Below are 127,606 nucleotides of genomic sequence, written 5' to 3'. Positions count from 1 at the left end.
CATTGTGCCAAGTGTGTAGTTTGGTGAATGGGGGATTATGGTGTGGGGTTGTGTGGCAAGCAGGACGAGGCCAAGGGACCGTGAGACACAAGACTGCTCATTATCACTCACACCATCGGCCTCGTCCTGCTTGCCACAAGTTGTTGTTCAGGGGTTGGGCTTAGTCCCTTAGTTCCAGTGAAAGGAACTCTTAATGCTTCAGTATACCAAGACTTTTGGGACAATTTCATGCTCCCAACTTTGTGGGAACAGTTTGAGGATGGCTCCTTCCTGTTCCAACATGACTGTGCACCAGTGAAAAAAGTCCTGACCTCAACCTGATAGAACACGTTTGGGATGAATTAGAGCAGAGACTGCGAGCCAGGTCTCCTCGTCCAACATCAGTGCCTGACCTCACAAATGCGCTTCTTGAAGAATGGTCAAAAATTCCCATTAACACACTCCTAAACCTTGTGGAAAGCCTTCCAGAAGAGCTGAAGCTGTTATAGATGCAAAGGGTGGGCCAACTCCATATTAAATCCTACGTATTAAGAATGGGATGTCATTAAAGTTAATGTGCATGTAAAGGCAGGTGTCCCAAAACTTTTGGCAGTACAGTGTATATTATTAATGAATATGGCAAAAAGATTGGTGAGATTATTAGCATTTCTCTAAAAAGGGAAAACACAAATTTGTGGCACTCTGTAGATCAAAGTTTTTTTTGTTTGTTTTTTTCAAGGAAAACAATTAGGGGTGTGTTCTGACCGAAGGATGAACAATAGAGCCCATGGAAACAAATACACACTTTAGAATATGTCAAACGTGCTTTCATGAACACAAAATAAAGAAAAATGACCAGTTTAAGTAATAGAAAGAACAATATTGTACTATTTAAAGAGATCATTTTTAACCATTTTGAAAAGTGCATGTGTGTTTTGAGTGGGTGTGTGAATGTGAATGTATTAGTTTCTGTTTGCCTTCACCCGGATCTGGGCCTTTTGTGCTGTGGGAATAGCTTGTGTTTTAAAGGTACTAGTTGTTGCCTGGCACCATTAATGTGTAAGACAAGGCTTTGCCACAGCTGGGTTCATTGTACCTGCAAAATTGCTATTATGATCAAAGGCATGAATGCAACATGAGAAGCCGGAGTCTCAAAGGACAGAAGCTTTGCACAGCAAATAGCTCACACAAACGCAAACTCTGTCTGTACAGATGCACACATTGGCCACACTTTTCACACTTTAATTATCATTGTTTCCCACACTCAGTTTTAATAACTCTTCATTTAATTACCATATAAAACATAAGTATTTGTCAAGGATAAAGCGATTCAATCTATGTTCTCATGGCACACTGTCTTCTGCGTGTTTAAAACCAGCCAAATTTCCTGCTAATTATTTACACTCATCATATTCGTTTGCGATGTTTATGATTACATTAAAGGGTTAGTTCACCCAAAAATGAAAATTATGTCATTAATTACTCGCCCTCATGTCGTTCGACACCCATAAGACCTCCATTCATATTCGGAACACAAATGAAGATATCAGCTGATGGCTGAGAAAGGCTTCAGATAGGCCTCCATTGGCATTCAGTACATTTACACTCACAAGACCCATAAAAGGCACTTAAAACGTCGTTACAAAGTCCATCTCACCACAGTGACTCTACAATATTTTTACAATGCGACGACAATAGTTTTTGTGCGCAAAAAAAAATCAAAATAACACCTTTATCCAACTTGTTCTTGTCTTCCGTGTGTCCCTCCACGACGCATGCGCGAGAATATGACGTAGCGCCAGCGTTCGGGAATCCATGAAATGCACACTTTAGTCCGATTTTGAGCACTTCGCCGAGACCTAAAGCACGATCAATGTAGAATTCAACAGCTTAGATACGCACGTCTTCCTCTGCTTGTAAACAAATCGCTTCTGGGTCATGTGTCCGAACGCCGGATATGCGTCATATTCTCGAAAATATGAATTTTGAAAAAAGATATATATATTACACAAAAAATATTAAGCGGCACAATGGTTTTTAATAAATCTTGAGCACCAATTCAGCATATAAGAATGATTTCTGAAGAATAGTCATGAAACAAAGGGACAGACAACGAGACAGACAATGAGTTGTGTGCTTATGTGTATAATATAAGCACTGAATTCTCTGTTTCACGCTTGCAGTTGATGACGATGACGTTTCCCTCCATCCTTCCCACCACCACCAGATTGTTCCCTGTCCATCCATCAGGGGTAGGCTCCGCCCCTGCCTTCATCTTCAGGCAGGATCAGCCGAATCTGCATCCCCAAGATTTGGACAAAGGACTTTTCTATACATCTAAACATTAATCATTGTAGCTCACTGCCATTTGTTAATACTTTATGGAATAAATACCATGCAAACGTTCACCTGACCTTTGAGTCTTTATGATAGAAGTGTCCAGAGTGGTGTGAGTGTATACCAGTGAAGAAGGGCTGATTAACTTTTGTGACAAGGATCACGTGACGTTAAAATTCAGCTTTGCCATCACAGGAATAAATTACATTGAAATATATAAGTTGTTTTAAAGTGCCATAAACATAATTTAAAAAAAAGCTCAATGTAATCTTTTGCATTTTGATGGTTCCCCTTAAAATAGTTTCATCAGTAGTAGAATTATGGCTGTCCTTCATATAAATGTTCAACATCTTCCACCCCAGATAGGGGATTTCATCTTTATTTTTATTTCCTTTTAATTCCTATTATAACTGTTATACTATATATATTTTTATTTTTTTTCACTTATGACTATTTTAACTTAGTTTCTGTGTAAAGCACTTTGAATTGCCACTGTGTATGAAATGTGCCATACAAATAAACTTGTAAGAGTCGGTTTTGGTGCTAAGACAAAAGCTGAGATACATCCCTCAGCAATTGAACAATAAAAGTCACTAATCTTGAGGAAAAGATCTCACAGAAACTGTGACAACACCCTGACAAACATTCCTCCCCCCTCCCCATTTTGCCCTCTCCTTGTCCTGGTTTCAAGTCACCAAATGCAGATATACCAGTGATGATGTTATTTGTAAATTTATTGTTTTATCCTTTTCATGTTTGATGTCTTTTTAAAGGTCTCAGTGCGAATGGTAAAATGGTCTCAGTTTCACTGCAGTCACTGGTAGTATTAGAAAGATTGGAAAACTAATGAGAATTCATTTCTCCTTTCAGTAGTCTCTTCAAAGATATCTGATCCACTCCCCCAAAACCAGGTGGGGGTGTTGCAAATATTTACAGCCCTTTTGTTCTAGTTGGAGTATTTAAGGTTGGATGTTCTAACTCTCTGGGGGGAATACTCTGTAGCCAGACCCCCCCGTGCAAACTGCATGTAGATGTGCCAGACATGATGACTCTTTTAAATTATTTTCATATTGCTTTGCAATTGTGTTTTATGTTTTTACGCTGATCAGTTGTGTACCATGGATTCTTGTTTACTTATTTACTTTTCCGGTCTGGCCAAAATAAATGTTAATCTTGATTTATTCTGTATCTTTCTGAAATCATTATTTTATTCATGTCCATGCGGGGTTTGTAGGGGTTACCGCAGATCTCTCTGCCAGGGCAGGCCATACTGGGAACTCCATAGCGGGAGCATTGAGCCATGCATGAGGGAAAACCTGATTTCTGACCTGCCACTGTTATTATAAGTTGCAGTTTCCGTGACTATCACTAAAATTACATGTTTCACATGTGTGACTCACTTAGAGGTAAGATAGTTCACCCTGCAATCCTCTGTAATATCAGAACTGACTAATCTGTGACCGTTAGAGCAAGCGAAATCCGGACGCTTAGCCTATTTGAGACTCCGTGTCCCATGGAGGATATTAATATTTGAAAATAAGTGATACTATGAAAAATCATTGATCTAAATTAAATCGCAACTAATCTTCAAATCAGCTGATAAACTCTAAATGTAACACACTTTATGGAGTCAGATAGAATTGGAGTCAGATAAAATTATTAATGGAGTCAGATTTAAAATGAGATATCAATAAATTAAAAGAACTTCACCTAAAGGCTGAAAAGGCTTACACGCAGAATTCCTTTTGACCACGTCATTAGTTTTCGGTTTTTGGGCTAATGGATGGAAATTTACAAACTTGCCTTGCCATGTGACCATTGTTACTGTCAAAATAATAGTAAAGATAATTGTACTGTATATAGTGCTTTTTCCAAACTCAAGGAAGCTTTGCAATAAATCATACAGTCATACAATCAATCACATCCCAGCAAGCAATTTTGCATTTAAAAGACATCGAATAGCCGTCCAAACACAGCTCTGACAACTATGGATAAAACAAGGGAAAATTTGGGCAGTCAGTGAAAATGTATAAGTCTAACCATACACTGTAAAAAATATGTATTTTTTTACAGTACACTGTATTTTTTTACAGAATTTTCCCGTTTTGTCATTATACAATGAAAGGCCTGTTGTTTTACAGATATTTGGTGTAATTTAAATTTCGACTATTAAATTTACAGGGAATTGCTTGTATTTTGGTATTATATCAAATTTCTGTTTTTAAGAGGAAATTTGCTGTATTTTTACAGAATAATGTGTAATTTTACATAACATTTTGATTAATATTTTACAGATTTTTTTCTATAAAAATAGAAAAAAGGAAACAAATGTATAATTACAGAAATCAGCAGTCATTCAACATGTTTTTCTTCCCATTTAAGATAATGTGTTGGTTAAAGTGATTTTGTTTAGTCTAAATAATAATATTTGTACATATAGTAGGCTATAGGTTTAATTGTACTATACATTTATGTATTGTTTATTTTACTCATGTCTTGCAAAAGGATGCTCATTTTGATAATTTTTTGCACAGACTAATTCTCCCCTAAATTTCCTAATGGTAGTCAGGCCAACAACAACAGTTCGCGGAGCCAGAGGTACAGTGATGTTAGGGCGGGAGATTTGAATTTAAATTAGACTAACCTTACACTCGTGAAGTGGATTGTGAGATTAACTGCGGTGTAAAGCAATCGTGAGGAAAAATCTAGATAGCAATATGATGCAGCTAACGTTATATTACTATAACTTAACTTCACTTTAATTATAAAAAACTATACATTTAGTTCAAACTACACGGCAGCCGAAAATATAACTGGCCTTTCCTGCTCAGCTTCCACATCACAGTAAGTTGAGGTTTTGCATTGTCTAAGTAAAACATATGCTAGCATTTTTAATGAATGTCATAGACCTATTTTTTATTTGTATTTATTTATTTATGTTTATTTTTTTGTGATTTCAGGTCATGGAAAGACTGGAGATCTACAGCAGATGAGCATTGCAATGCAGGTGTGGAATAGTGCACTATTCTTCTCATTCAACAAATTATTTGGGTAACACTTTAGAATAATGGTCATTAGTTAACATTAGTTAATGTATTAACTAACATGAATTAACCATGAGCAGTACATTTGTTATTTGTTCATCTTTGTTAACGTTAGTTAATATAAATACAGCTGTTCCAGTCAGACCGGAAGAGAACTTACAGGCTCGGGACGGGAGACGTGGGTCACCGCGCCATTTAGAGGCGGTCGCCGGACACAGTTGCATCACGACGGCGCGCTCCACTGGCGGGATCCCCACGTAACCCTTGGCCAGTCCGCCGTCGAGGGTAGTGAGAGGGGAGGAGTCACTCGGCCGGTTTCTGGCAGAAAAAGGTGCCGTCCACGACCTCGTGAGCTCCTCATGCACCTCCGGGAAGAAAGGTGTCGGGGCGGGACGCTGAGAACCAGCGCGACCCGCCCCGAGGAACCAATCGTCCAACCTAGAGGGTTCGGGACATGGTGGAGGGTTCCACACGAGCCCAACCCTTTCGGCGGCCCGGGCAAGCATAGCAGCCATCTCGGGGTCCGGGACAGCCGTTGCCATGCACTCTCCCAGAGGGAGGCAGTACAACTGACCCTTCATCCTCCGAGGACTGAAACTTTTTGTGAGGAAACGCTCTGTGCTGAAGCACTCAGGGGGAAACGCGACAGCGCACAGGATTGTGTGCAGCCCGTGCCTGTACTCAGCAGGAAAAACGCCCAACCAGACCAACAGTGCTGTTGCTGTGAAAACAGCAGTTTTTCTCTGCTTGCAGAGGCAGCCGATGAGTCAGCGCGGATCCCGCTGAAGTGTGCCGTTCCCCCAACACGCGTCTCCTGGAATCTCCGGTTCTTTGAAGTGTCTTGATGATAGCAGCGATATACTCAAATACATGAGAGTCGTCTTCATCTGCCGTTTGGCTCCGAAGTGAATGACAGCGTGCATTCGCTCTCGCTTCCTGTTTATACCCGCGGCGCGGGGTGGAGCGCGAGATGCAAATCTCGCACGACAATTGTTCATTGGCCGGTTCTAGATAGCTCGAAGCTGATAGGGGCTCCCAGAAGTGATCCCATTTCGTCGGTACCAGAGCCATAGAGAGAGAGAGTTGCGACAACTCCATAGACTCCAATGGAACGATTTTTTTTACAGCAATGGCGGCTTGCGGAGACTCTCAATAGTTCCCGGAAGTAGCAGCCGCGCCATAGAGTTACAGCAGAACAGACCGTTTGTGATGCACTTTTAAAAGGTAAGACGTTTAATCAGTAAGATTTTAAATGATCAGCACATTTTAATCAAAATAACTTGTACATTAAAGCCTGCTTGTGTAGATTATTCATCATTAAAAAAATATATATTTTAAAAACAACATCGCTGTAACTACATACTCATGCTACATACACATGTCGACGTGTAATAAAATTATTGAAAATCAATGCATTTATTGACTATTAATTACCAAAAAGCGCAGTTCTGTCACTGTGACTACCAATTTGAATTGCCCGTCAAAGCACTTCCTGGAACTATTCGAGGTCTACATGAATCACGTGACTATCAAGCGTTTTGAACTTCCGTTGTCGCAACTCTCTCTCTCTATGGCTCTGGTCGGTACGTACGTCGAACGTGACCGACTGAATGGGAAATAGTGTTATGTAAAATGACTAATACTGTAAATGTGCAGGTTCCTTTGATCAATGTATTCTGTACTATATTTAGTACATTTAACAGAAATTGGCTGTAAAGGTTGCTATTTTTTATATATAAGTAGGCCTTAATTTAGAGGTTGAATTTGTGAGTGGTTCTGTAAAAATAAAGATTAATACTGTAAATATGCAAACATTTGTTTTTGAATTTATGTGCTTACTGCCTTTTTATAAATGATATCTTAGTTATTGTACATGGAAAACCTATATTTTAACAGTAAATTACTGTAGATGGACAGAGCAGGTTTATAAAATAACTCATAAAAACCTTAAATTTGCAGAGATTAACTTGAAAATGTGTAATTTTACATAATTTATCAGTTTTTCCACAGTTTAATAAATTATTATTAACAGCAACATACTGTAATTTGATAAATTTTGATGGAAAATATTGTCTGTATTTTTACGGTTTATTGCATGTCATTTTGTGAAAAGGTTTTTTACTGTAATTTGACGGAATCCGTCTGGAAACTTTGCTGCCAGAGATTTACCGTTTTTTTTACGGGATTGTTTTAATTAGATCTAGAACATGAACATGAAATGAAATCAAACATCTTGTAATCTCTGTAGACTTTGCTTACATAATGGAATATCATATATCTTGCAAGTTATTTAGGCAAAAACGACCAAATTCAAGGTTATTTTGGCTAGAAGTTGGTTACTCATAGCAGGACTATATCAGGTCTATAGTTAAAAGAGACAGGGAAATGACGGCTATTGCTTGCTGGGATGGACAATGGACATTTGCAAGACATTCAAATCATACAAAGAACAAATCATGTAGACAACGTAGAAAGGTAGACCATAAGCATACAAACACAGTGAGCGATACATGAAGCAGATACTATAACTGATAATAATCGGAGAACAAATGTTTTGATCTGAGATCAACGATAGAGCTAGTTGTACTAAGTGTCAGGGGGAGTGAGTTATATAGCTTTAAACTTCCACTTCATTCTGCAAGTTGCAACAGATAGGCCTAATTAAGCAATCCATGTTAAATCATTGTGCTACTTTTGAGAATATATAGCTGGTCCTGTGAATTCTTCTGCTTGAAGGGAGCATTTTCTTCCTCTGCATGCCAACACAGTTGTTTATTGATCAGCACCTCAGGTACAATAAATTATGGATTACTCACAGGTTTCATACTGGCCAAATCAAGGCCAGAGCCTCTGAACAAAAAGTCCTCAAACCTTTTTATTTGATATCTTTTTTTTCTACAATGTTTAAGATATGTTCCTGCACGTGAGAAGAAAAAGTGACCTGTTCTGCTAGTCATTTTCAGTTGGTGTTCTCTTCAAAAGCCAGAGGAAAATGAAACTGATCTGTCCTCTGAAATCCACTCTTCAATGGTTTTATTGTTTGGATAAAGAGGCTTTATTCTAGACCACTTATCCACAGTTCTCCTAATGACGCTGTCCATTTCTGCAGAACTATTAAGATAATTAAAAAATAAAGGATCTCACTGATTCAGTCTGTCCCTTTGACTGTTATTTGTGTACTTTTCTATCTTTCTTTAAAAAATAAAAATTAATTGTGACTTTTTATCTCACAAGTCTAGCTTTTCTCTCTTGCGAGATATAAACTCACAATTGCGAAAGAAAAAGTCAAAATTGTGAGATTATCATCTTTTTAATGATTTTTTCTTTTCTTTTTACATGCTGTAATAAAGATTTGTATTTTGTTTTATATTTTATTTTACTTTATTTTATTTTGTCTTGTCTTTTTATTTTTTATTTTATTGACGTCATGCTTTGTGATTTTCATTGGTGTAATGGAAAAAGCAACACAATAGCAGGTCTTCTTGAGGGACTGTATGTGCCACTGTGGCACAGGCATTATTTGTGGTGTGGTGTCATGCGGAAGTAATCGTGACACGTTGCTGTGATCTGTGCAACAGCCCTCTGTCTGTATCTCAGTGACTTTATCTGAAAATCTCAGTGTTTTGCTGTGCTCTCATCTCCAACTCCAACAAGTCTATTCATCTACTTTCCTTCTCCATTTTGTCATTGTATTCCTCCTGTTTGTTTTCAAGCCAGAATGTTTTAGTGAGAGTAGCCTTTGGACAAACTGTACTAGGCTGTAGATGAAAGCAATTATTAATAACAAGTAATTTATCACTCGAGCTCATTAGAAGATCTTGTGTTGAAGGTTTCTCTGCAAGGCAACTGCTGTGGATTGTGCAGCCAAATGTTGTCTGCTGTGTACCACTATAGATGATGCCAACCCAGATTCAAGACCGCCATAAGCATGTGTCCTCAGCAAAGCATGGGTTGCGTAAGTAAGGCTGGATACTGACAAAGAGCATTAGCCATGTGTTAATGAGACACTGACTGGCATCCAAAACTGCTCTCATCTGTGGTGATGTGCCAGTTTCCAAGATAAAGGCCTCTCTCAGCCTCTATGACAGTATATCTCTGGGTAATGATCTCATTATTTCTTCATGATAACAGAGCACAGAACTGACATGGACCGGAGTTTGCTTGACAGATATTGATCTTGAATGTTCTCACATTACACATTTCCTCTTTTACTGCTGAAATGGTTCTTGATAATTACTTCAAATCCAAGTTAGCAGAAATGAGCTTGAGGATAACCTGCTTTGCTTCGTGCATCACCTTTTAACAAATATACAGTTATGGAATGACCTATATCTGTATATTTGTCAAAAGGCCATGTGAAAAGCAAAGCAGGTTTTGTTTGTGGTAAAACCCAAAAGTTTGGTAGTCTGCAGTAAGGCTTCTTTGTTTTAGTGTCTTCTCTGATCTGTTTTTTAACTCTTTTGCTCAGGATGAAAAGTACAGGAATTAAGGGACGATATTGATTTATAGTTATACTATTGTTCATTGTTATTTTATGTTTGTTCATAATGCTTGAACGTTAAAGGGAGAGTTCACCCAAAAATAAAAAATTCAGTGGTCAGTATCTATCAAAAGTTGTCCAAGGAACAGTGGTAAACTGGTCATTCACTCATTGATGCATGTGCGGAGCGAAGGCTGGCCTGTGTGGTCCGATCAAACAGACAAGCTACTGTAGCTCAAATTGCTCAAGAAGTTAAATGGACTGCATTTATAAAGCGCTTTTAACAGACCTACGGCCATCCAAATCGCTTTACATTTTGCCTCACATTCACCCGCATTCATACACTCATTCACACACCGACGGCGGTGTCAGCCATGCAAGGCGCCATCCAGCTCGTCGAGAGCAGCTGGGGTTAGGTGTCTTGCTCATGGACACCTCGGCACTTGGTCAGGTGGAACCAGGGATCGAACCACCAACCTTCCAGTTAGTAGACAACCTACATGAACCACTGAGCCACTGCCGCCCCATGAGTTAGTTAATGCTGGTTCTGATTGAAAGGTGTGGGGCTGCATAGCCACAGACCAGTCAGGGTGCCCATGCTGACCCCTGTCGCTTACCTGGGCAACCCATGGCACCAGGGTGCACTATGGGAAGAAGGGACCACCTACCTAAGCATTGTTGCAGACCATTTCATGGAAACAGTATTCCCTGGTGGCTGTGGCCTCTTTCAGCACAAAATGCAGGACTTAAAGGATCTGCTGCTAACATCTTGGTGCCAGATACCACAGCACACTGTAATGGAAATGTTTAACATAACAAACTATATCAAACCATATAAGGTGTTTTTAATTATATTAAACTCATATAAGATGTTTTTGTTCAATATAATGGGAATTCTAGTTTTCTAGTAAACCCATTCTTGTTTGATAAAACTTTGATACTCTTCTAACTAGTGTTCGTTGTGTGTAGCCTTGAACATGTTCTCGGAAAGTTTTGTTTGACATCTGCAGATAGCACCAACTAAGGAGTTTGTTATTGTGTTTTGTGTTATTGGCCCTCACCCATTGAAATGAGAGAATAAAAGAACGAATGATGGGCTTTGGTTTTTGTCTTTCCTGAGAGCAGACAACCTGTATGTCCAAATTGACCTTCTTGGGCAAGAATAAAAGCTTTTAAGGACACTTTGCTTGTGTTTTTCTATTCAAGCTTTACCGTGATAATTATTAAAGTTTCTTTTTTCCACAACAACACCTTCAGGGGTCTATATGGAGTCCATGCCTCGACTGGTCAGGGCTGTTTTGGCAGCAAAAGGGGGACCTTTTGTAGAATTTGTAGAGACTGTGATTTTTTCTTTTCTTTTCTTTGATGAAGAGAAAGTTCAAAATAACTTTTTAATAGATTTTAAGGCTTTTGTAACATTATAAATGTCTTTACTGTCACTTTTGATTAAGTTAATGCATCTGAATAAAAGTCAAAAACATCCCCCAAAATGTTAAGATGTAGTGTACATTTTTAACATATAAAGTTAAATGAATAGTAAATTATTATATTATAAAGGAACAATTATACATTATGATCAAGCATTGAACATTGAACAATAGTATATTTATTAGTAACATTACTTAAATACCATATACAATAGTATTCATTGTTAAATTATGATTGGATTACCTTATGTTTAATTATGTTTGATCTTATTGTACTGCGTTAACAAAACATCAGTTTGTATCGCTAATGTAATGCATTGTACAATGGACAGAAAACAACTAGACAGGAAGTCTAGTTTAAAATATATTTATTTATTGCTGATAAAATTCCTAATACATGATTAATTACATATAATAGGCTATTGGTTTGCAATACTGCTAAATTAACTTTTAATTCTAAAAAAATGGCAGAATGGCAGAAAATCATACATCATTCATAGAAACAATCTTTAAAAGCCACTTATTGCATTTACTGAGTGCATTCCTGTAGGTATTTCGGTCTTTCACATATTTAACTGACATGTTCACATATTGCCATAAACCCAAACAGAACAATAATGTCTTTCCTATTGAATAACATGGAGTATATTGCAATTCCGCAAAGCTGGAAAATGTACCTATAAAGCGCAAAGTGAAGCGATCAAAAATAAACTGGGATTTAAATAGTCTCCCATTTGTCCATTTTACATAACAGCTACAGGGAAATGTAGGTAACTAACCCCTGTTAAGCATTATAAATATGTTAAATAATACTATGGGCATTTATGACAAACAGACAGTTTTAGAAGATTAGATCCAGCTTTCTATCAACACCGCAATGTAAGCAAGGGCCTGGATTGAGAAAAAATACTGTGATGTTTTAGTAGCAATTTCACTGGGAATATTTTTGTGAACCAGTCAAAAGCACCATGATCAGAAGGCAAGTGGGAGGGTTGTGGCTTTGATATTGCTCTTTACTTAAAGGACGCACGGACTTTGCGTCCCTTGAGAGGTTGAGGGGGTCTGTAGTTGTCAACCATGCAGGCTACGTAATTTAGCCATCTAAAGAAAGACAGAGAGAGAGACAGTTAGATTGTTTTCTCTTGGATTGTGGTGTTTAGTGTGTTGTTGGCAGTCTTGCAGAGCCTTATTACACCCTATATTTTCTATATTTAGCTCCATGCTCATTCATAGAGCACTTGCCAGAGTTCCTGCAGCCGTTAGACTCTTCTGACTAACCACTGGTGACAAAAATAACCACTGCAGGCTAACAGCACTGCCTACACTAGGGACAGGTAATGAATAGGGTCATTTTTGAAAGCATAATATCACTCTAGATATGGTCTTGCTGACGCAGAATTGTCAAGATGAGCTTTAAAACTTCTTAATCATTGTGCTACCTACACCAAATTTAGCTCAGACACATTTTGGGAAAGGGGGCATAAAGATGAAGACGATTAACACATGTGTGCAATCGTTTAGTGGTTGGAGCCTACATATAATGGTAGAAATGCACCTTAATGAAGAACAAGTGTACAGTTCAAATGTTTGGGGTTGGTAAAAATGTTTAATATTTTTGAAAGAAGTCTCATTTTCACCAAGGCAACATTTATTTCATTAAAATACAGAGAAAAACAATTCAGAATTGCAATTCAGAATAATTGTATTCTATTTTAATACATTTAAAAATGTAATGTATTCCTGTAATGGAAAAGCTGATTTTTCAGCATCATTATTCTAATATGCTGGTACTGAGGTGAACTCCGAACATTTGAACGTTAGTCGGTTAGTGTTTACTTATTTTTCTTTCCAAATTATAATTATATTGCCTTTAATTGACCTTTAATATTGCCATTAATAAATAAATAACAATAGTTAGACTGCAATGAAGTCCTAATTCCTCTCCAGTAGTGAATGCATGTGTGTTGTCTTCTATCTTAAAGGCACAGGCCTGACTTAAATGTGATATTGGCTGTCAGGCAAGCAATATATTTAACCATTAATCGTCCCTTGGGGTCCAGCTGACCCCACTGGACTTTTCCTCCATTTTTAAAAAGTGTTCCCTTCATCTCAGGGCCATGAGACTCTGTGACTTTTCCTAAATAATCTATCTAAACATGCACAAAAAATCTGGGCTTGATTTGGTTGTTCTAAAGGTGTGTAAAAAATTTTTTTACAGTTTAAGTCCCTCGGGGTCAGATTGACCCCACATTGAAAATGAATGGGAAAGTATAAAAAATACATTTTTTTTTCACTTTTTTTTGTCAAAAAAAATTAACTAAATCCAGTATAAATCTGACAATTACCACATTTATATCAAGGTCTGGTCCTAGAGCATAAACACAAAGTAGAACGAACTTTCTATCTCATACACACACACACACACAAACACACACGTGTGTGACTGCAACAGAGAGTATTTTTATTGAAATTGGCAAATAAAATCAACAAAACTGGCATAAATCTGAAAGATTTTCATACATAAATGAAGGACTAATACTAGAGCACAAATGCAACATGGAACAATCATGAGAAAGAGAGGGAAAAGGGCAAATAAAAGAAAGATGAAAGGCAGCTTAACTTCCCTCTGGACCTCTAGTGGATAATGTGGTCATTGCACTCTCTTTCTCTTTAACTATAATTCCTAAAGTTTTTCCACAAACCTACAGATGGCGGTATTATATCCCTAACACAGAGTAATGTCCAAAAACTATTTATATTTATATAAGATCATCATTCAAGTGATTTTTTAATAAAAAAAGCATTTTTAATGAGCCAATTTATGGCATAGTTAAGTATTTGTGCAGTAAATAGGTAAAAAACTACCAAATACCCACAAAAACACAGCATAAATGTATAGTTGAGAAGTAAATAAAAAAAATGATATATAGTTTTCCATGTAAAAAAAATTATATTTCCTTATGCAATCGGTCTGTAAAAGTTTGGGGTCTATCTGACCCCAAGGGACTCAAACGTAAACCCTACTTGAGGGACGATTAAGGGTTAAGATAAAGTAATCTTATAGAAGCAGAAACCTGGAGCACCGACCCTCCCAGTTTCAAAGTAGGAGTGACGTTAAATGTTGGGACCCCTTTTGTGCTATCATGTAAGCAGACAGTATTTGTTTAGGCATTTACTAAATTTTTGATCAACTCAATGAGTAACAAAACTTTATTAAACATGTTTCCCATCCAAGTTAAGTTGAAAAAATCATGTTATGATACAAGTCATTTTATGGTACAAGTAGCCGTCACTGGGGTGGTACCCTTAAGGGTGCATTTTTGTACCACTAAGTAGAGGAAAACAATGGTGTAATTGTACCCTAAGGATCAATTGTGTACCTTTACATGTACAGGTATATTTTTTATTCGCCAAGGAACAATTTTGTACCTCCGTTGTACCATTTTTTCTGAGAGTGTAGCATAAGATACTAAAGATAAGGACTAGATGTAGATGTCTCTGTCTGTAATTGTAAGTACACAAATGAGAGTGAGAAAGGGTAGATGCATAAAGTACCTGAGCAGAACTAACACTGATTGGCTGTTTCAGAACAATCCAGGTGACAGTCTCCAGCAAAGGGGGCGTGGTCAGAGACCCATCATAACTCCAGAAATCCAGAGAGGTGGGCAGCAAGGTTTTAGGGTCAAAGTTAGCAGGTGTAGTCTGTCTGCCCTGGAGAAGAAACAGACATATTGTGAAAGAATAAAAACATCTGAGAGCAAGTGTGAGAAGTAAATATAATGACTGTTGATACCTTTGATTTGATGTCATCAAGAGAATCTAGAACTTTCTGAAGTCTTGGATTGGCAGCACCAATCTGGTAGACAGAAAAACACAATATATCCATCATTTTATATCATTTAATCACTGCAATGCATGACATGATTTTGGCTAAAATCCTGACCTTGAGAAAAACTCCAACCACAGCAAGGCCATCCTGCTTACTGACAGCTTCTCCAAAGTTTGGGTACTTATCGTTCCAGTGAACGAGATGAAGCTTTAGAAAGGAGGAGACGTGTCATGAAACATTCAGCATATGCAGGGGGGAAAACGACTGAATTAGCTTAATATCTTGGCTTATTTAAAAGAGGCGATTTACAAATTCATGAGAGAACATCAAGAATATTCATGAGCAGTGAGCTATAATTAGTTTTAAGGGAGAGACGTTCAAGAATTAGAACGAGGAAGAACGAGGATTGCTTGAAATGAACTTGTGATGTAGTGAGTCTAGATATGCCCGTTATCCCAAATCACTCTTCACAAATCAGTACAAATACAAAAATAAACTCACTTTTACAAATGCAAACGCATTCTTGTTTTTTTATTATTATTATTTTACTCAAAAGGGACTCGTTTCCTTTTTTTCTGTCCCTTGTTTTTTCAAAGTATCTCAAAGAACAAAAAATCATCTCATGAAATAAACCATCCCATAAGCATCAGTGGATCACGATTATCTTTCACAATACACAATGATTTATGGAAAAAGGTGATGTGTGCTCGTGTGAGTGTATGTGTGTTATAGTTCAGGTGAAATGTCCGCTAAACCCATGTTCTCAGAGTCGCTGGTGATTTAGACGGCCTCTTGATTAGCAAGGTTAACAGGTCAAGGCCTACCTGAAGTCCAACGTGCACCAGAGGATTTCAGTCCATCCAGGACAAAACTCACCCACCGCCACGGTATTCCAACCCTGCGCAGTTCAAACACAGCTGTAGACGAAGAACGTAGCAAACATCCGAACACTCGTCCACTGTGCAACCGGGATCAATTCACTTGTATGACGTGGTAGTCTGCAATCTCATCTCCAGTTTCGTCCTTCCTTCACCACGCTTGGTGTTGAACATTGGTGAATGTGCTCTTATTATGAATGTTGTCTATGGGGATGTGAGTCTAAAGGGGCGTGGTTCATTTATCTCTGCTGTTCAGGTGTTGCAATTAAATAAATGACTGCATGCTCCTGTGTGTGGGTGCACGCCAGTCAAACGAAACCCGATGGCTACGTGAGTTTATTCCTCCGTCATGTTTTAGTTGGCTTTCTATCCTTTATGCTGTGATGGCAGCTTCAACAGGTTATGGGCCCAGAAAGGAGTTTGGAAGTCGATGGAATCGTTTGTGTTTCGACGGGGATGAGAAAAATTATGAACTGTGGGAAACTAAGTTTCTGGCACACCTGCGTCTGCTCAGTTTGAAGAATACCATACTGAGCGAACCATCTGATGATGACGGTGCAGAGGAAGACGCAGAGAAAAATGAGGACGCGTATGCAGAACTGATTCAGCTGTTGGATGATAAAAGCCTCTCCCTTGTGATGAGAGATGCGGCGGATGATGGAAGAAAAGCGCTGAAGATTCTGAGGGAACACTATGCTGGTAAAGGGAAACCACGAGTGATAAGCTTATACACAGAGCTTACGTCTCTCCAGAAAGCTGTCAATGAGAGCGTCACAGATTATGTAATTCGCGCAGAGACCGCTATTACAGCGTTGAGAAATGCAGAAGAGACTTTGAGTGATGGCTTGTTGATCGCGATGATTCTGAAGGGCCTACCGGATTCTTTTAAGCCATTTTCCATTCACATAACCCAAAGTGATGAAACGATAACTTTCACAGAGTTTAAAACAAAGCTGAGGAGCTACGAGAGCACAGAGAAGTTTAGTGCGGCTTGCTCAGAGGATGATGGCGTGATGAAGGTGAAAGCAAGAGAGGGGTGGAACATGAACCTGACCTGTTTTAACTGCGGACAGAAGGGACATAAGGCTGTTGAGTGCATTTCTGCTACGAGCGAGCGTAGAGAACCGCGACAGTGGTGTCATCTTTGCAAGAGTTCCACGCACAAGGATGTGAATTGCAGACGGAGAAAGCGGGACAACGCGAAGCGGGTGATAGATGAGGAGGACCACACTTTTGCTTTTAAGGTGGACCAAGTGGATGCCGTCCTGGTCAGCGGAGTGAAGGAAAAAGGCCTCATGGTTGACACAGGAGCCACGTCACATATCATCCGGGACATCACACAGTTCAAAGACTTTGACGAAAGTTTTGATCCACACAAGCACGTCCTAGAGCTGGCTGATGGAGAGAGGTCCAGTGGTATTGCCTTGAGGAAAGGTACAGCTAAAGTTCGCCTGAGAGATAGCAAAGGTCGAGTGGTGGAAACGATGCTGTTGGGGGCGCTATACGTCCCATCTTTTCCACAGGACATCTTCTCAGTCAAGGCGGCGACGTCCCAGGGAGCGACGGTCATTTTCAAAGAAGGTCAGAACAGACTTGTTCATAAGAACGGTGTAACATTTAACATCCAGATGTATGATAGACTGTTCTATTTAAGCACTGTTACAGATGATGTTGATCAATGTCATGGATGTTATGATATCCAAACATGGCATGAAATTCTCGGACACTGTAATTATGAGGATGTTTTGAAATTGGAAAATGTTACAAAGGGGATGAAAATCAAAGGTAGAACTGAAATGTCTAATCGAAAATGTGAAGTGTGCATACAGGGTAAATTTGTTCAGAGCAGGAACAGGGAGGCAGATGAAAAAGCAAAAGTTCCTCTTGAACTTGTGCACACAGATTTAGCTGGACCTATGGAGCCGATAGCAAAAGATGGTTTCAGATATATCTTGGCATTTACTGATGACTATTCAGGTGCAATATTTACATATTTTTTGAGAGCAAAGAGTGATACAGTCAAGGGAACAGAGAAGTTCATTGCTGATGTTTCACCTTATGGTAAAATTAAATGTATGAGATCTGATAATGGCACCGAGTTTACATCCAGGGAATTTCAGTCCCTGCTCAGTAAAAATGCAATTAGACACGAAACCTCAGCTCCCTATTCACCCCATCAGAATGGGACAGCTGAGAAGAGCTGGAGAACTTTGCTTGAAATGGCAAGGTGTATGTTAATCGAGAGTAGCTTACCCAAAATGTTATGGACGTATGCAATCCAGACTGCAGCTGTTATTCGCAACAGATGTTATAACATCTGACCAAACAGACCCCATACTATATGCTGACTGGAAAGAAGCCTGATCTTTCAAGAATGAAAGTATTTGGGTCAGAGTGCTATGCATACAAACAGAACAAGAAAAAGTTAGACTCTCGATGTGAAAAAGGAATTTTTATTGGTTATGACAAGAATAGCCCTGCATATTTAGTTTTCTATCCAGGCTCAGGAAAAGTGAACAAACGTAGGTTGGTGGATTTTCTCACAAAGAGTGGAACAGAACGCCACACTCAGACAGATCAGTCAATGTGTGAAGATGATGTGCGTAGGGAGAGTTCTGAAACACACCTACCAAAACCTGAGATAATAGAATTGATAAATTCCCAGGACATAAAATCTGAAATGTGTGACCCAAGCCCCAACACAGGTGAAAGGGAAAGTGTTGAGAGCAGGCGTTATCCACAGAGAGAGAAGAGGCCTCCACAGTATTTGAGGGATTATGAGTGTGGAATAAAATGTGATGATGACCATGCACTAACCAGTATTGATTATTGTTATAGAGTTGCATGTGATGTACCTCACACTCTAAAGGAGGCTATAAGCTCACCAGAGTCAGAATTGTGGAGTAAGGCCATGCAGGAGGAGATGAACTCTCTTAAGGAGAATGATACGTTTACCCTTACAACACTACCTGAAGGTAAAAATGTAGTGGGGGGCAGATGGGTCTACACAGTGAAGGAAAACACAGTTGGAACAACATACAAAGCTCGGTATGTGGCAAAAGGGTATAGTCAAGTTGCAGGCATTGATTATAATGAAACTTTTTCTCCAACTGCTGATATGACATCAATACGTTGCTTAATGCAAATTGCAGCTCAATATGGTTTAGAACTGCATCAAATGGATGTAAAGACTGCGTATTTGCATGCCCCTATTGACACTGAATTGTACATGGAACAGCCAGAAGGATTTGAGGTCAAGTCAGAAACAAGTGAGAGGCTTGTCTGTAGACTTAACAAATCACTTTATGGTTTGAAGTCAGGACGGAATTGGAATAAAATGCTAGATGATTTTCTGATTCAAAATGATTTTATTCAAAATCCTGCTGACCATTGTGTTTACAGTAAGCAAACTGGAGGTGAAAAAGTCATACTGATAGTTTGGGTTGATGATCTTCTTATTGCAGCAAGCGATAGTCGGACACTCGGGAATGTGAAAAGAATGTTGGAGGAAAGATTTAAAATGAAAGATCTTGGTAAACTTACACATTTTCTGGATATTGATTTTGTACAAGGAGATGGTGAAATAAAAATGAACCAGAGAAGGTTCATTATTAAGATTTTGGAGAAGTTTGATATGATCAATTGTAAACCAAGGTCAACTCCATGTGAAAGCAAACTGCAATTTGATAATGAAGGTGAATGTGTTGATTCAAAGCTGTATCGAAAGGTGGTGGGTAGCCTGATCTATCTAATGACCTGTACTAGACCAGATCTAGGTTTCATTGTCAGTAAGCTGTCACAACACTTTTCTGAACCAAAGAACCAACACTGGGTAGCTGCTAAGCATGTATTGCGATATTTAAAGGGAACTGTGGACAAGGAATTGTGTTATAGGAGAAATGATGTAAATCTTAATCTCTTTGCATTTAGTGATGCTGATTGGGCAGCAGACCAAAATGATAGAAGAAGTACAACTGGTTACTGTTTTGGTTTATCTGCCACTGGTCCTGTTATCTCTTGGAGATCTAAGAAACAATCCACAGTTGCTCTTTCCACATGTGAGGCTGAGTATATGGCTTTGGCAGCTACTGCACAGGAAAGCCTATATCTTGTCCAGTTATTAGACAAAATGGACAATGAATGTATTTACACACCAGTGACAATCTATGAGGACAATCAAGGGGCAATTGCTTTGTCCAAGAACCCTATATGCCGTCAAAGGTGTAAACATGTTGATATTAAGTATCATTTTGTTCGATCTGCACTTGAAGATGGAAAGATAACTATTGAATATTGTCCTACATCAGCTATGGTTGCAGATATTCTGACCAAACCTGTAACCAAAGTTATGCTTGATAGATTTGTGTGTTTTGTTTTTGGTGTGATGTAAATGTATATGATAACTGTATGTTATTCAGCCTAAGAGCAAGTGGGGGTGTTGAACATTGGTGAATGTGCTCTTATTATGAATGTTGTCTATGGGGATGTGAGTCTAAAGGGGCGTGGTTCATTTATCTCTGCTGTTCAGGTGTTGCAATTAAATAAATGACTGCATGCTCCTGTGTGTGGGTGCACGCCAGTCAAACGAAACCCGATGGCTACGTGAGTTTATTCCTCCGTCATGTTTTAGTCGGCTTTCTATCCTTTATGCTGTGATGGCAGCTTCAACACTTGGTCTGTTGGTCTGTTGAGTCTTTCGTCGGCAGCAAACGAAGCACATCTTGCACAGTCTTCAAGCTTGACTATTTTGGTCACTCTTTAACCTCTAAAGACTTCAGGCAGTTCAACCTTTCTGTTCTGTTGCTCTCGTTGGTCACAACCAAATAAAAGAACACTCTCTCTCTCCTTGATGCCATGCACAAACACACACCTGTTTAAATGGACTGCCATTTTCTTCTGATTACTGACTCCTCCTACTTGTTGCATTGCATTATGGGCGTTGTAGTTCGATTTCGTTACAAACTGATGACATCACTGTTTTCTCCGGAATGGCTTTACGGCTGAATAAAATTCAGTTGCATTATTTTCCTGTTTAACACTGTAAAGCTGCTTTGAAACAATCTTCATTGTTAAAAGCGCTATATAAATAAAGTTGACTTGCCTTGCTTCAGATGTGGTACTGAGAGCAAGAGTGAGAAAGCCTCATTACCTCACTGGGGAACTTGGTTCCAGCAATAGTGTGCTCTGAGCCCTTGTCATCACTGCTTCCCCAATGGAAATGGAACTGTCTCAGCCTGTATATCCCTGTCAAGGGGCCTCCAGCCAGAGCTACACACACAAACAATCATTCCAATTATTCAGTTGTTTCTTTTAATTAGTAAAACTGTATTTCAGATTCAATCTCATAAGCATTGTAGCATATAAAAATGTTGGCTGATACTGATAAGCAGATATTATTTGCATGTTATGGCCGATAACCAAACCATTTTCTTAATTTTTTTTAATGACTTTTTAAAATAGTGAATTTAGGCATCGCAACATTTTAATGTACATCATGAAAATTGGATATTCATTTTGAGATTCATTATTAGCATGGAGAAATACCAGGCAATAACACAAAATATATTGTAGTCAAAATAATAAATAATAAAAATATGATGAATTAATGAATTAAAGGGATAGTTCACCCAAAAATGAAAATTAGCCCATGATTTACTCACCCTCAAGTCATCCTAGGTGTATATGACATTCTTCTTTCAGAAGAATAAAATCGGAGTTATATTAAAAAAGTCCTGGCTAATCCAAGCTTTATAAAATTGTTGCTCTGTTTTTGAAGTACACATATGTGTCTGTCAAATAACTGCTCCACACGGCTCTGGTGGGTTAATAAAGGCCTTCTGAAGCGAATCGATGCGTTTGATTAAAAAAATATCCATATTTGAAACTTTATAAAGTAAAGTTCTGGCCGATCGCCTTCCGTGGAAAAAGTGTTGAAAGTGCCTCTCGCCTAGCATAAGCATTTTGAACTGCAGAGGCACTTTCAACACTTTTTCCATTCATTGAATACGGAAGGCGATCGGCCGAAACTTTACTTTATAAAGTTTAAAATATGGATATTTTTCTTACACAAACCTTCACTGTAAAAAAAAATCCTAATTTTACGGAAAATAACTCTAAATTGTTTACAGTATTTTCCTGTAATTTTGAATTATGTTTAAAACTATGTAAAATTACAAACAATATCTGTAAATAAACAACTTGACTGTTATTTTAAGGATTATATCATTAATGACAAATTACAGTAATTCTCATTTTTATAAAGGAAAATTACTGTATTATTTACACAGTATTTTTCTGTTTTCATAAAATTACAAAAAATATCTGTAAATTAACAACTTGACCATTATTTTATCATTAATGACAAATCACAGTCATTCTCATTTTTTATACAGGGAAATTATTGTATTATTTATACAGTATTTTTCTGTTTTCTTAAATTACATACAAATGTATGTAAAATTACAGAACTAATCTGTAATAAAATATTTAGCTCATTATATTAAAGGTTTATGTCCATACTAACAATTTAACATTATTCTTTGTAATTTTAAAGTAAATCTTATTAATTTCACTGTAAAAATAAAATCGTAAAAAAATGGTAAATGACTGGCAGCTACGGCTGCCAAACAAAAACCGTAAAATTAAAATAAAATATCTTAATTCAAATAAAGTGCAAAAACTTCACGTAAATTTACATTAAAAGTTTGAGAGAAAACTGTTATTTTACAGATTTTTCCTTATTTAAATTAAGATATTTTACTTTAATTTTATGTTTTTGTTTGGCAGCCATTGCTGCCAGTCATTAGATTTTTTTTAATTATTATTAATTTTTTACAGTGTAGGTGTATTTTTACATTCAAACTGTAATTCTGGATACAAATATAACAAACTATATATGAAACTTAATATCAAACAATAATCTGTTTAAAGAGTACAAATCTGCACTGCTCTCCACACTCTAAAAACGCCAATTAATAAAATGTTGGAAGAGCAAAATGATATATGTTGAACTAATTTTCTTTCTTGTGCTTAGTTAAGAAGACATATATTAAGTCTGCAGAAATATATTTGAAAAACATTCAATGAATTGATATTTTCAAATCCAGTTACAATTAGAATTGCAAATGTTGACTGGACTAAAAAACGCAAATCCAGTCAATATTTTATAAAAGTAGGCTATTAAGGCCAACACAATATTTTACACACAATATTTTACTATGGAAAATATATTTTTGTTTGTGCTGTTGAAATGGGCTGTTAGAAATATTTGATAATATATCAAAACAACATTTGTGAAATTAGATGTATTTTTGATGTTTTGTTTATGATGGTAGGCTTATCTGCATTATGATGAGAAGATGGATAACACTTTACACTTCTATATACATATTTAAGATAAATATATAGTTAATTAACATATGTAGTTATTTTTTTATTTAATCTGCCTAATTTTAATGAATAAATACGTACAAGAGCTAATTTGACTTCTTGGAAGGATCTGTATTGCTCGTTTGACTTCGCGGAATGATCTGTATTGCACGTTTGACTTCGCGGAAGGATTGTTACAGATCAAAGGACTTTGCGCAGTTCGCGGGTTTCTTTCACCAGGAGACAGCATATCAGCAGCAATTTTGAGGGTGCAGTTCACGCGTCAGGTAAGTCAGTCCTTCCAGAAAAATGCGGCTTTTTTTTGTGATTGTTGCGGGCAAAAATCCTTGATTATGCGGCACGTTTTCTTAAAAAATGCGATGAAAAATGCGGGATATTTATGCAATTTTATGCGATAAAATTGCGGGAACTTGCAAAAACTGTGGTTTGATGAGAAAGAGAAAAAAAGCACTACATCACAGAAAGTGCTGGAATATTTAAGTTCTCATCTTGTTTTATTGAAGACCTTAATAATGGCTCAAATTTACAAAACATTTAGTCAATCAAGTTCTGTAGCTTTACAAAAGGAATATGCTACAACTTCTGAAAAAAATTATAAATAACTTCCTGTTTTACAGATGTCGCTATACAAAACAGACATTTGAGTGCTTCCAATGCACAAAGTGCAATCTCTTAAAGGGTTAGTTCACCTAAAAATGAAAATTCTGTCATTAATGACTTCCCTTTATGTTGTTGGACACAAATTAAGATATTTTAGTTAAATTCCGATGGCTCAGAAAGGCCTCCATTGGCACAATGTACACTCTCAAGACCCATAAAAGGTAGCCCACTAAAGACGTCGTTACAAAGTCCATCTCACTACAGTGGTTCTACAATAACTTTATGAAGCGACGATAATAGTTATTGTGTGCAAAAAAAACTAAATAACGACTTATATAGTGATGACTGATTTCAAAACACAGCATCATGATGCTATGAATCATCGAGTCGATTCATGACGCGTGTCAAACTGCTGAAATACGTGACTTTGGCGATCCAACCCGCTGAATCGACTCATTGATTCATAACGCTTCAAACCGCTGAATCAACTCATTGATTCATAACGCTTCAAACCGCTGAATCGACTCATTGATTCATAACGCTTCAAAGCTTCATGATGCTGTGTTTTGAAATCAGTCAGCACACAGGGAAACTGCTTTGCTCTTTTGCTGTTATTTTTGTTGGCCAATGGGAGTTTGTGCTTCATCATGGTTTCACCGGTATCTATGGTTTCTCCACGGGGTTTGAAGCTTTTCGATGACGTTCGCGTCGGGTAATCACGTCACTTCAAAACGTTCCCATGGCAATAGGCGGAAATGGCGGCTCTTGTGTGAAGTAAATGAAAAAATTTCAACTTTCTGCTAATATATATGACTTTTTTTGCAACGAAAATGCGGGGATTCTGAAATCATGATAGCCCCGCATATTTTGCACGCGGAAATAGGCAATTTATGCGGCGAAAGTGCGGCGTATTTGAAAAAATGCGGCCCCTGCATGAATATGCGGACTTTGGCTGATTATGCGTTAAATCACGCGATCGCATAATCGCGTTTTTCTGGAGGGACTGGTAAGTGGTAATGATTCAATTGCAGACATAATGTGTTGATAAAAGCGCAAACTATATTTAATGTTATTTGTGTGGATATTTAACGTTAGAAGTGTTTTGTAAGTTATATATCCAAGGGAAATGGGGATATTTAAGTGATGTCTATGTCAAGTTCACTCGTCACCGAATAAATGCTCATATAAAACTAACGTTAACGTTTATTATTTTATGTAAAACGTACAAAGTTGAACATATTCGATGTTTTAGTATTTATCAGCGTTTTATGAGGTAACGTTAACGATATGTCCCATGTCAATGAGAGCGAACGTTATTTAAGCCGCGTTTCCACCAGCAGTCGCGCGCAGTCCTACATCACCGGACTAATTTTCCTAATCTTCCCGGTACTTTAGACCGCAGTGGAAACGCAGACAAATTGTTCCGGGTAATTTCGGTGGAAACGCGGCTCAAGTCTCACCACCGAAAGTTCCCTAACTTTGAAAAAGTACTACCCCGGGAGCAGGGCCGTTCGGAGGGGGAAATATTTACCCGGAACTTCATTTAGACCCTGGTTCCTGCGGTGCATAATTTATGTAAAGTACCTTATTCACGAGAGCGCTTAATAAACAAAAACCTGCATTTTATATTATATTTTATATGGGTAAAATGACCATTTTGCTGATTGTTCAAGGTGCTTGTGAACACTTGACCACAACTATTTACATTTGTGTTAACCTGTGTATTTCAATTTCTTTTATCTAACATGCTTCAAACCAGAGAGGCCATGATATTGAAACACTGACCAGAGGGATGCAAACTGGTCTCCTTGAGACTGTGATTGAAGCTGGAGGCCTAGATTCAGCGTTGGATGTGGCTGTAGTGGTGGAGGAAAAAGTGATCCTGAACAACCTGGGGCCTGTACCATGATGGTAGTTTAACAAACTCAGGGTTACAGGATTAGTTTCGAGTTGACAAAACCAAACCAATCTATTCAGGCTTTGTTGGTCCCATGATGCTGATCATCAACTTTCTCTGTCAACTCAGGCTTTGATCCTGAGTTTAGAAATTTAGCTGTGACATCAGCAGTGAACAGCCAATCACACGCTGTGGATCAGTAAAACTGAGATTCACTTCTCGCGAGAGAACCAGTGTGATTCACTTCACTCTTCTGCAGAAAATTACATGATTGAAAAATATTAAGAATTTAAACAAATTTACACAGAAGAAAATAGCTGTCGAGGACAACTTTAAGAAAAATCTTATACGTCAATGCAAGTAAAAGTTATGAAGTTAGTTTAGTTCATATATAGAGAGAATTGAACATTTATGCTCACATGTAATTTTTTATAGATTTAGTTATTGAATTTAAAGCTTATTTGTATGACCTTTATATAGGCTATTTATTTTAATATTAACAAAATGCATATTAATGATTGATTTACTAAAATTATACATGTGTAATTGATTAAGGGTATAATAATTACATAAATTATTTTTAAATAATTCAAAATTATTATTATTATTATAAATAAGCATTGTTAAAAGCCAGAGGCTTAAGTCTTTAATAGCCATTAGCTATGTAGTGACCTTTAATTTGGAGTAGAAAAAGGGGGAGTGACTTTATTGCATCAGATATGTGTCACTTTGCTCACAGCTGATTGGTCCATCTCTTATCCAGAACATAACCTGCCCTGGAGCAGGTTAGCTGTGGAGCGTAAGTTACTATGGAGATGAACACTGCTAAAAGCCAACCCACTTTAATGGTACCTAAAACCCAGGATTAGCACAAATTAAGCTTAAACATATCTGGCTAGCCAGCTAAACCGGCTTCATGGTATAGGCCCCTGGCGGATATTCCGACTGCCTTTGGTGTTCTTTTTGAATTGATGTATGGCATGTAGGCTATGCCCTGTACATTGACTATCCCAAACAGTGGAAGTACCTGTTTGAAGCTGTGCAGTGTGCAGAAAGTCTTTCTGGGCCTTGATTGTGAAGTGTTCTGCTCGGGTGCAGTCACTGAGAACCAGATTGCTTCAGATGTAAAAAAAATAATTAGAATATTTATAATTATATAACATGTTTAGAAGGCATAGGAAGTTTATGGATTGTTATAATGCCAAATAATATTCAGTTGTTTGTTTAATGTTGTTTTTGATTACTTTTGATAAAATAGTCTACATGTTTTTTTTTTTTTCATGTTTTTAAATGTATTGCAATATCAAACTAACTTTCTACCATTTTACTAGAGTTTATTTTTTAATATTTTATTTATTTTTCTCAGTTCATGAAATATTAGTAAATGTTTAGAGATGAATTTAACTGTTGTAATGAAAATGAATTGTTTGTATGTATGATAAATGTTATAAATGCAGATGATACAATGTGTTTTCAATTGTTTTTGTTGCCCTCGCTATAACATTTTGTAACTAGTTCCACAGCAATTTCTAGTAATGATTAAAACAATTTAAAAATGACGAAACCCCTAATTAAAACGTTTTAGTTTAATTAATTATGAAACAATTTGAATAAACGTACATTTTAATGTTGAAGTCAAGTTTAAGCCAACTAAAAAAATATTAATTCAAGTAACTTTAAAACTAATTGAGTAAACATACATTTTAATGTTGAAGTCAAGTTTGAGCCAATTAAAAATTATTAATTCAGGTAACAATTTGTAGCATGAAATTGAGTGAAAGTAAAAAAACTGTGGAACTAGTTACTAAATAATAATTCGTTGAAAGCACTTGAAATTTTTTACAGTGCAGGATGAAACTTTCAAGCCTCTGCCCACACCACAAAACACCACTTGACCAATTCATTAAATATAACAGCATATAAAAATAAATATACACATTTGCTAACTGTAGTTTAAAACAAACATTATTTTTTGTAAAGTTATTTGCTGTCTTTACGTGTTCACTTGAGCGTGATTGGTCAATCTGAACGTCATCTAGAAATCTGGCCAATGACAACTGTGCGCCTTCTACCCATCAAATTTGAAAATACACCGGTTGCCGTTGGAGTGCTCGCGGGCACGGCTTCTAATCTGCAACAGGACTGCTTCAGGTTGGTCCATTAATGGCATCACATGGATCATTTTACATCTGTTAAAATCTTATTTTGGACGAATTTTGATTGTGGGATGTTGACTGAGAACGAAAAACATGGATATGAACAGACATTTTAGTTACCAATGGCGGACAACAGACGGCAGAAGGTAAATAAATACCTTTATATTTTTTCTACTGTCACATCAATATATAGTGCATTGAAGTGATAATGTTATGCTAATCGCGAATAACTTACATATTCTGTTTCTGTGTTTTAGGGTTAGGTTTATGTTGTAATACTGTTAAGCTAGGACTGGGCACTATGCCAATGATAGTGACTATCCAATATTGCACACAATTATCTCAAAATCCCTGTCATGTGAGGTATTCACTTGATTTAAACAGTCAGTTATGTTTGAAGTAACGTTAGAGTTAAACGGTTCAAGTTAACTGGGGAATCCCGGATGCGTGTCATTGTGCTTTCGTTCTTAAAGGGGCAGCAGCTTAATAAACTGCCGTCTCATAATTTGATTCAAACAACAAAAGAGAAGACCATCTGCGTTTTTAAGAATCAAGTGATATTAATGCATAGAATATCATGCAGTGAAGACTAAGCAGTATTCTGTAGTATTTCTTAACAAAATATCTATAAAATAACTATATTGTGATAGTTATTGTGAAATAAAATTTGTCATGTATAGCCTAATATGGTCATAATGCCCATCCCTACTGTCAGCTAGTTTTAAGATCAAGCTTGTCATAAAAAGTAAAGGAGTTTTGGAATGAGTAATGTTAATCTGAGAACACTGTCATGTACACTCATTCTGCAGAGAGGACAGGAAACCACCATCCCTGGACTCTGAAGAATTATTGGCAAACCAGCATTTTGGATCTACTGTGAAGTTTTTGTATGGACCTGGTGAGTACATTTTGCAAGTCCATGTTTCTGTCAGTAAGTTGATAATTAATATTAATGTTTTATCAAATAAATTAATATTCATTTGTGTGTGTATGTTTCTTCCCCCCTCATAATCCTGACGTTTTGGGAATGAAAATCTGCCACATGATCTTAAGAGGAAGTGAGTATTCGTGTCATATCCAACATTAATACTGTTATGCTGCGTTCACACCAAACGCGAATAGAGCGTCTGGCGCGAGTGATTTCAATGTTAAGTCATATGGCGTTCCGAAGTGTTACGACCTGTGTAAGTTTTCTATTGCTTTGTGTTCCTTTTCTCTTTTTTCTGTTTTCTCTAACTCAAAACAGGTGCACCAATCATGGGGATGTAAGCAGCCATTGGTTGCTTAGTCGGGGCGGGGTTTTTAAAAGGACGCTGCTGACACTCATCGGGGAGCTCATTCTTGGTTCGGTCGCACGTGGGTTGAGAGCTCCGGAATCCCTCCTCCGGCCGATGATCAAATTGTGATTAGATCATTTTGTTTTGCTCAAGCAAACGTGCATTTTGTGTAAACCTCTGAATCGTTCTCTTATGAGTGAACGTGCACCTTGTGAAAACCTCTGAACCGTTCTCCTATGTCTGAACCATAACAGTGTGGAGCGTAGGGGTGTCCTGCCTTGTTTATTTTGACCTTGTTTGATCTCTGTTTTTGGGCAGGGAGATAGGTAAAGTAAATGTATTTTTCTTTTGGTATTTGATTAGGTTATTCATTTTCCCCTCTTTCCTTTTTATATTCGTTTTGTTTGTTATTTTGGCCTTTTGGACACCCTGAAGATTTGCTCTTTATTTCAATTGTTATCTTTAATAAATGTATTACTTTTTGCTTCAATTTTGTGCTTTTGTTTCTTTTTGATTATCGACCGGAGGGATGCGTGCTGGGATTCCATTTCCACAACCCAACCAATTATTTATTACGCCTCTTTAGTGTTGTTTTTATATTCCCCTAGAGGCGGGGCGTAATAATTGGGGGCTCGTCCATCCAATTCTATTTTTGATTTGGAAGTTTGCCCGATCCAAATTGAGAAGTTTCGGCTTTGCTGGTGAGTACCATTTATATTTTTAAGTTTTGATTGGCAGTTTTTTCATGCGTATTGGGGAAGTGGTAGGTTAATAGATGGATTTTAGTATTGAGGCGTTTAGACAGGCTCCGTCACATGATGTTTTGGAGTCCTGTCGGAAAATTGATTTATATTTAATCGCTGATTTCTATGATATTGCGATTATTAAAACTGATAGAAAGAAGGAACTGAGAGACGTAATTCAAGCTGCACTGATTAAGCAGGGTATTTTGCATTCTAGTTCTAACGTTGAGGTAACTGATGAAGATGGTGTAGATGTTGCGAGTTCAGATCCCATGTTGCGCTCACTTAGTGGTGTAAACTCGGAGGATTTAAAACTAGCTATTCAGTTAAAGCAACTAGACCTAGAAGTAAAACGTCAGGAACACGCCACTCAATTGTTACGTTTTAGGCCGTGCGAGCTAGAAACGCATGCTGATGATCGTCGTTCCAGTTCAGTTAAGACTCGTTTTGATGTACCCTCTACTAGTGTTGACTATCACTCACCCTCTGTGCCTTTGTCTGTGGCTCCTAGTCATCCTGCTGATTTTGATGTTAGTCGTCATCTAACCTTAGTGCCTGCATTTAGAGATAGTGAGGTAGATTCATACTTTGGCGCATTTGAGCGTATAGCTGCTGCGTTGCGCTGGCCGAGAGAGGTTTGGTCTCTTTTGATACAGTGTAAATTAACTGGGAAAGCCCAAGAGGTTTGTTCTACCTTAGTGATAGTTTAGACTATGATAAATTGAAAAGTGCAGTACTAAGGGCGTACGAATTAGTGCCAGAGGCGTATAGGCAGCAGTTTCGTGCACATGTTAAAAATGCCTCTCAAACTTATGTGGAATACGCACGGGAGAAAACTGTGCTTTTTGATAGATGGTGTCATTCCAGCAGAGTCGTTAATTTTGAAAATCTCCGTGAGTTGATTTTGATTGAGGATTTTAAAAATTCATTGCCAGACAGAGTTGTTGTCTATTTGAACGAAAAGAGAGTTTTGACTCTTGCCGAGGCTGCTGTCTGTGCAGATGAGTTTACTCTGACTCATAAGAATGCGTTTGTTGTTCGTCGCGAATTTAATTCTCCGTCCTCAGAGAAAAACACTAAAATTTCGAAAGTAGGGTTGTCTAAGCAAACAATGCCAGTTGAAGCCCGTGAATGTTTTTACTGCCACGGACTTGGTCATTTGATTGCGAATTGCCCTTCACTGAAAAATAAAAATAAAGGGAAGTCAGCCAAAAGTGTTGGTTTTGTGAAGAAAATTGGCAGTCAACTTAGTTCGGATATTGATGCCGCGTATGATCCTTTCGTGTGTCAGGGGATGATTTCTCTTAGTGGATCTGAGCGAGACTTAGTTCCTGTAGCTATGTTGCGGGATACAGGGGCCAATCAGTCGTTTGTGTTGGCTAGTATGTTGCCATTTTCTGAGAAAAGTTATTGTGGATCTGATGTTCTCATTCAAGGAATTGAGTTAGGGGTGTTAAAAGTACCGTTACATAATGTGTACATTAGATCCGGGTTAGTAACAGGATGTGTAAAATTGGCAGTGCGGCATAAGTTACCTGTGAATGGCGTGGCCTTAATTATAGGTAACGATCTCGCTGGAGGGAAAGTACTCCCATTTCCCGAGGTCGTTGACAATCCCGTGTATGATTCTGTTACTTCCGGTGAGTTGGCGTCAGAGTTTCCTTCAGTGTTTGCGGCGTGTGTAGTTACGCGTGCTCAAGCGTGTAAATTTGGTGATTCGATTGATATTTCGGATACCTTTTTGGCAGCTGAGGACCAAGTTAAAGGTGAAGTTCGCATCGAACAACCTGGGCTGTCTGATCCTGAGTCGCTGTCCGCGACTAGTAGTGCTGAACTAGAGTCAGCTGATCTGTCGTTGTCCATTAATAAAACTGTGATTTCTGCTGAACAGAAAAAGGACACTACTTTATTGTGTTGCAGGAATGCAGCGTTTAATTTGAAGGAGATTGAGAATAAATCGATAGGTTATTTTTGGGACAACGAGGTGTTAAGGAGAAAGTGGACTCCAGCAGGGTCTGATGGTTTAGGTTGGGATATTGTTTTTCAACTGGTTGTGCCTAAATGCTTTCGAAAACAAGTTCTGAGTGTGGCCCATGATAATTTAGCAGGACATCTGGGTATTACTAAAACCTATTCTCGCATTTTGCGTTATTTTTTCTGGCCTGGCATTAAATCTGATGTTGCGCGGTATTGTCGCTCGTGCCACGTGTGTCAGGTCGTAGGAAAACCTAACCAGATTATACATCCTGTACCCCTTAAACCTATCCCTGTCATGGGAAAGCCTTTTGCACGAGTAATCTTGGACTGTGTTGGACCGCTACCGCGAACAAGATCTGGACATGTTTATCTGCTTACGCTTATGTGCGCGACAACTCGCTATCCGGAGGCAGTCCCGTTGCGTTCATTAAAAGCAAAGGCTGTGGTGAAAGCCCTAATCACGTTCTTCTCTACCTTTGGCTTTCCACAGGTGATCCAAACGGATCAGGGGACTAATTTTATGTCACGATTATTTAAAAAGGTACTGTCCCAATTGAAAATTAAGCACATTACATCTAGTGCCTATCATCCAGAGTCTCAAGGTTCTCTCGAAAGGTTCCACCAAACCTTGAAGTCCATGCTGGGTAAATATTGTGCCGAGTCAGAGAAAGACTGGGACGAGGGGTTGCCTTTTCTTATGTTTGCTGTTCGTGAGAGTGTTCAGGAGTCATTAGGATTTAGTCCTGCAGAATTAGTTTTTGGACACACGGTAAGGGGCCCACTCAAAATGTTGAGAGAGAACTGGCTGACTGAGCAACAATCGGATTGTAATGTACTGGACTATGTCAGTTCTTTTAGAGAGCGATTGCATAATGCTTGTACAATGGCTCAGACTGCATTGGAAAGTACCCAAGTGAAAATGAAAAAGCATTTTGACAAGAATGCTGTTTCTCGTTCGTTCTCTGAGGGGGACAAGGTCTTGGTTTTATTGCCAATCCAGGGTGCTGCATTACAGGCTAGATTCTCCGGTCCGTATGCCATTGATAAGAAGCTGAGTGAGACGAATTATGTTGTTCGGACTCCCGATCGGCAAAGAAAAACTCGCGTGTGTCATGTAAACATGCTGAAGCTGTATGTGAGTCGTGGGGAAGATATAGAGTTAAAAACCTCTGTTATCACTCCAGTTGCCTAGATCGTGATTGCTTCTGACCGTGATGTTGATGAAGATGGACTGAATCTACAGAGTACCCTGATGTTGGGTGGCAGATTGAATAATTCCATGATTTTGGAGAATTTAAACTCTCATCTGGCGCATTTATCTAACTCTCAGCGCACTGATATAGTAAAGTTGATTAATTCATCTTTGGGGTTATTTTCAGACATTCCTACCCGCACTCTAGTACTGAAGCATGATATTGACGTAGGTGATCATTCACCGATTAAGCAACGTGCTTACAAAGTGAATCCAGTTAAACGTAAAGTTATGGAGGCCGAGGTAAAATATTTAGTTGCAAATGGATTTGCAGTCCCAAGTTTTAGCGCCTGGAGTTCACCCTGTTTATTAGTCCCGAAATCGGACGGAACACAGCAGTTCTGCACGGATTATAGAAGAGTAAATGCCGTGACAAAACCAGATTCGTTTCCCCTCCCGCTTATGGAGGATTGTATTGATAACGTAGGGTCTGCGCGCTTCGTCACGAAACTCGACATGCTAAAGGGGTACTGGCAAGTTCCCTTGACGGAGCGCGCGGCCGAAATATCTGCGTTTGTGACTCCGGATGATTTCCTGAATTATAGGGTGATGGCGTTCGGACTGCGCAACGCTCCGGCTACGTTTCAGCGCTTGATGAGTCAAGTGCTGGGCGGGGTTTCAAACTGTAAAGCTTACCTCGATGATATCGTTGTTTATTCGAATACATGGGATGAGCACTTGACAACGTTGAGTACTGTTTTTAATCGTTTGCGGGATGCATCTCTCACTCTTAATTTGTCTAAGTGTGAGTTTGGCAAAGCGACAATTACCTACCTGGGGAAACAGGTGGGGCAAGGGCAGGTTCAACCTGTTGCTTTGAAAGTGCAAGCTATTACAGAATTTGCAGTGCCTCGTACTAAACGTGAACTCAGGAGATTCCTAGGAATGTCTGGCTATTATCGGGGATTTTGTAAAAATTTCTCAGATGTTGTGTTGCCTCTAACAAATCTGCTTCGCATAACACAAGTTTTTGAGTGGACTGAGGAATGCCAGACTGCATTTGATTCTGTTAAAAACCTTCTGAGTAGTGGTCCTGTCTTAACGGCTCCAAATTATTCATGTGCATTTCAGTTGGATGTTGATGCAAGTGCTACTGGTGGTGGTGCTGTCCTTCTGCAGGATGATGGAAATGGGATTGAGCATCCTGTTGGGTAATTCTCAAAGAAATTCCTGAAACATCAGTTAAATTACAGCACCATTGAGAAGGAGGCGTTAGCCTTTTTAATGGCTTTACAACACTTTGAGGTGTACATTGGCTCTAGTTCTCTTCCAGTAGTTGTATACACAGACCAACCCATTAGTTTTTTTGTCTCGGATGAAAAATTCAAATCAACGCATTATGCGCTGGTCTCTCTTTGTCCAGGATTTTAACCTGGAAATTCGTTTTAAGAAAGGCAAGGATAACGTGTTGGCTGATGCATTATCACGGTCGTTTGATTCTGAGTAAATCTACTGTACTTTGTTGTATGTAGATTCTTTGTGTGTGAGGGTGTTACGACCTGTGTTAGTTTTCTATTGCTTTGTGTTCCTTTTCTCTTTTTTCTGTTTTCTCTAACTCAAAACAGGTGCACCAATCATGGGGATGTAAGCAGCCATTGGTTGCTTAGTCGGGGCGGGGTTTTTAAAAGGACGCTGCTGACACTCATCGGGGAGCTCATTCTTGGTTCGGTCGCACGTGGGTTGAGAGCTCCGGAATCCCTCCTCCGGCCGATGATCAAATTGTGATTAGATAATTTTGTTTTGCTCAAGCAAACGTGCATTTTGTGTAAACCTCTGAATCGTTCTCTTATGAGTGAACGTGCACCTTGTGAAAACCTCTGAACCGTTCTCCTATGTCTGAACCATAACAGTGTGGAGCGTAGGGGTGTCCTGCCTTGTTTATTTTGACCTTGTTTGATCTCTGTTTTTGGGCAGGGAGATAGGTAAAGTAAATGTATTTTTCTTTTGGTATTTGATTAGGTTATTCATTTTCCCCTCTTTCCTTTTTATATTCGTTTTGTTTGTTATTTTGGCCTTTTGGACACCCTGAAGATTTGCTCTTTATTTCAATTGTTATCTTTAATAAATGTATTACTTTTTGCTTCAATTTTGTGCTTTTGTTTCTTTTTGATTATCGACCGGAGGGATACGTGCTGGGATTCCATTTCCACAACCCAACCAATTATTTATTACGCCTCTTTAGTGTTGTTTTTATATTCCCCTAGAGGCGGGGCGTAATAGAAGGGTTCTTTAATATGACTTCGCAACATGCACTCGTCTCAATGAACGTCTCGTCTGCGTCTGCCGAATGTGACGTCTGCGTCTGCCGAGCGTTTCGCCTGCGTCTGCCGAACGTGACGTCTGCGTTTGCCTTAAAGGGGTTTCCAGTACATTCCACACAATTCATTCTTTATTATTTTTTCCCCACTGATCTTCAATTATGTTTTATTAGCAATTAAGTGCTTTTACCTTGCTTGTGTAGCTATAGCTTTTTTTATTCCAAATACCAAATTTTAATTTACACAAATTATCATATTTAAAAGTTTTGTTTGCCGTTGTTTCTTGTCAACATATCCACAGATACTTATGAAGAACTCATGCTAGAAAAGTTTTTATGTTTTATGTTCATGTTTGTATTCACCACTTGGAGTCTCTTGACCAACACAAAATAACGTAGTAAACATTCGGGGTAATTTAGCTAACGTACATAATATTTATAATTTGTAATAATTTTATAGTTGTAATATTTAGTTTTTAACTTTGTTTCGCTGAAGTTTGATTGACAGGCGATCTGACAGTTAATAGAATTATAAAAACAGTTAGCCTACACCTCCAAATCCCTCCCTATGCCTTATTCCTCAAACTTTGGATAAAAGAGTCTGCTAAATGAATACATGTAAATGTAAAAGAGAAAGACGAGCAGTTCATTATTATTATTTAGCATATAATTTAGTAGAGAATTAACATTTTAAAGCAGAGATACTCTTTCAATTCTGCCTTGGTTTTTATCACACTTATACAACATATTCATGTGCTAGAAGAGATGATCGATCAGTGCACGTATAGCCTAGCCTACTGCTTGAACTGAGACTATAGGCTACACAGTAAAGTCACAAAACAGTGGGTCTATTTATTGATTGGGTTTCTTAAAATGTAAAAAAAAAATAAAAAAAGCTCTGTTTCATACTACTGTTTTTGCGAAAGGTCCGTTGTCATTTGTGGACACCAGACTAAACATTGCAGATGTTTAGTACCTGCAGGAAAAGTACAATTGTAAAATTAATTTCTTATTCCTGCTTTTAACATTTATTTCACACTGGTTTTAGTTTTCTTTTTATAAATCATTACTATACATGAATGAACAATTAAATGAAAAGATATGGAAACGTTAATTTTTAGGCATTAAAAATATGCACAATTATTTATTAATCACCTACACTAAAAATCTATTTTAAAGCATTTAAGACCTGCACAGGGTGATATCAGTGTTTATGGAAACATCCTAAACCATAAAATGACTGTAAAAAAGGACTTAACTTTATATTAATACAACTTTATAGTTTATACAACTTAGACAACTTAGACTGATAACATGACTGATATATACAACTTAGACTGATATATATATATATATATATGCCTATAAAGGCTATCAAAAACGTTTCCCCACGTATTATCTTTGTGGGATTAAACAAGAATTCACGCACGCATTTACACACTCAGAAAAAATCACAGACGCAGACGTCACGGTATAAGACAGACGCAAATGTCACGTTCATTGAGAGGAATGAGTGAAGAGAAAGTAAATTGTATGGCGTTCCGATGGGTTCTTTAATATATGGCGTTCCGATGGGTTCTTTAATATGACTTTGCAACATGCACTCGTCTCAATGAACGTCTCGTCTGCGTCTGCCGAACGTGACGTCTGCGTCTGCCGAACGTGACGTCTGCGTCTGCCGAGCGTTTCGCCTGCGTCTGCCGAACGTGACGTCTGCGTTTGCCTTAAAGGGGTTTCCAGTACATTCCACACAATTCATTCTTTATTATTTTTTCCCCACTGATCTTCAATTATGTTTTATTAGCAATTAAGTGCTTTTACCTTGCTTGTGTAGCTATAGATTTTTATTCCAAATACCAAATTTTAATTTACACAAATTATCATATCTAAAAGTTTTGTTTACTGTTGTTTCTTGTCAACATATCCACAGATACTTATGAAGAACTCATGCTAGAAAGGTTTTTATGTTTTATGTTCATGTTTGTATTCACCACTTGGGAGTCACTTGACCAACACAAAATAACGTAAACATTCGGGGTAATTTAGCTAACGTAGCCTACATAATATTTTTAATTTGTAATAATTTTATAGTTGTAATATTTAGTTTTTAACTGAGTTTCGCCGAAGTTTGATTGACAGGCAATCTGACAGTTAACAGAATTATAAAAACAGTTAGCCTACACCTTCAAATCCCTCCCTATGCCTTATTCCTCAAACTTTGGAGAAAAGAGTCTGCTAAATGAATACGTGTAAATGTAAAAGATAAAGACGAGCAGTTCATTATTATTATTTAGCATATAATTTAGCAGAGAATTAACATTTTAGAGCCAGGGATACTCTTTCAATTCTGCCTTGGTATTTATCACACTTAAACAACATATTCATGTGCTAGAAGAGATGATCGATCAGTGCACGTATAGCTACTGCTTGAACTGAGACTATAGGCTACACAGTAAAGTCACAAAACAGTGGGTCTATTAATTGATTGGGTTTCTTAAAATGTAAAAATAAATAAAAATAAATTGTAAGCTCTGTTTCATACTACTGTTTTTGCGAAAGGTCCGTTGTCATTTGTGGACACCAGACTAAACATTGCAGATGTTTAGTACCTGCAGGAAAAGTACAATTGTAAAATTAATTTCTTATTCCTGCTTTTAACATTTATTTCACACTGGTTTTAGTTTTCTTTTTATAAATCATTACTATACATGAATAAACAATTAAATGAAAAGATATGGAAATGTTAATTTTTAGGCATTAAAAATATGCACAATTATTTATTAATCACCTACACTAAAAATCTATTTTAAAGCATTTAAGACCTGCACAGGGTGATATCAGTGTTTATGGAAACATCCTAAACCATAAAATGACTGTAAAAAAGGACTTAACTTTATATTAATACAACTTTATAGTTTATACAACTTAGACTGATATATATATATATATATATATATATATATATATATATATATATATATATATATATATATATATATATATATATATATATATATATATATATATAGGCTATCAAAAACGTTTCCCCACGTATTATCTTTGTGGGATTAAACAAGAATTCACGCACGCATTTACACACTCAAATAAAATCACAGACGCAGACGTCACGTTCATTGAGAGGAATGAGTGAAGAGAAAGTAAATTGTGCATTCGCTGACACACTGCACTGAGCCGTGTTGAGTAGCGTGTTATACTACGTGTTAGCGAAAAAATTAAATTATAACTTCACTGCTACACGTGAATGACGTGTAACGTCTGAGTGGACACTTCACTGCCACACGTGATTTGCGTGACGTCTACGTCACGTCTACGCCTCGTCTGCGTCTTAAATTGAATGGAATAAATAGCAGAATAAAAAAAAAAGTTAAGACGTTGAGTGAGACGTTCGTTGAGACGAGTGCATGTTGCAAAGTCATATTAAAGAACCCATCGGAACGCCATATTAATATGACTTTGCAACATGCACTCGTCTCAATGAACGTCTCGTCTGCGTCTGCCGAACGTGACGTCTGCGTCTGCCGAACGTGACGTCTGCGTCTGCCGAACGTGACGTCTGCGTCTGCCACATCAGTCGTTCGTCTGCCGAACGTGACGTCTGCGTTTGCCTTAAGGGGGTTTCCAGTACATTCTACACAGTTAATTCTTTATTATTTTTTCCCTCTGATCTTCAATTGTGTTTTATTAGCAATTAGGTGATTTTACCTTGCTTGTGTAGCTATAGCTTTTTTATTCCAAATACAAAATTTTAATTTACACAAATTATCATATTTAAAAGTTTTGTTTGCCGTTGTTTCTTGTCAACATATCCACAGATACTTATGAAGAACTCATGCTAGAAAAGTTTTTATGTTTTATGTTCATGTTTGTATTCACCACTTGGAGTCTCTTGACCAACACAAAATAATATAGTAAACATTTGGGGTGATTTAGCTAACATAAATAATATTTATAATTTATAATTTGTAATTGTATAGTTGTAATATTTAGTTTTAGAGTTTCGCCGAAGTTTGATTGACAGTTAACAGAATTATAAAAACAGTTACACCTCCAAATCCCTCCCTATGCCTTATTCCTCAAACTTTGGATAAAAGCTGCAAAATGAATTCATGTAAATGTAAAAGAGAAAGACGAGCAGTTCATTATTATTATTTAGCATATAATTTAGCAGAGAATTAACATTTTAGAGCCAGGGATACTCTTTCAATTCTGCCATGGTTTTTATCACACTTAGAAGAGATGATCGATCAGTGCACGTAGCCTAGCCTACTGCTTGAACTGAGACTATAGGCTATAAAGTCTATTTATTGATTGAGTTTCTTAAAATGTAAAAAAAAAAAAAAATTGTAAGCTCTGTTTCATACTAGGCTACTGCTTTGCAAAAGGTCTGTTGTCATTTGTGGACACCAGACTAAACCTTGCAGATGTTTAGTACCTGCAGGAAAAGCAGGGAATCATGTAGGCTACATTGAATTTCTTATTCCTGCTTTTAACATTTATTTCACACTGGTTTTAGTTTTCTTTTTTTATAAATCATTACTATACATGAATAAACAATTAAATGAAAAGATATGGACACGTTAATTGTTAGGCATTAAAAATATGCAAAATTATTTATTAATCACCTACACATTACCTTTTTAAAAATCTATTTTAAGGTATTTAAGACCTGCACAGGGTGATATCAGTGTTTATGGAAACATCCTAAACCATAAAATGACTGTAAATAGGACTTAACTTTATAATAATACTAATAGAACTTTATAGTTTATACAACTTAATAGATATTATTATTATACATTTTTTAAAAGTGCATTAGCTTCTCATTGATCCACGAGTTAACATTTACAACTCTGTGTGTAAAAATATGAGTTATTATTATGCATTAGTCTGAACAAACCAACTGACGTGCTGATAATGCAATTTCACTCTTTGACAGTAGATGGTGCTTATGGAACAGCGGAAATATATTGGTTTCCCCGGTAACCTCTGTAAACAAAATAGCTCTGCGTTGATAAACACTACTTTTCTAAGCGTAATTCGTTGAAACTTTCATAAAACCAATTTTTATGTAGCTCAACACCAAGCACTGAATTTGCACTTTCCTGGCACTGAGCTTGTTAAAAAGCTCCACGTTATGTGCTCATTATGCAGAGCTGCCTGCACCTGATCACAATCCATCCGCTCATGCTGCATTTTCCCCACTTCCTCCCCAATCATTTTTGTAATAGCACCATGCTACTCTAACAAAATGTAGTTCACACTTAATTCAAGAACATCCTTATTTGCCTACCAGAAAGTGCTTTTCTCAAAAAAAATTCTTACAAACAGCATCACACAATGAATTACCTGCAAGGGCCTGCAACTTGCTCAAAATCCTTTAATTTCAAATGTATTTGTCAATAAACATATCTGTGCTATATAACAAGTCCTTGTTCACAAAATAGTAAAAATGTTTAGCCACGTTGTCAATATAACAGTAAACTCAGTATTACCAATACCTGATGTAAACTATAACAATTATTGAAAATGCACAAGACTGGACTTAGTCTATAAGGATTATATAAATTTAATATCACAAATGGAAACATTATGAGTGGAATGAGTCCTTAAACTCAAGAGATCTTATTTTTTTTGTTTACACAAACACATAGCTGGTGCTATGAATAAAGAATTTTATTTATCAGTGTTATGACAAATGCAGAATCTGTTTAGTCCTATTTCAAAATAAAATATGACCCGACACAAAAATGGTCATTAAATCAAACATAACATCAAACAAATATAAAATTGAACAAGCATAACATAAATTTAGTAATATAGTAAAATAAATATATTCCTTTGTGAGAATTTTATTTATCAGAGTTATGACAAATAGAGAATCTGTTTAGTACTATTTCAAAATAAAATATGACCCGACACAAAAATGGTCATTAAATCAAACATAAAATTGAACAAGCATAACATAAATTTAGTAGTTTTAAAGGTAAACACAACACATTGCCTCACCCATACACCTTGTATGTTGTTGCCATGTTATTTCTTTTACAATCAACTACATCACCCCAAATGTGGGTGCCTGTAAAATGCCATCCTTCATATACTGTGCAAAGTCTTCATATTGATTATGTACTGGCAGCCTTAAAGCAATGCTGCAAGTATTTGCTTCAGGAAATATCTTGGCTGGCTCATTTTCCTGCTGATGCAAAAACTCCAGCGTTGCTCCTACTGGGAAACCCAGTCTGGGAATGGAGGTGGAACCAGAAGCAAATGCCAAAATCTGGTTTAGATGAAGAGGCGATGAAGCTCCCTCTGAGGAAAAATTAACACAAAAAGGTTATTTTTGTTTATAAAGGATTATTTTTTCTTACAACAACCTATCTCTTTATTTCAGAAGGCATCTATGGAAAAAACAAATTCTCGATTCATGATACCCACCACCACCCCCCCAACATTTTTCAGGTGGGACAGCCAATGTTCATGCACAGTCTTAAGTGCGCATCTTAGAACACTGTCTATTTCTATAGCAACCAGAGCTTCTAATGACAAGTGCAGTAAATCACAGGTGTAGATGTCTTTAGCTACTCATTGGAGATGGGAGAAACCAAAAGGACTATTACATAGGGACTTTTAATATGATAAACTATTACAAAATATAATCACAAATATCAAAGAAAAAAAAGGCATGATATGGTGATCACTTTTTCTTTCTTTTGATGTATATTTTGTAGTAGTTAATGATATTATAGGTATATTTTTTTTGCTGGGGCGGCAGTGGCTCATGTAGGTTGTCTACAAACTGGAAGATTGGTGATTCTATCCCCTGTTCCACCTGACCAAGTGTCGAGGCGTCTATGAGCAAGACACCTAACCCCAACTGCTCCCGACGAGCTGGATGGAGCCTTGCATGGCTGACACCGCCGTCTGTGTGTGAATGAGTGTGTGAATGAATGTATGAATGGGTTAATGTGAGGCAAATGTAAAGCGCTTTGGATGGCCGTAGGTCTGTTAAAAGCGCTATATAAATGCAGTCCATTTACCATGATATATTATAGGTATAGTTACGTAATGGTCCTTTAGGTTAATAATAATAATAGACAGAGCAATTCCAATAGAGTCCTCACACCATCGGTGCTCGGGCCCTAAATATTGGATTAGGGGTGCACCGATCCGATATTAGGATCGGATATCGGCCGCGATACTGACAAAATAGCTGGATCGGGGATCGGAAAAATGAACAGATCCACAAGCCGATCCAGGTGTTTTTTTCCGTCGCAGCAGAACCTACGTCATTCGTCAGCTTCACGTGTGTCGCATGCTAGAAGGGAGCGAGCCAGAGAGTCGGCTGTGTGGAGGAGATATTTCACGCTTGCCACGCCAACTAGTTCGTCGCTGTTTCGAGGGTATTACTGCAAAGTCAGGGTCTTTCCTGCATTGACATTTTTTTGACGGCCAAAGCCTAATTTGATGAGTTATTGTGATTTACGAGTGATGTAGAACAGATGCTGCGCTTGTGACTGAGTGACAGAGAGACCGATCTGAGAGCTCCGCCCCCGAACACACTCTCTGGGTCTTCAAAATAATCAGCGTTAGCTCTCTCATATTTCACATATTAATCCAAATCAAAAGCTCGGAAGACCGAAACCATGTTGCACGTGACACATTCGGACAATTTTGTCCTTGAATTATCACTGGGTGTGAATTGCGCTCAAAAAACATTGACTCTTCTCTGACCAGCTGACATAAAGCATACTTTCAATAAGCGGGAGACAAATTATATCCAGTTATGAAGTGTTTTCTGTGTGTTGACATCTTTCGCGATGTTCTAACAGACGGGATTCGCACACAACGCGTCTGCTAATGTCCGATTCGTGACCTAATGACTCCTTTGAACCGAATCATTTTAACGACTGGCCAGAACAACTGATCTGTCCAACACTGAACTCATGAACTCAGTTTATTAATTTACTCAGAACGCAACTGAAATGAGAACACAAGTGCTTACCCAATTAAGCAAGAGTGGGTAGTAAGAATTATTTTTAATTATCGACAGTATTTCATCTTATTTCTGTTGACAATGTGTAGTAAAATAAATAGGCCTAGCCTACAATCATTTAATCTGGAGTGAGGTGAAACCAGAACAAAGTTGTTATTAGCTAGCTGAACATTTTTATTAAATTGCATATGGTAGAAAATTAGACTATTTGTTAATTTGTAATGCTACTTTTTAATATTGATATGATTATATACCAAAACAATTATCTGTAGTGTAAAAAATGTTTGGTAACTGTCAGATTACTATTGTATGTTTGACCAATACACTGTTTTTTGTTTCCACTGCTACATTTTATTTATTTAAAGAAGTTTGATTACATTCTATTTTAGATTTGAATGCACAATTGTTTTTTAAATAAATAAGAATTCAACACCTTACATACATCTGTTATTTTGTCTTAGTTATGTTTAGTTAGTAAAGTCTGGTGCCTTTAGTCTCTTCAAGGAAGGTATAAGGTGGAAGATATACAGTTTATTATTAATTCAACAATATATCGGATCGGTATCGGGTATCGACAGATACACAAAGCCCAGGCATCGGTATCGGTACTGAAAAAGTCGGATCGGTGCACCCCTATATTGGATCATACAAATGGAAATTGATTAGTATCGAGAAATCAATATTTTTCTTCGCCTAGACTTAGTAATTACCAACATTCTTCCAAATATCTTCCTTTGTGTTCAGCAGAACAAAGAAATTAAAACAGGTTTGGAGCAACTTAAGGGTGAGTCCATTACAGGAATTATCCCTTTAACAAACATGTATTGTGTAAGGGCATGTTATTTGTGACATCCATAAAACCCTAAACCTTATAACTGATTGTATAATGTTACCTTCCACATCTAGAAGCCAATCCCTCCAGAAACAGACTATTCTGTTCTCCAGTGCTCGTCTGTTGGTGCCAACTGGAGACAGCTGTGGAACAAAGAGCTCAGCCAAATCTCTTGCTGTAAGTGGCTTCTCCTCGAACATTAGTACTCCCCTAAAGAGATTGGGATGCTTTTGCAAATTTTCCAGAAACTGTAAACACCCCAGGCCTTCTTTAAATCTGGAAAAAAAAAAAAAAAAAAAAAAAAAAAAAAGATTTAAAAATAGGATTTAATCATAAACAAGCTATGATCAAATTTTTCAGTTTAAGGGGTCTTCAAAGTGTTGGACACACACCTCCCTAGTTGGCACTATATCATGCAAGCAACAAAGAAATGATTAGTTAAGAATCATTAACAGAATTCTTTCAAAAAATGCATTATATATTATATTATGTGTGTGTGTACGTGTGTGTTTTTGGACAGAATTCTGTTCAAATAAAATTATTTATTTTTTTATCACACTTGTGTAGAGTTGGGTATTTAGAATTTCTTGATTCTAATATTCTCCTTTTTACAAGCTGATATCAATTCCTAAATCCCAAGAATCATTTTATAATATATTCCCAAGATATGTATATCATGTAATCGCTCAATCAGTGTGTCAACGGTTAAAAGACATCTATAAATGCCTCATTCATTTATTCAATAAAAGAGCTTGTAAACAATATCACAAGAAACAATAATTATGTAATATTGTATTGTATAACTGCAAATTGTAAAACTTTATTATTGTAAAAACTTTTTAACCTTCAACAGTTTTAACCTTCAATTTCATTGTATTGTTGTACCAACTGACTCCCTGTATTGTTGCCACATATTGGACCTGATATATAGATATACATCATTGAGATAACATTGAGATAACTCATCAATATATATATATAAAATTCAGAAACTTACTGTTCCACGGAATCCCTCAATCTGCTCTCCAGCAAGAAGTTTGTTGCTGCCATTACCATATCATCCCTGTCTTCCAAGGACTGTATATGCCGCAGTGACCCCAACATTGCCAGTTCGTCAGCAGCCCCCGTGATGGCCTTCTGTGCATCAGCAACATTCTGTGCCGATTGGATCTAAATCATAAGGCATTTAAGATAGAGTAAGTGTACAGCCTTTGGATTCACGTAATGGTCCCTAGGAATGGAGTTAAGAAACACTGCATACTTCTCTGTCAAGCTATGAGAGCTCTAGCGTAGTTCTATCTGGAAGACTCACATGTCACATCATTATCTATCTAGCCAATCATTATTCATCATCTGTAGTATATAAGTTCTGTTCCCACCCATTACTAAGTTTGCAGATACTGACACCGGCGTTCACCCACAAAACTCCCCACCACCACCAGGCCGGTCCCTGTCCATCAGGGGGTAGGCTCCGCCCCTGCCTTAATCTTCAGACAGGAACTGTAAGCATCCGCTACCCTCCTGATTCGGACTATGGACGGGGCCTACGCCAAAGAACTTTATCATTTCATTCATTTAATACTACTTGTATACAAACTGTAAATAAATCTTATTCAAATGTTTCCTTGCCTCCTGAGTCTTTTGGGTAGAAATCAGAGTTATCATAGCATACACAAAGTGATATTGTCAACATAATTCTGCAATTACTGAAACACTAGTTGGCAGGGGCGCTGCTAAGGGGGGGAAAGTTGGGACGATTCTAAGGGCCCACGCACTTTTGGGGCCCCCAGAGATTGGTTTTATTAGTAGTAACAGTACTAGTAGTAATGTAATAGAAATTATAAATGTATAATCTACCAAACAGTTACAAATATAGCAAAATTATGGCTTATTTCTGCATTTCCGGCAAAATCCAGCAAAACGCTCCACTCATGAACCGCTCACGGGTAAAACGACATTTGCTCAAATCCCACTCCGACATGACATTTTTCAGTACTGTAGGCTACTATATTGTTGTAGCCATCAAGAAAAGGTATTTCGTTTTATATGTATGTTCAAATATTATGTTATTTTTTTATGTCTATCTATGCTGTCAATCTATGTTGATTATGAAAAGTGAACAGCATGAGTGAGAAAGGACACATAAGATGTGCAATGTCAGGAGAAACGGAGTGGGTCAGACATGATTTTGACCGCTTCATCAAGTTTTGTTTAGTAGAAAGCCTTTCTTTAAAGTTAATTTCATTTTGTATAAATTTTATCTTAATTTTAATCAATGTTTCATCAGCCAATTGGGGCATTCTGGGTTGAGCGAGCGGAGCTTAATTGGTCAGTATTATTAAATAGCAGACAAAGATTTTGGATAGCTAGGTTGGTGCGGTAGAGGGCCCAAAATCATTTTCTTTCATAGGGCCCAAAATTGCTAGTGGCGCCCCTGCTAGTTGGTACTAACTGTGTGGGTGAACATAATTATAAATATGGATGATTTATTTTTAACAGCAGATTCAGGTGATGTTACAGCTGATCTATGCATCTCTACTACGACTACTGTAACAACAGCTTGACACAGAATTAAAAATAAGAATTTTCACAACAAATGGCACAAAATATGGCCTTTGACATGGGCATTACTAATTTTTAAAAGGATTGCAAAAATCTTACCGCTTTCATCTTCTCTCTGAACTCGTAGTCGACTATCTCTTCTATGTCTGGTGCAGGAGGCTTAAGGTTGCACACTTGATGAAATAGTCTTTGAGAAAAAAAGTGTGGCTCGACACCACCATGGACAAGGCAGACTGCAATAATTCGTCCAACCTGCTTGTACATACCGTCGTACAAAGCTGAAACACAAATAGACAAACATATGCATCTGTTTGTACATATACTATATATACACATATGTTTAATTGAAATAATTTAAATATTATTGTCCAATAAATAATATTTTACATAACTAATATGCAGTATTTGGAATTGAGAAAGGGTCCGTAGTGAAGGGTAGTGTGTGACTTTAATTTTAAGTTACTTTATTACACCATTAGATGGTGGCAAATACTGTCTTTACGAGTGAGTTGCAAGGACTTTTATATTGAAGGGACAGAAATTAGGTTGTAAGTTGTTTTTACTTTAAACAACCATAAGACACAATTTACAAATGCATTTTGTGATTGATATGACTGGCTTAGTCGATCCAAAGTCCCTTTCAAGGAAAGTCTGTTCACTCAGCAACCATATTTGCAACGCCTCCAGACAGCTATTTTGGGCATCCAAGACCGAGTCCTAACTATTTGAATGGGGGAATCTTGGGATCTCAAAAACTGCTAGCCGAACTTACAATTAAATTACATATTTCAAATCAGCAACAATTTCACATGAACTGTCCCATAAATGTTGTTTCTTATGCTCATATAGCATTAATAAAGCTTATTTGTCAGGCTAGATAAGCCAATGCACATGTGCAGTCCTAAGCCTTAGTCTCAGGTTTCTGTCATTGTTGTTTCTTACTATGCCGTCTAACTGTTGTATAAAATGCAATATCTGACAAGTAGCCATCTAATATGGCTGTATATCAGCAAGGCTGTGATTGCCTATCACAGCCAAATCACAGCTGTGCTGATATACAGCCATATCAGACGGCTACTTGTCTGATATTGCTTATATATTACACGTTTGGAAAAATGGACAAAAGTCACCTTTGGAATTGCAGGAAAGAGTCTTCTGCCAGTCAGGACCATCAAAAATTTCGCAGGAATGTATGTCCTTAATCAATAAAGTTAAAAACTCCCTTGTGGGACCACCCTCATCAGCTGCCCCCTCTCCAATATCATTAGCATCTCTGAAAATGACATCAAGTTTTTTCTCCGGGTCAAACCGCTGACGGCGGAAAGCTCGAATGGCACTTCCCAGGATGTTGTCTCGCGTAGCATTGATCTGGTTTGATGGTGGTGTTGATGTGAAATCCACTCTGTTCTGCATGTTACGCAGCAATGAATTGAGGTCAATGCTGAAAAGTGAAAATACAAACATGTGTCAGTTTGGTTTTACTACATGTCAATTTAAACATATTTAAACAATGTAAATTCATCTAAAATATAATCATTCTCCACTGACTCTGGTGTGGAGACTAGTGCAGCTGTTGGTGATGCCACTGGAGAAGGCAGAGGTGAAGGCTCTGCATAAGAAAGAGGAGAATGTTCTGGAGAAGCCGGAGGAGAATGTTCTGGAGAAGCCGGAGGAGAATGTTCTGGAGAAGCCAGAGGAGAATGTTCTGAAGAAGCCGGAGGAGAATGTTCAGGAGAAGCCAGAGGAGAATGTTCAGGAGAAGCCAGAGGAGAATGTTCAGGAGAAGCCGGAGGAGAATGTTCTGGAGAAGCCAGAGGAGAATGTTCTGAAGAAGCCGGAGGAGAATGTTCAGGAGAAGCCAGAGGAGAATGTTCAGGAGAAGCCAGAGGAGAATGTTCTGGAGAAGCCAGAGGAGAATGTTCAGGAGAAGCCAGAGGAGAATGTTCAGGAGAAGCCAGAGGAGAATGTTCTGGAGAAGCCGGAGGAGAATGTTCTGGAGAAGCCGGAGGAGAATGTTCAGGAGAAGCCAGAGGAGAATGTTCTGGAGAAGCCGGAGGAGAATGTTCAGGAGAAGCCAGAGGAGAAGACTCTGATGTGGTTGAAGGAACAGTCTGTAATAGTGAATGCAGTGTTGTTTAAAAAAATTTAAATAAAATGTATCTTTCAAGATTAAAGGGTTAGTTCACCCAAAAATTAAAATTCTGTCATTATTTTAATTACTCAACCTGATGTCTTTCCAAACCCGTTAGACCTTCGTTCATCTTCAAAACACAAATTAATTGTGCAAAAGCTTTCTGCAATCTCTTCTCTTCCATGTCAGTCTCCTATGCTGTTTAACTTGTAAATACAGTGCAGCGCACAAGTATTCTCATCGCTTCATAACATTAAGGTTGAACCACTGAAGTCACATGGGCTAATTTAACGATATCTTTACTTCTTTACTGGGCCTTGAAAGTGGCGATGTTGCAGTCTATCAGAGGTCAGAAAGCTTTTGGATTTCATTAAAACATCTTAATTTGTTTTTAGAGTAATTGATGACAGAATTTTCATTTTTGTGTGAACTTACCCTTTAATACTGAACAGTTATGAAGTATTGATAACACTTTTCAAAATGTAATGCATTAGATAACATTAAATAACAATGAACAAATAACAATTTAATGTTATTAACATTCATTTGTTAATACATATTGTATTACTTTAATTAAATACATTATTGGACCTGAATTAATAATGAACAAAAACATTATTGCTATTAACTAATGTTAACAGATAAACTCAAGATTAATAAACAATGTGAAAGTATTATTCATTGTTTGTTAATCCAACAGTGATTCTAACTAACACTTTTTAGTTAAGTTTACTTAGTGTCTTAACTTAATTGTAAAAATCTAGTAATCTGTACTATTCACATATTCACACATCACTTTTCCTTGCTTACTAAAAAAAACTAGTTAAGATTAATTGATTGATTTGAGTGCCATTTTGTCAAGCAAAAAAAAATCCTCACCATTATAGTGATGTGTTCACTTTGGTTGGGCACTTGGAACATTTATATTATTAAACTCTTTCTGATGAAGCGATTCAACAAGAAATCAGTTATTTGGTTTCAAAGGAAGAGATGTACTAAATAGGTTGCTTTTAAAAGTTTACCAAGCTTCTGACTGAAAAATTAACTATAGTTAATGATTTAGTCAGAAATTAAGATCATCTTTTAAAATTAGCCTATGTAATATTTCCCTTTATGTCATATAATGATCGTTTACAATTTTATTGCTAACACTTACATCATAAACCCCTGTGGAAATTTTAATTGACATAATCCCTCTATATTTATAACAATATCTTGCAGCTGATCATGCTCGAGTCACACACAGACTTCAACATTTAACATCAAAACACAACTATGGTAGCTATACTTTGGTAGCAAAACACAACTATGGTAGCTATACTAAGTCAAGAGTAAACCTAAATTAAAAGATCAAGTACTCTCTACAGTTATTTTTAGTTACTAGAGCTCTTGTGTAAGTGAACTATACTAACTAAGCATTTGTTAACACAACATACTATTCCTATTTCACTTTACTTGTTTTTTTTAAGGCAATCGGTTTGCATGCTTTTTTCAAGTAAGTCTAACTAATTAGATTTTACAGTGTACTGCACTATCAGATGTTAATTAATGGTACCTAACTGTTAAGTGTTACCCAAGTACTTGATTTGACCCATTCATGTGCTTCTTAAATGCATTCAAAACAACTAAAAGCTGTCAGTCAGAAATATTAATGAGGCCATTTTCACCTGCATATCCTCCATTTGCAACCATTGAACATGAATATTTAATGGCGAAGTTATGTTGTGGTCCAGAAGTGTTCCAGAGGCAGTGCTTATAATTGACAAGGCTGATGTTATTTCCCGGATGAAGAAAAACTCTGTTGCACAGTTATGTGATCCAACAAAGTCAAAGAGGACCTGAAAACCCAAAAACATTGTAAAAAAGTGTACCGCTCATAAAAGTTTAATTTCACACTAATACAACAATGTTGCATAAGGTTTTATCTGGTTTACTGCATTGAATAAATGTAAATTATACCATGCTCTGTCTGAATATTTGATTCTGATTAGCTGTAAAGTGTGCATTAAAACTCTATATCAATGCCCTGAACATATAATTCACTTTCACAGAAACTTAATGCTGCCCCACAACCTCTATTTAAAAAAAAAAACTTTAGCTACTGAATCGCTACATTATATTTCTCAACTAGGGGGTTACATTGCTATTTTAATAAATTAAAAGCACAGCTTCCTGGTTGTTAAGAGGCTGAACAGTCCTCATATGCATCCCTCATCTCTATATAATTAAAATAAATGCTAGTTCATTCATTCAAATAAATGTAATCTAACCCACTACTTTATCTGTGTATGATTCAAAGCAGAATGCTAGACCTAACGTTCCTTAACTAATTAAAAATAAACATACATTTTAGTCTGCAATCATTTCACTGACGGCTTTATGCTGTTTTTTTGTTTGTACAAACCCAATTCCAAAAAAGTTGGGACACTGTTCAAATTGTGAATAAAAAAGGAATTCGATAATTTACAAATCTCATAAACTTATATTTTTATTCACAATAGAATATAGATAACATATCAACTGTTGAAAGTGAGACATTTTGAAATGTCATGCCAAATATTGGCTCACTTTAGATTTCATGAGAGCTACACATTCAAAAAAAGTTGGGACAGGTAGCAATAAGAGGCCAGAAAAGTTAAATGTACATATAAGGAACAGCTGGAGGACCAATTTGCAACTTATTAGGTCAATTGGCAACATGATTGGGTATAAAAAGTGTCTCTCAGAAGTCACCAATTCCCCCAATGCTGTGGCGAAAAGTAGTGGAGCAATATCAGAAAGGAGTTTCTCCGAAAAAAATTGCTAAGAGTTTGAAGTTATCATCATCTACAGTGCATAATATCATCCAAAGATTCAGAGAATCTGGAACAATCTCAGTGTGTAAGGGTCAATGCCGGAAAACCATACTGGATGCACTTGATCTTCAGGCCCTTAGACGGTACTGCATCCCAACTTTTTTGAGATGTGTTGATGCCATGAAAATTAAAATCAACTTATTTTTCCCTTAAAATGATACATTTTCTCTTTAAACATTTGATGTCATCTATATTGTATTCGGAATAAAATATTGAAATTTCCACATCATTGAATTTCTGGAATCAGGGTTGTATATAGCCATTACTGGTCTCTTCTTATGTATATATACTATGTCAAGTTGTTGTGTTCCAGTCAATTATTGTGCCTCTAACATCAATAACAGCTTTAAAGTTGTCAGTGCTGGCAATTGCCATGGTATAAGCAGTTCTTTGCCTCCACATCATGCATTAAAATTGTTTATTACACAGCTAGCTGTGGATTATCCCTTACTTATTAAACCATTCTTACCTGCATACGATCAGATGGCTGAAACCTTCTAATTTTTATGGAGTCATCCGGGAAATTGAACTTCAAAGGTATGCCATCAGCAGGTTCATCGGGGACTCTGTTTTTTCTCTCATCAATTATCTGAAAAAGTTAAAGATGCCCTGGGGTGAATATCTAGTTTTTAGGTGGTGTTTTTCATATGCTTTAAGACAAACCATGTGCAAATTCATAAGTCATAACCATTGTTATTTTCTCCTTTAACTGGATTCTGAAAAATACAACAAAGCTAGTACAAAAGTTCTACCTTTAAGCGTTTCTGTTCAATTTCTTCCGCTTCACGTATCCTCTGATCCTGTTGTCATAGGAAACATGACACTGGATTTAAGAAACTTGTAATGAATGTTTAGAGACTTGTTTCAAGAGTGTTGCTTGTAATGACACCTCTTAAGAGAAATTATGGAGACTATAATAATAAATGAATAAATAAGTAATAAACTCTTTTGTTGCAATTTTTATTCTGGTCAAGGAAAAAAAGTAATGTCATAAATACTTTAAATTAATCAATAATTATCAAGTTGTTATTATTACATAAAAAAAAACACCTTTTCTTGATCTGTTATTAGGGACAGAGCATATTCTGCATCTTGCTGTTGCCGTAAAGCTCTCCATTCCTTGAACAATTACAAAAATAATTACAAAAGCATTCAAAATAATATCAAGAGAACTCCATGTTTTGACATTTTAACAAAGTGTATGGTACATGACAACAACCTGTAAGGCATCACTGTCCTCAGACTCTACATGGCTCACTGTCTGGTCTTCCTTAAAAGAGAAAGATGCATGCTCGACAGAATGTTTCACAATATTGAACCTTTTAAAATCACTACCATTGAATTCTAACCATTCCTTTCACAAACAGTAAAGTAAAGCTTATTGCTCCACAGTTCCAAATTTTAAAATGTGACTCCTACACAATGGTCAGCTGAGAGTCAGCCGATGCGAGCTTGACTAACGTGACCTGCCAGAACTAATGCTACACTTGATAATTATTTCATACAAGATAACAATTATCATATGCTTTCATACTTACATTTTGTTTATGTACAGTGTTTACTACATGGAGCACATTTTACGGAAATACAAATTTTACTGTAAATTATCTACATGCAAAGATGTTTTTTTCTCCTTAAAATACCTGTACTATGACGCTGTCCTCTGACTCTGAATGACTTCCACGACTCCCCCCTAAGTCCTCCTTATAACAATGACAGAAAGAAGTACAAGACAGTTATATACAGATGTAATATACAAGTGTTCAATGCAAAATGAGGGCCCATTGTGAAATGTAAAAAACAAACCTGTATAACATTGCTCTCTGGTTCTAAATCACTGTCCTCGAGGTCAACCTTAAATCACAATAACGGTTTATAAAATGAACAACACATAGTACAATGTATCTGACTGTAGTACTGCTGGAAGTGCTCCCGGATAAGTACTCAATTTGTAATTTGCAACAAAAAATAAAATGGAAGATACAACAAACCTGTTCCATGGCAATACTACTTTCAGGTTCACTATCCTCAAGATCCACCTTACAAACAACATAAACATTGATTTCATGTAAGCACAGTACAATGTCATTATAAAATAAATTGACAATTTTTCAAGCACTTTTCATGGTCACAAAGTTAAACAAATGTAAGATCTGTACCTTTGGTCTTAAATATAAAGCAGACCGTCCCATGTCAGGGTACATTTTGACATCCTTTGGTGTCCTTAATTCAACCGGCAAAACGTGCACGGTTCTGTGGCGGTCTACCCTGCAGAATTCGTAATCTTTTTTTTTTAGCTGTGGAAATGTCTCTCTTAAAAGATCTTCAAACCTCTTTGCAGGGACATTGAGTGGGGTTGTTATTTTTTTCAGTGGTAGAACTAAACAAGTAAAAACAATGTTGTAGAAATTCAAAGCGCTTATAATGTACAATTAGAAAATAAGATGTTAAAATGTGTAAAGTGGAATTACCCATACGACTGTTGAAAACAGACATGTTGACATTCAACATCAGTCCCACTCTAAGTGAGACACTTCTGTCCATCTGCAATCCTTCCACTCTAAAATACAACATGGATCATATTGTTGAGCATTTTGTTCATAATGAAATTGTTAATATAGCATGATTTTATGAACTTTCATATAAATTATATAGCTTTTTTATAAACTGACTGGTCACATAAATATAAGCAGAAATACTATTCATTTATCAAGCTTCATCACAAGTTGTGAATGCTTGATCTTTCTCATGAGGTCTGAAACATGTCTGACCTGCTATTCAGGACAGAATGTGTATCTTGGATGGAGATTTATAGAGCAATGAAATGGTGAATGGTGACACAATATTAAAATGTTGCTGTTCGATAGTCGTACTGGAAGGGTTGGACTGTATTAGGTGATGGCTTAAATCTAGCTTCCTCAGTGGGGTGTTGGTAAGAACACACAGGATTCGATCAGTTCCAAGCAAACAAGGTTTAATTGTTGGCAGTCTTTATATGTACATAACACAGCAGTACACAGGTTTGTATGAATCGATGCACGGGTGTGTGTGTGTGTGTGGTCTACAAAGAGAAAGGAATAAAGATATATATTAACAATATGTCCTGAGTATTATTACTCAAACATTTTCTCAGTACATTGTTTCCAACATAAATCTCTCAAGTAATTAAATTATCAAGTTATCAGAACAAATAAAGGAATCAATATCCGAGCAATGAAATTCTAAACCAATACTGCCACTTAGTGGTCAGAAACGGTAAAACGCTCAAAACCGAAACTAAATATGACGTGATTTAACTGAAAGCACGTAATTAGAAACATCGCGTTCATTAAATGGAAATAGCAACTGCCTCAGCTGTTAAAGTTATAATCACTATAATCACTGTTTGTATCACACAAGCATACAAACCAAACACTGGAGGCAATATATATAATACGAATTGCAAGTTATTATTAGACACAATAAAGCACGTTCACGTGCAATCGACAGCACGCGATAAACGGCTTTAACACTGGTAAATACTCATTACTCAATATCAGGATGACTTTGTATCAAGACTTTACAAACTCCTTAATCAGCATCTAGCATTAACTTGGTAAACAGTCAACTTACATTTACTTATTGACGCACACTCTGCACACACAGTCCCGCCGTACATTCTGCTCTCTTATGATGACTGACTGAAAAGCAGAGCATGCGCACTGAACTCGGCCTTTCTAACACAGCCGCCCCCAAATTTGGTTGCAAATTTGCTCCATTGAAAGGCCGACATCATATGGTCTACCATCAGTCACTAGTGTGGGTGTCATCCCCCTCATCTCGGATCTCTGGCATGACAATCAGGCGAGCGATGGGCCTTCTGTAGACTTTGTCCTTTATCTGTACCTCGGCCGTTCGTACTCGATTATCAGCGCCAGGGAAGACATTTACTACTCTCCCGATCTGCCAGAATGAACGGGGTAACTGGGGGTCAACAAGCATTACAACTGTCCCGGGTTTGATGTCTGCTGATGGATTCTGCCACTTTCCTCTGAGCTGCATTTCAGGCAAGTAGTACTTTATAAAGGAAGTCCAGAATCTGTCGGACAATACTTGTGAATGCCTCCATCGCCGTCTTCCCAGGAGCTCAGACACTGGATATACGACTTGGGGCAGGGAACCATCTGGCCGCCCCATCAGAAGGCAGTTTGGGGTGATTGGATCAACATCAGCTATGTCCGCTGAAACATACCCAAGTGGTTTGGAGTTCAGAATGGCCTCTATTTCGATGAGGACAGTACGAAGCACTTCCTCAGTGACCGTTTCGGAGCCCAGGGTGGAATAAAGAGCAGACTTAACTGAACGAATCTCTCGTTCCCACACTCCTCCGAAGTGTGGAGCAGCTGGAGGATTGAAATGGAAGCTAATCTGTTGCTTCGCTAGCTGCCGTTGTAGATCAGCACTGAGCTGACTGAAGGCTTCTTTAAGCTCTGTTTCACCCCCTCTGAAGTTGGTGCCTTGGTCAGAGTATAACTCTGCAGGTTTCCCACGGCGACCAATAAATCGTCGTAGTGCCATGAGGAAGGCATCACTGTCTATGGACGTCAGTACCTCTAGATGCACGGCCCGGGTGGTCAGGCACTTAAATAAAAGTCCCCATCGTTTCTCCGTCCGACGTCCCACTTTAACCAAAAGGGGCCCAAAGCAGTCCATCCCGGTCGAGTGGAAAGCAGGCTTGAACAGCCGAAGTCGTGGTGGTGGGAGATCAACCATTTTCTGAGAAGCTGGCTTCGACCTCCATTTGCAGCATTCGAGACATGTCCTTTGGTGCTTTCTCACTGCCTCTCTCCCTCTCAGTATCCACACATTTCGGCGAAGCTCCGCAAACACCCGCTCTGGTCCTGGATGGCAAAGGCGAGCATCATAATCCTTTATGAGTAACCAAGTGTTAGGGTGACCGGGATCCAGTACAATAGGGTGTACTGTGCTTGGGTCTAGTCCTTCCACCCGCCTCAATCGTCCACCAACACGTATTAGATCACTAGTTCTGTCAAACTCAGGGGAGAGACAAAGTAAGCGGCTGCTGGAACGAACAGGCTTTCCGCTCTTCAACAGATGGTAGTCTTCAGGAAAACTGTCTAACTGGACCTGTCTCAGTACAATCAGCTCTGCCTTGTGGTAAGCACTTGCTGGAGGGGAACCACTCGTTTCTGCCGCCCCATGCAGCTCCAGTGCTACTGTTTCGACCAAGTTTCTCCAGGTACTAAACTTACTACCATCTGCTGGCGGTGGTGTTGAGTTAATTATACCGCAGAACGCACTTCGCTTTAATTCTGTTGTGTCATCAGGCCCTAGGCTGTGCATAATTGGTAGTGTTGGCCAGGTGTTCTGTGGTTGGAGGAGGAATTTCGGTCCTTGAGTCCACCGATTGGGTTCAACGAGGTCCTTCAGGCTCTTCCCACGGGTAAGATCATCCGCAGGGTTCCTGGCAGAGTCAACGTAATGCCAAGCTTTAAGGTCAGTTAATTCTTGAATCTCTGCCACTCTAGTACCCACGAACACCTTGAAGCGACAAGATTCAGAATGTAACCAGTGGAGGACAGTTGTTGAATCTGTCCAGAAAGTGATCTTCTGGATCTTTAAAGTGAGCTCCTTTTCCGCCAACTTGGCCAACTGTGCTCCTGTAAGAGCTGCACAAAGCTCAAGTCTAGGAATTGAACACTGCTTACGTGGGGCGACACGTGATCTGGCCAAGAGGAAGGAAAGGTGCATCTTCCCACAATGGTCTTCTGAGCGAAGGTAAGCGACTGCCCCGTAAGCTTTCTCAGAAGCATCGGTGAAGATATGGATTTCTTGAATGACCTCTGGGTTGTCCATGCTGGATGGAGTGTAGCACCTAGGGAGTACTACAAGAGGTAAGTACTGAAGCTCAGCTTCCCAGACCTTCCATGCCTGCTGAAGATCCTCTGGGAGGTTTGGATCATCCCAATTCCTGTTCCTAGCCCAGAGCTGTTGAACAATCACCTTGGCTCGAGTGGTGAAAGGAAGAATGACACCAAGAGGGTCGTACTGGCTTGCTAACACACGATATATGTTCCGCATCGTCAGAGCACTGTAGGTGACAGGTCTGTGCTTGAATCCTAGATGGTCTGGTTCACAATGCCAATTCAGACCCAAGGTGGACTCACGGGGTTCTCCTTTATCATGTGAGAGCCACAACTCAAGCTTAGCAGATCTGGCTTCGGGTGGCAAGTGACTGACGACTTCCTGCACATTACTGGCCCATTGACGGATGTCAAACCCTCCAGATGCAAGCAGCTTACGAAGTTTATCCAATAGCTGTCGTGCCTCTTGAGCTGATGGAAAGCTCTGCAGACAGTTATCCACATAGAAGCATCGGTCAACGGAATGTCTCACATCTTCATCGGCTGTGCTGTGCAATGAGACGTGTCTCTGGAGGGCGAAGGAGGCACAGCAGGGGCTGCATGTGGTCCCAAATGGCAGCACCTGCCATTCATAGATGTCTGGGGGATCGTCTCGTCTCATCCCACGCCAGAGAAAGCGCAGGAGGGGCTTGTCCTCAGGTAGGAGTAGGACTTGGTGGAACATTCCACGTATATCACCGCTGATAGCCACACAGTGCTCCCTGAATCGAAGTAGAACACCCAGCAAAGAAGGGCTTAAGGCTGGACCAGGCATCAAGGATTCGTTAAGGTTCAGCCCCATATATTGGAAAGAGCAATTGAACACCAAACGATCCTTGCTATTGTGGCTGACTAAATGGTGAGGTATATACCAGGTCTCCCCCGTTATAGTACTGGCACCAGCTGAGAGTTTGGTAACTGCGCCATTCAGTACAAGCTTCTCAATCTCTGCATTGTACACAGCTGTTTTCTCTGGATTTTTGGTTAGTCGTCGTTCCATACCTCGGAGACTTGGGACCACCGCCTCTTTGGGAGCACAAAAGAGCGGGGAACCCTTTCTGCGCAACAAGGGTGTCGCGTAGCGTAAAATTCCATTCACCTTCACACGAGTCGTCTTGGTCTCTAAGAGGTTAATGGCATCCTGATCCTCCCTGGACCTTGTCACCTCTTTCTCACAGCGAAAAGGCAGAACATCAAGTTGCCAAAGCCTTTCAACATCTCTTTTGAGCTCCAACTCAGCAGGGGTAAGAGACAGGAAAAGGCACTGTTGTGGCTGCAATTGCGTCTCCAGCATCTTGGCTGGTCCCTGCAGCGTCCATCCAAGCCTTGTCTTTATGGCCGCCGGACCACCAGGTGGACCAATTCGGACAGGTGCGATCGGTGTGATCAGGTGGGTATTGTCAGCTCCTATGAGAAGTAAAGGACTCACTTTTTCAAAGGCCTGAAGGGGAAGGTCTTTAAGGTGCTTGTATTTCTCCAGCAAACTCATGGGATACGAGTAATCGGCCAGACCAAGGCGCTTTGCAGTGAATGCAGCATTAATCTTGAAGGTCTTTTGTGATTCAGTCGCAGGAGATATGTGAAAGGTGACTGAAGTACCACTGATGGTCTGCACATCTTGGCGTATGGTCCTCAAGGCTATGTTTTCAGCCTGGCCTTGTATGCCAAGCTCATGAGCGGCAGCTGGAAGTAGAATAGTTCGCTCCGACCCATCATCCATGACAGCATAGGTGTCGAGAGTCCTGCCTCCATAGCGTAGCAAGACCCTAATGACCTTGAGGAGAACACGTCTGCAGTCAGTGGGTCTATCCAAGTACAGTGTTTCAGTGGTTGAACTAACCAGGCAGGAACCTTCTCTGGTACTCTTTGTGTTAACCTCGTGTAGGATTTGTAGGTGCTTTCCTTTGCAGATGCTACAAGGCTTCCTGAGTGTGCACTGGGCTGCTTGGTGTGCACGTCCACAGCGCCAGCAACGTCGATTGCTTTGGATCCAGTCTATCATCTGCTGCTTATCAAAGGACTTAAAGGTGGTACACTGACTGAGATAATGATCATCTTTATCACAGTATGGACAAAAGGCTCTAGGTAGGGTTTTCTCCACTGAAACTGGCTTAACTTGAGCCGGTGCTGAGGGTGCCTTCGTGACAATGTCATCTGCTCCATGAAGGATGGTAGCTGAACGAGAAGTAGGTTTAGTTTCTCGTCGACGTTCTGGTCTCTGGTTCTTGTAACTGATCTGTGCCTCACTGCTTTGACACCAGGCCTCATACTGTAGCCACTCTGAAAATTCACGAAGGTTATACACAGACCCAGGATGGTGATACATCTGTCTTCGAAATCCTGATCTCATTTCAGCAGGTAACTTACTCAACAGTCTTTCTACATGTGACCCACATCGAAGTTCGGCTTCGCCTTCATCTCCTAGAGTCTCCAACATACCAACGAGAGCCCTTATCTGCAGAGCAAATTCGTCAAACGCCTCAATATCTCCTCGTCGTATATCTGAGGAATCCATCACTCTGGCAATCTTCTTGAGTGCCAACTTGTGTGGCTGGCCAAACCTTTCGTTCAGAGCAGCCATGGTATCAGAGTATGGGAATGGTGAATTGAGGTAGGAATCTGCCACCAGACGAGCTTCATCTAGCTTCAGATGATCTAGCAGGATTTGGTACCGGAACAGTTCCGTAGCATCTGGTGGTAAGAGGTTCTCAAGGGCTATCTTTAACCGAGTAAACTCGCTGGGGTCTTTAGTGCAGAAGTTGGGTATGGTTGGCACTGGACCTCGGTAGGTGGTTTCTCGCCCTGCAGGATTCACATTAGAGAAATGAGGAGCTCTATGGCCTGACTTTGGCACAGTGGGTTGCTGAAACTGATGATACACTTGATTAGGATAAGCCAAATTCTCTCCAGGGAGCTCAGGCAATGTTCTTGAATGCCAGTGAGGGATCGGAGTCTCTGCATAGAGGCCCGGTACTGGCTGAGCTGTTCTCTGATAAGGAGAGCGATTGGATTTATCAAGATGCCAGGGAGAGAACTTATGGTGAACACGTTCACCCATCATTGCTGGCTCAATGTGTGATTTAGTAGGAGCAGCGGCCAAGATCTGATCTTTCATAATCTGAAGTTCACCCATCATTGTTCCCAAAATGTCTAATATGTTAGTGTCACTTCGGCGCTCAACTGTTCTCTCCTGCACTGGGTTGGGCAGATGGTAATAGCCAGTCCCCTGATTCAAACTGAGTGTAGAGCCACCTGCAGTAGTAGGAAAAGGTTGGTGTGGCCTTAGAGAGGGAGCTGTTGTGTAAACTGATTGGCGTCGCTGACCGTAGGTAGGAGCGGGCAAAGATGGAGACAACATCGATTCGGGATGGTAGGGTGCAGTTCCACAATGCGGGAATAGCCCATCCTTTGCTGGGAAAGATGGCTGTGGCAATGGCGTAGACTGGTATTCTTCCCATGGACGATGATATGGAGACGACTGAGGATGGTGACCTGACTGCACTGGGGCGTAGATGGCGCTAGGTTGTTGCAGTTTAATGTTCTCCATATCTTGGGAAGAAGGATCCCTCTCAGCAACCACGGACCATTCATCCACTGTGTCCCATGGACCCTGACTTATGGGACTCGAAACTCTGGTAGAAGGTGAAGGGATGTTCTCTGCAGTATCTCCAAACCATTGTGTATGCTGTGTTATGTGAGGTGATACTGGCTGGCTGACTGCTCGATGACGCACAGTTGTAAGGTCAAAGTCTCTAAGGTAGGCAGGAGGATGAATTTGACGTCTAGGTCTTACAATCTGTGCAGATGCTTCTTCAGGTTGCATATTGATTCTGATCAATTATTTGTCCACGAGAAATGCCAGATCCGGCTCGAAGGACCTTTGTTCGATAGTCGTACTGGAAGGGTTGGACTGTATTAGGTGATGGCTTAAATCTAGCTTCCTCAGTGGGGTGTTGGTAAGAACACACAGGATTCGATCAGTTCCAAGCAAACAAGGTTTAATTGTTGGCAGTCTTTATATGTACATAACACAGCAGTACACAGGTTTGTATGAATCGATGCACGGGTGTGTGTGTGTGTGTGGTCTACAAAGAGAAAGGAATAAAGATATATATTAACAATATGTCCTGAGTATTATTACTCAAACATTTTCTCAGTACATTGTTTCCAACATAAATCTCTCAAGTAATTAAATTATCAAGTTATCAGAACAAATAAAGGAATCAATATCCGAGCAATGAAATTCTAAACCAATACTGCCACTTAGTGGTCAGAAACGGTAAAACGCTCAAAACCGAAACTAAATATGACGTGATTTAACTGAAAGCACGTAATTAGAAACATCGCGTTCATTAAATGGAAATAGCAACTGCCTCAGCTGTTAAAGTTATAATCACTATAATCACTGTTTGTATCACACAAGCATACAAACCAAACACTGGAGGCAATATATATAATACGAATTGCAAGTTATTATTAGACACAATAAAGCACGTTCACGTGCAATCGACAGCACGCGATAAACGGCTTTAACACTGGTAAATACTCATTACTCAATATCAGGATGACTTTGTATCAAGACTTTACAAACTCCTTAATCAGCATCTAGCATTAACTTGGTAAACAGTCAACTTACATTTACTTATTGACGCACACTCTGCACACACAGTCCCGCCGTACATTCTGCTCTCTTATGATGACTGACTGAAAAGCAGAGCATGCGCACTGAACTCGGCCTTTCTAACAGTTGCCCTAAAGTCTTTGAGTGTTTAGTGTGAGTAAAACCAAACATGTCTAGGAACTATTTAAGATGTTTAAATTATGGGAAAATATTCATGCAAACCATTTAAAACTGTTGTTAAAATTATTAAAATAAAGATTATTTATAAAGACTTACGTGGAAGATGTTGATGGACTGGAAACATTTTCCTGTTCCTGTTCAGTACTACACACAATGGAACACAACAAGTGCAAGTCAATAACTCTACACAAAAAATTTAAAAACAACATGACAATCTGCACCATGAAGATGTCTCATGTGGTTTAATAGCTGGGGAGTTTGCATGTTCTCTGTGTGTGACAGTGGGTTAGCTTAACTAAATCCCCCTTACTGTAGGTGTTAAAGTGTAAAGGTGTATGAATTTTTATTTGCATCAACAACCCCTTCAACTTACTTTTCGTGACAATGGCCTAAATGTCTTTGCAGGTCACAAAGTGGAACCTCACGGGAGCATTTGTGGCATGTCTCCATTGCAAGCACCTATACATACAGAATTAGATCAAAGTTGTAATTTTCATTCACAATAAATGTAAAATAAAAAAAAATATATATTTTTTTTTTCATTACCTGTTCACCAACCTCCTGATTGCATGGCATCAATCGATGCTGCAAAGGTACAACATAGGCCATTGCCCTGTTAAGTCCACTTTCATTCCTCAGGTAGTCAACTGTGTAGCCACCCGATGGCATCGGTATATCAACCAATGATTTATTCCTAGTGGCCCTCATTATTTTAAAGCCACCACTCTGTCTTAGTGCCGGAAAGAATTCATACAGGGCTGTACAAAATTCTTGAAATAAACATTTATTATCTTTGAATCTGACACGGCGCTTTCCAAGGCCAACAGAATGCAAATACACTGTTTCCTCTGGCCTTGGAACTGATACCGTGTTTGGTTCAGCCAGACAGAAAAAATCATGGCACCACGGAGTGGTGAAAGGCCTGGGCCTTGCCCTTACTCTGTCCCTGGAACCATATGGCCTGAACAGAGATGAGAGCGTAGCCTGTACTCTCTCTTGTCTACCAATAAAAGTATCAGGAGCCTGTCTTGGTCCACTTAAAACCTGGGCTGCATCCCGCAGCAGTTGTGCTGCCTCACTAGTATTGCTTTGCATGCTGTAAAAACAAATCAGAATTAATCACCAGCAAAACACAACAAACTCAAGCTACTGAGGATACCATGGTGTTATTGACTCAAAATTAAATTAAAAGCACAAACTTTCTTTGTATAACCCACAACAAAATGTACATATGTCTATATATGCTATGTAGCCTACCCAGTTTTGCTGAAAACAACATTGTTAAAATAATTCTTAATTCATGGCCACCTTTTTTGTACTAAAGAGCAGGGCTCTCAAGTTTTGAACTGAGTTCAGAGTGAGATTTTGGCGGTGACGGCGGGGGTTTGGGTGAGGACAGGGTTCTGATCTGAAAGATGACAATTCGTACAAATAAAAACATATTTAATTCAGCATTTCTTAGTGTGTGTGTGTGTGTGTGTGTGTGTGTGAGAGATAGAGAGAGAAATGTGAAAACCTTTGGCCTAGGCTATTTCATTATATTTTATCCAGACAATGCATAGTAGGCTGTTATTGCATTTGTCTATTTCAAAGATGTCAGAGAGGAGGCAAATGGCAAATTAATATTTCATAATATTTTTGAATAGTTAATTTTTTCTTTCCTTCCGAATCAGAACTAAACAAGTGTCAGAATAGCTGCTGAAATTCACATACTCTGGGCAAACTGTTAGCTAACCTACCAGCTGCCTGGACACATATATTCCCCAGCAAATATGAGATGACTTACTGTCAGGGCTCGACATTAAGCCAGTTCACGTGCTTGTTTTTTTTTTTTTGTAAATGTAATTTATTCTGAAGCAATATTCTCACCAGTGTTCAATCAGCTTTGACATATTTAAATCTGCATATCTGTGATATCTTTACCTTTTATAAAGTGCATTTTTTCCATGATCTTATTAAATATAGGCTATGCTTCAGCTTTCATTTTATATTCTTAAATTTGATCTATACATTAAATTAGAATAAGACACTATAGGGCAGTTACCAATCAAATTAAACAATTTACACTGAAAAATGTTATGAGATTGTTTTAAATATTTTTGTTGGAAAGATGAAACTAAACCACCAGTAGGGGACAGCAGGTGCTGATTATCTGGGAAACATTCTCTAACAGTTGTCATTGTTTGTTTCAAAAAAGTTGTGAATTTGATGTAACAGGAGATCATGGTTTATGTGCTCAAAGTGATGCTCGGAGCTCCAGTGGTTTCAAACGAGGGTGAACTTTTCATTGGTTGTTGCTTTAAATCTTACCCAGATACAATAGTGCTATTTTCTGATTGGCTATTGTGTAGCCTCTTACTTTTTTTTTAATTGGTTGATAACTGGCCGGCTCGACTAAAAACTCCAGGGGAGACGCGCTTAATTCCTGCCCGGTTCTATAGAGAGAGCGGCGCGGCCAGATACATTTTGGGCGCTGCGGCATATTAAATATATGATAAATAGTTTTTCTGCGTGAGAAATACAATGTGTGGCGGGAGTGCGTGACAAAAGACCGAAATGAGTGACTGTCACGCTCAATGCGTGACACTTGAGAGCCCTGAAAGAGTATGAATAAAACCAATAAATCACCACCCTATCATTTAGCTGTTAAATCCACAAGCACTTGAATAGTTGTTAGCAGTTACATCATCAGTTTGAATTTGTATTTTAATTGAGTGACATAATGACATTACATCAACACACTTTCAATTTACAAATCATATTTCAAACGAATTAAAGTCCATGTCACATTAACTAACCAATAGCTGTGGGACATTTTTGAGAATTAGTCACATAAATCTGTAGCGCATGTTCACACCATCCCCCCTCAAAATGCGCGCCATGATTTAAAATGGCATCTTTGTCAAGTTGCACAAAAAACAATCGGAAATTACATGTCTCACAGTTGAATGGGAAGAACTATAAAGTGTTATAGTGCGTATGTGGTTGTTAACAGCCTACATTCAATGTTTCAATTGAATTTGTATTTTAAAACAGTGACATATGTAATATTACATCAACACACTTTTAATTTACAAATCATACTTTAAACGAATTACAGTCCAATGTCACATTAACATTTCTAACCGATAGCTGTGGGACATGTTTGAGAATGAGAATGTTAAATCTATAACACTTATGACTAAATCTATAGCGTTTATACACCTCTCAAAATGCGCGCCATTATTTAAAATGGCATTTTTGTAAGTGGCAAGTTGTACGAAAGACAATCGGTAATTACAATATGTTTAAATTGTATTTGTATTTTAATTCAGAGACATAATGACATTACATCAATTAATGGAACATGAATTGATGTAATGTCATTATGTCGAAGGCAAAGGGTTTAACGTTACTGTGAATTTTATTTAAACTGCGATTTACAGCGATTACAATTAAATTCATAAAAGTTAAAATGCACACTTCAAACCCTTTTACATTCGACCAGCCACAATTTAATAATAATTAAAAAAAAACCTGAAAATCCTAAATAAGCTTTATGGCATTCTTTGTGCACAAACTCATTGAAAAGTATAAACTTGAAGTGATACAATATTTTTTAATTAGCAAAAATCGTATCAATATCTGCAACTTACCGACCGTCTTGGGACATGACCGAGAATGGTTAGTTTTATACAGGTATGGTGTTGGCCTTTGCCCCCCACATCCCCCACCCCCCACCAAAAAAAAAAAAAAAAAAAAAACGCGCGCAATGATAAAAAATGGCTTCTCTGTGCCTTAAAGTGTCCATGTTGTAAAAAAAAAACAAAAAAAACAAAAAAAAAAAGATAATCAAGCAATTAAATGGGGAAATTATAACGTTTTATTTATTTGTTAAATCCGTATGCAAATTATTAATTATATTGTGGTTTGCAGTATATTAATATATTTTTTTATTGTAAAAGCATAATTTACATTGAGTTAATTAAATAGACTTTACAGCTAATAAAATAAAGGCAGCAAAATGCAATACGCTAAAATGATGATGTCATGGTCATTTTATGGTTCTATTATAATATTTTTTTTGTCTTAAAATTTTTTTTTTCATGGAGCTATTGACTTTTAGCCTAGTAGCCTACGTGTACTGCAGTCAAACCACAGTAACCATACTACACTGTAAAAAATATTTTCTTCAAACCTTACATTTATAAACCTCATAGTGAGTATTATCCCTTTATTTTTTTCAGTTAAAATGTCTTCATGTCTTAAATTAACTTGAATGTAAGTGCACCACTGATCTATATGGCATAGATCAGTGCTCTGCACCCTTTATTTAGTATATGCCTATGTCTAGTGCGATTTGTGAACATGGAGAGAGGCGTTTGAAAAAATATATATATTTGAAATTAATTCACAAACCTCAGTGGACTATACTTTTGGCAGCTGTTACATTACCCTTTTAAAATAAACCTTGAGCTTTTAAGTAGCTATTCGAGCCCGCTTTTTTGACAACTATTTACAATTATGCTACTAATTCTTAATTTCTGATGAGAATGCAAAATTATGCAAAATTAATAGGTAGATATTCTGAATAGTTGAAACCTGCATATTCAATCGCGTTTGCTCCCTTTTACTTCGGTACACAATAAAACTACTCCAAAAGTGCGGACATTTGGAGAAATGTATTCACGCGTTTACCTCATATTTGTTTAGATAGAATAGAACCATCATTTAGAAACTCGCAGAAAGACATTCTCTGCCGACCTACTCATAACTCCATTTAGCCTTAAAACGTTAAAATGTCAACAAACTTACAAACTTAAAAATTACAGGAAGACTTTATTAAATTACAAATATTTATTTTATTTTTTCCTAACGAAAAAAAGACACGCACACATCCCAGCGGGCAATTGATGTCAAAACGACGTCAAATTGACATCAAACATTGACGTCAAAAAACAGGTCAAAAATGCAAATCAAATTGATGTCAAAAACTTGATGTCAATTTGACATCCACACATTGATGTCTTCCGGACCACCAAAATAATGACACAAAAGTAATAATGTAAGAACAATTTATTCATCAGGCTTATATGTAAAAAATACTATTGCATTTTGGTACATACAATACAGGATTTTGTATCTAGAAACAATATAAAGCAAATTAAAATAGCATGGAAAAAGATGATTGATGTAGATAAATGTACACCTAATCTGAATCTGAACACAGATCAATCGCTGCCCATTCCCCCATATCTGTCAGGAGCAGATATAGTTCTTCATATGATTTTGTTTATATCAGCCTCTGAAGATGCTGGGCTTGACTGCTGTACAGCACCTGAATGAAGATGGAGCAAATATTGTATTACTCGTTTCACAGCATTCAGAGCATTAATACGATTTTCAGCAACCATCACTTGTTTATCATTTATTCACAAAGTAATTTAAACTCTCTAAAGCTAGTGTTATACTTTCTGTGTTGTGCTGCCATTCTAATAATAAAAGACTTTAACTACAGTAGGCTACTGACAGAACTGATCTTTAGCAAACTGTGTGCCGGTTTGTTTTAGCCTATTTATTATTTATTCCACGGTAAGAACACCATAGTCTTGTGATCTGTGGATGAAGAATTTCTAAAAAAGGAAATGATGATGACAAGGATATTAAACTGAGCTGAAAGGTACGGTGTGTCTTTAGCGCCTCAAATACTATGGTGCGTGTCCACTGGTGTGGAGCAGAGCGAGTGTTTTCATTTAATTCCTATAGAAGCTGAGCTTCACGCTCGCACGTGAGGGAGAAGCTCAGCTTCCAAATGAACATAAAAATGAAAACGCTCACTCTGCTCCACACCAGTGGACACACATGCCTAGTCATAGTTTTCAGTCACATGACTGTTGCGAGCCCTGGAGGGCAGCTCCTGCTGCACTATTTCAGTCACTAAAAACAGCAGGACGTTTTTAAAACGCTTAAAGGGTTAGTTCACCCAAAAATGAAAATTCTGTCATTAATTACTCACCCTCATGTCGTTCGAGACCCGTAAGACCTCCGTTCATATTCGGAACAGAAATGAAGATATTTTAGTGTAAAGCTGATGCTGAGAAAGGCTTCAGATAGGCCTCCATTGGCATTCAGTACATTTCCTCTCCCAGGACGCATAAAAGGCACTAAAAACGTCGTTACAAAGTCCATCTCACCACAGTGACGACAATAGTTTTTGTGCGCAAAAAAAAATCAAAATAACACCTTTATCCAAATTGTTCTTTCCTTCCGTGTGTGCCTCCACGACGCATGCGCGAGAATATGACGCAGATCCGGCGTTCGGACACATGACCCAGAAGCGATTTGTTTACAATCAGAGGAAGACGCGCGTGTCTAAGCTGTTGAATTCTACATTGATCGTGCTTTAAGTCTCGGCGTAGTTCTCAAAATTGGACTAAAGTGTGCATTTCCTGGATGCCCGAACGCCGGCTCTACGTCATATTCTCGTCCATGCGTCATGGTGCTTAGTGTATGGAGGCCTTTCTGAGCCATCGGATTTCAACAAAAATCCGTTGTTCATCTTAATTCGTGTTCCGAAGATGAACAAAGGTCTTAGTGGACTAATGTAGCATTAGATTTCTATTTTGAATAAATGTTGTTGAATAAAAAAAAATCTATATTAAGCAGTACAACTGTTTCCATTATTAATAATAACTGAGCAGCAAATCATTCGAATGATTTCTGAAGGATCATGTGACACTGACAACTGGAGTAATGATGCTGAAAATACAGCTTTGATCACAGGAATACATTACGCTTAAAAATAAATTCAAATAGAAAACAGCTGTTTTAATACTCTTTCACAATGTTATTGTCTTTACTGTACTTTTAATCAAATACATGCAGTCTTGGTGGGCATTAGAGACTTTTTTCAAAGATATACAACACCAACACCAAACTTTTGAACGTGTATGTTTGAGGTTTCACTTACTAGTCACATGGTTCATAGCACCTTAAGAGATGTTCAATAGGAGATCCACTCCAACTCTGCTACGGTGCAGGGCTTCAACCTGGAAAGCATCAACATAAACAATTTATCACAGAGCAAACAATATTTAGTATACAATGCCAGGTGTATTAAAAGGAAAGAAGCTACAGCAGAGGTGAAATGTGAGAAAGAAAGGTAAAAAAAAAAAAGATCTTTCTCAGAAAAGAGAAAGATTAATACAGAACATATTTCTGTTATTCTTAGGGTATCAGAATTTATGTTTTTAGTTACTTATTCATTTAATATTGTTCATACAGCGTCACTTATATTTGGATGTCAAAGCCTTCTAAAATGAATTAAATAAATAAAACATTTAATATGAGAAAATAAAGAGAAGATAGATGTATGTGATAGGTGAAAAATATTGTTCAAATGGATATGAGATTAATTAACTTATTCAGTTCACCTGTGTTTCCTACTTCTCTGTCAGCAGCTTCCTTCAGACATGTTGGGATCTTGAGAGCTTTCCCTCTGTTGTAGAGGGGTTATTTTGTCCTTCCTGAAATCACAGAACATTTTTTTTCAATATTTTAACCAGTTTCAGCCAATTTTCGCGATCGCATTTTTTTCTGTGTAAGTGATGTCATCGATTAACATTTAACGTTACTGTAAATTAATTAGCCAACTTCTAATGACCCATTCAATTGGCAGCAAAACCTTTACAAAAACTATCAAAACCTGTCATCTACCATAAATATTTGATTAAAAGTCCAAACTTTTATAAACAAGAGCTTACGTTAACGTTAACTTACCTGTTCTGAGACGGTTGAGATGCTAATGAACTTCGAAGACACTAAAGTTACATTTCTATAAAGTAAATATTCAACAGAAGCGTCAATTACACGTAAGAAAGGGGTCAGGAACAGTTGTGTGTATTATTTGTGTAACTTTACAGACTAAACTCACCTGAAAGCAGTGAAAACAAAAGCGACAGAGGGAGCTTTGCAGCTTGTCGGTTGGTTGTCAGCTGTTGCTTGCTGCGCCGTTTCCATGGCAACTCTGCGCGCTCCAGTGTTTGAAATCGAGTTGAATGTTCATCGCGCACGCCCATTAAAACACGTCAAAGTCACGCAGCATTTACAAACATAAGCATTTATAATTAACACATTACATTTTACTGCAAAATGCCACTCCTCCACGTGAAAGTGGGACAATTGTGGCACTTTTATCATTTAAGATTTTTTTTATTGTTGTTTTTGCAAACACGATTTTAAAACATTGATTCATGTAAAATATGTTACAAATCCAACACAGTTCGAAAGGAAATGCCAAATGGATGCGTTTCGAGGCCTCATTTAAGAAAAAATACTTAAACTTAAAGAAAAATAATTACTAAATATTGATGTCAATGTGATGTCAATATGACATCAATTTGATATCTAAAACATGACATTGATTTGATGTAAATTGAACGTCAAAAATTTTGGCCAACATGTCCATAAAATTAATTTTAGTGCGGGATTAACTTCCGATTTTCACCCAATTAACACTGGAAGAAATTGCTGTCCAAACTGAATTTAAAATGGTGTGTACAGTATATTGGTCAAGTCTTGACTCATATTTGACGTCAAATTGACATCAAGGTGCCCGCTGGGATGCAACCAGGGCCTTTACGTGCATGCTATTCTTAAAGCTTCATTCACATGAAAGTAATCAGAAGAACACTGACAGTGCGAACAGCGCTCGGCTATATTTCAAAATATGGATGAGCACACTTAATGTATTTATTTGTTGTCATATCACTATATCGAGAGAAAAACATGCGCTGAAATTAAAAACATATTTGATTACACTGAACATTTATTTAACCATAGCATATAAGTAAATGTCTTAAGTTCTTTTTTCTTCGCAATTTTTGGTGTTTTTAATTAAAATGAGACAAATCTTATTGTAATCATCTGTTATTTAACAATTGAGATCTAACAGTAGAAGACAGAGCCGGGGTTAATCACAGTTGAGCAAGTGGGGCATGTTGTCACACTGCGTCAATGAGCCCCTATTAGAATTATTCTATTCTATATTCATTTTTATTCTATTCTATACTTTGAGAAACCATGAAAAAAATCGAAATGAAGTGTGGCCAAGTATGGTGACCCGAACTTGGAATTTGTTCTCTGCATTTAACACATCCAAGTGCACAGTAGTGAACACACACACACACACACACACTCAGAGCAGTTCGGTGCCTTGCTCAAGGGTCTCACCTCAGTCGTGGTATTGAAGGGGGAAGAGGGCACTGCAGTTCACTCCCCCCACCAACAATTCCTGCCGGACCTGAGACCCGGACCTTGTAACCTTCAGGTTACAAGTCTGACTCTCTAACTATTAGGCCACGACTGCCCATGCTATTTGGCTACAGTTGGTAGCTGATGGTTGTTGTTGTCCTCCTCCTCCTCACTGAAACTACCAAAATTCACTCATCACTAAATTAAAGCTTAAAATGAAGGCCTGAATCTTTCAGGGGCCGTGCCACAAGTCAAATTTATTTTATTTGTTTTACTTTTGCTATATTTTCACAAATATTTGGTAATCCTCATGTACCACTGTCCTCTCTTTTGCTAAGAAATAAATCTCTTGACAGTTCTCTCCCAAGTAATTAGCATTAAGTCTGAGAATGATTCAGAGGGCTATAATTTTAATATTTTAATTGTTAATAATTTACTTATTGTTAATAATTAATTTATTTTTTTGATTTTTTTTAACCTGTTGATCCAAAATGGCCTTAAATGTTACAACAGTGGGAAAAATGACATATCTAAAGATTCCTAATATGTCTTTCAGAGAGGATGTACACATTTATGTTGTTCACACACACACGTTTGTTTTGCCATCTTAGTGAGGACATTCCATAGGTGTACATTCCAACACAAAAACACTCACACTTTAGCTGGACAATAATTTTTTTCTAGAGCTTATGTACAGCCAGAACATCTCTTCTATTAATTTCCTACTATCACTGTAAAGCTGCTATCTATATTGTAAAAATGCTATATAAAAACACACACGTTTAATATTTTTCTTAAATATTATTCAAGCAGCATTTTGAGAATGGTAACCAAATGAAATTCATATGACAAAAAGAAACAACAACAAAAATGTTCAGTCAGCTGCAATCCAAATTTAATCAGATTAGATGTACCACAAGAGATATTTATAATGTGTGTATATATATATATATATATATATATATATATATATATATAGGGAGAAAAAAAAATCTTGATACATACTGTTACAAACCTCTCCATTTGTCTCAGGGTCACAATACTTTGTATGCAAACAAAATGACTATCAAAATGGCAAGAACTATGAAGCAAATGGAAACCAACATGATTAAGAGGTAAACTGAACTGCCTCACACAGTCTTACAGCCTCTTGGTATATGTCTGTGCCGAAAGAAGTGCTGTTCATCAATGGATCAATATTCTCTCGAAGCACAGCCAGCAATGCATCCTGGAGAGAAGTGGGCGATTCTGGGATTTCAACACTATGGGCATCATCTGGCTGTGGTACAGGGCCATCCCAGTCTACTCCCCAGTAGGTGAAATCAGTCTAAAAAAATTAACAGTATGAATTTCACTTGTAGTGTTTAATATTGGGTTTTTGAGGTTATGCTGAACAAAACCGTGTCAGGCTACTCACTGGATCATTTGGGGTCTCTGTTGTTAGAAGCTGGCCTCCTATCCACAGCTGCTGTGGAGAACGGTTCCCCTCAGAGGAGAGAGGGTGTTGATCCCATGTTCTCCGGAGCAGATCCAGGTGCATGTTGATCCGAGGCAGCATCACGTAATGTAGGCAGATATAATGAATTTCATTTTGAATGTCCAGAGTGCCACTTTCTTCAAGGGACTGGAAGGCAGCATAATAATTTGAAGTGACTGCACACCAGATGTCCCGCCAAAGACGCTCAATCCTCTGGTTGTGTACACTTCTGCCAGTGATAAAACTGGTCTTTTCTATGAAAAACGAAGAAAAGAAAAAAAAATCATTACCATTAATTATCATTACCTAATGGCAAGGTGTCACAACAGATGAAGGCAGACACAATGATGGAATCAACACAAGACTTTAAAAAGGTCCCATGGCATGGATTTTATTTATTTATTTTATAATGTATTTTTATATGTACTTATATTGTTAGTATGATTTTTACATCATAAAATGTCATAGTATAGAAAAAAAATGCCTTTTATTTCTAAATTGATTTTAGCCCTCTGGCTTGAATGCTCTGTTTGAAGGGGCGTTTCTGCTGTGAGCCTTCAGTGTAAACGCCCACTGTTGTGATTGGATGACATTTTGTTTGTATCTGAGAGTTCTGAATAAACACGAGTCCCAGTCACGCAGACCCTTCTTCCTAATTATTCTACGAACTTTGTAACACATGTAATGTACCATTACAGCTGTCGAGATTAATGAATCCTGAAAGTGTTGATTATAGCATTATTTTTAGATCGTTTCCAATCATGTGAATGCAGTGATCTCGTCATTGCAACACGTTTTCTCTCACAAAATGCTTTCACCACAACTAACAGCAAACATGTCATGAATACAGTAAGAGCTTTGTTGAGCAGCATAACAGTGTCATTCATTATAATGGCAGTATGGGTAAGTGTGCAGATACACTCGCAACGTGTGATCCGAACATTATTGAACATTATAAAAAGAGCGTCTAGTCTAATCACACTTTAAATAACAGATTTGTTTAATGCTACTAAGAGAAACAATGTGAAGTTGATCGTTTAGTCACTGGCTTGATTAACGGATGCATGAACAGCATAAACGATTTAGAAAGAAAGTCTGAATGAACTTGAATGGTTAGCTACACATCAGAAACAGTGATCACAGATCAGGCATAAATGAACACTGTTACTCACTGTTTGTGACGGTGCTGTCGAACCCATATGGTAAAGTCTCTTTGTAAAGCCTGTGCTGATATTGCGAGTAAAATAAATTGAATCCATTTTCTCCTAATTCTCTGGGCGGGCAAAGCAGAGGAAGAAGGGGAGGTAACCATTCCCCGTATGACGACATACAGGGAAGATTATGTACATTATATTTATATTAGCTCTATCAGTTGGAAACCACTGCGGCTGCATCTCAAAGAATAGAGAGCATTGTAATAAGAAGCCACTGCATTCCCAGATGGTAGTGCAGAGAAAGTGATGGATGACGAAAGTCACACTTGGTGAAACTGTTGAACAAGATCCGTGAATGGTTCAGTGGAATCGGTGGCGGAATCCATAATTCACTCTTCGGTCTGGTCTTGTCACATGCAAGCAGACCATAGACTGTATAAAAAAAATATGGACGCAGTGTCCGTGACGTCATCCATAGGATTCTAGAAGTTTTGCAGTGTAAAGTAGAGAAGAGCTGGCAGTTGCCATCTTGGAAGCGCGTCATCGTGTGTCACTCCCGGATAACAGAACATGTGCAAAGAGGCGGGACGTGGGCGGCGCTGAGGTGACGTGATGACTAACAAACAGCAGACAAACGACAATCCACCTGTCACTCAAAGAGGCCTTAATTAAGCAGAACTTTAAGGCTTTATATCATGTAAATGAATGAGTTATAAAAAAAAATTCAACCCCCCCCCTCACAGTTACCATGAAGGGCAAAATTAGCAGAACAGACTAAAACCACAATTTGTACCAGGTTGTAAACATGTGTTCTTCTGCTGTAAAGTTGGGCATTTTAACATGAGCTCAATGAGATTCTGCTCCTTCTGAAGCCTGTCTCTAGTGGCCAGTCCATGAATTGCAGTTTAAGAGAAACTTCGAGAGGCTTCAAGAGAAACTACAGGAGGTGCCACTTGAAGCAGACATGAGGATGGAATCAACACAAGACTTCAATGGCATCTCTTTAACAGAAGACAACTCAGGATCGTAAGGCAATATAAAGTATTCAAACGGGTAACTTAAATGAAAGTAAAAATGTCTCTTCGTAGCCAGATGAAGCCGGAGGAACACATGATTACATGTAGGTAGTCAGGCAGGTCATTAGTATGAGTGGTGAGAACAGACAATGAGTAGGATGAGAAGTATGGTATTTGTAGCAGTCCTCAACGAGTGCCAACTGGGTGAACTTTGTGAAAGAATTCCAGGCACAGACAACACAATTGTCCGCAAGTCTAGAAAATGTGAGTTGTACAGCTATACAGCTGTACATTGTTGAAAACGACGTTTGTTGTGAGCTTCCTTAAAATATCAAAATAACTGGTGAACGGGAAGGAATGGCATACTATTTCATTCAAGCAGTGAGTCTGTGTAATTAATAATACTGCATTCATTTGTAGAAATGCATTTGTCAACTTTGGCATTACTAACAGTCTTCATGGCTCCTCGTGCTATTCATTCAGTTACAGCACAAAACATTCCCAAAATACAATAAATAAAAAGCATTAAATTATTTAATTTTTTTAATTGAATAAATTACAAAAGGATAATTCTTAGATAAAAATAGGTTTAAAATAACATGTACTTATGACCTATTCTTTATAGTTACCTGGTCCACGAAGAGGGTGTTCCAGCATAAAACGGGCAACCTCCACATTCTCTCCCCCTTTGTCACTTCTTACCCTCACAGGTAAACCGAAATTTTCTACAGCAGCAAGAAAGCAGCTCAACACAGTTGTTGCCCGATTGTTGTTGCTGGCTCTCAGAAACATGATCTTGCGGCTGTACCCATCAATACCGCCATGAATAACAATTCGCCAACTGTACAAAAACAGACATAGAATATTTGCATTCTGGCCTAATGTGTTTGCAAGAAACTCATAGGATTCATAAAAAGTTGAGGCACAAATAATACAACAGGAAACAAACCATATAAAGAAATCTCACTTGATCAGTTTGTGATTTCCATCTATGTGCCATAGTGCCAATGGTGCTACCACACAATATGATCTTCTCTGTACGACGTTGAGCTGAAGTCCTCGTAGAACTGTCCCCACTGGATCCACAGCTTTAAGCATGGCTAGTAGCCGTGATCGTTGTACTCTAGTGGTAAAAAAAGTGTGTAAAATAAATAAAACATGTAAAGCATCTGATGTAGAATACACTCAGAAGCATAGAATCTTTCGTTGGTATGGGAGATAAACATTAATAAAATAATATTTGAAAATCAATTGTTTCATTAAAGATAGTAATTAAAGCATGTGAGGGTGTGTCTGTATGTGGGGACCGGGGCATGACATCCCTTACAGCTGTAATGTTGCTTTTCCTCTGTTAATAAGCTCTAACCTAAAACCACGAGCTCGCAAAAACCCACAAGCAAGTCTGAAGCCAGAGTTTGGGAACTGTGAAGTAAACTCTTCAAGATGTTGTCTGAGGTCCTCATCAGAGACAACGCTGAATGCCTGTCTAACTGACAGACTGAACTCACGGAGTCTTCTCTTGACGGTTGATTTACTCACACCCAATAATCTGGCCATGTCTGGGACGGAAAACTGCAACTCAAGCAGAAACTCCATCTGGTCATACGTAATAACGAAAGTTGGGCGTCCTCTGTCACCGGTACTTAAAGTCGGAACTCGAAATCGTGTGGTTTTATTATTTATGTTTGCTTGTAGAAGATCACATGCCCTGGATATTTTTTCAACTGTGGCATCGATACAGTCATGAGGCAGACTGACACACTGCAGCAAAAATGACATAAGGTTTTCAGCCTGCTGGAGAACAGTTTCTGTTTGTTCAGAAGGGTCTTCTTCAATTTTTTCACCGAGTAGGTTTAGGAACCCTGCCAACACTTGCTTGATGTCATCAGGAAGTCTATCAAAAAAAGAGAGAAGTTAACTTTTTATAACAACCAGAAAGTACACAAAATTATGTTTAGATAGCCTTTAGGCTGACCTACTCACGCTATCAACATATTGTTTATTATGTTTGTCAAATGGTTTGGGTTTACTTCTGCCTGAATTATTTAATTTAGAACTTATTGAATAGAGTGGTGTAAGAGTCACATTTTTGTAGTCCAAAAAGATCTTCCTGAAGTCAGTGGGTTTTTTGAACAGGGTTTTGGTTAAATGGCTGAACTAAGGTCTATGGTGAACAAGATCAAGACCCTTTCACGTTTTATTCTATGACATAACATACATCAGTATTACCCTATCCGTGATTTTGTGCTAATACATGTCTTGAAAAACGGTGGCTAAATGGGACTACAGAGGCTGTCGAGGAGATTAAATGTCATCAGCCAAACAGGTAACCTCAGTCTGCTTTTACAGCCTCATTATGCTTATAATTCTGCCCTTACAAATTATTCTGACTCAAACTTCCAGGGAAAGTATTTGTAGATAAAGACTGAAAGAGTTGTCAGAAGCTAAGTGACAGTGATATAGTAGAGTTTGTTTAGCCTACATTTAGGCCATGTCCACACGAAGCCAGAACTTCCCCTATCCAATCTTTTTTTTTTCCTCGTTTCAAGAAATATCTGCGTACACACGAGAGCATGAAAACGGCTCAAAACGATGTATTATACATGCCAGGCCAGTATGTGTCGCTGTAATTCTGCCACAGAAATACACTAAAAACGGAGAAGAAGAGTTGTGGCTAGAAGGGGTACGGCAACAGTTGGAGGTGAGGTAAAATCTCACAATAAAATAACAATAAATAAATTTGCTACTTACCAGATGTGTTTTATTAACGCATACACCTACCCCAACCCTAAACATACCCTTATAATAATGCAAATACAGCAATTAAACAACGCAGTATTGATGTGCGCATGCCCAGTGCTGTAGTTGTATTCCTTCTAGTCTTCCCCGCGCAGGACGTGGTGTGATGACATCACCGTTTCACAAAATATACGGATTGGCTGTACAGACGAAACCGCAAGGGTGTCGTTTTCAGATTTATCCACTTTAGGACCCGGTTTCAAAAAATAGCGGTTTCAGTCTCCCAAAACGCCGGATCCGTGTGGACGAAACGCCAATACGATAAAAAAATGTATACGTATACAGTGATACGCGTCTCCGTGTGGACAGGCCCGTAGCTTTTTGCTTCTAGTGACTGTTTTGTTGAACAAAGAGCTTGTATTTGTTTTGTTATAATCCAAAAGAAAAAAATCTTACTGGCTTTTTCTTGAGGGAACCAGTGTGATGTTAACTGCTAATTGGCATACAAATTTACGTTCCACCACTCTATAGAGGGAGGGGTTTTAATTTAGGGCAGGGGTTTTCAAACCTGTCCTGGAGGACCCCCAACCCTGCACATTTTGTATGTCTCCCATATTTGACACACCCACTTCAGGTCTTGCACTCTCTAATAATGAGCTCATGACATCAATCTGGTGTGTTAGATGAGGGAGACATACAAAATGTGCAGTGCTGGGGGTCCTCCAGGAAAACCCCTGCTTTACACCTCCTGTCCATCGCTCGCTCATAGCAGACTGACGGATAGAGAGGAGTGGTTAAAGGATATACAACCCGAGCCATCAAACTGACGTCATCAGAGAAGGAACACCATTCCAGAGCGGAAGTTTTCAGACTTTGATTAAAGATTACCACATCAAACTATTTTTTCCTGTGTATTAACTTGCACAGATTGATTTTTCACCACAAGACTAGTAATGTGCACAGTTAAAAAAGTAAATAGGCCAAAAAAAAAATGTAGTGGCCGTGGTCAACCTGTAACTTCAACTGAGAGTCCGATTATAAAAAGAAAACAATTATTTATCATCCTACTTGATGTCTTAACCAATTGTGTTTGTTACTATATACCTCCTGTAATTTCAATCTAATCAGACCATTGCTCACTGAGATATGGGTATTCATGTATCCACACCTACTGGCGGCCATTATGACAGCTGTCTGAAAACTTTCACTAAAAGTGTAGCCCCTTAAATGTGGGGGTTTTTTTTAATTGATTTTAAACATTTATTTTGGATAAGTATAACTTGTACTGCAAAATGAAGGGATTAATGTATCGACTTTTGCATATTATAACATGGAAACTGGATGTGGGAAATAATTAATTCGATCAAAAGATAGTTTTAACAACATAGCGCGGATGCTACATTGTTAGTTTACTAGCTGTGTAAGATTGTGTGCTACACTAATATAGTCAGAGATGGACAGTAACTAAGTAAATTTACTTGAGTACTGTACTTAAGTTCACTTTTTGAGTATCTGTACTTTACTTGAGTATTATTTTTTCTGGAAACGTATTACTTTAACTTAACTACATTTCTATCAAGGTCCTTAAAGTCGAAAGTCGTTTCTGTAGCAGCTATCAAAGTCAGTGGATGATTTTCTCTTCTTTAAAAGGTTTTTTTTTTTTTGCAGACAGTAATCACTCTTGTTGGGTCATGTGAAGTTTCCAAACATTGAATACTGACCAGTTTAAAGCAAAATGAAAGAAGACGGTTCCTCAGCACAGTGTGTGCACCCATGGCCATACTTAAAAAAAAAAGATTAAAGATTAGTTTAGTTGGCATACACTTGACGCATGTCTCATAAAATATTCAAAAATTGTAAATGTCTGGGAGAAAAAGAAGAGTAAACAGTTGAGAATATCGGATGTGTATCAGAGTATAGAGTCTGTGCATTTAGCCTTAAAGTGACAGCAGCTTTGTAAAGAGCTTTGTAACTTTTATACAAGTATTGAAATGAGCTTAAGGTGGTCGTATGCTAGCATGTCGGATGGAGCATCACTGACTGGCTTAAACCACCATGATGGCATAGAGTGCATTTATACAACAATAATAAAATAATGCATTGACATAAAGAAAGGAAATTTACTTTTGATACTTAAATACTTCTAAAAACAAATACATCTGTAATTTTACTTAAATAAAAATCTGTTTTTAGAACTTTCACTTGTAACAGAGTAATATTTGACAAGAAGTACTTTTACTCAAGTAATAGAGGTGTGTACTTTGTCCACCTCTGAATATAGTACTTCGCAGGAATTACTGGCTTGTATTGTTTAAATCCATTATATTATACATTTACAGTTTATTGATGTTCTGTGGTTTTACACTGCTGTAATTATTAAGGAAATCATATTATTGTGCGGTGAACTTAAAGGGTCACTACTATGAAAATCACACAGCTTCCGTGCGACATCAATAAGAAAAAGTTATTGAGGTTCAATATTTATAAAGGTTTTTTTTTAAAGTTTAGTTTTTTTTGTAAAAAACAAGAATTTTCAATAAAACACGTGAGCTTAATGGCGACAGGGGTGTGCTTAAAGGGTACAAACATGTACCCATTAAGCACAGCCAGACTTTTTGCATTTATTGATGTATATCTTAAATGAAATGCTTTTGTCATTTAAAATAAAATATTATTGTGTGAGAGCTTAATCTTTTATTTTAACATAACTTATTGTACTGAAACCAATACCCTGTGCACGAAAATGTCTCCATGTATACTTTGGTGACCTTATGCTGCCTTCACGTGCTATCGGAAATTTGATAATTCCGTGATTACGAGCTCATTGCCTTCAAGTTTCAAAATGTGAGGGCGTTCATGTGCAATTTGTACCAAGGAAACTCGTATTTACGATAATCCCGAGAGCACGTGAAGGCAGCATTAATATGTTTACCCTACTTGACAATATTAGATAGATAGACTTATAATTCGTTTAAATAGTATTTCAATGTTGGCGTTCTCAAGCCACAAACCTAACTGAAGCCTAAACTGAAACAACGACCTAGGCCTGATAGACAGCTAAACAATGATAACAAATATGCTGGAAAAAAAAATAATATTTTGTCAATAAATTACAGCTACTATGTCTTAAGAAACTTACGCGAAATCTGCTTCCATTCCTGCAACTAGTAACCTAGTAGGCTACAAATTAAAACTTCGAGATACCCTTAGCTGTAGCGCGATGTCATATACGCATGCGCAATACCGATCTCTGAAATTAAAATGCGCATGCGCTGGTCTTATGGTATTGAGATGTTCTAACCTGTGTAGTAGTAGTACTGATAATAAATGGTAATACGAAATTATTGATGAATAAGTCCGTTTCTCTCTACATGCAAAACAGTTAACATTTTAAATCACACGATTTTAGAACATTTAAACCAAAATTTGATATATTAAAAGCATGTTGCCACCAGAAGTATTATTTTTTAATGTGTTATATAGAACATTTTAAATTTTATTTTATTCCATTTTATTTTATAGCCATTTTAATATTTGCTGTTGAGTGGAAGCAAAAATGAGTCGAGTAATTATCTCTGTAGTTTTAATCCTCAAGGTACAACAAGGTCTGTAAACAACAGTGTTGGGGAAGCCACTCTGAAACTGTAGTTTGACAAGCTACAAGCTACTTATACATGAAAGTAGTTAAACTACAATCAAGCTTCCCTTCTAAAATAGTTAGATACACTACAAGTTACTACCAAAATGTAGCTAGCTACATCGAAACTACTTTGATTTTTTTTATTAAATTGCATATTTACAAAATAACTGAATAATCTTTAATGAAGAATGTTTTAAGTTAAGTGTTTGGGGTTTAAAACAACACAATGCAATACAATTATGATAAGAGTAAAGTTTTATTTCGTAAACTATCCAAATATTCAATACTCAAATGTAGTCTATATCTCAAACTGACTGTCAAAGTGCAAAATTGCTACAAAAGTCATGTCACATCAATGCAAGAACAAAATATAAGCAACTTGGATATACTGGAGTAGACAAAAATGCATATATATATATATATATATATATATATATATATATATATATATATATATATATATATATATATATATATATATATATATATATATATACAGATACAGTGAGGAAAATAAGTATTTGAACACCCTGCTATTTTGCAAGTTCTCCCACTTGGAAATCATGGAGGGGTCTGAAATTGTCATCGTAGGTGCATGTCCACTGTGAGAGACATAATCTAAAAAAAAAATCCAGAAATCACAATGTATGATTTTTTTAAACTATTTATTTGTATGATACAGCTACAAATAAGTATTTGAACACCTGAGAAAATCAATGTTAATATTTGGTACAGTAGCCTTTGTTTGCAATTACAGAGGTCAAACGTTTCCTGTAGTTTTCCACCAGGTTTGCACTGCAGGAGGGATTTTGGCCCACTCCTCCACACAGATCTTCTCTAGATCAGTCAGGTTTCTGGCCTGTCGCTGAGAAACACAGAGTTTGAGCTCCCTCCAAAGATTCTCTATTGGGTTTAGGTCTGGAGACTGGCTAGGCCACGCCAGAACCTTTATATGCTTCTTACAGAGCTTGGTTATCCTGGCTGTGTGCTTCGGGTCATTGTCATGTTGGAAGACCCAGCCTCGACCCATCTTCAATGCTCTAACTGAGGGAAGGAGGTTGTTCCCCAAAATCTCGCAATACATGGCCCGGTCATCCTCTCCTTAATACAGTGCAGTCGCCCTGTCCCATGAGCAGAAAAACACCCCCACAGCATGATGCTGCCACCCCCATGCTTCACAGTAGGGATGGTGTTCTTGGGATGGTACTCATCATCATTCTTCCTCCAAACACGTGTAGTGGAATTATGACCAAAAAGTTCTATTTTGGTCTCATCTGACCACATGACTTTCTCCCATGACTCCTCTGGATCATCCAAATGGTCATTGGCAAACTTAAGACGGGTCTGGACATGTGCTGGTTTAAGCAGGGGAACCTTCCGTGCCATGCATGATTTCAAACCATGACGTCTTAGTGTATTACCAACAGTAACCTTGGAAACGGTGGTCCCAGCTCTTTTCAGGTCATTGACCAGCTCCTCCTGTAGTTCTGGGCTGATTTCTCCCCTTTCTTAGGATCATTGAGACCCCACGAGGTGAGATCTTGCATGGAGTCCCAGTCCGAGGAAGATTGACAGTCATGTTTAGCTTCTTCCATTTTCTAATGATTGCTCCAACACTGGACCTTTTTTCACCAAGCTGCTTGGCAATTTCCCCGTAGCCCTTTCCAGCCTTGTGGAGGTGTACCATTTTGTCTCTAGTGTCTTTGGACAGCTCTTTGGTCTTGACCATGTTAGTAGTGGGATTCTTACTGATTGTATGGGGTGGACAGGTGTCTTTATGCAGCTAATGACCTCAAACAGGTGCATCTAATTTAGGATAATAAATGGAGTGGAGGTGGACATTTTAAAGGCAGACTAACAGGTCTTTGAGGGTCAGAATTCTAGCTGATAGACAGGTGTTCAAATACTAATTTGCAGCTGTATCATATCAAAAATCATATATTGTGATTTCTGGATTTTTTTTTTTTTTAGATTATGTCTCTCACAGTGGACATGCATCTACGATGACAATTTCAGACCCCTCCATGATTTCCAAGTGGGAGAACTTGCAAAATAGCAGGGTGTTCAAATACTTATTTTCCTCACTGTATATTTATATATATATATATATATATATATATATATATATATATATATATATATATATATATATATATATATATATATATATATATATATATATATATATATATCAGGATAATCAATTTAAAAAGGCTATTATTCACCTGTATGTGCTTGAAGTCTTCGACGCAAACAGCGTTTTAATTTTTTGTTTGTATAAATCAAGTGTAACCTTTACTAGTCAATTTGTGTGAAGTTATCAACCCACTCCTGTACGTCCTTTACATAATCATCAGACGATCTCTTCTCTGTGAACTGTAAAGCCAATAGAAACAATAGATGGCAAATGTAGCTTTTGGTCGCGCTACACCGCTACTTGCTGGAAAAAGTAGTTAGCTACTGGAAAAGCTACATTGTTTTAAAAGCAACTGAGCTACTGACAAGCTACTGAAAAATGTAGTTAAATTAGTAGCTTAGCTACTTGTAGTTAACTACTCCCCAACACTGGTAAACAAATTAAAATACCAGATCACATTCAGGGGAAAATGCAAACATAATAAGAGCACCAAGAAAATAAATCTTGTCAGATGTCAAAATAAAAAAGTTCTTAATGATATTTGGTAAGAAATTATTTAATGGCTATTCTCATTTTCCCACAGTGATCTGTACATAAGGTTCCTCTTAATTTGCTGTTTAGTGTCTGCAAATATGTACATACAAAAAAAAAAAAAACCTGAATTTAAGTTTACTATACAAACTGATCACAGCAGTCAGATCAAGCAGTTGCCACTCAAGTGACCATTAATATTTAACTTTATGAATAGTTGTCCTTGGGGCTATAGTGATTGCCGTCACAGATGAAGCAGTCTGCTGAGCAGTAACATTCAAACTCCTTGGTCGAGTTCTGGGTTCTCCAGAGGCCACAGCTGTGATTTTGTAAAAAAAAATCATATCCGTTAAACGCATGTAATATCTTTTTTTTTTTATAGCCTAATATTTTTACTCTGCAGTGGTGCAGTTTTAAGGGGACATATGGCAATTTTAAAATGTATTTGCAGAAATTAGTAATGATATTTATATAGCCTACAGATTTATTTAAAATACCCAAATTTTATGAAAAATTCACATTAAATATCTAAATTTCTCAGTTTAATTCATGGTGAAAACATGAATGTGCATAGTTTAGTGGAAGATTGCTGCCATCTACTGGAAAACAGACACTTCTCAATGAATAGTTTCTGCATGAATGAGATGAAATTACTCTTGCTATTTGTGTTTAGGCTGTAATGTGGCATAGGTGCTATTTTTGTATAGTTTATCTATAATCAGCCTTTAAAAAAAATAAAAATAATAATATCATGAATATAATGATGGGGTAGAATGGACTGGACATCATATAAATCAATAACAATAAAAATAAAAAACCCATCAATGCATTACAAAAATTAAACAGTGCCAATGTTTCCACAACTTCTTAGACTGATAACATGTAGTGCTAAACCTTGATACACGGGGCACCAAGTCAAATTTTGGCTAGGGCAGCAAATTGGTCAGGGCCGGCCATGGGAGCCAGGAATGTTTGCATGATAAAAAGTCTTATTATAATACTAGTAAAACCTTCATGACTGCAATTGAACAATAAGCTAAATAAATGAACTGTTCAATAACTAATATGTAAAGCTGAACATTAGGAATAAAAATGCTGATAACTAAACAATATAGCATAACGAAACACGGCAAATGGTTAATTATGCTGCTATTACGAAAATTAAATAAAGAAATAGGCCTAAAGAAATAATCGACGAACTACAGTAAAATAGCGAGGCATAGGACATAAACTGTTTTGTGTTTATAATAGTTATTGCATGTAGGCTATTATCTCGGATATCAAACATACTATTCTATTATATTCTTTATTTGCCAGTAAATGCAATCCTGATCGAGTTGGCGATCACTGTTGTCCAACTAGTGTTGTAGTAGGCTACATTAAAATTATACATGATAAAAACACAATAACAACCCCAATAATAATTATATATATATATATATATATATATATATATATATATATATATATATATATATATATATATATATATATATATATATATATATATATATATATATAGGCCTATAAAGGCTATCAAAAACGTTTCCCCACGTATTATCTTTGTGGGATTAAACAAGAATTCACACACGCATTTACACACTCAAATAAAATCACAGACGCAGACGTCACGGTATAAGCAGACGCAAATGTCACGTTCATTGAGAGGAATGAGTGAAGTGAAAGTAAATTGTGCAGTGCATTCGCTGACACACTGCACTGAGCCGTGTTGAGTAGCGTGTTATACTACGTGTTAGCGAAAAAAATTAATTATAACTTCACTGCTACACGTGAATGACGCGTAACGTCTGAGTGGACACTTCACTGCCACACGTGATTTGCGTGACGTCTGCGTGACGTCTACGTCACGTCTACGCCTCGTCTGCGTCTTAAATTGAATGGAATAAATAGCAGGAAAAAAAAAAAGTTAAGACGTTGAGTGAGACGTTCGTTGAGACGAGTGCATGTTGCAAAGTCATATTAAAGAACCCATCGGAACGCCATAAAATTGTGCATTCGCTGACACACTGCACTGAGCCGTGTTGAGTAGCGTGTTATACTACGTGTTAGCGAAAAAATTCAATTATAACTTCACTGCTACACGTGAATGACGTGTAACGTCTGAGTGGACACTTCACTGCCACACGTGATTTGCGTGACGTCTACGTCACGTCTACGCCTCGTCTGCGTCTTAAATTGAATGAAATAAATAGCAGAATAAAAAAAAAATTAAGACGTTGAGTGAGACGTTCGTTGAGACGAGTGTATGTTGCAAAGTCATATTAAAGAACCCATCGGAACGCCATATGTGTGTGGAAATGTGAACACAGGCAACTCTGTCAGGATTCCGGTGTGATCGATTGCTCTTTTTGTTTGTTTACCTTTTGTGTTCCATGTGTGCACTCGGTCTCCTCCCTCCTCGTTATCCCTGATTGTTTTCCACAGCTGTTGTGTGTTTGTTTCTCTCTATTTTAGGTCCGGGTGTGCTGTGTTCTGTGCGTGTTCGTTGTGTTTCTCCCGGGTGTTCGCTGCCATGCCGTGCGTGACTTTTGTTGGTCTTTGATCGTGTTTTCTTGTTTTCCACTATGTTTTGTCTCCATGACTCAGTGGGGAATTATGTACACCTCGGCTTCAGCTCTCTCCCGGCATTATTGTGAGTACACAGTGTGACGCTTCCTTGGATTATTTCCTTCCGGACTAGTCGGATTCATCTTCTGTCAGCGAGTCTTGTTTTTAGACTGGGGCTGACAACTCCTGGAACTCGGTACTGTACACATCAGTGAACAATTAATGTTTTTTTCCCGCTCTTCGGTGTGTCTCATTTTTTAGACAAGATCCGTTTTGGGCGTGAGCGGTACTCCTCACTGTTCTGAGTTCCTGAGACCCATTCTGGAGTATGCATCAACATCTGAGTTCCTGAGACCGTTCTGGATTGTGCCTCAACTTCTGAGTTTTCTGAGAGCCAGATTGGAATTAGACTCTATCTTTCTCGCTGTTGATTCTAAATAAACTTTTACTTGCATAAGATTCCTCTGTCCTCACAAACTCAAGGCACAACTCTGGTTCAAACGTACCTTCTTGAGTTTAAAAGCATTGCTCACTCAAAACGAAAACTCCCTCATCGTTTTATCACCCTCATATCTTATCAAACTTGTATGACTTTCTTCTGTGAAACAAAATATTTTGAATAATGTTGGTAACCAAGCTACATTGGACCAAATTTTATGGATAATAATTACCAATAACCATCTCAAAGCTGAGCGGACTCTGTTCATATAGCCAGAATATCTCCATGTCAAATGTTGTTTAAAGGAAAGGCACAAAAACAAAATCCTCCCTTTTTAAGGCCTTTTCAGTGAATCAATGTATTTTTCTTTTACAGATCCAGCTGATTATTGGAGATTTGGAAGAGGATTGCTCATCATCTGCTGTGTCTGTCCCTTCTGGTGCAGAATCATGGACCTGTTGTATGTTTGATTTATATTTCTTATTACACTATATAGCTTGGATTCTGAATTAAAAGGTAAATGTTTGTCCACATATATTATCAGAGCTATATGGAGCCCTCGGGGGTCAGTTGAATATAGAGGAAAACAATATAAAACTTATTTGGAAAATACAAAGTAAATACAAAACAGTATATGGCACAATTTGTTATTTTGTTATAAGGTGAAATCATGACCTCATCATGATATTAGTAACCCTAATTTACAAGAGAAATGCAATTTTTAGTTTTTCAAATCCTCCTGGGGGCTCTGAAAAATTTGTTTACATAAATTTACATCTGAATAATACAAGTTTTAGAATCAATAGTGAATCCGTGACAATCTTGTAAATGTATCAGTTTTGTACTTTTATTTTCAGTTTGAAATTGTATTCAACTTTAAAAATTTGATGAAACTGTTCTCTGTATTTGAAATGTATTATGTAATGTATTTACAGACTGTATTTTTGTCTTCCAAAATAAAACTGTAAACTTAACACTTTATTGAATGTTTTTTTTTATTGTAAACTTTTTTTGCAGAATTTAATACTGTCACTTTATTGAAGGTGTTAATCAATCATAATAATCTAGGAAAAATCAGTAAAATAACAGTTTTACACTGTAAAAAAACGGTAAATGACTGGCAGCTACGGCTGCCAAACAAACACCGTAAAATATCTAAATTTAAACAAGGAAAAAATCTGTAAAATAACTTTTTCACTAAACTTTTAATGTAAAATTATTGTTTTTGCACTTTATTTGAATTAAGATATTTTACCTTAATTTTATGGTTTGTTTGGCAGCCGTAGCTGCCAGTCATTTACCTTTTTACGATTTTTTTATTTATTTTTTTATACAGTGTTTATTAGGCCTTTATTAACCCCCAAGAGCCGTGTGGCGCACTATTTGACGGACAGATGCATTTTTATGGACTTCAAAAACAGAGCAACAATTACTGCTATTATAAAGCTTGGATTAGCCTGGACTTTTGTAATATAACTCTGATTGTATTCGTCCGAAAGAAGAGTCATATACACCTAGGATGACTTGAGGTCTAATTTTCATTTTGGGGTGAACTATTCCTTTTAAATATAATATAATGAATATTATATAATGAATTATAAGTTCAGATCATATTGTACGAATATATGTTATGCATCCTTAATGACATGTAATTCTCTACTTCCTTGGTAGACTGAAAGGTTGCCTGCTGGGCATGTTAGCGTGAGTGGACTACCATATTCAATATTCACGCCTAATATTTCAATTAGCTCCTTCTTTCATCTCTTTTCAGCACGCATTTTGTATGCAGAAGGTGTTATGTGTTAGTTTTATTTAATAGTGTTTATGTAGAATTCTTTAAAACACATCTTTTCCAAGCATAATTATGTGTGAGTCCCCTCTTCAAATGGTCATTAAAATTCAGCACATGTTGCTCTCATTGAGCGACCGTGGCATACAGCATTGATATGTGGCTCTATTCTTTCTCTCATAATAGAATACATTAGCACTTGAGTCCCTGATTTCCACTAGCAGAGGAAGGGACACATTCACTGCTCATATAACAGTTTTGCATCATTTGAAGATTTCATGTAGATAAATTGGAGTAAACTGAAAGGGATTTCAGTGAGAGGCAAAGCTGTAGTGTACAATGACACGGTAATAGAAATTCACGAGTTCATAAGTTCACGTATAAGCCTCATTGTCCTGAGATGGAGAGGACTTAAGTCGCCCTGGACTTGTTAATAAATGAAGTTAGTGCTGAATGGATAGAAATAGGGAAGGAGAAGGTGTGGTAGAGGACTTTCACAGCTGAATATTGAGCTGTTTATATACTAAAGCATCATGGTTGACAGAATTGAATGATCAAGTGTTTTTACATGCAGATTTTTTACACTTGTTATGGGTTCAAGGACAAAAGATTAATATTTTAGTACATGCTCATAAAATTAAACCAAAACGTGTCCTGACAAAATCCCAAGAATGTTGATAAATATCTGACTATGCCAAGGTAACATGCAAATAAATAAATACATTCTCAGCTGTCTCTTATTAATAGAGGTTGAAAATATAAGCACAAAAAGCAGTAGTAGACTAACTTGAGCTGTTGTCGTCATCAGCGAAATCCACTTGGAATGAATGGCCATTGTTGAAGATGACATTAGCGGTGGCGGGGTCATACTTCAATTTGAGACTCTTCAGAGAAGGGTTATGTTGTGTTTGGGTGGGTACGATATCAATGGGAGACTGCCTGGGTCCATTTTCTGGCCCTGAAATGACAGAGCGAGAGAAAAAGATGAAAAGCCGAGCATATGAAGATAACAACGTAGTGCCAACGCACAACAAAAGTGTGTTTACATTCCTTGCGAGATACATGGACAGCAAATATACACCGTGGATACGTGCAGCTGTTATCTCGAGGAGATGATTTTACATTTAGAAATATTTTTTATCGGTGTAACCTCTTTTTTATTTAAGGTTAACATGCAGACAAAACATTTTATTCATCTCAATTAATCTCATTTTGCTTTTGTATAGCTTATTTAGTTTTATAGCTTACAACTTGCTCCTGACAGAGATGGAGGAAGGAAGGAAAGAGCGAAGGCTAACGTGTTTAATGTGTAAATTACTTTGATCAATTCTTTTCTTTTTTTATATTTGTAATGACAGGTATAAAAATAGGTGTTTAAGTATTTCTTTCTTTTTTCTTTTTCTTTTTTTTTTTTGCACTATTTTATTTATATGCGTGTTTTTTTAATTAGTATTATCGTGGGGGTTTTTTTTTAGATTACATTTTCTTGACAAATAGGTGTTTAAAGATAGTTCTTGATACCATTTTAGTTTACCATTACCATATAACACATATACCTTTTTTTTATTTTTTCAATATAATCTAGTTTAAGTATTTATTTATTTACAATAGGTGTTTTAAGATGTTTCTTCATACTTGTATAATTTTAAATATATATATCCATTTTTTATTTTTTTATTTAAAATGTGTGCCTTTTTACAAAACTTTTGTATTCAAGTTTCTTTGAACTTATACTTGTGCACTTTAATATTTTTTTTTGGTTGTGTTTAAAGTTGTTTCTTGATAAATGTGCAATTTTCTAAATAAATATAGTTTCTTCATATTTCTGTCCTTTGTTTTTATATCATTTGCAACAATATTCGGATTAAAAATATGTTTTAAGTTATGTTTTCATTTTCTTCAAAAGTTTTATTATAGCCTAAATGTTTTGTATCACATTATCCATTTGCTGTCATATCAACACAAAAGTGGTATAAAGGTTATTCAATTAACATTAATAAAGGTAGACATTTCATAATAACATGGCAAGAATTAATCGGGCCAGCTTTGGCGGGCAGTACGCATTAGTGACGGCCCGATTCCGGCTTGATTGCGGCAGCGTCGGCAAGTTAACGGCTGCCGCATCTGGCCCGATTGATTCGGGCCGGAATCGGGCAGTGAGTAAACATGCATACGGCCCGAGTGCGGCAGACGGAAGCGGGCCGACGGGTAAGTCTCCGGCAGTCGAGAATCAAACCGGAACTGGCCCGAGTGTATTTTGCTATCTGGGCTGTGTTTAATAATAATGAATAAATACTTTTCCTTTATATAGATACCTAATGAATCATAATGCATCAAGATAACTATTCTTTGGTCGCTTTTTAAAGCTGTTTAGATGTTGCGTTAATGTTTTTCAGTGTAGAATGTAAAAAAAAATAGATATACTTTTAATGACTGCTAAATTATAGGCTATTTGAAATTAATTGAGCAACAATCACATCAATTTAATCCTGATAATAATTTGGTATCCTGATCTTACCTCGTTTGTCCATAACCCCAGACGTGACACATGATTCTTTGTGTCTTTCGATGTGTTCCACTCTTCCACTTGTAAGACCCGAATGCAAAAGACCAGCGACTGTTCCTCCAAACTATGTCAAGCCTTTATATAGAGTTCCTCTGCTGGTACTAGTACCTATCTCATCCCAGTGGGCTTGGCCACATAGTCTCCGGGTAGCACAGGAGGAGTCTGTCAGAGGACACTTGAACAAATCAAAAAATCGCACCTCCCGTCCCTTTAATTCGCAAGTTGGGCATCTGTAGCTAATGGTGAAACTGATGCGTTACGTCGTTTGGCCTCGTTGCATTATTCAGTTGCTGTCATCTGGTGGCTGAAGTGGAAAATTGCAATCGATGGCTCTGTTTCAGATCATTTGATTTAGCTGCTTTATTTGTCCAAATCTATTTACTTTATTTTAATTTTGTACACGATTTTGAACTGTTTTAGGGCAAGTGTATTTTTCATAAATGTCAGGTCGGTCGAGGCAATTTGTCACTGATTTAAATTATTATAAAGTTATATATTCATTACAAAATGTGTATTGTTACTGTATTATTGTTTAACTGTTCATATTTAGCTGAAAATGTTATATTTTAGACTGTTTAAGGGCAGATTTCCGTTATATAGTCTATTCATGTCATAATATTCACTGCTATATTGGGGCATGTTGTAGGCAAACGGGTAGTGATAGTGGATATTTTAGGAGCTTTATTTTTGTCGGTCAAGACTTTAAAATATGTGTCTATTCAAAAATGTACTGTCCAAAACAGACCTGTCCTTCACTGAAGTCAAGGTGTAAAAAAAAAAGAGCCCTTCCATTACATCGGGTGACTTATGTGCAACTGATCATTCAAACCACCAGGTGTCAGAGCAGAATCATTTTTCTTATAACACCACACTTACTGTTCCACTGGTGTTTAATTTAACTGCTCAGAAGTCAATTTATGAGGTGTATATACACTATATTGCCAAAAGTATTGGGACACCCCTCCAAATCATTGAATTCAAGTGTTCCAACCACTTCCATGGCTACAGGTGTATACGATCAAGCACTAGAACTGCAGACGCTTCTACAAACATTTGTGAAAGAATGGGTCGCTCTCAGGAGCTCAGTGAATTCAAGGGTGGTACCGTGATAACTTGCCACCTGTGCAATAAGTCCATTCGTGAAAATTCCTTGTTACTAAATATTCCACGGTCAACTGTTAGTGGTATTATAACAAAGTGGAAGCAATTGGGAACAACATCAACTCAGCCACGTAGTGATAGGCCAGGTAAAATCATAGAGTAGGGTCAGCGCATGCCAACTTTCTGCAGAGTCAATAGCTACAGACCTCCAAACTTCGTGTGAGATTAGCTCAAGAACAGTGCGTAAAGCCCTTCATGGAATGGGTTTCCATGGGCGAGCAGCTGCATCCAAGCCTTACATCACCAAGTGCAATGCAAAGCGTTGAATGCAGTGGTGTAAAGCACGCTGTCACTGGACTCTATAGAGCAGTGGAGACCTGTTCTCTGGAGTGAGGAATCACACTTCTCTGTCTGGCAATCCGTTGGACGAATCTGGGTTTGGCGGTTGCCAGGAGAACGGTACTTGCCTGACTGCATTGTGCCAAGTGTAAAGTTTAATGAAGGGGGGATTATGGTGTGGGGTTGTTTTTGAGGGGTTGGGGTTGGCCCCTTAGTTCCAGTGAAAGGAACTCTTAATGCTTCAGCATACCAAGATATTTTGGACAATTTCATGTTCCCAAATTTGTGGGAACAGTTTGGGGATGGCCCCTTCCTGTTCCAACATGACTGTGCACCAGTGCACAAAAAAAGGTCCATAAAGACATGGATGAGCGAGTTAGGTGTGGAGGAACTTGACTGGCCTGACTTCAACCCGAAAGAACACCTTTGGGATGAATTAGAGCAGAGCCAGGCCTCCTCGTCCAACATCAGTGCCTGACCTTACAAATGCGCTTCTAGAAGAATGGTCAAAGATCCCCATAAACACACTCCTAAACCTTGTGGAAAGCCTTCCCAGAAGAGTTGAAGCTGTTATTGATGCAAAGGGTGGGCCAACTCCATATTAATCCCTACGGATTAAGAATGGGATGTCATTAAAGTTCACGTGCATGCAAAGGCAGGCGTCCCAAAACTTTTGGCAATATAGTGCATGTAAATGTTCAATATAAAACTCAAAACTTTGATACATCAGTTCATAAATCAAGAATTAAAGTCAGTGTGCTTTATTAATTTAAATGTTTTTAATTCATATTGCAAAAATTCAGATGTTTTTTTTAAAGAGTGCACTCTAAAAAATGCTGGGTTAAAAATAAATTGGATTGAAAATGGACTAACCCAGCAATTGGGTTTAACCCAACCGCTGGGTTAAAACAACCCAATTGCTGGGTTAGTCCATTTTCAATCCAACTTGGGTTATTTTTAACCCAGCATTTTTTAGAGTGTGGGTTGTACTGGTTGTATATAAATTATACAATAGAGCAAAAACAGTTTTTTAAACAAATAAATAAATAATAATAATAATATGTGATGCATAACACTATTCTCAGTCTAAAACGGATCAAATGATTAAACAAAGTAATGGTTAATCATCCTTTCTTTAATTGGCCCTCGTAGATGAATGAAGGCCTTGTCATTTTTAACATAAATATCATAAGTTAGTGGACATTATAGATTAAAAATTTACTGGCATTTTAAAGAGTACTTTTGTGGTATGGGGCGGAGTTCTACCTTCTCTGCGGAAAAAAAAGAGAGCGCTCATCAAGTCGTTTGAACGCTACAATATGAATCAGCAATGAAAAGGAAGAAAATGAGCCCCTTTCATGTCACGGATGTAAATTTGGCTCCACAGGATCAAATGCATGCTGAGTCTAACTAAGAATAAGAATGGCAGCAGCAAAAGGAGCTTATGAAACCTCTCATTTGGTTCTATTCACTTCCCTGATTGGATGCAAGTGACATGGGCTCCGTGAAAGGGCCAGATCATTTTGACCTTCTGCATACAGACTGTTCAGCAGCCCCCCACCCCACCCCCCATTGGCCCCGATCACGGCCCCGAAAGACTCCATTCAGCCATCTCTGATACTTTAAGAGCCAACAATGTGATCTAATTGGACAGCTCCTTAAAATAAATGCTATTTTGAAGCCAAGTATGACACGTCTTCAAGAGATTTTGTGTCTTTAGGAAGATAATGTTGGTCTTATTTTTAGTTATTTGTTTCAAAGGGCAAGCTTAATGTCATAGTACTTTTTATTGGTTGCCAAATTCAGTCAAATTCAGTTTAGTAAAAACATATTCAGTTTCAACCTTCAATGTTTTTGAATGTTGGCATCTGGTTAAAAATCTGGCCTGCATTTCTCAAAAATTGCCACAAATGGTCTCTACGATCAACTTTGCTTACGGTGCTTTTAAGAAATGCAGCTGGACTGTAAACCAAACACTCTCAGAACAAATATTACACCTTTAGGGGTACAACAGCTTGTCACTGGGCCCTTAAAATGACATACTTGTACCTTTTTATATTGCTACTCTAAGGTAATATGCACCTTTTAATGGTGAAAAAGGTACAAATGTCATTTTAAGGTTACTGCCCCGGTGACTGTTGTACCCCTAAAGGCACAATTTTTGCACGTTCTTTTCTGAGAGTGAAGATTACAGGGTAAAATTTTGGAAAAGGGCAATTGGAGGCATGACTTCTGGAGTGTTGTTGCTATCACCATTGTTTCATTATTTTGTTGTTGTATCTATTAGTATAATGAACCCTACAGAATATTAAATTGCTTCTCGTTTTTTCCCCCCTTCATCCCTGAATTAATGCTAGGCTAACTGAATCATCCACATTTCATTCTTTAGGAATATTGTGGAATGTATACATTCTGCAAAATAAAATGTTAATTCAAACTTTACAACATGCTCAGCATGTAACATAATTGATGGCAATATTATCTATTTTGAAATTTGAAATACTAAAGGAGAAAAAAGATGAACGCTAAAATGATCATATTGCTTCTTGGAATTGAAGTAAGGCGCTGTGACTACGTAATACAATGATGGTTTGTGATGGAGAGTATCCGGTTGGCAAAATCTAAAACCTGGCATGGATTCCCAATTTAGAAAAGTACCAGAGTACTAGAGTATGTTGATGGGTTTATGAGCCAATATGTCCGGGTTTTAAACGCATTATGCACAGATTAAAATCCAAATGTCATTCTCCAGGCCAGTATATTTAGGTTTTATTATGAATCTATGGGTTTTTCATGATGATTAAAACAGTAAAAAAGCAGGTAGGCTATAAAGATGCTGATAATGATATAGGCGAATACAAATTAAACACATTGAAATGTGCACACACGTGCAAATCATGTAATGTTTTAAAGCTAATTGTAAATTCATTGATGGTACTGTTGGTAGTTTTTTTTTTAAAGGGTTAGTTCACCCAAAAATGAAAATTCTGTCATTAATTACTTACCCTCATGTCATTCGACACCCGTAAGACCTCCGTTCATCTTCGGAACAGAAATGAAGATATTTTAGTTGAAATCTGATGGCTCTGAAAGGCCTCCATTGGCACAATGGCACTTTACACTCTCAAGACCCTTAAAAGGTACTAAAGACGTCGTTACAAAGTCCATCTCACTAAAGTGGTTCTAAAATAACTTTATGAATCGGCGAGAATAGTTTTTGTGCACAAAAAAACCCTAAATAACGACTTACATAGTGATGACGATTTCAAAACAAGGCATCATGAAGCTTCGAAGCGTTATGAATCAGCGAGTCGAATCAGCAGTTTGAATCGCCAAATTTCAGCAGTTTGGCGGTTTGACACGCGATCCGAATCATGATTCGGCTCACTGATTCATAACGCTTCGAAGCTTCATGATGCCTTGTTTTGAAATCGTCATCACTATGTAAGTCGTTATTTAGGGTTTTTTTGCGCACAAAAACTATTCTCGCCGATTCATAAAGTTATTTTAGAACCACTGTAGTGAGATGGACTTTGTAACAACGTCTTTAGTACCTTTTAAGGGTCTTGAGAGTGTAAAGTGCCATTGTGCCAATGGAGGCCTTTCAGAGCCATCAGATTTCAACTAAAATATCTTCATTTCTGTTCCGAAGATGAACAGAGGTCTTACAGGTGTCGAACGACATGAGGGTAAGTAATTAATGACAGAATTTTCATTTGTGGGTGAACTAACCCTTTAACTTACACAATCTGTCAAATGTTACTTCACTCCTTATAGTCACCTACACTCTAAAAAAAAAGGCTCGTAATCATAGGGGAACCTTTTTTAGTGCTATATAGCACCAATTTTGGTGCTTCAGTGGTTCTTCAGCAGTTCTTCAGAGGTGCTATATAGCACCTTAGTCAAAGAACCGGTGAAGAACCTCTGAAGAACCGCTGAAGAACCTCTGAAGAACCGCTGAAGAACCACTGAAGCACCAAAATTGGTGCTATATAGCACTAAAAAAGGTTCCCCTATGATTACGAGCCAAGAACCATTTTTGGTGCAATATAGAACCTTTTTTTTTTTAGAGTGTATATTGCCGGTACATTTCAGATGTTGAGAAAGTAACATCATTTAAAACATTTCATTCATGATTCAACAAATGGACTTTTAATCTCTTTAATTTCTCATTGAGAGATTGTTCTCCGAATCATCTCACTGAAGTCCACTGGCCATACTCCACGCCGCGTTTTGTCGGTGCTCCGGCATCGCTGAACAGCACACGTACCTCCGCTGCAGCTCCACGGCTCGCTGTCAGGTGCGGATCAGACCGACTCCACTCCAGTATCATTCGTGCGACCACCTCTCCGTACACTGTCAGAAACGTTTAAGGATTTACTTCACCGCTCCGTGTTTATGAATTGTAACTGAAGAGCCTAAGGTAAGGTTTTATTATTATGATATGCGCTTTGTGGTTTGTTCACAAGATTCCTAGTGAGATTATGTTCTTGTTGCAAATGGCATTGACTGAAACCCGCCGCGTGTTCTCTACTGGTATCCGTTTATTTAGCTCGCCACTTCACAGACATTTATTCTCTTTATTTGTCTTGTTTTGTGTTAACATTGATGGTTCAAATAGCCGTACACTTCAATTGTACAGCCTCTGGTGCGCTACAGTCTCTTTGAGTGTAACAAAGACCGGTGACAGGTAGCATCATGTATCAATATACAGCACGCGCTATGAATCAAATTCAGACACATCAGATGAATGGGCTGTTTTCAGCAAGCTAATTTATTTGCAAATCACCTGCATCTAACATCTGTTGCTGGAGGAAGCAGGCTATTGGTTCTGTGAGACCATACACGGCAGTTATAATGATATGAGTAGGCTATAATTCCTTATTTCTTTATTTATTTGAACAACATTTGCCAGATTTTGGCTCAACTTTTATTATGATAACCACGACTTGGAGCGTCGGTTTGAAGTCTATAATTTTTGAAGTTTGAAGATATTCCATTTTTAACATGACACCTGAAAGGACGAAACAAATTGTTTGTAACGTGAAAGTTCGTACCAAAAAATGTAAACTCTCTCATTTACTCACAGAAGAAAGGTGAGTCACCTTCATGTAGTTTAACTTACTTTCTTCTGTGGAACACAAAAGATGATATTTTGAGAAATGTATCAGTGTGTATTGCCCATACAATGGCAGTCTGTAGGCCTAGTAGCCAAAACTATTTGGTTACCAACATTCTCTAAACCATCTTCTGTTGTGAAAGTCATACTAGAACGACATAAGGGAGATTAAGTGGACAAATGTTCATTTTTGCGTGAATTATCCTTTTACATTTTTACCTTCTTTCTCTTGGTTTCTCTTATCGGTGATACTTAAAGCATCATGGGAGTCTTCTATTTATCAGGAGTTTTATATTGTTAAACTAAAGATGCCACAGAGAAAGGAACTTTAAATGAAAAAATAAATAAATCGGTTATCCAACCAATCCCTTTAACCATAAACAGTGTGCTCCCACTATTCTGTTTCTTTTTCATAAATGTGATTGTTTTTAAATCTAGCAGAATCATGTGTGAGGAAGGGAGCCTAAATCTCTTCATCATGTCAGTTTAGATCAATAGGTTGTTTATTGAACTACAAAGAAGTCTATACTTGTCAACGTCTTACTGTCTGACATAAATGTAATTTAGTTTTGATGTCATGCTTAGGGGAGGACAGAAAGCTATATCCTGAAAGACAGTGAGAGAGAGAGAGAGAGAGAGAGAGAGAGAGAGCGAGCGAGAGAGAGACAAACTGCGGAGGTGGGTGCATATGAGATTTATTAGATCTGAGTCAGTCCAGTGTCAAGTGCCCTGGAACAGTGTGATTTTTATATTTCATCAGCTTTTCTATGAAACTTGAAGTAGCGTCTGGTTTGCCTTTATTTAAAATGTACCTAGATATACAGACATAATTAAGAGAATACATTTTCCATTCAAAATAGCAATGTGATGGTGAAGTTTGCAGGAGACATGATTATAGATTCCCGTCTCTGTCACATAGCGATGCTCAGTTCGCCATCCCCGTAGGGAGGGTTGCGTTTGCTGAGCTGTATCGCTGCCCAGTCTAGCATCAGTGGGCATGCATTGATGATGGCTTTGTTTGGTAATAGGAATGAAATAATCGAATTAGGAAGTGTTCCGTTAAGCTCAATTAAAGGCAATGATCGCTTTAAAATAATATGCTTGAAGGGCACCTTGACTCTCTTCCTCACTGTTAAGGCTGTGTTCATTTTATTAGCCATCAAGTGGTCCAGACACAGTGGTACAGAATGATGGAGCAGGACAAGAAGGCCAGCGTGTGAGGAGATGATCGTTGTAACCGAATTTGACTCTTGATTTGATCAGCCGTTTTACGCAAGCCAAGAGCTGACACACTTTTGTGTGCTGTTATTTCACATGGTTTAGAAACCCCACTGCTCCCTTCACCGAATTCGATATGCACTGCTATTCTAAATGCCCTGTGATCTCTAATTGTTATAAATTGTTAATGTTTTAATCTTGTAATGCAGTTCACTTAGGCTTGAAATATTGACTTTTTTATTGTTTGAGTGGCTCTAAATGTGCACGTTTAAAAGTAACAATATTTTAAATGATCCCCTGTTAATACACTTTAATCAAGAGCTACTTTTTTGATGAGGATAAAAATGTATCCCCACCAGCTTGAGAAGATTTATGATCGGATTAATGTCAAATTATTGTGAAATGTAAGCTTGTATTTCTTCAAAGAACTGTTCCTGGTGATTCAACCGAGGACAGTCTGAGAGTCCTCTTCACTTCCATTTAGCACACTGCCTTAAAGGTCCCATGGCATGGCATTTTTCTATTATTTTATAGTGTTTCCTGAGGTGTACTTATATTGTTAGTATGATTTTTACATCATAAAATGTCATAATTTAGAAATAAAAGGCATTTTTTCTATACTGCTGTTTGCCCTGTGGCTGACTGCCCTGCTTCAAGAGGCGTGTCTGCTGTGAGACTTCAGGAAAAACGCCCACTGTTGTGATTGGCTGACATCTTTGCATTTTAAATGAGCGGAGGGGGCGTGGTTTAACGAGGCACGAGCAGGCACGAGTCTGCCAGAGAGACGGATGGACCTGTGTTCACTTCTCATCAGTTCTCTCAGCATGTCTCAGTTCAGGGTGAACTGTTGTAGTTACTAGAATATACTTCAGGTTATTAGTTTATTTCTAGTCAGAGGGGCTGTCACTCATGTCAGAAAGTTAGTAAATTATGGATCAGCGCTGACTCGAGACGCGAACCGTTTAGAACGATTCAGTCCGATTTGGTGAACTGGTTCGGTTCACTAAAAAGAACCGATTCAAAAGAATGATTCGTTCGCGAACAGGACATCACGGAGACGGAGCGATTGCTAACAAAGTTATTTATAGTAACTACTGAGTTATGAGAGCGTTGTCTGTCAGCGCGAGTTTATTGTGTTTGTATCTGAGAGTTCTGAATAAACACGAGTCCCAGTCACACCGAGTCCTCTTCATCATTATTCTACCAACTTTGTAACACATGCAATGTACCATTACAGCGAGATGAACGAGTTAGTAAGTTTGATTAAAGCATTATTTCTAGATATTTTCCTATCATATGAAAAGCGTCAGTGATGCGCATTGAGTAACTTACACAGCGCAAACAAAGACACAACAGCAGTAATCGAATGTAATCCAGTTTATTGTGGGGAAAGCTGGCTAGCCATACCCTCACGCTTACCCCCCTTCTGCTTAATCTCACGCCGCGTTTGGTGCCTCCGCTGTGGGCCAGATGCAGTACTGGGGGTCGGGGATGTTGAAGGCCGAGCTTCGGCGTGTGTGAGGTTTATCTCTAAAGATGTTACTGCTGATGTTAAACAGAAAAGACTGTATGCACATTTTAGAACAGATAGACGCGACGAGGACGTACAAAACACTGACTCACAAGATAGAAAACACCGTTCTGTCGGGAGAGAGAGAAGCCACAGCGTGTGCACGAATAATAAATAATTAGCTACACATCAGAAATCAATGATCACAGATCAGAAGGAACTGAAGAAAGACTTCTATTTTCATTTGTACATCCAAACACTGAGAAACTGCCAGTTCACTCGTTCACAAGTAACGTTAATGATCTCTCGAGCGTTTGCATGGGCGTGCCAGATTCTCTGGGCGGAGGAAAGGGAGGAAACCGTTCCTGCTTGGACGTCAAACCAGGAGACTTCAGGATTGGCTAGTCTGGCCTGTCATTTTCTCAAAGGCAGAGAGAGACAGCCAGAACTCGGGTTTACACCGATCAACATTTCTATCCACTTGGGGACAATATTCAGGCTAGGGGAACTCATATTAATGTTGAAATACCTCATAAAATGAAAATTTCATGCCATGGGACCTTTAAATAATGCTAATAACACTGGATGCTGTGGAGGAAGGGTGTAAGTATAGGGTGCAGAATTAGCTGCAAGACTGTGGGAGTTTGCATTTTAATGAGGATAGCTGTGTGTTTTTCCGAGGTTTTGCGGCCCTCTGCACTCTGAAACAGGTGGTATTTATGCTGCGGAGGTGGATGGATGGATGATTCACTGAAAAATGTTGTGCCTTGTATAGCAATGCTGTTACGTCACGCAAAAAATGGATGTGAATCACTAAAAACGCACTGTTCCACATGATGAGGATGTATGGATGTTCTATGTATGGATATATAAATATAAATGTATATATTAGGGCTGTCACTTTACGTTCGAAAATCGATTGCACAATCGATCCGACCAACCAACACAAGTTTCAAAAATGAAAATGGGGAATCGATTTTAACCAAATATGTACACTATTCATTTTAAACTAATTAAACTAATAAAAAAGATAGACTTGTGCCCCTCTTTACAAGCATCCTAATGCCTGTTAGTTGTCCGTGGATTGGCCTATATTTGGGCGTTGAAAATGGAAACGTCTTTGGACGGAAAATCAATATTACAATCGATTCAATATATATATATATAGATATTAGGGGTGTAACGGTACACAAAACTGACGGTTCGGTACGTACCTCGGTTTTGAAGTCACGGCCAGGTACAGTAGTTTTACAAAATTGCTTTTTATTTATTTTTATTAAACAGTGGTTTACTGAAAAAAAGTGTCTGTCCATAAATGAATTAAATTATAACTAAAAGTTTATTGAAGATATTGGTGTAAACTATAAGGAGCCCTTACTTGCACATTAATATTAAAGAAAACTATTAGCCTAAATTCAGTTGCTATTTATTTTTAGGTATAATAATCAACACTCAAATAACACAGTACGCAAACATGTAAACTTCACATAAGGCAGTTTTTGCAATAACTTCTAAATCTAATTATAAAATAGTTTTTTCTCCAATTCGTTGTTGAAATATAATAATTTATACACAGTGTCTGTCATTTTCATGACAGGTTTATTTAAACATACATTAAATAATCAAGACGTCATTAACAGGTTAAGTAGAATATAATGAATAAATAGGCTAATATTGTGCATATATTTAGTGAAAGAGTTGTTTTCTCTAGTGAATAAAATTCTGTGGACACTGAATTACTCCCTGTGGTAAATGTGATGCTACACGATATTGTTTAGTTTACAAGAAGTTATATTGAGGTCTTTTCGCCGTTGAAACACTGATTGAGCAATTACACCACATGATACCTGACAGTAAGTTGTAATTTATCCTCAACATACCTTCAGATGTTCATTCATGTTTAGCTTTTCTTTAGGAAGAGATGATCGATCACATTTACAGATAATGGCGTTCACGAGCGCGTCGCGCGGCCGCTTGCACTGTGATGATCAGTGATCAGTCACGCCACATTAAAGAGCGTAAAAAAAGGCATTTATCGTTTTAATTTCGTGATAAAACGGACTTACTTAACGGAATACTTAATTTGTTTGTGTGGGAACTCGGATTGAAGTGTGTTCCGCGCTTAAAACAAGCCGACTGTTAACTATATTCGGAAACCGTTTGGTACACGCGTGCACCGAACCGAAAGCCATGTAGCGAAATGGTTCGGTACGAATAATTGTACCGTTACACCCCTAATATATATATATATATATATATATAATTTTTTTTATATATAAATATATATTACGGCTGTCACTTTTGTAAAAAAATCATGTTTGATTTTTGAGACATAAGTGATATACATACTGTATGATGCACACTGTAAAATGGGGATATGGAGAAGGGATGCACTCACATAAAATTATGGTTGACTACTAAAATATGGATGATTGTTTAAATAAATTTTTTAAAAGAAATCTATTGTTTTAAATGCATTTATATGCCATATAAAAACCCATATTTATTTTGAGTTTTGCTTTTAACAGTATTAATAAATTGTAGTGTTAGATGATGGTAAAAGAAATTAATGTGTAAAAATATCGAAAATGGAACATTAAATATTTAGTTTCAGCCAATCAAAAGTTTGAGGTTGGTAACATTTTCAGCATCATCACTCCAGTCTTCAGTGTCACACGAGTCACGACCCTTCAGAAATAATTTTAATATGCTGATTTGCTGCCCAAGAAACATTTCTTGTTATTATCAATGTTTAAAACAGTAATGCTGTAAACTGTGATGTGTTTTTTTCAGGATTCTTTGAATAGAAAGTTTAACTGAAATAGAATTACAATAACAATGTGAAAGGCTTTACATTCACTTTCGATCAATTTCATGCATCCTTGCTGAATAATTCAATTATTTAAAAAAAAAAATCCTACTTAATTTTATATAAAAAAAAAAAAAGTGTTGATATTTGTAGCTAATCACAGACACATCCAATGAGCGCATGAGCACAATGGCCAGTCAGAGGTGTTTATGATTCCAGCCCAACAGCGCTCAAAGCGTCACATTTTTTAAATTTCAGTACCGACTTGGTATTGCGGTCGGTACTTTTGACAACACTACACCGCGGTTCATCTAAAATCTGACGACGCATCTATAATATGGTTTGTTGAAAATAACAACGTGTAAAACAGACAGAGTTAGAGTAATGTATAATTTTGTCAGTGGGAACTTATTCTGGCTTCCGAATACATTACAACAGCAATCAGGGCTCGACATTAAGCCTGTTCACACGCTTGTCCTTCGGACAAGTGAATCTGTCATTCACTTGTCCGAGTAAAACATTTGCTTGTCCGGATTTTTTGTGTGAATATAATCTATTCTGAAGCAATGTTCTCATCAGTGTTTAATCAGCTTTGACATATTTAAAAATGCATATTTGTCATATTTGTAACTTTTTATAAAGGGCAATCTTATTAAATATAGGATATGCTTCAGCTTTCCTTTTATATTCTTAAATTTGATCAATAAATTAAATTAGAATAAGACACTATAGGCTGTTACCACTCAAATTAAATAATTTACACTGAAAAATTACACCTACATTTAAACAATGTTATGAGATTATTTTAAATATTTTTGTATATACAAATAAGAAATGTTGGAAAGATGAAACTAAACCACCAGTAGGTGGCAGCAGGTGACTGTCTTAATGAGTGAGTCATTGATTCGATTCGTTCAAACGGCTGATTTATTTAAGAATTTGGCAGTCGTCTATGAACAGGTCATTGAATCTTTGATTCAACCGATTCTTTCAAACGCTGAATCATTCCGTAACACACTGTTGCTGTGAGATGCGTTACGGTTCTGCTGTGATCTTTTTTTGGAACTATTTTCGCTGCTGAAATAGAACAAAAACAGTCAATATTGCATCTAAAATGTAAGTGACTTAATGTTAAATAATTTCAGGAAATTCAGGTATTCAGGAAAACAACACTCTTGTTTGTGTGATGTTGCTTAACTGCATCATATGTTATAAATATAAAAACTACACAATTTTAACCCTCCTATGGTAACTGAGTTTCTTTGTATGAGCGGCGCTCATTTGTTTTCGATTTTCTCGTCTGCGCGAGCCTCAACAGCACAACCTTGTTAACCTTGTCAGTTCGTTTTATATTATTATCCTCTATCGATCGCCACTTACACTAACTGAATGCAGAATCATTATTTCACTTTGGTGATTCCCTAGTTACTTTTTGTTTTGACGTTTTAACCAGGATACTTGTCCATCGGGCAAGTCAAATTATTTTTCACTTGCCCCTTCAAAAAATCCACTTGTCCCGGACAAGCGTTAATGTCGAGCCCTGGCAATGATCAAAAAGCGTGGACAAAACAGTCACTCTTGTATGTGTGCCGTATGCTCGTGCATGATCCAGTCATTACGCCATCATCACCCGTGTGTTGATAGTGTGCGAGCTACTAAACTAAACTCATTCAAGCCTTGACTTGTAAACAATCAAGAGCAAGATGCGATAGAGAACTTTCGCGTGCTGAGAGAAGATCTGTGTGTGCAGTGTGCACTCATCTGAAGCGCGCAAATAGCACGCAAATATTGAGTTCTCTTTCAAGTCTTGCACTTGAACGGACAAATTCACACAAGTTATGTCAACATGCCTGTCTTGTATCCTAGCAAACATACTAGGATGTCATACTGTAAGTAAAATGTAAATAGTCGAAAAAAGAGATGTTCATGTGTAGTATGTACTCTTTCCATGCATTAGTCTTCAAGGGAAAGAAGCCTTCTGCTGTCTGTGTTTTTAATGTTAATCAAACAACAAATGACAAAGAAATAGCTCACTGCTCTTTACCGAATAGCTTTTGTGATGTCAATAATGATAAATATTTATTTAATTTATACACTCTAAAAAATGCTGAGTTAAAAATAACCCAATTTGGGTTGAAAATGGACTAACCCAGCAATTGGGTTGTTTTAACCCAGCATTTGGGTTGTTTTAACCAAGCGGTTGGGTTAAAGGTATGCTTAAAACAACCCAATCGCTGGGTTAAAACAACCCAATTGCTGGGTTAGTCCATTTTCAACCCAACTTGGGTTCTTTTTAACCCAGCATTTTTTAGAGTGTACAGTGAAGAATATATGAGGCAATGTTATTTTATATTTTGATTACTTTATTCTGTACCTGAAAACTACTGTTCGATATGTGTGAAACCTGAAAAGCACTGTTTATTTTATCTTTGCTCTATTGTATGTATTTGTGCTGTTCCATAAAAAAACCAGACCATGTGTAAATTGAACATTACACCCCTAGTTCATATACAGTATACTTCAGTAAACCGAAAATTAGTTTGCTGAAATTGATGCTGTTGACGTAATGGAGTATTTGGCCCAAATCCCCATTCGAGTTTCACCAACTCTGCACGTTCTCAACGTCTAGCACATCAGCCTCCTCTCATTTTCTCAGTGCTGTATTGTAACACACACACACACACACACACACACACACACACACACACACACACACACACACACACACACACACACACACACACACACACACACACACACACACACACACACACACACACACACACACACACACACACACACACACACACACACACACACACACACACACACACACACACACACACACACACACACACACACACACACACCTGCCACAGGCCTACCCCCCTGAGTACTCTACTTTCTCCGGGCCTCCAGTCCCAATTCTCTAGTAGGTCACATGTAGGGCAGTAGTACCATACATAGCTGGAGACAAAACAATGTGCTGGCAACACTCAGTGTCATGGATGGGGAAATGAATGGAAAGGTGCTAGCTTGTTTTACTCTGATAGCTTAGCGCTGTCTTTCACACACCCCTCAGGCTGGAAATTGACTTGTCCCAAAGAGATGACTTAAAGTGCCCCTATTATGCTTTTCAGATGATACTTTTCATGCAGTGTGTAATATAGCTGTTTGTGAATGTAAAAGGTCTGCAAAGTTATAAAGATCAAAGTGCACAAAAAATAAAGAAAAAATCGATTCTGAACTGCCGAAACGTCGTCAGTAATTCCAGTCCCACTTCCATAATATTCATGCTTAACAATGTAACAAATTTGCATAATGCCCACCTATTGTCTTCATTGGCTGCATGCGATCAGCAGCGTCTACTTTGACCAGCCCTCAAATACTGTAGCTAGTTCATGTTGTGTACATGTTGAGAAGACGCCGTTTTCAGTGCAGAAGCAAATTCTCTTTGTAAAAAGTCAGTGTTTAAAATTACCACATCGATACATAAGCAGTATAACATTTTGAAGATTGTTTCACAAATCTAATTTGGGGAAAAAGTCTCATTTCCAAATGGGATTTACAAAACGCTTATCCATTAAAGATGGGTCAGTAGCCACTTTATTTGGACCAACTCTCTCCTCAGAATCACAGCCTGTAATTATGATTAAGTATTGATGTATATATGTTCTACCAGGTGTTCAAAATACGTAGTTTTGTGTTTTATATTGTGGAAGTCTCCTGCTAACCAGCTAACTCACTTGCTGAAACACTTCTGCTATTCAGCAGTGGGACACTATTAATTAAAAGTGTGTCTATTAATGCAGATTGTCTGTCGTTCTTACTACTTTGAGTAAAGATAAAGGATGGAGCAAGACTTGTTATATCAGTCAATCACGTTAGTGCTCAGCTAACGTATGTGATGTTATTGAGACAGTTTCCACGTGTGCAATAAATTAGAAATGTACAGTTTGATTGTATTGGACAGAAATATACAATACAATCAGTTTGTTGATGGACATATGCTTGTTAATGCTGAAATTAGAATTTCATTAGAATAGTGGAATTACAGTTGCAATATCTCATAATGTACAAACTGAGTAGCGTATCACTGTCCTGTTCAAGTCGTCTTTGCAGTGGAGGTTCGGGTTGAATAACTAGTTCTTCCAATGTTTCATTATCGGACTCGCGCTCGGATTGATATGGTAAATTTGACGGCATTGGTACTGTCTTTACAGTGTGTAGTACAATCGCTGAGGATGAAGCCTCTGGAGCTTAAATTCATTCATGGTGATGGACATTTCATTTCCGACACACGGTGTAAGCAGTAGACAAATCACAACAAATTGGGCCATCTGACCAATCAGAGCAGAGCAGGCTCTCGGAACGGATGGGTTTAGAGAGACTGAATCTTCAGACGAGTCATTTTAGAGTCTTTGAGAAATTAGGCGCAGTGTATGTTATGTGAAAATGAAAGTGTTTTTTGACCTTTGATGCATGTAAACCTGTTGTAGGAAAACGGTATAATGGGGCACTTTTGAAATGAACACTTTAGATTAGGTACACATATTCACTATTAACTAGTTTTGTTTATTAGCATGCATATTGGCTGTTTATTTGTACTTATAAAGCACATATTAATGCCTTATCCTGCATGATCCTATTCTAGATCCCTTAACCCTACCTTATACCTAAACATAACCACTACAACAACTACCTTATTTACTATCAATAAGCATAAGTAAGTATATAGAACACTTGATCTATATATGTATATACTAGGGGTGGCACGGTACATGGAAAAAAAACGAACCGTTTGGTTCGGAGTGTGTGCGTCGCACGGTTCGACGCATGCGCAATGTATCCTCATGCCCGTATGTTACCTCAGACAGTGGGTGTCCTTTTCGCGCAAAATAAGAGGTGTGTGTGTGTGTGTGGACATACAGTAAAGTAAAAGTGGAGTGCTGCAGGTGACGTCACATGCAGAAATGCAAGTGGGAGAGATAAGGAAGGCTGCCCGGAGTTGGAGGATGCGCCAGCGTCGTATAGCAGGCAGGGCAGATGCAGTGCGGAGAACGGGAGCCGCGCGCGCCCGTTGCGCATACACACACTGGCAGTGTTTGTCTCGCACAGCTGAACCGCGGCTCGTGTATTGCAAATACAGACAAATATTGTCCATTCTGTCACATTTTCCGGTGTTCTCCTCCGACCCCTGTCTGTCTCATGCTTTGATTTATGATGGGTAGCATATATCTGCTGCAAATGCGACCGTGTTCCCCTCTGTCTCATACACACATGCATATATAACATGTTGTATATAAGTAGTTCACATGATAAGTGTAACATTTAAAAGTTAAGATATGCTTCTAGTTTTAATAATCTAAACATGCCTTTGAAGTTTGGGCAAAAACTTCTGGCAGTGTTGTGTTTTCGTGTATTTTTTATTTTTTTTTCCACAGCGCTGGATGTCATATGGTGATCGTGAAACACACGGAACACTTCATGGTGAAATTTGTTTATCAGGTCAGCTGAATTAAAGCCACAGTGCATTGTTCTGATCAAAATTTATATGATTAACATGAAAAATGTTACGCCAATGTGTCGGACTCGGTAGACAGCCAGTTAGGAAACAACTTGATATAACAATTTTTTAATACTGTATCGAGTGTTAACGATAAAAAACAACAACAACAAGAATCGTACAGACCCGAAAACTGTGACCCTAAAACCGTGATACGAACCGAACCGTGGGTTTTGTGAACCGTGCCACCCCTAGTATATACCTCTATTTTGGAAATTACCGTGTACAAAATCAAAAGGTGTTTGTTTTGATTGCTACTGTAGACATCAGTGTTTAGTGAACTATAGACTGTTTGCGAAGCTGTTTCACATGACAACAACTGCTCTCTTTGGGCCAGTGGCAGCGTGAAGGCAGATTTGAATGTTCCGCTGTGATCGTCAAAGGTTTAATAGTCATAGCCAAATCGTTGTCATTTAGGATTAAGTTTGTGTTTGAATGGAGATCGTAATCTTTTAATGATTAATCGTCCAGCTCTAATACACTCCAATCTTTTTGTTAAAACTTGTGCATTATTTGAGCTGTAAAGCTATTTAAATGATCCTTTTTATGGTAGTTTTAGGGTTTAATGCATTGCTTTGTATTTGAGCACTTACAGATTGGCCCCATTCTCTTTCATTGTAAATTGCTCATTGTAATCCAACTTTTTTTCAGGATAAATGGAAATTAATCTTTGTGAGAAACTAACATTATGTAACAAATGTTGTAGATATAGCTTAACATGTACTGAACCCAGAATTTTCCTTTAGCTAAACTGTTATTAGAAAAGCCCATACAGTTATTCCTCACAGCCATTTGTGACAGGTCGGGCACAATTCAGCTGCCTTTTCTGCAACTGGTACCCTGAATGTTGCAGGTTTCCTGCATCACTGCAGACTAGACTGGTATTTGGCCTGCCAGCATCATCATGATGGGGAAAGACACAAGGGCAAGGCTGGCATTAACCAAATAGTACTGTGGTGTTTCATTAGACAATCCAGAGAAATGTCTATTCTGTGGACTGGAGTGAACTCCTGTTCAATGGATTTGTTACTTTGCAGATCAAGCTTCACTGCTAGAAACTGCTAGCATCACCCCCTGTGGAGTTATTCCTGTCAGCGGCGCACATCAAATGACATGGTTCATCTGGAAACATTGTGTTTTACTTTTAATGTAGGAGCAGGGCTGCACACAATATATAATTTTAGCATTAATATCGCGGTGCGCATCCGCAATGTGGGATGAGAGATGTCTAGTATAGGGATCGTAGTTGATCCATACAGACCAGGCTCCACGGTTCAAAATGTCTCGGATTGATAATTGCAAAGTTTCATAGAGGGAAAGTTTACCATTAGGGATGGGTGATATGGCCTAAAATCCGTATTGCGATATACATTGCAGCCTCTTGCGATAACGATATATATCACGATATATAAATTATAATAGAACCATTTCAGAACAGGTTACATAGACCCTAAGGAAAGCCAAACTGCTAAATGTATTTTTTAAAGAAAGAAAGAAACGTTGTATGTAGTTTTGAGAACATTTATTGTGCAAAACTGTAATTATACAACATAATGTTGCAGATAAATAAAATTCAAGTACAAATTCATTTGTGTAATGCACAGATAATTTAAATAAAAACATTTCAAACAAAGTTTCTTACCTTCAGCCTAATGTAACGCATTTGGTTTTAAACATTTTGTTCTCTTAATGAAATGAAAACTTGTGTCTTGTTTAATAAAGGAACGGATACTGTGAATTAGACATGTGCCGGTATACAGTAATACGATATACCGCAATAATGAACATGCACAATATTGTTATTGTGGGCACTTCAAAATACCGTGAATAATTATTTCTTATGAATTATTCATATTTTTAGAATGCATTTTAAGAAAACTTTACCCATCAACCGTTTAAAACTAACAATATGTCAAAGAGGAACACACTGATGTAAACAAGCCCAAAATGCATGAGCCGAGCACATGGCGGAACGAGTTTCGCACATTCACTCTCTGACAGTAGAGGGCGCTGACAGAACAGCAGAAATGCAGCTGTTTCCACGGTAACCCTCATAAACAAAACAATACGGTGCTCATCACATAACCTAATACTTAAAGGGGCTATATGCGTTTTTCTGAAATTTAAACTCGCAACTGACACCTGTGGCCAAAAAACAGAACTGCTCTCATTTTCTGCTCGCTCTCGCAGCGGTGGTGACGTCACATCCGCAGACAGCGCGGGAAAAGACGACCCGCCAGAAAATAGGAAAAATAGGATACAGGCTTATAGGTGCACCCACTGTGAGCGGACAAGGTGTCAGTATGCTCATCAGGAGATGTTTGAGTCATAAATGGTAAAATAAAAAGGCTATTGTTACGTTTATTTTGGGGAAAAAGTTGCATATAGCCCCTTTAATACTTAAAGAATTAAGGCTATTCATTTTCAAACTTAAACATTTTATATTTTAATCTGGACTAAATGACATGCCCTAGATATTGTTTGAATATGTTCTGATTGTTATTCAGTCACACACTTTACAATAAGGCTCGATTATTTAACATAAGTTAATTCATTAACAAACGGACAATGAAAAATACTTCTAAAGCATGTATTAATCTTAGTTAAATGTACATTTCAGCATTTAATAACACATTATTAAAATCAAAAGTTGTAACACTAACACTAACTAACAGTAACTACCACTAACTAACAGTTGCTTTTTTAAACTAACATTATCAAAGAATAATAACTGTAAAAATGTAGCTATTCGCTCTTTGTTAATGTTAATGCATTAACTAGTGAGACCTTATTGTAAAGTTTTACCTATTGTTCTTTATAATTCTTTAGCACTTGAATCTGTTTTAAATATTTGTTTACTTTATAAATTTTTTGTGTATTGCTCTATGGTATTTAAATGTTTGGTTCTTTTTTTGTTATAAGAAAATTATTAAATTTGTTATAGTATGAAAACGCTTTTTTTGCAACAAATTTCAAAATCGTGATAATTCCGTATACCGCGATAAAAGCTTCAGCAATTAATCGCAACATGAAAATTTGATACCGGCACATGCCTACTGTGAATTAGGGAATAGGGATGTCACAATAACAAAATTCCAGTAGTCGGTACCAATACCATAAAAATGTTACGGTACTTGGTACCCATTCCAATTTCAGTACCACAGCAAAAAAATTAAAATAAATTGTATTTAACTATTTAAAAATGTTTAACTAAATTCAATACGTTTATTATTTATGATAATCATTATAAGTTAATAATACATTAACATTTAAAGGCTGTATGCTGTTTAAAAGTAAACATTGTTTATAAAAAGACCAAGTGAAAAATAAGTATTTACCATTTAGGCATAATTATTATTATTAGTAGAGACAAATTATTTTTATTACATAGAGACGTAGCTAAATTTACTGTAGGCTACAATAGTAGCCTAATATATTAACGTTAAACCAAACTTTTATTTTGACGGGTTGCCGTGAAGACCTTTGAGTGTCGGTTATTTTCATGATATGACAACTACTCAAATGAAACGGTAAATTCTCATGAAGTGAAGGTTTATGCATTCGTGTCCTCATATAGTGACACAAGGCAGAGAGTACAAAGACGAGCAAGTGTCACGTGTGTGTGTGTGTGTGTGTGTGTGTGTGTGTGTGTGTGCCCGTCATTCACACAGAGACGCAAAACATGCAGGAGTATTTAAATAGTATTTTGCAGCTTGCAATTGTTTGAGGTGGTATAACAGATTAGTCGTGTTACCTCTCTTAGCCGGAGCTGTTGCCCCACACACTCTACAGAGTATAGTTTGCTGCAACTTGTCGGACGGCTTGCATCCGAACCAAGTCCATGGATGTTGCACCGGTCTTTTTCACCAACTCCTCCGTTTCGCTTTCAGCTATGTTTACTCAAGATGACGAATACGATGATGCGTTGCTGCCAGTTGCTAGCCTGACGTTGTCATACTCAATTCTAGTCAGAATATGAGTCTGATACTGCTCCGTTGGGCTGTGATTATGAGGCGTTTCAAATGAAACCAGGAAAGACCGCAATTGGATAGACCTACAAGCAATCAGAGCAACGGAGCGACACATAGCGTTAGTTGTCAAATGTCAACAGAACTCAACTGCACTGTGTTGCCAAGTCCGCGGGTTGAAGCGACCCCAATTATGTGATTATACAGACCCAGGAATGCGAATTTTAGCAGGCAGCCCTGCCAAAATAACACATATTTTACCACTCAAATGCCATTTTTTTCCGGAGAACCACTCCGGAAAGCTATTGGGCTTGTTTTTGGCTAGTTTTGAGAAGCAATTGGGCGGGTTTTGTTGTAAAAACTTGGCAACCCTGTGCACGCACGCTGGAATAAGTAAGATGAGTGTAAACGATCTTTGCCGGTGTTGTAAAAAAAAGAATTTAAGGATACACAGAGTACTTACCAACACCATCATCATTTCTGAGAGAAATATTAAAGGTGAACGCATATACGAACAAGTTCTCCGTTTAGGATTAGAACAAACTCAACCCTAATTTGCTAACACCAAATTTCGTTCTCTTCTGCGTCTATTCTCTTTGTGGGCAAATGCTGGATCACTAGACCCTATGTGTATACACTCTAAAAATGGTTAACAACAACCCAATTGCTGGGTTAAAACAACCCAATTGCTTTGTTTTGTCCATTAATTTCAACCCAACTTGGGATGTTTTTAACCCAGCATTTTTTTTATGTATTACTGTATCTCTATGCACTTTGAATGAGAACATATGTAAATGTATTCAGATGAATCAGACAAGCTTTATACTTTCACTCTATATTTTTATCCCATCTGTTCACAGAGATCTAAACCTAGACACCTGTCATCCTGTAAGAATGTGGTGTTACTGTTTCCAGTGCTCATAGCGCTTAGAAGTGATATCCTGCAGGTTTGCCTTAGGGAATGATTATGCAAAAGATGCATGCGGTTTGTTCCCGACATTCAGTTGCTAATAGTAGGCTTTAGACCAATCGTAGAGCTTTGTACACCTGTACTTACTGCCTTTGAAACATGGTCCAATCATTAGATGCTGGCTTGAATAGTTGCAGTGAGAACTTACAGGTTGAATGAAACAATCAAAGCTAAATGTGTGTAACAACCACAGAACTCGTTGTTGAGCGGCACAGCAGTGTGGTTGCCTGGAAACAGCCTATTATACAATGTTTCACTGACACGTTTCCTGAATAGGCTATATGTATTCATCGCTAATCAGTTCTTTGGCTTTTTAATTATTTTTTTTTTACAGACACAGAGACTCATTATTTTGGTCTCAATTGCTAATGAAGGAAGGTGCTAGCACAGAACTATAGCTGCTTTAATGAGCTCTCCCAAGGAGGACTATGACACAAGATGGAAATACTCGGTGGTCTTAAAATCAATGAGCTATTTTAAGGTAGCACGGTAAGTCATGAATAATGTAATAAGTCACGAAGAAAGGTATGAAATGTAGAATTGGGCCATTGGATGTTAAAGTTTGTAGTTTGTGCTTTACCAAATGACAAATATGACTAATATGTGAATATTGCTTGAGTAGTAGCGACTGTATCAAACTGGTTTCCCTTCTATTGGTTGGACAACAGAGAATCCTGACACATTCTCACACTAATGTTTTTTTTTTATTATTGTTAAAATGTAAAGGATTAGTTCACTTCAGAATGAAAATGTCCTGATAATTTACTCACCCCCATGTCATCCAAGATGTTCATGTCTTTCAGTCTCATGACATTTTGGTTAAACATTATGATGTCAAAAAAACAAAACATTTACAATACATTTTTTACAATAAGATCTATAACATTAATTTATAAAATAGTGGGTGCATTTTCATTTTATACTTACTAGCTGGGATCGTGAAAGTATTTTAACATTAAAAATATGCACTTCTGCTTTAAGACATTGAACAGTCCCTTTGTTCTCTGCATGATTGTCTGTTCTTCCTAACAAATTGTCTGGAGAATTTGGAACAACTTGGGAGAAACTTAAAAATCTATAATATCTCCAAGCATAGTTTTAATAGTTCTTACTATTTAACTTTCCAATTACTGTTCTTTTCCTCTGTATTTCGCATTGCTCAGCACAGCTTAGGGTAATGGTCGTTGTTCAACAAGTTATTTTATTAAAACCAATCATCCTTTTTTGTGTTGATAATGAATCTAATTTGGATGCCTTATGCAGACATTGCTTTAGGTCATAATTTTTCTTTCTGTTAAAGTTTTTTTTTTCCAGCATTCCATTCTCCTGGACTGAGTAGCTGAGTAGTGGAGTGTTATATCACTCTATTTTGCCTTAGCTGTGAGCTGTGGTTATTAAAATATTATAGAAGTGATACAAATGACTTGTGCACGATATTCCAAGTCTTAATATAGCTTCAGAATTTTACCTTCTGTGTGAAAGGGAAATCCTACAAGTTAGATAATGACAGAATTTACATTTTAGGGTGGACTATTCCTTTAAAGGATTAGTTCACTTATATATTTATATATTTATGCATTTGGCAGACGCTTTTATCCAAAGCGACTTACAGTGCCCTTATTACAGGGACAATCCCCCCCATTGAGCCTTGCTCAAGGACACACTGGTGGTGACCGCTGGGATCGAACCAGCAACCTTCTGCATATCAGTTCCATGGTTTAAACTACTGGGCCACTAGCCTGACGTCGTCATACTCAATTCTAGTCAGAATATGAGTCTGATTCTGCTCCGTTGGGCTGTGATTATGGGGCGTGTTTCAACCGAACCAGGAAAGACCTCAACTGGATAGACCTACAACCAATCAGAGCAACGGAGCGACGCACGACGTTAGTTGTCAAATGTCAACAGAACTCAACTGCACTGTGTTGCCATGTCCGCGGGTTGAAGCGACCCCAATTATGTGATATAAAGACCCAGGAATGCGATTTTTAGCTGCCAGCCCTGCCAACATAACACATATTTTACCCCCCAAATGCCTTTTTTCCCGGAGAACCCCCCCTGGAAAGCTATTGGGCTTGTTTTTGGCTAGTTTTGAGGAACGTTAGCAATTGGGCGGGTTTTGTTGTAAAAACTTGGCAACCCTGTCTGCACGCACGCTGGAATAAGTAGCCTAACGTTAGAAGAAGAAGATGAGTGTAAACGATCTTTGCCGGTGTTGTAAAAAAAAGAATTTAAGGATACACAGAGTACTTACCAACACAATCATAATTTCTGAGAGAATTAGTAAAGGTGAATGCATATACGTACAAGTTCTCCGTTAAGGATTAGAACAAACTCAACCCAAGCACCTTCGATGACGTGGATGATTACGTTAAAGTTGATCTGTCCATCATCGTCTAAAGCCCGCCCTGACAATTTCATTGGTCCGAACAGTTTCTGTTCGGGCATAATTACTTCTCTATGGATCAAGTCCAGACCGAACTGCCCGAGTAAAAATGTTGTGGGCGGGGCTAAGTTCGGCTGGCATCCAGGCTACTGGGCCACCATCTCCATATTAAAACGACTCCATTTCCTGATCATTTATCTCATCCAAGATGTTTGTGTCTTTCTTTCTTCAGTCTTTCAGAGTTTTTGAGGAAAACATTCCAGGATGATTCTCCACATAATGGACTTCAATTGCAACCAACGGGTTGAAGGTTCAAATCAATGCAGTTTCGAAGGGCTTCAAAGGGTTTCAGAGGTTCTTGTGGGATCCCAGCCGAGCAATAGGGTCTGATCTAGCCAAACCATCTGCCATTTTCAAGAAAAAATAAACATTTATATACTTTTTAACCAAAATTGCTCATCTTGCGCTGCTCTGCGACGTGCCACGGATTGCGCAATCGCGTTGGAAAGGTCACGGTACCGCCCCAAGCTAACGTGCGAAGACTAATACAAACTAGTGTTGTAGTCAAGACCACCTAATCCGAGACCATGTCGAGACCAAGACCAATATGTGTTGAGACCAAGACAAGACCAAGACTTTGAGGGGTTGAGACCAAGACAAGACCAAGACCAGACCAGCACTCCTTAAATTCCTAGAGATCCACATTACCACCTGAGAAATGACTTATAACTTATAATAAATGACTTATAATAAATATAATTAAAATAAGACACTATATAGAGCTGTTACCAATCAAATGAAATCCTTAACAACAAAATTCATCTTTGCGCTACAGAGGTGATACAGAAGATGAATTGGTAAATTACAAATGCATAAATAATGTTGAGGATAATGTTTTTTAAAATAAATTATTGAATGCATGCAATATCATGTTTGCAGTCATGCTCAAATTTGTGAAAACAGCTCTCTCGCTCTTGTGATATTGGTTAATTATATCACATGTTATAAATCCAGATCTTATACAAGAATTTTTTGCAATAATATCTTGAGTTTTGTGAGCATTTGTATAAATTTTTGTCAACATTTTTGACACATAATTATTTTCTGAATCGGCCCAATCAGTAATCAGAAAAAAATTATTGATTGCATCTGAAGCAGTAAGTTTTACATCCAATCACATTAATGATGTCAATAAATAAATCAGGCAATAAACTGGCAATTTAGTAATATCCCAGCAATTGTGGTCTTGACCTGTCTTGAAACAAATTCCAGAGTCCTCTTAGTCTGAGACCAAGACGAGACCGAGTACAAATGTGGTCGAGACCGAGACAAGACCAAGACCAATGGTCTTAAGACAGGTCTCGAGTACTACAAACTCCCATCTCCAACCTCAAAATCGTCCTACATCGTTGTTTAACCTTTTTTTTTGTTTAACGTTTGTATTAGTCTTCGGACGTTTGTATTAGTCTTCGCACGAGCGCTTCGTAAACACGGGGGCGTTTCTTCCGGCTACGTCTAGCCTGACCGTTCGTTCTGACGTGATTGCGCAATCCGTGGCGTGTCACAGAGCACCGCAAGATGAACAATTTAGGTTAAAAAGTATATACATTTTAATTTTTTTTTAAGAAATTACTGTGGTTTCGCTAGACCCATTTCCTCTTCTGGGATCGTGCAGAGTAGGGATCGACCGATATGGATTTTTTAGTGCCGATACCGTTTTTTTTTTCATCAGCCTTAGCCGATGACCGATACGGGCTGCCAATTTTCTTGAGCCGATATTTGAAGCCGACACTGCTTTTGCTCCCTCAATTTACAACATAAAAATGACACAATGATCATGATGATGATAATTTAAAAATTAAAAAAGGAACATTTATTGAACTAAAAAAAAACAATATTTAACAAATAGTAAAAACAGGTGAGGTAGAACAAGAAAAAAAGATTTCAGCGGTGAAACTAAATTCTGAAAAGCATAAATAAAATAATTACTCTATTGCACACCGTATCAACAAGCAAGCATCATAATAAAGTGCACACTGACTGTACTATACTTAAAACTTTTATACTCTTAAAACTATTTACAACCTAGTCATTTAATGCTTAGGTGCACTTAACTTAATCTCTTGAAAAAAATATCGGCGAACACAGCAGCCTTGTATCGGCCGATGCCGATACATGTAAAAATCGCAAATATCGGCCCGATATATCGGTCTAACACTAGTGCAGAGCCTCTGAAGCCCTTCAAAACCCTTTGAAACTGCATTGATTTGAACCTTCAACATTTTGGTTGCCATTGAAGTCCATTATACAGAGGAAAATCCTGAAATTTTGAAGTTTTCCTCAAAAAACTTAATTTCTTTTCCACAGAAGAAAGAAAGACATGAGCATCTTGGATAGCAAGTAAATTTATAAGTAATTATATTATTTGAGTAAATTATCAGGAAATTTTCATTTTCAAGTGAACTAATCCTTTAAAAATCATCCTTTGCTGACTTTTATGGGTTTTTTTAGTTATGGTATCAGCCTTTCTTAGTCGTGTCTCGGATGTTTTATTCCTTTCAGACCATTTGTTTCTTCAATGATAACATTTAAAGCCTTTACATTTTCTTTCTTTCTTTTTTTTTGGTGACTGTTCAATGAACAATGTTCAACACATGCTGCTAAATTTAACACAGAATAAAGCTTATCCACAACATAATGTTTATGTTTCTTTTTTTCTTTTCGTGGTTAAGATTAGAGTCAGGATTAAATAGCAGGTCAAGATCATTGGAGAATTGAATTTATGGATTGATCAGATCCGAGGCAGAGTGGGACGCCATTGAGGCCGTGATGAGGCCATGCCGGCACAATGGAAGTGGCGGTAATGCCATTCACTATCAGATTGGGGACATCTAAACTGTGTAAATGTGTAGGATTACTATCAGCCTCAGTGGAACTAAAGGACTCTTTTATTTGCAACACTTTTCTACTGAGAGATGGAGCAGGCAGGCGGCCTGAGGGAAGGGAGAACCAGGGGCTGGAGAAAATAAATTATAGACCGTTACAAAATATCCTGCTCCGTTTTTCACATTTCTTCCTCACATCATCCTTCTACTCTTTTTGTGTCTTTGCTTTGCAAGTTTGCATTACACTAGCTTGAAGAATTGTAGTAATTGTATTGGTTTGTTCATTTTTAGAAGGTCTTTTACAACCTGAATGACATCTGATTTGGCTCTTTCAAAAGTCCTAGATAGACTGAGGAGGTAGACTGTTTCAGGTGTGTAATAATGTTGAATTAACATTTTATAGCACACCTATGCCTTCTTTATGCATGTTTTTAAAAAGAAGTTTAGAGCACCACAGCACTTTATCCATAATCACTGCAAAGGTTGACTGCTTGAATGAGTCACAAGTCCCCTTTTCAGTGCTTACTTTAGCCAGAGACGGGTCAATTGAGTTGTTATTTTCTCTAGAGCTCTAAAACTGTTTATTCATCAGCTCTTTGCACTCCACAACTACTAAAACATAAGAGTATTTGATTAATCTTTTATTCTGATTTTTCACATAATATCCAGCAGAGTCAGGATGATTGAATATCTGATAGGTTTCATTTGGTCATTCCATTAGATTTACAGGATCTAAGGACTGTATTGGGAGGATGTAACACAGAAGTACTCATTAACTGCAATTCAAAGTAAATCCTTTAGGTAATTGGTGTAATATAGGTGGCTGCGAGACAGTGTTACGTATGTATGTATGTATAAATGGAAATCTATTTTTAATTTTGATTACACTTTTTTTTGTCTTATTATCTTTTTTGTGACTTAATGCTTACAGTTAAACATAATAATTTAATAAATAAAAGAATAAAAAATAATTATTATTGTAAATTATAATATTGTGAGGCCTAAATGCACTTGTCTCCGGCGTGTTGACTCCGATTGTTCGAATATTACAATTAAATAATACTTAAATCGATATGTCATCCTCAATAAACCCGTCTCCAGCGTGTTGCCTTCGATCATTCGAATATTGCACTTTAATAATTATTTAATCAACATCATCCTCAATAAACCCATCTCCAGCATGTTGCCCCCGGTCCCTTGAATATTCTGATCTATTATGACCTCTGAGCTGTAAAGCTGCCAGAATAATAATAATAATAATAATAATACGCTGTTTGTTAATTGGCCAGAGGAGAACTGGCACACTAAATTTTTCAACTAAACATCGAAATAAATCTAATTAATAAACTAAATTAACCATTTAAACTAAATTAATGATCTAATTACCGGTATTGATCTAAAGCCCACACTGTCACTGTATGATAATTGAAATGAACCGATGAAATCAGCGTTTTTTCCAGAATGGCTATACAGCTGAATAAAATTAAGCTGCATTATTTTCCTGTTTAACACTGTAAAGCTGCTTTGAAACAATCTACATTGTTAAAAGCGCTATATAAATAAAGTTGACTTGACTTGTAGCACTTGTACTATTTACATTTGCATTTAAATCGTTGATTTTAGGTTTTTTATTTTTAATTAATTTAGACCGTATAGTCTAGAATTGTTTTTATTGAATTTTAATTTCAGCAATTAATTGGTTATTTGACCTAACATATAACATAAATATTTGCTTATTGTTATCTGCCAGAATAATGCGATGTAATATTGGTCCCCTAAACACAACTAATTTTTTTTTACACCTGTAAGCAAACAATATGATTCTATATGTGTATTTGTTGCTTTTCTAAAAAAAAATGTGTGCAAGATTTGGAAAAACATTTGTATAAACTTATTTGTCAGTGAAAGTAATGGTGTAGTTGTTGCTGGAGAGGTTGAGATAACAGGGTTGTATATCTGTGGCAGCTGAACGTGCTGCTTGACCAGGAAGTGACACTTCCATCAGAGGAGAGATGGGTCATCTCACCAGATGGCCACATCAGGGAAAAGGGCTCAATGAGGGGCTCTTACATTGACAAGACAATTACAGTGGCAGTGCTTCTAAATTGAGTCACATTTTTGCCATTGATGGTGTTTCCTAAGACCCTCAAAAGTTATACTTTCTTGGTATGCCATAGAGTTTAGTATTAATACTCAAATAAATAAAAACATTGAATTCTGCAAAATTCTGAATTCTGTTTTGGCAGTTCAGTTTTCAGCTTCTCAAGTTGTGGGACATTATAAATGCCACCAGATAAGACTTGTGTATAATGAAATACTATGCAAAACTCTTTGACAACTCCAAAATTAACCCTTAAATGCATACCTCTGGCCTCATTTGACTACAACTTTCTTAGTATTCCTCAATGGTCATTATAAACAATATAACAAAATATAACAAGATCAAAAAACTGGACAGGTTTGCTAGCGACCCGAGGTGTTTAATACCCAGTGATAATGAAGTAATGTTTGACTCATAATTACCGCAGACATAAAACAAAATAATACACAAGTATAATCAGCAGAACTTTAAATGGCTCCGTGATTTATTTCAGAGCAAGTACTGAACGCAGTCAAATATTAGTGTCACTGTCACTTGATGGTGAATCGGGTGCAAAAGATGTCAGCGATCAAAATATTGATTTTGAAGACATTGAAAACGATAGTGTTGAGAATATGGTTAAGATCACAATTATGAGCCAGATGCTGAATGTACTGGGGAAATGAGCTCTGACGATGACAGTGATGATGGTATAAAGCATCTGCTCAAATCGAACCCTTCCAAGTTCCAAAACGTAACAAAATATGCTTTATTTTATTCTTTTGATATTGTTATTAAAATATCAGGAGAGTTTTATACTATTATGGCTGTTAGAGATCCATCCGTGTTAGATATACCGTAGATCCGGGTCGCTAAAGACAATGTTACATTTGAGTATCTCATCTGTCCTCTTTATTGCTCAGATATTGCTCTACCTACTAAGGGCTTGCTAAGAGCCACGGTTTAAATAGTTCATAATTTTAATATTTCATCCTGACATAAGATTAAATGTAGATTAAAGATACATTCCCCTGGAATGCATAGTAGTGTGTTGCACCTGCTTCAGTGTGACGTTTAAACAGATGTAAGTATCAGCATGTTAGTTTATTTTTTCTTTGTTTAAATTAGAATCTGGCCAATGTCATTCAGCTTAGATGGTTGACTAACAGAGATATATTGGTGTCATGTCTATAAGTGCAAAAGGACAGTTTTTTTATTTTAAAGCGCTTGTATGCCTTTCCAAATGTTTGTTTTATGGATTAGGGTTAATGCATTTCTGCTTCAGCAGTCTCACATAGAGTTAATGAGACTTGTGTGATAATGAATGGCCACTGCTTTAATCTCCGTTACATTGCTTCCCTTTGTAAGATCTCTCCATGCAATTGCCAGAGACAGCTTATCGTTATGGATATGTACTTCCACATTAAAGAAAATGGGCCTTGCCTTTATTCATTATCATCAAGCTTAATGATTAATATCAGTGTTAAAGACCCCATAATATGAGGTGTGTAAAGATGTCATCTTTAATGTTTGAATATGTGCTTCTCTCCTGACATGTCTTCATGCCAGAATTGATATGTCAACTGTTTTTGGTGACAATTATAACATTTTGTAATGTTATAGATGCATATTTGTAGTGGCGCTAATAAAATTACATAAACTAAATTGCTACATATAGCTTTTTATAAACTTATTGATAAATGTGGTGAAAATGTAGCCATAGAAAAGTATTAAAGGAGGGGTAAGTGCTTTCTGGTAAACCAATGTTGGTTTTAAATCACCAAAACAAACACGTCCCTATTTTGATAGCTCCGCCCCACACATACGTAACCCAGGCAACAACTATGGCAGAATCTGCTATGCCAGCCGGCCGAGGCTATGATGACGTAAATAAGTGAAAGCAATGTGTGTTACTATGGTAATCCAGGTCGAATGTCCAGTGAAAAAGTCATCCCTTACATCCCAAAAACACAAACACAGTTCTCATGAACAACTCTATAGCGCGAGTACGACAGTCCAACTAACGAACATATTACAATTAGGACAAGATTAGAGGGTTATATCGATCACGAAAAGAGGAACCAAAGGAAACAAACATATATTTGGAGTAAATTATCTTACTTTTCGGACACACTTTGGGAGCTGACGCTTGAAACAGACAGCGAGGAGGTTTAGACACGGGGGGTTAACATTTATTTATACATCACACAACTATTTACAACACAACAGAGGTTGGCTTTGCTTGAGTTGTTGCTCTGGATTTTGTTGCTTTTAAGAAAAAAAATTTTTTTTTTTTGCCTGTTTAGGTTCGTCACCTTCTCCATTGCATTTTTACATTTTTACCATTAAAGTTACTACACGCAAATCCGTGTTTTTTTGTTGTTGTTGTTTTTTTGGGGGGGAATATATTTCAGGGCTCAATGCTAAGGATTTTTTTCGGGGGTTCAAATTTTTACTTGCCCTGTCAGAATTTCCACTGACCCCACCACAAAAAAACCCCACAAATAAAATGAAATAGGCCTAGTATTGTTTTTGAGGCATATAAGCTTAATAAATAAGGTTATGACTCTAAAAACTAATATCCTAACTCATATTTTTTTTTTATATTGTTAAAGACCATCAGTAATAAAATAAGAACAAATAATCAAATTATGAGCAAATGCACAAATAAATACAGCAGAACAAACATATACAAATGAAATAAACAGTTATTTTCATGTAGGTCTAAACTAGATTGTCAGGTACAAAAATAGTAATCAAATGTAAAATATCACTGCATAGTCTGCATAAAATTATATGCCACTGCATATAAATACAGATTAACCCTTATTAAAAGTTATTCAGTCAAGAGCAGCGAGTGATTTTTTTTTTTATCTTTTGTTATCTCAATATTTATATAGCCAATGACGATATTTTCCGGCTTTCCATGTGTGTTCACTGTTATACGGTTGGGGCGCTGTAGCGCATTTCCTGCACGAGAACAGAATCTCCTGATCAAAACAGCCGAAGAAGAAGGAACGTGCGCTATCATAAGCAGATGCATTATGTAAAATAACGCGATCATCACCATTAAACAGCATATAAATCACAACTGCCTAATGTTATTGAATGAAATGTCAACCCAGGACGAGTTATAGGACTGTCAAGCTTTGGGGTGTTGATGGACTCCATCTACAACATCTGTGTTTTGTTCATCGTTCGGACGTAACGTTAGTCTTTTACAAAAAACGTGATTTTTTTCAGCTTTATGCTCAAAATGTTGCTTTTCATGAAACTTGCAACATTCAAGTGTTGATTAAAAAAATAATATATGAAGCTGGAATAAAACAGTTCTTTCTTTTGATATAGGCCTATTGCATGTTTAGATATTCTGTGGACCATTAAAACTTGTGAAAATGACCATAAATGCTGGCGGTGACTGGCAAATTTCATGTTTACGTTCATTTAAAAGACCTAACCGACTATGTTTACGATGATACTAAACAAGACAGTCATTTTGATATCATTTTGTGTGAATATTCGCGCGCTGTGAGACGCGTGGCCGTGCGTGTGTGTGTGTGTGTTGTTGCCCTTCGCGAGTATCAAAATGAGAGAGAGACACTTTCTCGTCTATGAGCGCTTGAATATTTAAATTGCCAAGGCTTAAAAATGCGCAAATGATCAGTTTCCGTGAAGATGCAGCTCTGGGAGTGTCTTTCACGCTGGCACTGAACCATCGGGCAATTCTTATTGTCGACCGTAATGACAAATATTTTTTGTCATTCATTCAGGGGGGGCGGGGGTCGTTTTGGGAGGGCGGGGCGCCCCCTCAAAACAATGGTAGGGGAAACACTGGGTGTGGAAATGAATGGGTCTTTATCATCGCTGAAGTGAACGACAATAGAATCGCAAATGGACAAACAAGCAAACATGACACACAAGCATATTCAAGCAAAAGCGCATATATTAGTTCTGTGAAACAAAACAAAATCAATGTTACTCGCCTTTCAAGAAGAAATAAAGCAACCTCGGCCTTCGCTCCTTGAGTTCTCTCCAGCGCTGGAGAGCTGATACTTCTTGCCTGATCGTAAGCCTTCTTTTGTTCCACAGACATCTTCCACATTTGTTTTTTATCTGCCATCTCTCTCTTTCTGTTGTTGCTCGGCTAATGTCCGCCCTGTGTCGTGTCTTTTGAATAATGACGTGCAGCGAGCGCTCTTCTCTCGGTCATTAGTAGACACGCCCCTTACTGCTGATTGGCTATAAGTTTGTTTTGGTACTCGGCCCGAGACACTTTTCTAAAGCAGTTTTGAAATACCACTTACCCCACCTTTATTAAGTTTTCATTGTTAAATGGATAAATAAAGACACTATAAGGGATTTTTGTGCCAATGTCAAAGTGCAGTTCTATCTCTGTAGCACTCCTACGATCATTAATTTAAAAGAAAGAAAAAAACAGATGTTGCCATGGTGGCGTATCTATTGGCTTAATCTTGGGATACCAGCTGTGCCTCCCTATCATTATAAATCTCACTCTGTCATTTGAGTGATGAGGGAGACGCAGATTCTCTTATGAACCACAGTGAAATCTCTCATGAAATTATTACCCTGATTCTGTGTTCTGAGGCGTGCAGAAAAGCCAGCTTTTGTTTCACAAGGGCATTCAGAGGGCTGTACGCCCCCTCGGCAGAGGTTTCTGGCATCCTGAGGGTGGAGAATAAAGGAAATAATAAAGACCCCTTTCTTCATTTTAAATGTCAACAGTAATTGACTACACGTCCTGACTGGCCAATTCTCCTAGTCCTTGACTCGCACCGTAAATGCATGAGTGCTGTTATTGAAATTTGAGATATTCTTTATATAACGCAGAACATGGTAGGCTTCATAAGAAATCAATTGGGGTCTCTTTCAGTGAGAGTAGACTTCAAAAAGACCACAAGCAATACTGTGATACACGGTTTTACTGTGCAGTACAATAACAACACTGTTATGAACAGGTTCTTGTCAGGGAAATGTAAATGGTTACTGAGTTGCAGCTAACTCGCAAATCATTTTTCCCATGTCCCATGGGAATCATGTCCCATTCAAAATGAATCGGGAACTGTTGCTTGTAATTAAAGATGCATATTCACAACAGATTTGTTGTAACAGGAACTGCTATTCTTTAAAATATTTTACAAAACATATAATTGGTTTAACATGTAGTATTCTTTGTGTAGCTTAATAAAAAAAAAAAACTTGATCAGGTAGGCCTATATGCTATGATGACCCTTTTAAAATGCTCATATAGTTCCAAGACTGATATAGTTCTCTATAGAACTCATATAGTTTTATTTAATTTGCGTCAGTGAGTTTGACAGTGATGGACCAAAATGACCCTGCCTGGATCCTTACCTCCACATTGTGGGTAAAAATATTATTGGTTGAAGTGACAGTGATAGACCAAAATGACACTGTCTGGATCCTTACCTCCACATTGTTGGTAAAAATATGATTGGTTGAAGAAGGCAACGGCACAGTGGGTCGCGGCAGGCTACTTGGGCAGATCCAGGAGGCTTAAATGTGCATACGCAGATCAAGAGTGGCTTGGGTGGCACAAAAGACAGTGGGAGATGCAGAGAAATGCGATGATGCAAGCGGAATAATCTAGCACTAACTGGGCCACTGCAGACAGAAGCATGGTGGGGTGGGGGAGCCCTCGCATTGGGGACTAGATGTTGTCACACTAGCTCGAAGGAAGAGAGTGGGGAAAAGAAGGGAAAATGAGAA

At 37.6% G+C, this 127,606-nt stretch overlaps 1 protein-coding gene and 1 pseudogene across 2 annotated transcripts; both read right to left on the bottom strand.

Annotated features, from left to right (window-relative positions):
• Positions 1–12,280: 12,280 nt before the first annotated feature.
• LOC307127955 (carbonic anhydrase-like) lies at positions 12,281–91,872 on the bottom strand (annotated as a pseudogene). Its single transcript has 7 exons — positions 91,860–91,872; positions 90,129–90,299; positions 21,124–21,242; positions 15,211–15,303; positions 15,061–15,123; positions 14,823–14,978; positions 12,281–12,368 (listed from the first exon to the last, which is right to left on the bottom strand). The product of its transcript is annotated as a carbonic anhydrase-like (transcript).
• LOC307128213 (uncharacterized protein) lies at positions 40,903–54,753 on the bottom strand. The gene is made up of 16 exons (XM_079819910.1): positions 54,388–54,753; positions 54,076–54,296; positions 53,908–53,955; positions 53,723–53,770; positions 53,560–53,619; positions 53,136–53,186; positions 52,967–53,035; positions 52,669–52,716; positions 52,386–52,505; positions 50,729–50,899; positions 48,479–49,041; positions 48,061–48,371; positions 47,030–47,208; positions 45,366–45,538; positions 44,430–44,644; positions 40,903–41,852 (listed from the first exon to the last, which is right to left on the bottom strand). The coding sequence occupies exons 1-16, from the start codon at positions 54,488–54,490 to the stop codon at positions 41,596–41,598; spliced, it is 2,637 nt and encodes an 878-aa protein (XP_079676036.1). The 5' UTR covers positions 54,491–54,753; the 3' UTR covers positions 40,903–41,595.
• Positions 91,873–127,606: the final 35,734 nt, after the last annotated feature.

Source organism: Gobio gobio (assembly GCF_949357685.1).
Source record: "Gobio gobio genome assembly, chromosome: 6".
Classification (NCBI taxonomy): Eukaryota; Metazoa; Chordata; class Actinopteri; order Cypriniformes; family Gobionidae; genus Gobio; species Gobio gobio.
Note: the sequence above shows the minus strand (reverse complement) of the source record. Positions and strands in the feature narration are given on the sequence as shown.

Excerpts from the sequence above, each read along its gene's own strand:
- LOC307128213 (XM_079819910.1), bottom strand. The coding sequence starts at position 54,490 with ATGTTGTATTTTAGAGTGGAAGGATTGCAGATGGACAGAAGTGTCTCA. Across the intron at positions 53,956-54,075 it reads CTTTATATTTAAGACCAAAG|GTGGATCTTGAGGATAGTGA; the intron begins GTACAGATCTTA and ends GTTGTTTGTAAG. Across the intron at positions 52,506-52,668 it reads TTGAACAGAAACGCTTAAAG|ATAATTGATGAGAGAAAAAA; the intron begins GTAGAACTTTTG and ends TAACTTTTTCAG.